The sequence below is a fragment of the Ranitomeya imitator genome, chromosome 1 (genome assembly GCF_032444005.1).
Source record: "Ranitomeya imitator isolate aRanImi1 chromosome 1, aRanImi1.pri, whole genome shotgun sequence".
Lineage (NCBI taxonomy): Eukaryota > Metazoa > Chordata > Amphibia > Anura > Dendrobatidae > Ranitomeya > Ranitomeya imitator.
Window position 1 is genome coordinate 323,295,530 of NC_091282.1, and position 144,179 is coordinate 323,439,708.

The 144,179-nt window shown below is 44.3% G+C and overlaps 1 protein-coding gene across 3 annotated transcripts; it reads right to left on the minus strand.

The window, feature by feature from the left end:
- Positions 1-5,723: 5,723 nt before the first annotated feature.
- LOC138670937 (dehydrogenase/reductase SDR family member 4-like) lies at positions 5,724-75,767 on the minus strand. 3 transcript variants are annotated; one of them, XM_069758732.1, is made up of 10 exons: positions 75,693-75,767; positions 75,321-75,416; positions 75,028-75,205; positions 70,343-70,444; positions 45,427-45,555; positions 39,459-39,529; positions 30,757-30,808; positions 20,513-20,647; positions 20,290-20,342; positions 5,724-5,934 (listed from the first exon to the last, which is right to left on the minus strand). In XM_069758732.1, exons 1-10 carry the CDS (start codon positions 75,722-75,724, stop codon positions 5,820-5,822), a joined length of 963 nt encoding a protein of 320 aa, XP_069614833.1. In that variant the 5' UTR covers positions 75,725-75,767; the 3' UTR covers positions 5,724-5,819. The 3 variants fall into 3 exon arrangements, with proteins under 3 accessions (XP_069614833.1, XP_069614840.1, XP_069614849.1); XM_069758739.1 differs by lacking the exon at positions 45,427-45,555; XM_069758748.1 differs by lacking the exons at positions 45,427-45,555; positions 70,343-70,444.
- Positions 75,768-144,179: the final 68,412 nt, after the last annotated feature.

Below are 144,179 nucleotides of genomic sequence, written 5' to 3' on the forward strand. Positions count from 1 at the left end.
GTATGTGTATCCTCCCACAAAAACATAACAGCCCGCCTCCGTTCGCACAGTCTCTGAAGCATGTGCAGTGTTGAGTTCCACCTTGTTGCAACGTCTATGATTAGGCGATGTTGGGGAAGGTTCAAAGAACGCTGATAGGTCTGCATACGGCTGGAGTGTACGGGCGAACGGCGGATATGTGAGCAAAGTCCACGCACTTTGAGGAGCAGGTCGGATAACCCCGGATAACTTTTCAGGAAGCACTGCACCACCAGGTTTAAGGTGTGAGCCAGGCAAGGAATGTGTTTCAGTTGGGAAAGGGAGATGGCAGCCATGAAATTCCTTCCGTTATCACTCACTACCTTGCCTGCCTCAAGATCTACAGTGCCCAGCCACGACTGCGTTTCTTTCTGCAAGAACTCGGACAGAACTTCCGCGGTGTGTCTGTTGTCGCCCAAACACTTCATAGCCAATACAGCCTGCTGACGTTTGCCAGTAGCTACCCCATAATGGGAGACCTGGTGTGCAACAGTGGCAGCTGCGGATGGAGTGGTTGTGCGACTGCGGTCTGTGGACGAGCTCTCGCTTCTGCAGGAGGACGAAGAGGAGGAGGAGGGGGTGCGAATGGCTACAGCCAACTGTTTCCTAGACCGTGGGCTAGGCAGAACTGTCCCAAACTTGCTGTCCCCTGTGGACCCTGCATCCACAACATTCACCCAGTGTGCCGTGATGGACACGTAACGTCCCTGGCCATGCCTACTGGTCCATGCATCTGTTGTCAGGTGCACCTTTGTGCTCACAGATTGCCTGAGTGCATGGACCATGCGCTCTTTAACATGCTGGTGGAGGGCTGGGATGGCTTTTCTGGAAAAAAAGTGTCGACTGGGTAGCTCGTAGAGTGGTACAGCGTAGTCCATCAGGGCTTTGAAAGCTTCGCTTTCAACTAACCGGTAGGGCATCATCTCTAACGAGATTAGTCTAGCTATGTGGGCGTTCAAACCCTGTGTACGCGGATGCGAGGCTAAGTACTTCCTTTTTCTAACCATAGTCTCATGTAGGGTGAGCTGGACTGGAGAGCTGGAGATCGTGGAACTAGCGGGGGTGCCGGTGGACATGGCAGACTGAGAGACGGTGGGAGATGGTATTGTTGCCGCCGGTGCCCTAGATGCAGTGTTTCCTACTACGAAACTGGTGATTCCCTGACCCTGACTGCTTTGGCCTGGCAAAGAAACCTGCACAGATACTGCAGGTGGTGCGGAAAATGGTGGCCCTACACTGCCGGAAGGGATGTTGCGTTGCTGACTAGCTTCATTGGCCGAGGGTGCTACAACCTTAAGGGACGTTTGGTAGTTAGTCCAGGCTTGCAAATGCATGGTGGTTAAATGTCTATGCATGCAACTTGTATTGAGACTTTTCAGATTCTGTCCTCTACTTAAGGTAGTTGAACATTTTTGACAGATGACTTTGCGCTGATCAATTGGATGTTGTTTAAAAAAATGCCAGACTGCACTCTTTCTAGCATGGGATACCTTTTCAGGCATTGCAGACTGAGCTTTAACCGGATGGCCACGCTGTCCTCCAACAGGTTTTGGCTTTGCCACGCGTTTTGGGCAAGATACGGGCCCGGCAGATGGAACCTGTTGCGATGTTGATGCCTGCTGCGGCCCCTCTTCCTCCGCTTCAGAACTGCTGCCGCCTGCACCCTGTTCCCCCAATGGCTGCCAATCGGGGTCAAGAACTGGGTCATCTATTACCTCTTCTTGTAGCTCGTGTGCAACTTCGTCTGTGTCACCGTGTCGGTCGGTGGTATAGCGTTCGTGATGGGGCAACATAGTCTCATCAGGGTCTGATTCTTGATCATTACCCTGCGAGGGCAATGTTGTGGTCTGAGTCAAAGGACCAGCATAGTAGTCTGGCTGTGGCTGTGCATCAGTGCACTCCATGTCAGATTCAACTTGTAATGGGCATGGACTGTTAACTGCTTCACTTTCTAAGCCAGGGACGGTATGTGTAAAGAGCTCCATGGAGTAACCCGTTGTGTCGCCTGCTGCATACTTCTCTGTTGTTGTTTTTGCTGAAGAGGACAAGGAAGCAACTTGTCCCTGACCGTGAACATCCACTAACGACGCGCTGCTTTGACATTTACCAGTTTCACGAGAGGAGGCAAAAGAGCTAGAGGCTGAGTCAGCAAGATAAGCCAAAACTTGCTCTTGCTGCTCCGGCTTTAAAAGCGGTTTTCCTACTCCCAGAAAAGGGAGCGTTCGAGGCCTTGTGTAGCCAGACGACGAACCTGGCTCCACAGCTCCAGACTTAGGTGCTATATTTTTTTTCCCACGACCATCTGATGCTCCACCACTACCACTACCCTCATTACCAGCTGACAATGAACGCCCCCAGCCACGACCTCTTCCACCAGACTTCCTCATTGTTTTAAAAACGTAAACAAACTAACGGTATTTGTTGCTGTCACACAACTTACACGGTGAGCTATAACTTCAGTATGATTTAGCTACCCCTTTACAGGTGAGTGAGACCACAACGAAAATCAGGCACAATGTTACACACTCTGTTGTTGGTGGCAACAAATGAGAGAGATGCCACACACGCTGGACTGTCACTGAAGCACAAATGTAAATATTAATCTCCCACTGATTTTTTTTTTTTTTTTTTTTCAGGGAGACTTTAGGAAAAAAAAATAATAAAATAAAATGATTTTTTCAGGAAGAATTTAGAAACCAAATAAAATAAAATGATTTTTTCAGGGAGAATTTAGAAAACAAATAAAACAAAAAAAGGCTTTCTATGGCCCACTGAGTGAGAGATGACGCACACAGGAGTCAGGAGTGGCACACAAGCCCAGAGGCCAATATTTATCTCCCACTGATTGATGTAGTGATTTTTTCAGGTAGATTTTGGAACCCAAATCAAGCTAAAAAAATATTAGGCTTTCTATGGCCCACAATTGGAGAGAGAGAGAGAGAGATGGCACACCCAGGAGTCAAGACTGGCACACAAGCAGAAAGGGCAATATTAATCTCCCACTGATTTTTTTTTTTTTTTTTCAGGGAGACTTTAGGAAAAAAAAAATAATAGAATACAATGATTTTTTTCAGGAAGAATTTAGAAACCAAATAAAATAAAATGATTTTTTCAGGGAGAATTTAGAAAACAAATAAAACAAAAAAAGGCTTTCTATGGCCCACTGAGTGAGAGATGACGCACACAGGAGTCAGGAGTGGCACACAAGCCCAGAGGCCAATATTTATCTCCCACTGATTGATGTAGTGATTTTTTCAGGTAGATTTTGGAACCCAAATCAAGCTAAAAAAATATTAGGCTTTCTATGGCCCACAATTGGAGAGAGAGAGAGAGATGGCACACCCAGGAGTCAAGACTGGCACACAAGCAGAAAGGGCAATATTAATCTCCCACTGATTTGTTTTTGTTTTTTTTTTCAGGGAGACTTTAGGAAAAAAAAATAATAGAATACAATTATTTTTTTCAGGAAGAATTTAGAAACCAAATAAAATAAAATTATTTTTTCAGGGAGAATTTAGAAAACAAATAAAACTAAAAAAGGCTTTCTATGGCCCACTGAGTGAGAGATGACGCACACAGGAGTCAGGAGTGGCACACAAGCCCAGAGGCCAATATTTATCTCCCACTGATTGATGTAGTGATTTTTTCAGGTAGATTTTGGAACCCAAATCAAGCTAAAAAAATATTAGGCTTTCTATGGCCCACAATTGGAGAGAGAGAGAGAGATGGCACACCCAGGAGTCAAGACTGGTACACAAGCAGAAAGGGCAATATTAATCTCCCACTGATTGATTTATTGATTTTTTCAGGTAGATTTTAGAACCCAAATCAAGCAAAAAAATAAATAGGCTTTCTATGGCCCACTGACTGAGAGATGGCACACACAGGAGTCAAGAGTGGCACACAAGCCCTGAGGCCAATATTTTTCTCCCACTGATTGATGTAGTGATTTTTTCAGGTAGATTTTATAACCCAAATCAAGCAAAAAAATAAATAGGCTTTCTATGGCCCACTGAGTGAGAGATGGCACACACAGGGATGGCACTTTAGCAGAAATGTCAATCTTAATCTCCCACAAAAAAAAAAAAAAAAACAGGGAGTGTCCAACAATTACTATCTCCCTGCAGTAATCTCAGCCAGGTATGGCAGGCAGCAATAAGGAGTGGACTGATGCACAAATTAAATAAAAAGTGTGGACAAACAAAAAAGATAGCTGTGCAGAAAGGAAGGAACAAGAGGATTTGTGCTTTGAAAAAAGCAGTTGGTTTGCACAGCGGCGTACACACAGCAATGCAGCTATCAGGGAGCCTTCTAGGGCATCCCAATGAGCTACAGCGCTGAGGGGAAAAAAAAAAAAAATGTAGCTTCCACTGTCCCTGCACACCGAAGGTGGTGTTGGGCAGTGGAAATCGCTACAGCACAAGCGGTTTGGTGGTTAATGGACCCTACCTAACGCTATCCCTGCTTCTGACGAAGCGGCAGCAACCTCTCCCTAAGCTCAGATCAGCAGCAGTAACATGGCGGTCGGCGGGAACGCCCCTTTATAGCCCCTGTGACGCCGCAGACAGCAAGCCAATCACTGCAATGTCCTTCTCTAAGATGGTGGGGACCAGGACTTATGTCATCACGCTGCCCACACTCTGCGTTTACCTTCATTGGCTGAGAAATGGCGCTTTTCGCGTCATTGAAACGCGACTTTGGCGCGAAAGTCGCGTACCGCATGGCCGACCCCGCACAGGGGTTGAATCGGGTTTCATGAAACCCGACTTTGCCAAAAGTCGGCGACTTTTGAAAATGAACGACCCGTTTCGCTCAACCCTACTGACTACTACCGGCTGTGGAGGCAGAACAGACTACAGCGTGAGCTGCACTCACACACAGACTGTGCAGACAGCCATGAATGGCGCTGCAAGGCCAAAAAAGCCTCCTCTATGTAATCCTATATAGTGTTTTTCCACAATCTAGAAGGATACGGATGGAAACCCACTATTAGGAGAAAATCAGGAAAAATGTGCAGCAGGCAGCACTAATGCAAAAAAGGACAATTGAACAGTATGTAGTAGTGAGGCAGTGACGCACGCTGAGCTGACTACAACCAGCGGTGGCTGTAGAACAGACAACAGCGTGAGCTGCACTGACACAACAGACGTTGCAGACAGCTGTGAACAGCGCTGCAAGGCAAAAACAAGGTTCTCTCACAGCAGTTGCTAAACTAGCCTGGGTAAAGCACAATGAAGCAAATCACTATCTCAAAACTGGCCCTCAGTCAGAACACAGAGACCTGTCCCTAACTGAATTCACAGCAGAGTGAACCCAAAATGGCGGCGGCGACTTTATAGTGCATCATGACATCATTTCAGCAGCCAATCACAGCCATGCCAGTAGTTACATGCTTACCATGCAGAACAGGATGTGCCCACACTTCTAATCATTCCTCATTGGCTGAATTAAATGAAACTGGCTCCTTGCATTACGGAACTTCCGATTCCGGTATCCGATATTGCTAAAGTATCGGAACTCGTATCGGAATTCCAATACTGCAAATATCGACCAATACCCGATATTTGCAGTATCGGAATGCTCAACACTAGTGGTAACAAGATTTTCATAACTGTCTAATAACTGTATGTACTAATGACAATTTAAAAAATGTCAATATATGAGAAAAATAATACATTTTAGAAAGCAAAAACTAAAGAGAAAAATTTATGTTTGAAAGAAAAAAATTTAAATGTTTTCTTTTATTGGTTTTTATTAATATACAATAATTAATTTCTGTTCAGTGTTTCTTATCTAGTGGATCAGAGCCTTCCTCGTAATCCACCTGTCACACCAATATTTTCTCCATTGATATACGAAGCATCTTCAGAACATAAAAATGATGCTATGCCAGCACATTCCTCTGGTTCACCAAACCTGGAAAACAGTAATTAAACTGTAATGAAAAGAATCATTAAAATCATTTGGTTATATTAGATCAAATATGAAAAGTAGAATATAAATGGAAAATAACTAGTGAAATCTGTAACATATAGTAATAGACATAGAATTTGAATACAATTTTTGGATTGGCCTAGAAAAAATATATCTTTGTACCATATTAGCCAGTAGATAGAAAAATATTAAAATTTGAGTCCTTAGTTGTTGAGACCTTTTAATAACTAACTGAAAAAATTATAACAAATGTCAAGCCTTCGAGACTACACAGGTCTCTTCATTAGGCTGGTTTCACACGTCAGTGGCTCCGGTACGTGAGGTGACAGTTTCCTCATGTACCGGAGACACTGACTCATGTAGACACATAAAAATCAATGTGTCTCTGCATATGTCAGCGTGTTTTCACGGACCGTGTGTCCGTTTGAAAAACACGGAGACATGTCAGTGTTCGTAGGAGCGCACGTATTACACGGACCCACTAAAGTCAATGGGTCCGTGTAAAACACGTACCGCACACGCATGCTGTCCGTGTGCAGTCTGTGTGCCGTGCAGGAGACAGCGCTACAGTAAGCGCTGTCCCCCCAGCGTGGTGCTTGAGCCGCCATACATTTCTTCTCTCCAGCAGCGTTCGCTGGAGAGAGGATATGAAAAATCTTTATTTTTTTTTTTTTTGGTGTTTAAAAAAAAATCCCTGTCCCCAACCCCCTCCCACCCCCTGTGCGCCTCCCCGCTGTTAATAACATACTTACCCGGCTCCCTCGCTGCTTCTTCTCCTCCCCCCCAGCGTGATGCTGAAGCCGCCATTCATTTCTTCTCTCCAGCAGCGTTCGCTGGAGAGGAGATATGAAAAATCTTTTTTTATTTTTTTTTTTTTTTGGTGTTTAAAAGACCCCTATGGGAGGTGGAGCCGCAAATTCATCACTGTAATGGGCGGCAACACGTGACTGCTCATACAGGAGAAGCTGCGGCGAGGAGAAGAAACAGCGAGGGAGACGGGTAAGTATTTTATTAACAGCGGGAGGGGGGGCGCACAGGGGGTGGGAGGGGGTTGGGGACAGGGATCTTTTTTTTAAAAACCAAAAAAAAATATATATTTCATATCTTCTCTCCAGCGAACGCTAAACCAAGCTTCTCTCCTAAACCAAGGCCACATCTCACCTCAGGTAATGGTATGTCTCTCTGTGGGTGACAAAATGCTACTGCACTGGCCTTAGACTCAGACGCATACACACAATGGCAAGCAGGAAGCAAACAACATGAAAAGTTATATAATATATGGCCCTTAAGAAAATGAACAACAAATAAAAAAAAAAATCCTTATCTTTATTCATATAATTCTAAAAGGTTCTATACATCGGGATGCAAGCCAACTAACACACTATATACACATAGGGTCGTATAGCGGAATAATAAATTTGAGGTCCAGTTAGCCCCAGGCTATTCCCAATCTATCCAAGGAGGTTGGCACCCTAGATTCACAATACGGTACCCAAACTCAACGAGGACTATTCCTCTTTAACTCTTTACTGTAAACCTATGAGTAATGTATAAAGTGACAACACAATACAAATGTCATGCCTACATAAAGAGCATGACAATGATGCTTCAACTTTTTCACCTTGGTCAAGACTAGTGTTGAGCGATACCGTCCGATACTTGAAAGTATCAGTATCGGATAGTATCGGCTGATACCCGAAAAATATCGGATATTGCCGATACCGATATCCGATACCAATACAAGTCAATGGGACATCAAGCATCGGAATGTATCCTGACGGTTCCCAGGGTCTGAAGGAGAGGAAACTCTCCTTCAGGCCCTAGGATCCATAGTGAGGTGTAAAATAAAGAATTAAAATAAAAAATATTGATATGCTCACCTCTCCGGCGGCCCCTGGACATCACGCTGGTAAGCGGCCGGCTTCTTTGTTTAAAATGAGCGCCTTTAGGACCTGCGAATGACGTCGCGGCTTCTGATTGGTCGCGTGCCGCTCATGTGACCGCCACGCGACCAATCAGAAGCCGCGACGTCATTCACAGGTTCTTAATTCCTAGAATTAGGATTTTAGTGAATGAGAATGACGTCGCGGCTTCTGATTGGTCGCGTGGCGGTCACATGGGCGGCACGCGACTAATCAGAAGCCGCGACGTCATTTTCAGGTCCTAAAGGCGCTCATTTTAAAGAAAGAAGCCGGCCGGTTACCAGCGTGATGTCCAGGGGCCGCCGGAGAGGTGAATATATAAATATTTTTTATTTTAATTCTTTATTTTACACATCCCTATGGAGCCGATACCGATACCCGATACCACAAAAGTATCGGATCTCGGTATCGGAATTCCGATACCGCAAGTATCGGCCGATACCCAATACTTGCGGTATCGGAATGCTCAACACTAGTCAAGACCAAAGAGCCATCTACGGACACCAGGGACATAATTATAGTTCTGAACAAGGCTGGAATGAGCTAGAGGACAATAGGAAGCAGCTTGGTGAGAAGGCAAGAAATGTTGGTAGTGGTACAATTATTAGAAAATAGAAGAAACACAAGATGACTGTCAATTGTCCTTGATCTGGGGGCTCCATGCAAGATTTTGCATCGTGGGGTAACAATGATTCTGAGAATGGTCACGAATCAACCCAGAACTACATGGGGAGACATGTTCAATGACCTGAAGAGAGTCTCAAATGTTACCATTAGTAATACACTATGCCATCAATGATTAAAATGCTACAGGGCACATGAGGTCCCCCTGCTCACTTCAGCTTATGTCTAGGACCATTTAAAGTTCACCAGTGACAATCTGGATGATCCAGAGATAGCAAGGGAGAAGGTCATGTGGACAGAGGAGACCAAAATAGAACTTTTTGGTATGAACTCCACTTGCCATGTTTGTTGGAAACAGAAGGAGGAGTAACCCCAAGAACACCGGTCCACCATGAATCATCGAGGGGAAACATCTTACTTTGGGGGTGCTTCTCTACATAGGTGACTGGTTGATGGCACCATATTGAAGGGAAGATGGAAGGGGTCATGTATCATGAGATTGTGGCCAACAGCCTTCTTCCCTCCCTAAGGCAGAATGGTGGCTCAGTGGGTAGCATTGCAGCGCTGGAGTCCTGGGTTCAAATCCCACCAAGAACATCACCTGCAAAGAGTTTATATGTTCTCCCCGTGTTTGCATGAGTTTCCTCAAGGTTCTCCAGTTTCCTCCCACATTCCAAAGACATACTGATAGGGAATTTAGATTGTGAGCCCCATTGGGGACAGCAATGATAATGTGTGCAAACTGTTAAGCACTGCGGAATATGTTAGCACTATATAAAAATAAAGATTATTATTATTATTCCCTCAGTAAGAGCATTGAAGATTGTCATGGTTGGGTTTTCCAGCATGGCAATGACCCAAAATGCACAGCGAGGGAAACTAAGGAGTGGCTCCTTAAGATGCATCACATGAGGTGGCCTAACCAGTCTCCAGACCTGAACCCAATAGAAAATCTTTGGAGAGAGCTGAAACTCAATGTTTCCCAGTGACAGCCCCAAAACCTGAAAGATCTGGAAATGATCTGTATGGAGGAGTGGGCCAAAATCCCTCCTGCAGTGTGTGCAAACTTGATCAAGAACTACAGGAAGCATCTGACCTCTGTAATTGCAAAGATTTCTGTAAAAATATATTAAGTTCTGTTTTTCTACTGTTTCAAATACTTATTTCATGCAATGAAATGCAAAATTATTTGTGTAAAAATCATACAATGTGATTTTCTGGATTTTTTTTAAGATTATGTCTCTCACAGTTGAAATGCACCTACGATAAAAATTGCAGAACTCTCTTTTCTTTTTAGGTGGGAAAACTTGACCATTTATCAAATACTTTTTTCCACAAGATAAATAGTGGAATAGTGGTAATTTCGTGTTGATTCGGGGAAAGTTATACATAGAATTTGATGAACCAGTTGAGTAATTAAAATTTTTATATTTTGCATCCTGATTAGAGATGAGTGGATATTTAAATGTTCAGTTCATATTACCAAATGTTCAGTTCAATTTGCCAAACATAGCCGAATGCCATTCATCTCAATGGAAGGCAAAAAAAAATGCATGCACAACACCTTGTAACTAGAGATTAGCGAATATTTCAATGTTCAAGTTGGATTGTGTTCACCACATTTGCAAAATTCGCCAATTAATTTGTCCAATATTTTCTGAACATTACCAAATACCATTCACGTCAATGGGATGCTCGGGTTACCGATCAAGAATCTGAATGTTTTATATTCAAGGTGAATTTATATTTGGCGATCATTTTCTGAACAAATTCTCTCATCTTCACTTATAACGGCCCCAAATATTACCAAAACACATTAAATGAGGGACAGACACCAGGAAAGTAGCCTCAATTCATCCACAGTACAAATTTTAGCATGGCACTGCAGCTATCAGCCTGGCACGAGGTATTGGGGTCTAGGAGAGCATTTGCATCTCTCAATTGAATGTCACAATAAGACGAGGTGGGTGATGGATTGGTGTAGGCCTCCTTTGTTGGGAGGTCTAATACCACATGCATCACCTCTACCTGCTTTCATGCTGAGTCACAATCAGGTGGCACAAATATCAGTTTTGTAGACTACCATTGTGAGAAAAAACAAGGATAGAAACATAGTTGAGTCCAAGTAAGTGGAGGCCTGACGGTCTCTGAAGCCTACTGCTACAGACAACACGCATGAAGGAAACCCAACCAAGAGAGTTCACATTTCCAAAAATTACTGGCAGACAATACCAAAGTGGCATAAATTTCACAAGAGTAGAAAAAGTATAATAGGGATCAGCATGTCTTCCACTACGCCCAATCCAGCAGAGAGACACCCAACCAGAAGTGTTCACATTTACAAAAATTATTGGCAGACACTACCAAAGTGGCATCAATATCACCACAGTAGAAACAGTATGATAAGGACCGACAGGTCTTCCACTACGCCCAATCCAGCAGATGGACACAGAACAAGGATTGTTCACATTTACACAATAGTGGCATAAATTTCACCACAGTAGAAATAGTATAATAGGGATTGACAGGTCTTCCACTACACCCAATCCAGCAGCTGGACACCCAACAGAGTGGGTTCACATTTAAAAAAAATGAGGGCCTTACACCACAGAAGTGGCATCAAATTTACCACAGTATAGAAAGTATAATAGGGACCAACAGTGCAGTTACATGACATTAATGCATCACACTAAAAAATGCAATATCACCTAGTCTGTACAGTCTACAATTGTGGTGAAAAATCCTTTGAGATCCATGACTTGATGAAAGTTAGATGGTCTACACTTTCAGGGGACAGCCAGCTGAGCTTATCCGTCAGGACACCAGCTGCAGCGCTGAAGACAAATTCTGTTTAAGAGCTCGTTGCTGTCTCAGTCGCTGCAACATGTTCAGAGTGGAATTCCACCGTGTTGGCACATCCTATATCAATCTATTAACTGGCATGGACAAAGACCTCTGTATCAATGCTGTCCACAAATCTTCAGCTATATGACTGCAATCTCCAAGGCATTTCAATTTTAATACTGCCACCAGAATCACCCAGTTCCCAGTCAGCGAGATGTAATGCCCTTGGCTATGCTTACTCGTCCAAGTGTCTGTGGTGAAATGCACCCTGGCAGACAGAGATCTGTCAAGGAATGGGTGATGTTGTCTGCAACATGCTGAGTAGCGCAGGCACAGCTTTCTTACAAAAGTTTTGGCGACTGGGCAATTGGTACTGGGGGACTGCGATGGCAATCAGCTTTCAGAAACTGTCTGTATCTACCAGGCGGAAAAGTAGCATTTCCAAGGCCATCAAATTGGAGATGGTGGAGTTCAATCTCTTAGTTTTGTCATGCACAGAAGGAAACAATCTTTTACATTACCACAACTGCGGAACCATGGGCTGGCTGCAGTACTGAGAGAAGGCGGAGTACAGTGAACCGGACAAACTGCTGGACCATGACAATGGATTGAGAAGGTTATGGTGTGCTTGTTCTCTGAGATTGGTCAAAAACAACAGGCATGTTTGCATTTGTCACAGCTGACAGCGGGCTTTCACTCAGCTTGACTGTAGTGATTAAAGAACCCGAAGTTCTGCAGTCGAAGACCTGCATTTCAATAGTTGGCATGGCAACAGAGGAGGAGGAAGAAGCAGCAGATGTGATTGATGGGGCGGCTGATGGTTGTTGAGGTCCGCTGGTCCGCATTTCAGCACAGTGGGATTCCCACAGTAACAAATGTTCATTGCGCATGTGAAGATTCATACAAGTAGTAGTCAAATTATTTCACTTTTTAACTCTGCTCAGTTTTTTTTACAAAGTTGGCAGATAACATGATTTGGTTCATCCTTTGCAGTGTCAAAATGGCCCAGGCTAGGCAACTCTTGCCACCACTGCAAGCTGCTGACCCAAGGACGTTGCTGATCACAGTTACAGTTGTGGCTGAGGATGCATTGCTCTTCATGGCAAGCACAGCGTAACATTTGTAAAATTAGGTAATCGGTGCAGATTTCCTCCTATTGACTCTGTGAAGCTTTTGAGCATACTTCTGATGACCATGGAATACAATGTGTGAACAGCTCTTTAGACTCACCCATCTGTGGTTCTGTACAGTAAGTTGTAGGCATGGAAAGTTTGGGCCTGGAGGGAGGAAAGGGGAATTTGAGTGCCACCTCTGTGGATTATATTCCGTGTGATGTTGAGGTGAAAGAAGAAGAGGAGAGGCCACTGGAAGCTGCCCTTCCCATCCACTCGAGCACATGCTTTTTCTGTGCCTCATCAACAAAGCATACCGCTGTGCATCTGCCAAAAAAAAGGCAATGGAGTAGCCCGCCCAGTAACAGCAGTTGTCAGTTGTCTTTGCATAGGACATGACATTGGTTCACTAGTGCTTTTACAAACATTATCAGCTACCCCACGTACACCTTGAACACCAAGCCTAATACCCCCACCACCACGGACTCCCTTTTTCCCAGTCATGTTGCTCAGATAGTGTCATTAGAGCACAGTATTAGCAACAAAAAAATTATTTTAAACTCTGCACCACCTCTGCGAACAGCTAAAATTCTTTCAGTAACAGTAAAGTCAAAGGTGAAATATGGCATGCTGTATCATGTTAGTCACAGAAGAAAGAATTGTTTGAGTGTGGATGAGGCCTGCATGACAAAGTAGATATGCTACAAACAATTTGAAAGTCATATGTCCCCTACTGGGTGACGTTAGGAACAGAAGAATTTTTTGTCACCTTTTGTTCAAGCCTCTAAAACACATTAGATGCTGCAAAGTATTTTCAATTCATGTCCCCTACTGTATGACACTAGGAACAGAAATGTTTTGTGGCCTTTGGATCAAGCCTCTATAACACAGTAGATGCTGCAAACTATTTGAAAGTCAGGTCCCCTACTGTATGACACTAGGAACAGAATAATTTGTTGTGGCCTATGGATCAAGCCTCTAACACTAGATAATAATAATTTTATTTATATAGCGCCAACATATTCCGCAGTGCTTTACATTATAGAGGGGACTTGTACAGACAATAGACATTACAGCATAACAATAAACACAGATCAAAACAGATACCAAGAGGAATGAGGGCCCTGCTCGCAAGCTTAAAACTATGAGGAAAAAGGGGAGACATGAGAGGTGGATGGTAACAATTACTTTCGTTGTTCGGTCCAGCCATAGTGTAAAAATCGGGTGTTCATGTAAAGCTGCATGAACCAGTTAACAGCCTAAATATGTAACAGTACAGACACAGAGGGCTAATAAAAGCATAGTGCATATGAGAACATGATGCGAGGAACCTGATTATGGTTTAAGTTTTTTGAATGGGCCACACAGGGATCGTTAGGTTAATGCGTTGAGGTGGTAGGCCAGTCTGAACAAATGCGTTTTTAAGGCACACTTAAAACTGTGGGGATTTGGGATTAATCATATTAACCTGGGTAGTGCATTCCATTGTGCATTGACACAGCTCGTGAAAAGTCTTGGAGATGGGAGTGGGAGGTTCTGATTATTGAGGATGTTAACCTCAGGTCATTAGCAGAATGGAGAGGACGGGTAGGGTGGTATACTGAGACCAGGGAGAAGTAGGGTGGTGCTGAGCCATGGAGTGCTTTGTGGGTGAGGGTAATAAGTTTGTATTGGATTCTGGAGTGGATGGGTAACCAGTGTAATGAGTGGCACAAGATAGAGGCATAGGTATAATGATTGGTGAGGAATATGATCCTGGCTAAAGCATTCAGGACAGATTGGAGAGGGGAGAGTTTGGTAAGAGAGAGGCTTATTAGTAGAGAGTTACAATAGTCCAGATGAGAATGAATAAGAGAAACAGTAATAAGAGTTTTTGCAGAGTCAAAAGTAAGAAAAGGGTGAATTCTAGAAAAGAGATTCAGATAATAAGAGAGAGCCAGTGATCGGATGTGGGGGATGAATGAAAGCTCGGAATCAAGTGTGACCCCCAAGGCAGAGGGCATGTTGCTTGGGAGTTATGGTGGAACCATACATGGAGATGGCAATGTCAGGAAAAGGTAGGTTAGTAGAGGGAGAAAACATGAGGAGTTCAGTTTTTGACAGGTTCAGTTTCAGATAGAGGGAGGACATGATGTTAGAGACAGTGGTAAGACAATCACTGGTGTTTTCTAAAAGGGCAGGTGTGATATCAGGAGAAGAATTGTATAATTGGGTGTCATCAGCATAGAGATGGTACTGGAAACCAAATCTACTGATTGTTTGTGCAATAGGGGCGGTATACAAAGAGAATAGGAAGGGGCCTAGGACTTATCCTTGAGGAACCCCAACAGTAAAGGGAAGGTAAGAGGAGGAGGAACCCGCAAAAGATACAGTTAAAGAGCAGTCAGAGAGATAGGGGGAGAACCAGGAGAGAACAGTGTCCTTACGGCCGATGGAGTGGAGCATAGTGAGGCGGAGCTGATGATCCACACTGTTGAATGCTGCAGAGAGATCCAAGAGAATTAGCATGGAGTAGAGACCATTAGATTTAACTGTAAGTAGATCATTAGAGACTTTAGTGAATGCAGTTTCAATAGAGTGTATAGAGCAGAAACCAGATTGAAGAGGGTCGAGAAGAGAGTTATCTGAGAGATACCAGATAAGATGGGAGAGGACCAGGCATGAATGGAAGATTAGAGACAGGTCTATAGTTAGCGGCACAGTTTTGGTCGAGAGATTTTTTTTAAAGTAATGGATGTATGATGGCATGCTTAAATGAGGAGGGAAAGACACTGAAAGAGAGAGAGCAGTTGAATATTTTTGTTAGGTGAGAGGTGAAGGCAGGGGAAAGGGACTGGAGGAGAAATGACGGAATGGGGTCACTGGTGCAGGTGGTCAGGCGAGAAGATGCAAGGAGCCTGATTACTTCTTCTGTAACTGGTTCAAAGTCAGAGAGTGAGCTAGATGCAGTGGGGGAGGGAGGACAGTGCATGTTATAAGGGAATTGGGAGATAATTTCCTGTTGGATGTGGTCAATTTTTTCTTTGAAGAAGTTGGCCAGATCGTCAGCTCAGAGATCCGTGGCTGGGGTCAGCACTCTTGGGTTGAGTAGGGAATGAAAAGTGTCAAAGAGAAGTTTAGGTTCATTGGACAGTGAGGTGATGAGGGTGTTGAAATAAGTTTGTTTGGAGAGGTGAAGGGCAGAGTTGTATGTTTTAAGCAAAACTTTTAATGGATGAAATCTTAGGGTAGAATAGATTTTCTCCACAGACGTTCTGCGCACCTGGAGCACCGCTGCAGGAAATGTGTTTGCAGTGTGTACCACGGTTGTCGTCGTCTGTGCCGAGTTGTTCTATGTATAGGAGGTGCAATTTCATCCAGGGCACTTTGCAGGGTTTTATTGTAATGCTTCAGTGCAGAATCAGGACATGAGATGGAGGAGATAAGGGGCCAATGATGACTGCAAGTTCTTCATAAGTTTCTGGGTTTTAATAACCTGGATGTTTCTGTAAGTCTGGAAAGTGGGGGTGACCTGAGTGGGATGGCAGTTCTTAACAGAGAATGTAAGATGGTTGTGGTCAGACAGTGGAAGAGGGGAGTTTGTGAAATCATCCACTGAGCAAAGTCGGGAGAAGACCAAGTCAAGGGAGTTTCCGTCTTCATGCATTGGAGAGTTAGTATGCTGTGATAGGCCGAAAGAGGAGGTTAGATGTAAAAGGTGAGAAGCAGATGGGTAGAGGGAAAAGCAATGGGAATGTTGAAATCACCTATGATGAGGGTGGGGATGTCACTGGAGAGAAAATGTGGAAGTCAGGAGGCAAAGTGATCCAGGAACTGATGAGAGGGGCCAGGAGGACAATACACAACTGCCACTAGCATGGAGAAGGGGATGTAGAGTTAAACAGCATGGACCTCAAAAGAAGGGAAGACAAGTGAGGCTACTTGGGGGATAACTTGGAAGGTACATTTGGTTGATAGGAGCAGACCAATGCCTCCACCTGCTCTGTTGTCCGATCTTGGGGTATGAGAAAAGTGTAATCCACCATAAGAAAGAGCAGCAGCAGTAGTGGTGTCTGACTGCTGGATCTAGGTTTCAATAAGAGCCAGGAGGTTAAGAGAATTAGAAAGGAAGAATCATGGATGAAGGGGAGTTTATTACACACTGAGCGAGAATTCCAAAGGGCAAAATTGTAAGAGACAGAATGCATGCAGGGAATATTAGTAAGGTTAGAGGGGTTTCTGAGTGTAGCAGTTGGGAGGTTTGACTGGCTGTAAAATGGGGGGCCGGGGATGGGAGAGATGTCTCCTGCGACTAGGAGAAGGAGGATAGAAAGAGTGAGCAGATGGTTAAGTGATTTGTGAGAGTGTCTCGTGTGTTGGATGGTAGGACTGAATGGATTTGTGCTGTTTAGCAATGTGAACAGAGCATGAGTGCTATACATAGGAAAGGAAAGGACAGAGGGGCTGATATGGATGGAGTGTAAAGAGTTAATGCAAGGGAGTGTGACTGAATGCAGCAGCCAGGATATAGATTATACAAATGCATATGGTGAATATTTGTTCTGTTCTAAATGAACAGGGAATTGATTTATTTATTTGTCTTAACTGTCTCCTACCCTGTCTAACTGCCATGTTATAACTGCCAGTACTTTGATGAAAAGGAACTTCAATTAAATGTGCGCAAATGCCATCCCCTACACAAATGCCTCCCCAGGCTATGTCTGAATATATAGAAGGCTAGTTCTTAGATCTTACTTTTTTTTTCTCTTGTTAGCAATCAAACTAAGTTGAGAGACCAGGACAGCAGGATGCTGCAAACTATTTGAAAGTCAGTTCCCCTACTGTATGACACGAGGAACAGAAGAATTTTTTGTGGCCTCTGGATCAAGCCTCTATAACCTACTAGATGCTGCAATCTATTTGAAAGTCAGGTCCCCTACTGTATGACATTAGGAACACAAGATTTTTTCTGTGGCCTCTGGATCAGGCCTCTACAGCTTTATTTCAATCCAACAAAATGACAACATGTGATACGGCGGGCTGTCTTTTTGGAATAGCAAAATTATAATTTTTTTTTAATGTGCCTTAAGTCTGCAAACAGTTTCATATCCCCACAACGCTAAATGATAAGGTGGGATACAGCAGACTGTTTTACATTTAGCTAGTGAAAAATAATAATATTTAGAATGCTATACTCGTCCATGGAGCACAATAGAAGCAGTACACACTTGTATGAAATGTGCCGTGCTGGCTTTGTCTGTGGACCTCAGTAATTGCAAAAAGAAAATGCTGGAAGTTACAGTATCTGACTGATATACAACCGCCTAGCTAGCTAGCTAAAATCTTGCTGCTAACAGTGCCAGCAGCAGCCTCTCTGCACTCTTAAGGCCCCTTCACATTAAGCGACGCTGCAGCGATACCGACAACGATCCGGATCGCTGCAGCATCGCTGTTTGGTCGCTGGAGAGCTGTCACACAGACCGCTCTCCAGCGACCAACGATGCCGATAACCAGGGTAAACATCGGGTAACTAAGCGCAGGGCCGCGCTTAGTAACCCGATGTTTACCCTGGATACCATGCTAAAAGTAAAAAAAAACAAACACTAGATACTTACCTACCGCCGTCTGTCCTCCAGCGCTGCGCTCTGCTTCTCTGCTCTCCTTCTGTACTGTCTGTGAGCCGGAAAGCAGAGCGGTGACGTCACCGCTCTGCTTTCCGGCTCACAGACAGTACAGGAGGAGTGCAGAGCGCAGCGCTGGAGGACAGACAGCGGTAGGTAAGTATCTAGTGTTTGTTTTTTTTTACTTTTAGCATGGTAACCAGGGTAAACATCGGGTTACTAAGCGCGGCCCTGCGCTTAGTTACCCGATGTTTACCCTGGTTACCAGTGAAGACATCGCTGGATCGGTGTCACACACGCCGATCCAGCGATGTCTCCAGGGAGTCCAGCGACAAAATAAAGTTCTGGACTTTGTTCAGCGACCAACGATCTCCCAGCAGGGGCCTGATCGTTGGTCGCTGTCACACAGAACGATTTCATTAACGATATCGTTGCTACGTCACAAATAGCAACAATATCGTTAACAATATCGTTATGTGTGAAGGTACCTTTACAGTGTCAAAATGGCACTAAAACAAGATGTCCGCTATTTATATGGAGAGGGACATGTGATTTGAGCAGCCAATGACACAAGCTGTTGTGTCAAGACATTGTGGGTGTTTCTTGCACCCTGATTGGCTAGCCGCAATGTGCACACATAAAGTGCAAAAAAAAAAACAAACAAAAAAACTGCTTACAAGAATGCCGCACCTCTGAGCTCTGCAAACCCACTGCCTCATCAATCATGTGCCAAACACTCATTATATAACACCATTATTGTTGCTAAAGTGCTCAAAATGCTTTTGTGGCAACGCAAATATTTCCCCGCACTTTTACCGAATGTTACGGATTTTTCCCGATTATATAAAATTTTGCTTGTGTTTCCAATCACGAATCCGAATGTGAAATATTCGTGCCGAATTTATGTTTGGCGATTGTTTTCCGAACAAAATCGCTCATCAATAACCCTGTGAAGGGTCAAATTGTATTCACACTTTGTTGTACAATATTGTTTGTATTTAAGTTAACAGGATTCAGTGTATTTAGACTATGATTAAGGGCACCTTGACTGACAGAAACACATCGGTTTATTACTTACTTGTGGTGAATATCTCTAACGTCTTTATAATGAAATTTTAAAAAAGATTTTGACTTTTTAAGTATTGTGGATGTGCCATCCTCCCTTAATAAATCGCTATTGTGTGTTAGTCTGTGACAAGACTAGGACTAACAGAGATGTTGCTAGCCATAATATAGACTTTGTTATTCCATAGATAAAAATGTTATGGGTCTCAGAAAATCGCGACACAAAGCAGAACGTTTTTGTTTACAATATTCAGACTTATTTTCACCATTTAAATAGAAACTAAGCAATGCATGTTTGCTAATCAGACATTACCAAACAATGCATCATAATAAGAATAACCCGGACAATTATATTTCCAGTCACTTTTACTGCACAATGAACGTCATGAAAAGAAACCCAAAAACCAAAGGCAGAATTTCAATTTTTGTTCACCCTTTTATCCGGCTTGAATTGTTTTTTTGTCCTGTAAAAACAACAAGCCCTGAAATGTCAGCAAAAATAAATAAAAAAAAGCTATGGCTCTTGAAAAAAGGCAATGAAAATATTAAAAAACAAAAAGGAAAAATTACAGTTTATTCTTTCCTGGATGCCATTATGTACTTCAGAAATTATTTACAAACATGTTATATGAATCACACTGCAAATATATGGCGAATACATATCTGCACTATTTGAAGTGTAAAGGAATAGCACATAGTAATTGATTCAATGGATTATTAGTTTGTCAGAATTTTTTCAATGTGCCATTTGAAATAACATCTCCAGTTGCTACTGTTTTACCCCTTAGATGCTGCTATTAATAAAATGGAAAAGGCAATCAAAAGACAAATGTAAAATACAATATTATATAAATTTGCCGTCACCATAAATCATACTTACCTGCAGAATAAATTTGCTAATTTCACTGCTCAGTGCACATCATAAAAACAAAACTTTAGCAGCCATAATAGAAATAATATTTTTTTTCATAGTTATCACAATATATACTCTCCCCCCCCCATATATGGTAGATTATATGCTAAAGTGAATGGTGTTATTCAAAATAACAAAGCATCCCACAAAAACAAACACTCACTTGTGTTTCAATTTTTTAAAAAAAGGTAGATAAGATGTATCTAATTTTCCTAGAGTTTATTATATCTGTTACTAAAGGAAACAAAGTATTTCACCTGTAAACACCCATGGGAATCACCAAAGATGCCAGCTCTGGATTTTTCAGGACCTAGGAAAAGTAAATCATAGTATTTTAGAATATTGTGTGTATAAATGGAACACGCATAACGTAATTCAATAATATTACTAAAATGTCATTATTAAAAACATATTGGATCCACTGCTCAACAACATTAATGTTGGCCATTAAAAGAATAATCCAAGAAAATATTCACTAACCGCTTCGCTGAAGCTCGTGTTGATTAATCCTAGAGCAAGTCCATTCACTCTGACGTTCATAAACCGCATTGCTTGAGCTAGAACATTTGTGAGTCCAAAAATTGTTGTCTTAGATATGGCGTATGCCCCAATCGTCTATAAAAAAACACATCAAAATTAGATGCTGCAAATGTGAAAAAATGAGTGTCACGCCGCGTATGGCGATAAAGGGGCAGGACGGCGTATTTGGAACCCGCACCTGTCCCTGCCACTATAGGGGCCCTGGCTAACCCTTATCTCGGGGGTATCCTTGAAGGTAGGGAGGCCCGAGCCGCCAGCGTATCCCTGTCTCCTATGCAGACCCTATAGTGACCCCCACTCCCCCCCCAGAGTGGACTGCACCAGTGTAAAACTATAACAACAAACAGGCAAACAAACAAAGAAAAGGAAAATCAAACTTAGCTTATTTCTGCAAGAAACAGCACAACAGGGAGAAACACCAGATAGAACGGACTCAGCAGAAGAACAGCAGTTCCCAGCTAGATCCTACTCCTGGCTTGGTCGCTGAAGAATGAGCTAACACCGACAGTCAGCTGATGAACCAGGTGACCTCTTAAAGGATGGAGGGAGTGGTCATCACAAGCATCAGCTGAGCCAGGAACAATGCAGTAACATCAGCGGCCACCAGGGGGAAGAAACTGCATTAACCTCCGATGACCAGAACTGAAGCAAACCAGATCTGCCACAAATCCACAATTGGATCGTGACAATGAGATATTCCCTTATCAGAACACCAACAAATAGGATTAATTTTCATTTAATTAAAGAGCTGTTATTTGTCAGATTTAGTTTTTAAGGAGAAATTTATGAAATTTTCCAAAAAGCAGGATGTGTTTTGCAGAACTCTGGACAGGCGGCCATTTGGCTAGTGTATGGCAGCTGGAGCACAGCACTGCAAATCATCTGCTATCAGTGATATCTCTGTTGCCTCTTTTGCTTAGTAGGCCACGGTGACATCATTGTATTGGCAAGCAATACACAATTGATGTGTGGTCTACTTCTGGTATCCCAGTACCAGACTGCTGGTGCTGAATGAAACAGTTGTCATGAAGCAGTAGATTTGTTTCAATGTGTTAGAATTACTTTGGGCCCTGAGAGTTTGAGGATGCAAAATACATAAATGTATTAAAGTAAAGTGCTAAATTTCCCTGTAACAAACTACTATAAAAATGGCTGGGAAGAGTCTGCTAGCTCAGTTCTAACTCACTTCGTGTGAGCTGGAACAAACTAGTTCAGTCATGGTTAGTCCAGTCAAGGAACAGCAAGGACGCTTCACTGTTTCCTTAATCTATTTCAGTCCATGCTGATGGGACATCATCCTCCACATAGTCACCTTTACAAAGGAGTAAAGCCCCATACAGTCAGGAGAGATAAAGATGAACAACTGGTCTTCTGCTATGTGCTTCCAGCCTCACCAGTTTCACAAGTCTTCCACACCAAGTCTCTCCGACCTACCAATTGCAATAGGAAATTGTAGGGCCTAAACTGTGAGTGCTTCCACACTACTAGTATGTCACCAAGGGGAGCCAACCAGTAAAGGACCCTTCATCAGTGGAGCATTACCTGAACTGTCTGAACTGTTCATAATATTTCCTCCTATAGCAAGTGAAAAGAAGTGTGCTTCAGCTGCCCTGAGAGGCCCTAAACTTGCTTGTTTCAAAAGGAGAAGACACCTTCCTTTTATAAGCATCATATGCAGTATAACCAATACTCTGAATTTACACCACTTTTCTCTTAAAAAGAGACTGTTCCCTCTATTTCCTTCAGTAAAGAGTTACATTTAAAAGCTCACATGTGTGTCTGGCTGCTTGAAATTTTACCAACATCACATGCTCAAACATCTGTACCAAGACCAGAGTCTTATACCATTTGCACAAGTGCCACTCCCTCTAGTCACAATTGTTGTGGGCACGAGAAAAGTGTTTAGGGGTCCAGCATTAATGCAGCTGGGACAGCTAAATTCCCTGCCAGTGCAACATGTCCCAGCTGGCCCTTCTGCACCATCTACTGCCTCCCCTTTGGCTTGCTGCATACTAATCATATGATGCACAGATGTGCCTTTTCTGGGGTGGCTGGGGGCAGATGTTTTTAGCCAGGGGGGCCAAAAACCGTGGACCCTCTCTAGGCTATTAATATCTGCCCTCAGTCACTGGCTTTACTACTCTGGCGGAGAAAATTGCGTGGGAGCCCACGCCAATTTTTTCAGCGATTTAACCCTTAAATTGCCTTTAACCCTTAAATTTAACAGCTTTCGGCAATTTAAGGGTTAAATCGCTGAAAAAATTGGCGTGGGCTCCCTCTCAATTTTCTCCGCCAGAGTAGTAAAGCCAGTGACTGAGGGCAGATATTAATAGTCTAGAGAGGGTCCACGGTTTTTGCCCCCCCCCGCTAAAAACATCTGCCCCCAGCCACCCCAGAAAAGGCACATCTGGAAGATGCGCCTATTCTGTCACTTGGCCACTCTCTTCCCACTCCCGTGTTGCGGTGGGATATGGGGTAATGAAGGGTTAATGTCACCTTGCTATTGTAAGGTGACATTAAACCAGATTAATAATATAGAGGTGTCAATTCTCACACCTATCCATTATTAATCCAATTGCATTAAATGGTTAAAAAAAACACACACACATTATTAAAAAGTATTTTAATGAAATAAAGACACAGACGGTGATGCGCCCCCTGCTGGATGTCCTCATATGACCTCGAGCCTGGGAACTTTTCCCACGCTCCAGGGACATCCAGCAGGGGGCGCATCACCGCGAATGAAGGTAACTACAGGTCATTGAACTACATTACCTTCATTCCCCGGGGTTTTACAGCCACGAGCAGCGCTGCATTAGCAGAGCTCCTGGCTGTAAAATATTTTAACCCCTTCAGATGGATTTACAACGTGGGATGTTACAGATCTACAGAAGGTATGTATATTGTTGGTTTATTATTTTTTATTTGTTACAGAACGAGGGTCTTCAGCCAGTGGATTGAGCGTACAATAAAATATTAAAACAAACGGTGTGTTTATTTCATTAAAATAATTTTTAATAATGTGTGTGTGTTTTTTTTAACTCTTTCATACAATTGGATTAATAATGGATAGGTGTCATAATTGACGCCTCTCCATTATTAATCTGGCTTAATGTCACCTTACAATAGCAAGGTGGCATTGACCCTTCATTACCCCATATCCCACCGCTACACGGGAGTGGGAAGAGAGTGGCCAAGTGCCAGAATAGGCGCATCTTCCAGATGTGCCTTTTCTGGGGTGGCTGGGGTGGGGGCAGGTGTTTTTAGCCAGGGTGGGCCAATAACCGTGGACCCTCTCCAGACTATTAATATCTGCCCTCAGTCACTGGCTTTACCACTCTGGCGGAGAAAATTGCGCGGGAGCCCACGCCAATTTTTTCCGCGATTTAACCCTTAAATTTAAGAGCTAGAGCGCTGAAATTTTGCACATACACACTACTAACATTAGTAGTGTGGAATATGCAAAAAAAGGGGGATATGAGATGGTTTACTGTATGTAAACCATGTCTCATATCATGTCGGGTTTTGGCAGGAGAAATGAAAAGCCGGTAATTGAATTACCGGCTTTCCTGCTATATCGCGCTGAAGTTAATATAAATATATATATATATATATATGTGTCTGAATGACATATATATATATATATATATAAAACGAAACCTGACTTTTCAGTAGAGATCGCCGACCGCCGACCCGATCCCAGAGTGCTAAAAGTCGGCGACTTTTGAAAAGTGCCGATCTTTTTCACTCAACCCTAACCACCAGTCTTGGGGGTTTTGCCAGGCCTGCAGTGATGACATGTAAATACAGGTGCTTCTCATACAATTTGAATATCATCAAAAAGTTAATTTATTTCAGTTCTTCAATACAAAAAGTGAATATCATATATTATATAGAGTCATTACAGTGTGATCTATTTCATGTGTTTATTTCTGTTGATTGTGCTGATCTATTTATGCTGATGATTATGGCATGCAGCCAATGAAAACCCAAAAGTCATTATCTCAGTAAATTAGAATAGTTAACAAAAACACCTGCAAAGGCTTCTCAAGCATTTAAAAAAGTCCCTTAGACTGTTTCAGTAGGTTCTACAATCATGGGGAAGACTGCTGACTTCACAGATGTTCAGAAAGCAGTCATTGACACACTCCACAAGGAGGGTAAGACACAAAATATAATTGCTAAAGAAGCTAGCTGTTCACAGAGTGCAGTATCCAAGCCTAATAATGGGAAGTTGAATGGAAGGAAAAGTGTGGAAGAAAAAGTGCATATGCAACTAGGATAATCGCAGCTCTGAAAGGATTGTGAAAAGACCACTCAAAAATTTGGGGGAGATTCACAAGGAGTAAACTGCTGCTGGAGCCATTGCTTCAAGAGCTACCACAGACAGACATATGCAGGACATGGGCTACAAGTCTCACATTCCTTGAGTCAAGCCACTCATGACCAATAGACAACACTAGAAACGTCTTACCTGGGTCAAGGAGAAAAAGAACTGGACTGTTGCTCAGTGGCCAAGGTCATGTTTTCAGATGAAAGTAAATTTTGAAATTAATTAGGAAATCAAGGTCCCAGAGTCTGGAGGAAGAATGGAGAGTCCATAATCCAAGCTGCTTGAGGTCTAGTGTGAAGTTTCCACAATCAGTGATGGTGTGGGGAGCCATGTCATCTGCTGGTGTAGGTCCACTGTGTTTTATCAAGACAAAAGTCAGCACAGCCATCTACCAGGAAATTTTAGAGCACTTTATGCTTCTCTCTGCCAACAAGCTTTTTGGATATGGAAATTTAATTCTCCATCAGGACTTGACGCATGTCCACACTGTCAAACGTACCAATACCTGGTTTAAAAACAACATTATCACTGTTCTTGATTGGCCAGCAAACTCGCCTTACCTTAACCCCACAGAGAATCTATGGGATATTGTGAAGAGGAAGATGAGAGACACCAGAGCCAAGAATGCAGATGAGCTAAAGGCTGATATCAAAGCAACCTGGGCTTCCATAACAACTTAGCAGTACCACAGACTGATTGCTTTCATGACAAGGCACATTGATGCAGTAAATGATGCAAAAGGAGCTCTGACCAAGTATTGAGTGCATTTACTGAACATACATTTCAGTAGGTCAACATTTCAGATTTTAAAATCATTTTTCAAGCTGGTGATATAAAGTATTCTAATCTACTGAGATAATAACTGTTGGGTTTTCATTATTTTCATTAGCTATAAACCATAATCATCAACATTAACAGAAATAAACACTTGAAATAGATCACTCTATTTGTAATGACTCTATATAATATATGAGTTTCACTTTTTGTAATGAAGAACTGAAATTAATTAAATTTTTGATGATATTCTAATTTTGTGACAATCACCTGTATGTCAAATGGCTACCAGAGATGGGCGAACCCAAAAAGAAAATTCAGGGTCCAAACCGAAAATCTACTGCTCGGGCATGGACAAAGAACACAGACTTCACCATGAAGTTTGTGCTATGGTTCAGCCCCCTGAAAACCAGGGGTTTCTCACTCTTTCATCTGCATGACAGCACGAGAAACACCAGCGGCTCTGATTGGCAGTAAGATTAATACCACAGGTCAGAGATCTGCGGTTTCCAAGCTGTCAGATGACAGTGTGAGCCTGCAGCTGTGATCGGAGGTATAAAGTTTACCTATGGTCACTGGTATTGGCTGATGGGACTACTGCTCACATCAGCCTATGCTTGCTGCCGTTAATAACAGCAAGATCAGGTGGTGGCTGATAGGAATATTCATCAGCCGGCGAGTGCGCTACATATAAATAATAAAAAGATTGCATGGATTCCCCTGCACTTTAGATAACCAGCCAGGCAATACTGACAGTTGCGGACTGCAACACTCAGCATAAGCAAGGCTGGTTATCAAGAATAAAGGGGTCTCTATCCCATTTTTTAAATTATTTAAATAAATAATTTTTAAAAATGGTGTGGGGGTCCCTCCATTTACTGGAAACCAACCAAGCTAAAGCAGCCAGCTGGGGTTGGTATTCCCAGGCTGGTATATTGACCCCCAGCCTAAATAAAAATAGCAGCTTGCAGCGGCCACAGAAAAGGCGCATCTATCAGATGTATCAATTCTGGTGCTTTGCCCGGCTCTTCCCACATGTCATGTTGCGGTGGTAAGTGGGTTTCATAATTGTGTGTTGATGTCACCTTTGCATTGCCCGGTGACATCATGCCCACGAATTAGTAATGGAGTGGTGTCTATTAGATGCCTACGAATTAGTAATCCTATTGTTATATTGTAAATAAACACAGAGCCAGAATAAAGTCCTTTATCTGAAATAAAAAACACACTTTTAATTTTTTATTTAAAAATAATAAATACAATTATAATGCCTATTCAATGGAAATTATTGTCTTCTGTAAAAAAAAAAAAAAAAAATATCCCTCACATGTTCGACGTTCTGTCCCACACTGTAATTCATGTCTGCAATAAATAGTTTACAATCTGGACAGTGCCATGATGTGACCGTCAAGGTTGAAAACCACCATCGGATGTGAGCACAGCCTCTGTGATTAGAGGTGACGTCAACAAGGTTACAGCAGGTCACGGAGGATGTGTTTCCAGCTGAACAGTGGTGACCTCAATGAGATCACCATTAGCACCGTGAGAAAAAGTCTCACGATGCAGCACTGAGCTCAGAAAGTTCACCTCCGTTCACCATAAAAAAGTCCCTTGTTGCATCCCATTGGGGTTCTGTGAAGCACAAAATTCAAAACCCACAGAAAAGTTTGAAGTTCCTGCAGAGTAGTCTTTTCTTTTGCTAACATGAATATTAGGCGCCAATAAAATTGGTTCAATTTTGCTACAGGAAGTCTACATTCCATCCTAACAGAATCTATAGTAATACCTAAGAAATCGAGACAACAGCATGATTGCACAGTTTTTTCATCTGCTAACGGAACATCAAACTATGCAGCCAACTTACACAAATCTGAATCAGCACTACCTCTACATAAGAACAGGAAATCATCCAGATAGTGGAGTACCCCTCCGTTTCTAAACTCAAGCTGTAAAATCTATTGTAGGAGTGATGAGAAAGCGCATAAAAGCAAGATGCAGAAAATCCCATGTGTAGGCTTTGGTCAAAATAATAAGTCATCTCAAACTGAATCCTAGCGAATTGAACCCTTTAATTAACTAGAAGATGGCTGAAGGCAGATTTTTTGTTTTAGATAAAAGTGTATTCTTTCAATAAAATTTTAACAGGTCCACCAATTGATTGAAGGAGGCATATTTGGGGTAAGAAAGAAGGTGCATAAGCCTAAATGACACCTAAAGGCTTTAAATGTACAAACATTGGGATCTGAAAGGACCAGATATTCTACCCAATTTGATTTCTTTGTCTATTTTTTCCTTGCCACGCTTTTGATTATTTTTACAGATGCCACATTTTCTAGTAAACTGCAGCCATGGCCTACCAACTGTGGAACATAAGAACTATATTCAAAACCTTGGAAAATTAGTTTCACTGGAGGCAAAGCTTTTGAGCCCGACTGTAGTTGGTTAGACTTAGCATTCTTCTTGAAACATTTGGACATGTCGTACAAGGCCCCCCCAAAAAAAAATTGTGACAACATCTGCAATTAGTTAGCTAGTTATGCAATAGCAAATGCTAGAGGCAAATTTGCACTCATCAGCCCGGAAGCTGCACATGGGACATACTTGGACATTCCAACATGACAACGATCCAAAACAAAAGACCAAGTCGACCTGTCATTGGCTACAGCAGAAGAAACTGAAGGTTCTGGAGTGGTCATTTCAGTCTCCTGACCTCAATATCATTGAGCCACTCTGAGATCTCAAGCACGCAGTTCATGCTAGACAGACCATGAATTTGCATGAACTGGAGGCTTTTGCCAAGAAGAGTAGACAGCTGTACCATCTGAGAAAATAAAGAACCTCATCCACAACTACCACAAAAGACTTCAAGCTGTCATTGATGTTAGAGGGGACAATTCATGGTATTGAGAAATGGGGTAGGTAAACTTTTCATTTTATGTTTTGGGTTGTCATGATTTAAAAAGAGAAAACACAGTAGTTTGACATTAAATGGCCTCACCCAACCATTAACCATGAGTGGAAAAAAAGTGTTGGTGTTATCATTCATAATCTCTGAAAAAAGACCAAGAAAGTAAAAATTCTGCCGGAGTATGTAAACTTTTGAGCACAATTGTACAATGGAAGGTGTGAGACAGTGACCGTCGTTATTGTGAATGGCCGCTATGTGTTGCAGAGGCGGAGGTCCTCTGCGCTGTAAGCCTGGAATGTTTCTCTGGGACCTGTAGTTCCATGAGCCTTTTTTATTTTATGAGGACAGGGATTGCAGGTTAGCCAGAGAGTGGGCAGGCCCTGCTCTCTGGCTAACCTGACAGTAGGTTTGGGAGTTGATTTTGAGTCCATGTTCAACCCAAAAAGGTCCTACTAACTCATCTCTTAGAATGCCAGCTCATAGCAGTACCCCACCTTCATAAGCTCATGTCTGAGTCAAAGTGAAGGTCGGTGCCTGTTACTGATCCAGCAACAGGCCTATCCATCTGGTCACTCAAGAATCACCCACATCTCATCAATCCATAAAATCTTTGAAAAATATGTTTTCAGATTTTTATGGGCATAGTCTTGAGGTTTCATTTCAGGTGTCTTGTTCATGTCTCTGAGTACTGTACACTCTAGAGAGGTTGCAGTTCTGGATTATGACAATCAACTTGGAGGATAATGGGTTCCTGCTCCCTTCCTGTTTGATTCTTTTCAAATCTTTAGCAGCTAGAGTGAACCTTTTTCCACACTTTTTCATAGTCTAGTTAGGGAACAGTAGGGGCTTTTTAATGTAAGCATATTGAAAATGAGTTTAGATTATGGCATTAAATAGATAGGGATTTGGATTATAATTTATTTGACCTTTGACCTGTAAATTTGCCTTTTATTGGCCCCTCTCTTCTTTCTTCACTTTAACAGTGTGTTTGACCCCATATTACCTTATGTGTCCTGGTCAAAAAGATGGCAATGAAAGAGGTCCAAAAAGAGAAGTTAGCAAATACAAGAGAAAAAAGCTAATCAGAGAACTGGACGTGGCATGAGAAGTATGAGCTGAGGCAAGTACAATTGAGTATTAATGCATGTGCACATGATGCATTTTGTATCCTGGTGAACATGACAAATTTTAAATGCAAAATACAATTTAGGAAAACACCAGTGTTTAACACATCTCAAAGGATGGAATATAAGCACAACAAGTCTTTTGTAACCTACAGTTAAACTTTTGAAATACATTTACTGCTGCAAATGTCATAGCTAGTGTTGAGCATTCCGATACCGCAAGTATCGGGTATCGGCCGATACTTGCGGTATCGGAATTCCGATACCGAGATCCGATACTTTTGTGGTATCGGGTATCGGTATCGGATCCATAGGGATGTGTAAAATAAAGAATTAAAATAAAAAATATTGATATGCTCACCTCTCTGGCGGCCCCTGGACATCACGCTGGTAACCGGCCGGCTTCTTTGTTTAAAATGAGCGCCTTTAGGACCTGCGAATGACGTCGCGGGTTCTGATTGGTCGCGTGCCGCTCATGTGACCGCCACGCGACCAATCAGAAGCCGCGACGTCATTCTCATTCACTAAACTCCTAATTCTAGGAATTAAGGACCTGCGAATGACGTCGCGGCTTCTGATTGGTCGCATGGCGGTCACATGGGCGGCACGCGACCAATCAGAACCCGCGACGTCATTCGCAGGTCCTAAAGGCGCTCATTTTAAACAAAGAAGCCTGCCGGTTACCAGCGTGAAGTCCAGGGGCCGCCGGAGAGGTGAATATATCAATATTTTTTATTTTAATTCTTTATTTTACACCTTAATATGGATCCCAGGGCCTGAAGGAGAGTTTCCTCTCCTTCAGACCCTGGGAACCATCAGAATACCTTCCGATACTTGGTGTCCCATTGACTTGTATTGGTATCGGATATCGGTATCGGCGATATCCGATATTTTTCGGGTATCGGCCGATACTATCCGATACCGATACTTTCAAGTATCGGACGGTATCGCTCAACACTAGTCATAGCCCAATCAATTTTGCAAAGAACAAATGAAAGAAAAACATGTTCTTTTCAAGTTAAAGTGAATTTTAGGAATAACTTACCGGGTGAGGTATGTATCCAATAAAGGATGAACATAAAATGATTGATCCTCCACTAATATACAAAAAGTTAGATAAAACATAGGTTAAAAACTAGCAAAAAAAAATGTATGTTAATGCATTTCTTAATAAAAAGGTAACAGAATAATAGAAATAGGGACACATTTGAACATAATATTTTAATTGATAAACCTCATGCTATACAAAAATAGGTAAAAATATCACATGAGCATATACATCAGATGAGTGATATCTGTTGTTTTATTGGATAGCACTTGCACCAATGTTAAACTATGGGGCAGAGCTTATCCGTGTTTTTTTTTTCTCATGCCAATTCAGAAAATCTCAGTTTCTGCACAAATCGGAGAATGCTCACAGATTCAAGTCTATGTATGAATGGAAAACATTGAACTGCACTTGGATGACATCTTAACCCCTTAACTCCCGGAGATTTTTACGGTTTTGCGATTTTGTTTTTCGCTCCCCTCCTTCCCAAAGCCATAGCTTTTTATTTTTCTGTCAATATGGCCATGTGAGGGCTTGTTTTGTGCAGGACGAGTTGAACTTCTGAACAACACCATTGGTTTTACCATGGCGTGTACTAGAAAACAGGAAAAAAATTCCAAGTGCGGTGAAATTGCAAAAAAAAGTGCAATCCCAGCCTAATTTTTTGTTTGGCTTTTTTGCTAGGTTCACTAAATGCTAAAACTGACCTGCCGTTATGATTCTACAGGTCATTATGAGTTCATAAACACCAAACATGTCTAGGTTCTATTTTATGTAAGTGGTGAAAAAAAAATTCCAAGCTTTAGTAAAGAAAAAAAAAATTGGGCAGTTTTCCGATATCTACAGCAGTGTCTCCATTTTTCGTGATCTGGGGTTGGTTCAGGGCTTATTTTTAGCGTGCCATTCTGACCTTTTTAATGGTACCATTTTGGTGCACATACGTTCTTTTGATCACCCGATATTACATTTTAATGCAATGTCGCGGCGACCAAAAAAAGTAATTGTGGTGATACCAAATATGTGTAAGTTTTTTTTTTGCTTTTTTTTTAATGAGGCGAAAGGGGGGGTGATTTGAACTTTTTAAAATATTTTTGAAAACTTTTTTTTTTACTTTTGGCATGCTTCAATAGAAGCTAGAAGCTGCTACAACTTGATTGGCTCTGCTACATAGAGGCGATGCTCAGGTAGCCTTTATATAGCAGAATTAACGCAGTGCTATGAGCGTCGACCACAGGGTGGCACTCATAGCAATCCTGCATCAAGTACCATAGAGGTCTCAAGAAGACCTCTGGTTGTCATGTCGTCACACCGATGAACCCCGATCACGCAGCTGGAAGCTCGCGTTAAATGCCGCTGTCAGAGTTTTACAGCCGCATTTAACTAGTTAATAGGCATGGTTGGATCACGATTCCACCTGCACCTATTGCGGGCACATGTCAGCTGTTAAAAACAGCTGACATGTCCCAGTTTTGATGCGGGCTCACCGCCGGAGCCCACATCAAAGTGGGGGTACTGCCATCGGACGTAATATTTCTCCAATGGCGGTAAAGGGTTAATGGTCTGCCAATTTCAGGCAGCACACATGAAGGAGACCCATTTTGTAGTCCAAACATTTCCAAAAATTAGGGGCAAACCCAAGGAAAAGTGGTATCAATTGACCCGCAGTAGAAATTTGATAATGGCACATCTGCAGTCAGCCATGGGCCATGCATGAGGTATAATTGCGCAGCATGGATGCATGGGACAGGGCTTGGACCAGCATTTCTAGCTTAAACATTGATCAGTAACAGGTGGATGAGTGAGGTGTAGATCTGGTGCTCTGAAAGGCCTGCCAAATTCAGGCAACATACATGAAGGATATCCACCTTGAAATCCAAACATTTCCCAAAATTAGGAGCAGATAACAGTAACACTGGCAACAAATTGACCCCCTGTAGAAATTTTAAAATGTCACAGTCAATCATGGGCCGTGCATGAGGCATCAGGGTCTGGGCCAGCATTTACAGATTTGAATTTAAGTTTCAATTAAGATGAGGGGAGTGATAGACCAGTGAAAACCTGATTTACTGGAAGCTCTGATACCTCATGTAACAGCTCAAACTGCTTTTTTGTTCAGCCACACTCAGGTGACATAAATAGTAACAAAGGTAGTTGACAGATGATCAATACACCCACAATACAAGTTTAACAATGGCACAGCAGCAATCAGCCATAGGCCATGAATGAGGGATCAGGGTCTGGGCCAGCATTTACAGCTTTGAATTTAAGATTAAATGAATATGAGGAGGGTGAGGGACCAGTTTAAGGCCATGTTCACACAGTGCGTTTTTTACCGCGGAACCGCGGCGGTTTTGCCGCTGCGGTTCCGCAGCTGTTTTCCATGCAGGGTACAGTACACTGTACCCTATGGAAAACAGGACACACTGTGCACATGGTCCGGAAATTGTAAAAAAAAAGCCGCGCTGAATAGCTCCCGGAAAAAAGAAGGAGCATGTCAATTCTTCTTCCTGAACCGCAGCGGTTCTGCACCCATAGACCTCCATTGTGAGGTCAAAATCGCAGTAAAACCCGCAGATCAAAAATATATCTGCGGGTTTTACTGCGATTTGATGTGCAGAACCGCTGCAGCAGGAAGTGCGGGGGAGCGGGCGGAAGTGCGTGGGCGGAGTGTGGCTGCCCCCCCGTGCTCCGATCCCGCCCCCCCGTGCTCCGATGCCCCCCCCGTGCTCCGATGCCCCCCCCCCCAGTGCTCCGATGCCCCCCCCGTGCCCTAATCTCCCCCCCTTATACTTACCCGGCGTCCCGGTGTCCGTCCGGCCGTCTTCTCCCTGGGCGCCGCCATCTTGCAAAATGGCGGGCGCATGCGCAGTGCGCCCGCCGAATCTGCCGGCCGGCAGATTCGCTCCAAAGTGCATTTTGATCACTGAGATATAACCTATCTCAGTGATCAAAATAAAAAAATAGTAAATGACACCCCCCCCACTTTGTCACCCCCATTGGTAGGGACAATAAAAAAATTAAGAATTTTTTTTTTTTTTTTCACTAAGGTTAGAATAGGGTTAGGGTTAGGGGTAGGGTTAGGGGTAGGGTTAGGGGTAGGGTTAGGGGTAGGGTTAGGGTTAGGGGTAGGGTTAGGGGTAGGGTTAGGGGTAGGGGTAGGGTTAGGGTTAGGGGTAGGGTTAGGGGTAGGGTTAGGGGTAGGGTTAGGGGTAGGGGTAGGGTTAGGGGTAGGGTTAGGGTTAGGGTTAGGGTTAGGGGTAGGGGTAGGGGTAGGGTTAGGTTTAGGGGTAGGGTTAGGGTATTTTCAGCCATTTTAGCCCTAAAAAGCTTCCTAGGAAACACACAGTAAAAAAAGGATAAAAAAACGCATCAAAAAACGCATCAAAAAACGCATCAAAAACGCATCAAAAAAGGACAAAAAAAGGACCTGCGTTTTCTGCCAAGAGCTGCAGTTTTTTAAAAAAACTGTCCTGAAAAAAAAAGGATGGAAATCCTGAACGTGTGAACATACCCTAAGCCTGCTGTGTTGGTAACCCTGATACCTCTTGCAACAACTCAAACTGCTTTTCTGCTCAGCCACACTCAGGCGCCTCAAATGTCAGCTTCATAGACTAATATTGTTAAAAACATTTAAGGTTAGTAAAGCAGGTAGTTGACTGACAGTAAGTGCAGGCCTGGCAGTCTGGGAGCATTACTGGTCCAGGTAACACACATAAAAGAGACCCAACTTGGAGTCTCCACATTTCAAAAAATTATTGGCACACACCAGTAAAGTGGCATCAATTTTTCCAGTGTATAAATTGTATAATGGGCCTCTCAGACCCCTTCCACTACAGGCAGAAAACCAAATGGAGACGCAACTTGGAGTCTCCTCATTTCACTGATAAGATCCAGATACTCCTGCTCCATCCACTCCAGTTATTTACAATGTGTTAGACTTGTACTCTGTACTGTTTGTGCACAGGCTGGTCTATAAAATGTGTTTAATGACTCAGAGAAAATTGCTTATACCAATTTTCCTGCTGTGGCATATGGTTTGATGTTGATAAATCAACATTCCCGGGGTTATGAGCCTCACTGCTGTCTTGTGGAAAACAACACTGAAGATTGTCTACAAGCATGTTACGGTACTCAAGCATACCTGCGGCCCTTTTCAGGAGGGATGCAAAATTTACTCTTGTACCATGAATCTAACAGAGTGGCAACCCAGTAGTCAGCACTATTTCTAATCCTAACAGTACGGGCATCTCGTTGCAGAAAGTGGAGCAAGAAGGTGCTCATGTGTTGGGTTCTTCCATGAGGTACAAGTCCATGGTGTGCTGGTGGAAGGGTAACACTAAAGCTTGCTTGCTTTATACCCACCCGCCAACCCCAGACAACAGAGAGGGGATAATTATCCTCTTCATCTCATTACTGTTGAGTGCACATAACCTCTTCTCCTCATCCTCCTCCATTTGTTGCTTGGCTCCTGCACCATCACTATCTGTCTGTTCAAATGATCCCCCCTCGATCGCTGTAATCCAACATCCCATGGCAGCCGCTTGTGCGACGAGAGTCAGGCAGATTAGGGAGAAGCAGTGGAGGAAGTGTTAGATACAAAGGTTTGTACCACAAGCCTTGGGGATTCCAAAACTTAGTGTGTATTCACGCTTTGATTGGTTTATTTCATCATCCCTTGGTGTGTAATGCTTTAGTTCTTCATCCCCCTGCACCTTGCAAGCCTTGGGATTAGAAGACTTGTGGAGCATCACCTTCCCCACATGCCTCCACAATTAATAGTCACCCAGTGCTCAGTCATTGAGATGTAACACCCCTGGACATGCTTGCTCATCCAGGTGTCAGTGGTGGAATGCATCCTGACAGACATAGATTTTTTCAAGGAATGGGTGATGTCCGTGACATGCTTTTCTAGAGCTTTCACAGCTTTCTTAGACAAGTAATGGCGACTGGGAAGCTGGTACTGGGGGACTGAAATGAAATGGGCATCAGCTTTCAGAAAGCGTCTGTATACACCAGGCGGAAATCCAGCATTTCTGTGGCCAACAGATTGTAGATGGTGAAGTTCAATCTCTTCACTTTGCCATCTATAGGAGGAAATGATCTTTTATGTGACGACTACTGCGGGACCTAGGGCTGGTTGCTTTGTTGAGAGAGGGGGACATGGGTGGCCATGACAAACTGCTGGACTGTGAATGAGGTGCAGGTGTAGATCTTATTGTGTATTGAGAAAGATGTGATGTGGTTGGTGCCTGAGATCTGTCAAAACAGCAGGCTGTCACTCATCCTGACTGTAGTGGGGAAACAAGTGGACATTCTGTGGCTGGAAACCTGTGTGAGAACACTTGCAACTGTGATGGAGGAGGAAGAATTAGCAGATGCAGTTTATGGGGGTGCCAGTGGTTGTCGATGTCTGCAAGGCTGCATTTTAGCTGAGTGAGATTCGTAGACTAACGCATGTTGATGGTTCATGCATGTAGTAGTTAATTCATTGGAATTTTTGCCTCTTCTTTATTTTAAAAAGTTGGCAGATAATGTGAGTTAGGTCATCCTTTTCTGTCTCAAAAAAGGCCCAGGCTAGGCAACCCTTGCTGCCCATGCAAACTGCTCACCCGCGACCGCAGCTGGCCACATTCAGAGTTGCTTGTTGTGGTTGCAATACAGAGTTCCTTGTAGTGTGTGTGGCAAGGCATAGCGTAAAAGCTAAGCAACTCAGCTGCGTACCTCTGAGTTCACAACAAGTGGGATCCACAATTTAATCTTCATCCTCTATGTTCTCACACTCTTAGACCTGACAGTCACCCTCCTCATCCTCTTGCCCTGACAGCACAATCCAGTTCGCATGCAGCTCAGGTATCTAATTCTCATCTGTATCACCTCCACCCCGGGATGGCAGTCTGGATACTGCTAGGACCCTACTTTGTCTGGCCCAGGATCCAACTAAAAAAATTTGGGGCATTGGTGCAGATGCTTTCCTCCTTTTGAGTCTGTGCATCTTTGGAGCAGACCTCTGAAGCCCATGGAATAGAATGTGTGAACAGCTCTGCAGAGTCATACATCTATGGTTCTCCACACTCAGTTGGGCGGTTGAAGAGTTTTGAAATGGTGGCAAACAAGGGTAATTGGGGGAGCCACCTCTGAGTACTGTACTGTGTGCGATGTTAAGGTGGAGAAAGAGGAGGAGATGTCACTTAACGCCGTGCTTGACATTCACTGGAGCAAATGCTTTCTGGCCCTGATGATGAGGGTGTCCCTGAACCCTAGACTTTCATCTCTCTATCATAACACATATCCATGCTATTGCCACATCCTGCTGAATACAAATCAAAAATATTTCCTGGATCCTTACATTCCTTAATCAGGAATCTGTAAAACCCCTAGTCCATGTACTCATCATCTCTTGCATCAACTAATGCAAGCTCCTGCATTGTTTTGCCCTCCCTTCCAACAGTCTCACAGCCCTTCAATCTATCCTAAACTCTGTGGCCTGACTAATCCACCCATCCCCCACTATTCCCTGGCCTCTCCTCTGTCAATCTCTTAACTGGCTCCCCATTACCCAGAGACTCATGTTCAAATCCCAAACTGGCATACAAAGCCATCCACAACCTGTCTCCTCCATACATCTATGACCTAATCTCCCAGTACCTACCTGCACACAACCTCTAGTCCTCACAAGATCTCCTTCTCTACTTGCCTGTTATCCATGACCCTTTTGGTGCTTCTGTGACTAATCCAGAGCGCCAATGAATTGCTTAGACAGCCCAAGACCATTGCGCTTTTAATGACGGTACTCCTTTGAACTCCAGCTTCTAACTGGTATTCATAAGAGATGTGATTTTTGCTATATACAACAGTTCCATGATATTGCTGTATATAACATAAGTAATTGGAATATCAAAGGTTCAAATTCTCTAAGGGGACTAACAAGTCCAGTGAAAAGTGAAACAAAATGTTTTAATAATGTCTTAAAAACAATACATGTTTGGTATTTACAAAGTTCTACTGACCTGGAGAATTATCTTGCCAGTTCAATTTTACCATACAGTGGACATCTAATATATAATTGCCTAGAATACTACTTCCTGCAATTTGTGCCAACTTCCGTGGCTTTGTCCGGAGCTAATGTCCGGAGCTAATGTCCGGACCTAATGTCCGGAGCTAATGTCCGGAGATTAATTGCCTAGAATACTACTTCCTGCAATTTGTGCCAACTTCCGTGGCTTTGTCCGGAGCTAATGTCCGGAGCTAATGTCCGGAGATAATGTGCGGAGATAATGTCCGGAGCTAATGTCCGGAGCTAATGTCCGGAGCTAATGTCCGGAGCTAATGTCCGGAGATAAGTGACGTCAACAGTGTCCAGTGTCTGATTGGTTGCTGCCTGCTGCGAGCGACCAATCAGAAACGTGCCGTACTGTGACACACTCCGCCCGCCATTTTGGTGTGATTTTTGAATTTTTACCTCACAGCAAGTTTCTACTGCGTGGAGGCGGGCCCAGTGACGTTGCTCTTCAAGCTCCTGCCGAATTTCGTCAAAAAAATGATAATACCATTTACCAAAACTATATATATTTAGTTGTGAAGTGGTTCAACACGCAAAGTTGTCGTCTGATGTCTTTCATCCCTCCCCTCATAAGCATGTTCATGGATCCTGTGTAACTGTACCTTAAATAACAAGAATTGTCAAGAGCTGGTGAGTGCAGCCATTTTTTGTTCTTTCTTACTATTATTTATTAATTGTATTATTCTTACATTTGAATAAATAAAGTATATATGGATTCTAGACTCCCGATTCTTTAGAATCGGGCTGCCATCTAGTGGTAAATAAAAACTTTAAAAACAATTGCAAAATTGCACATTTTTTTTGCAATTTTGCCACAGTTTGAATTTTTTTTCCAGCTTTCCTTTACACCTTATAATAAAATGAATGGTTTCATCCAAAAATAAATCTCATCCTGCAGAAGAACTAAGTACTCATATGGCTATTTCAACAAAAAAAATAAAGAGTTATGATTCAGGGAAGAAGGAGAGGAAAAATCATAAACCCAAAAATGGAAAATAGCTTCTTTTTTATTTTCCATCACAAGATGATTTCAGTTGGTTTCTCAATGGATTTGTACAGACTTTTGGTAACATATAATGTGGAAAAAGTCCTGACAAGATTCTTCTTGGTATTAATTTTTTTTACATGACAATAATCTGGTATTTCAACAGGCATGTGTGTCTTATTTATATCCATTGAACATATCTGTCATGGACTGTTTAGGCTTAGAAGTAGAGCTGGTGCAAATTGATTCACAGGACCCAGTCAGTAATCTCAGTATGCAGAGTAGATTTGTGAAGCACTTTCTACCTGACGGTATTTGCAGCTCTTTCGATTAGCCAGACTGGCCTGACATCACACGCCGTCACATGCCAACAATTACACAACACTGTCTAAATAAATGAGCTGTGGAGGCAGTTAGGTAAAAGGCGGTACTCAGTGCTTGTGTCCATCACCCAGAGATTAACAACCTGGCCACTGGACTGGGTCCTGGCCACATCATGACTGGGTCCTACTCAGCAGAACTTTTTGGGAGCAAGTATAGTACAATCTGCAGATATTAAACTGATGAAAACCGCAAACCTATGAGTGAGGTTCATTAGGATGCTATTGTGAACAAAGCTATAGCAGTTTCATTATTGTATAATTATTTTCTTACCCTTGTTTTTCTATGTGAGGAGCTACAAGTTTGATCATAAAGAATGTCGATATTACATTTATATGAAACACCTAAGGAGAAAAAAAACAGAAAATAAATAAACATACTAGTAATATGAAAAAATTACATTTTGAAAAACAAAAGTGGTGGACCTCTGAAAATCTGAAGACATTAGATCACTTGCTATAGGAAAGAGGCTCCCTGTTTTCTTCTTTTTTCCTTCCAGCCATTTTCAGTTATACAGTGTAGGCAAGACACTGTATTACCCTAGTACCAGGCTAATATGTCAGGCTCAGCTACCAGGAAAATGAACAAAAAAAAAAATGTAATGCTGAAATGTTCAGCAAAGGTCTTTCATGACCATTTGGGTTTGCAATGGGGTGGAAAAATGCTAAAAATATGTAAAGAACACACACCTACAACCAGTTGCGTAACTACAAAGTTATGGGCCCCGATGCAAACTTTCAAATGGGGCCCCCCTCACCTGCTGGCTGCTGCTGGTCACATACCCTGACACTGCCTGCCACCATGCTGCTCCTGGCCCCCCTCACCTGCTGGCTACTGCTGGTCACACACCCTGGCACTGCCTGCCACCATGCTGCTCCAGGACCCCCCTCACCTCCGGCTACTGCTGTTCACACACCCTGGCACTGCCTGCCACCATGCTGCTCCAGGCCCCCCCCTCACCTCCGGCTACTGCTGGTCACATACCCTGACACTGCCTGCCACCATGCTGCTCCTGTCCCCCCTTCACTTGCTGGCTACTGCTGGTCACACACCCTGGCACTGCCTGCCACCATGCTGCTCCAGGCCCCCCCTCACCTCTGGCTACTGCTGGTCACACACCCTGGCACTGCCTGCCCCCATGCTGCTCCTGTCCCCCCTTTCCTGCTGGGTACTGCTGGTCACACACCCTGGCACTGCCTGCCGCTATGCTGCTCCAGCCCCCCCTCACCTCCGGCTACTGCTGGTCACGCACCCTGGCACTGCCTGCCACCATGCTGCTCCAGGCCCCCCCTCACCTGCTGGCTACTGCTGGTCACACACCATGGCACTGCCTGCTACCATGCTGCTACAGGCCCCCCTCACCTGCTGGCTACTGCTGGTCACAAACCCTGGCACTGCCTGCCACCATGCTGGTCCACGCCCCCCCTCACCTGCTGGCTACTGCTGGTCACACACCATGGCACTGCCTGCCACAATGCTGCTACAGGCCCCCCTCACCTGCTGGCTACTGCTGGTCACACACCCTGGCACTGCCTGCCACCATGCTGTTCCAGGCCCCCCTCACCTGCTGGCTACTGCTGGTCACACACCCTGGCACTGCCTGCCACCATGCTGGTCCACGCCCCCCCTCACCTGCTGGCTACTGCTGGTCACACACCCTGGCACTGCCTGCCACCATGCTACTGCTGGTCACAAACAGCGCCCCTGCCTGCCACCATGCTGCTCCAGGCTTCCCCCTCACCTGCTGGCAGGGGTGGATTATCAGAGGGTCAATCTGGGCGGTAGCCCAGGGCCCAGTGGTGTGGGGGGGCCCTGGGCGACTACCGCACAGATTGCCCACCGGCCACCGCCATCATTCAGAATCATTCATGCGGCCATGCCCCCTGACTGACTGTGTACTGGCCGCGTATGTGATATCATTTTGTGCCCCACTGCCCAGGCCCCAGTCCCCAGACCCGGCCGGTGGGCAGAGAGAGGGGGCCCGCACCGGGCCCCGTCTCATCTGCTCACCGGGCCCCTACCGGCCGGCGCTGCGGCGGTTTCCTATTGTCAATAGTTAACAACAACAACAGCCGCCAGCCAATTGGAGGCTGGCAGCTGAAGTCGGCCGCAGGCGCAGTGCACACGTCGCCAGCGTCTGTCAGACACCGGCGAGTGTACGCTGCTGAAGGGAGCTCGCCGGCGCTGCTGGAGCGCCTGGTCAGGTGAGGAGAACTCGTTTTTTTTTTTTCTTTTTTGGTTTTTGTTTTGCTAACCTAAGTAACGGCATTACGGGCCGGCAATACTGCTGGAGCTGGACAGTCAGTCAGTGACACACTGGGTCTGGGACTCTAGGGCAGTCGGCAGATGATTGCTATTTGCTGGGAGACTGGAGAGTGAGACACTGGGGGCAATGCTGGACACACTGGGGGCAAAGGCTGGACACACTGGGGGCAATGCTTGAGACACTGGGGGCAAATGCTGGACACACTGGGGGCAAATGCTGGAGCTACTGGGGCTGGGGCAATGCGGGACACACTGGGGGCAATGCTGGACACACTGGGGGCAATGCTGGATACGCTGGGGGAAAATTCTGGAGCAACTGGGGCTGGGGCAATGCTGGACACACTGGGGGCAATGCTGGACACACTGGGGGCAAATGCTGGAGCCACTGGGGCTGGGGCAATGCTGGACACACTGGGGGCAATGCTGGAGACACTGGGGGGGCAATGCTGGACACACTGGGGGGGCAATGCTGGAGCTACTGGGGCTGGGGCAATGCTGGAGCTACTGGGGGCGATGCTGGAGACACTGGGGCAATGCTGGAGACACTGGGGAAATGCTGGAGACACTGGGGCAGATTGATGAACACACTGGTGGTAACATGCTGGACACACTGGGGTCTGGGGGTAATATGCTTGACACACTGGGGCAGATTGCTGGACACAATGTCTGGGGGCAATGCTGGACACACTGGGGCAATATGCTGGACACACTGGGGGCGGGACTGGAGGCATGGGCAGAATGTAGATACGGGGCACGATTGGAGACACGGGGCAGAATGAAAGACATGGGGCAGGATTGGATCATGGGGCAGGATGGGGAAATCATATGAGGTAGAAAGAATGGATACTCATGACTGAGGGCAGGATGCAAGATCATATTGTAGGAGCCAGGAATGAGACACACGGGGCCAGGATGGGGAATAGTATTACCATAGGGGCTAATTAAGGGATATTATTACTGCAGTGATGTATTTATTTTATTTTTTGTAATATACTGTTTTAAATGGGGGGCGGTCCTGTTACTGTGCAGAGTGACACTATATCGCCTTTTTTTCTTCATGTGGTGTAATGTAGAAGTTGTGAAAAATTAAGTAATGTGTTCTGTAAGCGGAGCTTGAGATAACTGTGTTATTTCCTGCAGAAACGACTCCTGGCTAGAATAAATGATGGCGGTCTGTGCTGGATGAAAGATGAAGGACTTCACCTAGAGACATCACTGGTGAGTCAGTGTTACCTATACACTGACACTATACACTGTAAACTATATACAGAGGTCCTGTGTACAATGTCACCAGTGATCACTGTATTACCTATACATTATATACAGAGCTCCTGTGTATAATACCACCAGTGATCTCTGTATTACCTCTACACAGACACTGCATACTAAGTACAGATTTCCTGTGAATACTGGCACTTATGGTGATAGTATTTTGTTTTTGTTTTTTTTTTATTACTGATCGGTATTGTAGTATTCAGTCACTATGTGGTGGTAATATGTGGTCTGGAAATGGTGTTGTGGTATTTGTCCCTTGTATGTGCTATTTGGTCACCAAGTGGTGGTAATATGTGGTCTTGACATGGTGCGGTGGTATTTGTTCCTTGTATGTGATATTATTGGTCAAAATATACCTAAATTGTATTGCTGATTTTAACAAATATTTAATAGGTTACAGTAGAGTAGGGCCCGGCCATTTTTCTGGAATAATCTGGTTCGGGTATATCATGACCCCCGTCACATGACCCCCGTCACATGACCCCTGTCACATAACCCCCGTCACATGACCCCCGTCACATGACCGGGGGGGGCCCACAGTGTCTGAACAGCCCGGGGCCCTGGCTACCCTTAATCCACCCCTGCCTGCTGGCTACTGATGGTCAAAAATATCTGTAGAAGACTTCACTTCTCTCTCCTCACTTGCAAGGCCTGGGATCGCAGGATCAGTCAGTGCAGATTCATAACACACACTGGTAGGAGGAGGCGGAGTCCAGAAACATTGTTGCTTGTAGAGAAACTGAAAGCAGCTCCCTCTTGTCTAACTTTCACAGACAGGAGTCAGCTGCTTCTTTGCTGGACTGGGAGGGTCCGTAAGCACTCCAGGCCCCTTCGCAGCTGCGACCCCTGTGACCTCGGAAGTTATTTACATTTTTGAAAACACTAAATACTGAGTAGACCAAGGCTAGCAGACAGAACAATGCAATGTATGCCTGCAAAGCAAGGATTTGGACACCACAGATACAGCAGGCATCAGCCAGAGATAACAGACTGATCAAAATGTGGCCTTTATTTTTTTGGGCACACCAAAATTGTGTCAATAAGTTGACTATCACACTAAAAGAAAAAATTGGAGTACTAAAATTTTAAGATATTTATCATAATGATATGCAATGCGTGTGGCATACAACTCACAGTGATAAATATAAGAACTGTAGCTAAATATTTTTGGGCCAGCTACAGATTTTAGGGGCAGAAAAATGGTGTCCAAAAATGTTGTAAGACACTACAAAATATTAGATAGAAGAAAGGAAAAGGGAATATCCAGCACGTCCATCCAGTGTAAGTAAAATATCCAAAATTTATTGAAGCATTTTAAAAAACAATATTAAAAAAGAGAGAGGGAGACTCTCTCTGCCTGACGCGTTTCTGGCGCACCACGGGGCCCTTAATCATAGGAACTAATACCATATAGATGAACAGGTTTATATATAGCAAGGAACCAATCACAGACATAGCAATCAATTGCATTGAAAAAAGCTGCAGCTAAACACACATAACAAGACTTTTTTCTGCTATTTCAAATACACTGAAATTGCATAAATATATACTTTAAATTGCCGCAAGATCTATCTGTTAGTTCAATATATGTAAAAAAGGTCATTCCTGTAATTCATACCGTGTGGATGTTTAGTGTCTAAAGTCAGAATCCAAAAGGCTTCCCGCAGTGCTAATTGCTAATCGTGGTGCGCCAGAAACGCGTCAGGCAGAGAGAGTCTCCCTCTCTCTTTTTTAATATTGTTTTTAAAATGCTTCAATAAATTTTGGATATTTTACTTACACTGGATGGACGTGCTGGATATTCCCTTTTCCTTTCTTCTACTTCAGCTGAAATCACCAGCAGGTACTGCACCCACCAGTTACATTCATTTGCAACGGCTTACAGATGCATATCTCGGTGTGTCAAGCTCCTAACTTTTCCTCTCCCCCTCTCCTCTTTTCTTGAATGTTTATGCAGTGATTTGGAGCTCCGCTGAAGTCTTTTGTTTAATGTTCATATTTGTTTATATATTTGCTTTATCATATGGATGGTGCCACAGTATAGACTATCATTCATTCCGTTGCAAAACTTTTATGTCTGGGAAACGCAGCAGCTAGCACACAAGTGTGGTTTACTCATATATATTGTGCATTTTTTTTTTTTTTTTTTAACTCAATCATGGTTTCCCGCATGGCTAAATTAGCCTCAGTGTTTGACAACACAGATGGTATCTCTGCACCACCTAGTTGAAAGATCTCCTTTCAAAATTAGAGAAATTTTCTCAGCAAGAAATACGCACCTGGTGGGACCATAATACTTTAAAGAAATATGTTGAAAAAGAAATGATTCCCAGGGGTTTGCGTATGAAAAAATCTCCTACTTATATTTTTTCAGATAAATTTCTCTCTGAATGGAATATGATTCTTTCACAATGCTCACTAAAACTTATGAGTTTGATCATATCATATGAAGAAATCAAACTTCACCAACTTAAGGTGGACATTGATAATACCAATAATGAACTTTCTAAATATACTGACCAGCCTGATTTTGATATGCTCTCCAAAAAAATGACTGATCATTTAAAAACTATGGAGGATTCCATCATAAAAATGAAAAAATCTAAGTTCAATAGAGACTCTTTTGATTATAAAAATGACAAAGTGTATTCATGGAGGAAACGGATTGATAATACACCCAAGCCTATACTCAGAAACCAACCTCATTGGCGTCAATGTGAATATGCACATAGAAAATCTGTGTCTTTTTCTTCATCGGAGTATAATCCATCAGATTGTGAAACAGATGCGTCTTTCTCCAGTGCAGATGCCAGACACGTTCACAGCACTGCTATGTCAAAAAACGCAGGAGGAGGAGGGGGGGCAGGAGAGCCCGCAAGAGAGGAATGGAGAAGATATCCCAGGAGGGAAAGGAAACACAGACATCAGTATTGACTCAGCATCTGGACAGTGTTATAATTCTGACTCCCACCATTCTATCCTCTACACAGATTGAAACATTGGCTAAAGGTTTAAACTTTGTTCCCACTGGCAATTTCAATCTATTCGAGACTATCAAAGATGTCAATAAATTTACTCGTCTTCTTACTGTTAAAAGACATTTTTTTTCAGACAATCAAAATGACCTCAATTCTGGCAGAAAAAAATCATATTGTACCAGGGAAAATAATGCGTCTCTTTCCTTTATGGAACAATGTACTTTACTCACTTTAACTTCTCTTCAGGAAGAAAATTTTGCCGAGAATAAAATAAAGGACGAGGATATGCAGGTGCTTTCATCTAATCCGGCATATTATCCCCTCCAATCAAGGGTTCCTGCCTTAGACCTTTTTCAGACTCTGGTCGAACAAGATTTGAAAAAATTACATGCTGAAACCCGGAGTACAAACCATCGAAGTAACCTGAGTAGAGACCAATCTCAGGCTGTTAGAGATTTACAACGTAATTATAACTTGACAGTCCGCCAGTCAGACAAAGGGGGCTGTATAGTAGTCATAGACACTGCTTTGTATTGTAAGTTGATAATGTCTATTATACAGGATACTAGCACATATACTTCTTTAAGATCTGACCCCACTTTATCCTTTAAATATGACATGACTGAAATACTCAATAAAGCACAGAGATTGGGGGTTATCAGCAATAAGATTTACAAATGGCTATTGCCTGAACATTCAATTACTCCCATTTTCCATGGGCTCCCAAAAACGCATAAAAACGTTTTCCCCCCACCGTTACGACCTATAATTTCTGGGATGGGTTCCCTTAATGAAAACCTCAGTCATCTGATTGACGAGTATCTCCAACCTTTGATCCCAAGAATTCCAGGGTACCTTAAAGACACCTCAACAGTTTTAAAGGTTTTTGATACTTTTCAATGGTGTCATAAGTATTCTTTTGTAACTTGCGATGTCACAAATTTATATTCATGCATTCCCCATTCTTTGGCCATGACAGCAATTGAACATCATCTAAGTAAGTATAGTAGCTATTCAGATTCATTGAAATGGTTCATTCTTGCGTCTCTACATTATTTACTTAAGCATAATTTTTTTATGTTTCAAAATGAGTACTTCATCCAGACCATGGGTGCTCCTATGGGGTCTAAATTCTCCCCATCTTTAGCCGTTTTATTTATGGCATGGTGGGAAGAAACCTACATATTCACAGACGATAATCCATTTCTCCCATACCTTAATTGGTATGGGAGATTTGTGGATGATATTCTGCTAATTTGGCAAGGGGGTGTGACTAAGTTTTCTGATTTCATGCTCTATTTGAATAATAACAAGTGTAACCTGCGTTTCACCAGTGGCATTCCATCGGACGAGGTTTCATTTTTGGATGTGCTTCTTACAGGCAGCAATACAACACATAGGGTTAATACTTCTCTTTATAGAAAAGACAATTCTGGAAACACAATCCTGAAGTCTTCAAGCGCACACCCTCGACACACCATTCATGCCATTCCTAGGGGTGAGCTCACGAGAGCGAGAAGAATTTGCTCTAGTGAGGAAAGTTTCCACAAGGAAAGTCATCTTATTTCTGATAGATTATTTGATAGGGGATATAAACAATCTAACATAAGACATGCATTCAGACATGTTTCCAAAATTCCACGTGCTGATTTATTGTATTCTGACAGTGAAAATGCAAGTGCCGCTCCTGAAACGCAGATTACTTTTTCTACCGCTTATAGCAGTCAGTACAATAAAATTAAACAGATCATTCTTAAATATCTCCCTGTAGTCAATCAGGATAAATCTTTATGCACAATTCTTCAGAATGAATGCAGAGTAGTGGCCAGGAGAGGTTGCACACTGGGGAATATTTTGTCTCCCAGTATGGTGCGCCAGAAAAAAACTCCCACATCATGGCTATCAATAAAAGGTTTTTTTAAATGTTCTGGCAACAGATGTAATGTCTGCCAATTTGCAGACAACAAAAGAACTACTTTTTCCTCGAATCACAATGTTACTTATAATATAAAATCATTTATTAATTGTGATTCTGACCACGTCATATACTGCATAAAATGTAAGGCTTGCAACATTTGCTATATAGGTTACACCACAAGGAAAATAAAAAAAAAAAATTCAGAACACATAGCAAATATAAAAAACAATAATTCAGGCTATTCTGGGGCTACAAAACATTTTATTTCTGTACATAAAGGAGACCTATCAGATTTTTCATTTTTTGGCATAGAAAGGGTTAGTCAGTCACCTAGAGGTGGAGATTGGAAGAAACAATTAGCACTGCGGGAAGCCTTTTGGATTCTGACTTTAGACACTAAACATCCACACGGTATGAATTACAGGAATGACCTTTTTTACATATATTGAACTAACAGATAGATCTTGCGGCAATTTAAAGTATATATTTATGCAATTTCAATGTATTTGATATAGGAGAAAAAAGTCTTCTTATGTGTGTTTAGCTGCAGCTTTTTTCAATGCAATTGATTGCTATGTCTGTGATTGGTTCCTTGCTATATATAAACCCGTTCATCTATATGGTATTAGTTCCTATGACTAAGGGCGCCGTGGTGCGCCAGAAACGCGTCAGGCAGAGAGAGTTTCCCTCTCTCTTTTTTAATATTGTTTTTTAAAATGCTTCAATAAATTTTGGATATTTTACTTACACTGGATGGACGTGCTGGATATTCCCTTTTCCTTTCTTCTACTTCAGCAGGTACTGCACCCACCAGTTACATTCATTTGCAACGGCTTACAGATGCATATCTCGGCGTGTCAAGCTCCTAACTTTTCCTCTCCCCCCCTCCTCTTTTCTAAAATATTAGATAGTACCAAAAAAAAGGACAGATTTTTGGGTGCCCTCACATCTGATGCCTGGGACCAAAAAAAAGTTTTTTATTCTTAGATTTTCATGCTCTTGCATGGACCTGGCTGTAGTCTGCAGCGGGACCAAGCAAATAAAGGTAGAAAAAAGGGGGCTATGGATTGCTGTATAATAAAATGAGCAGGTATAAGCTGAAAAAAAAAAATTGCCACGGATAACTGCAGCTAGGTATATATTAAATAAGCAGCAGCAGTCAGCAATGGAGCTTTTTGACGTATGCATTGAGATCTATGTACTCACATACAGTGCCTGCAGGCCTTGCATTGATGTGGATATGGGCACATAGACTCCCCTGCATACCTAGCACTGCAATCTATATACCCCTGAAATAGCCCTAAAAAGGACCGTTGGCTTATCAGGATTTGTGGATTGAACACTAGTAGACCCAACTAACTATTAAAAGCACGATTCTGACCCTATCTCAGCAGCAGCTCTCCCTACTCTACCTACGTCTGGAGCAGAATGCGGCGAGCAGGGCCACGCCAGGTCTCTTATAGACCTGATGATGCTGTGTGGCCGGCCAATCACTGCACGACCACATCAAAGATGACTGCGGTGATACAATGCATGGCAGACAATCCCTGCATGTTGATTGGGTCTCTAAAGACCACCATAAATGCAGGGTGGAGACCCAAGTTCCTGCCGAGTAATCCTGGAAATGCTCGGTGCTCGCCGAGTACACCGAATACAGTGATACTCAGGCAAGGAACGAGTAGTGGCGAGCACGTTCGCTCATCATTCATCACTACTTATGACCATGTAATATTTCAATTTCCTTTTTTAATAAATTTGCAAAAATGACTACATTTCTGAATTTTCAGTCAAGATGGGGTGCTTAGTGTACATTAATGAGAAAAAAAATAAACTTTTTTGAATTTACCAAATGGCTGCAATGAAACAAAGAGTGAAAAATTTAAAGAGGTCTGAATACTTTCCATACTCACTGTCGATGTATGCATATATTGCAGCCATAAGGTCGTATTGAGTATTGCTTATAGTGACGAGATTTTATATTTTCATCACAATTTTTGATCGCTTTTAAAGAAGATAATTTTTGCTATTCATTTTGCTATATGATTCTTCCATCTAGTGGTCAAACACTAAAATTACACTTTGTGTCTTCCTTTTGACATCTGTTGATTTATTTTAATCATGATATTCATGAATTCATTAGTGCTTGACCCGTATTAGCAGATTAAAAATTTCTGTTTCATTGTACCTTTTTGTACAGGCACTAGCACCTTTAGAAACTTTTTTTGTGTGTATACTCTTTTTGTGATTTTGAGATTATTGGATGAATTAACTATTTACTTTATGAATTGTGATACATGGTTTGCAACAGAGTAAACTTTACTGTATATACCTTGCTGCTGTTTATGAATTTTTCTATACCATCTTAACCTCCATTTTCCCAGCATCTATTCCTTAAAGTTTAATTGTTTTTATTTTATTATTTAATAAATATTATGTTTTATAACTAAAATATCTTTTTGGTCACTTACATTTTTTTGTTCCTGATCATGACTTTAGGAGCAAAAACTGTTTTGTATAAATTATAATCCTTGTTGCTGCTCTTTTCCATACACTGATTGACAGATTCATGTATTTTTTACGGTGATCTGTACCCAGAAATTCATCAAAGCTTGCAGTTTGTTGCTGCCACGTACAGGATTAAATCTTTTCAGGGTCGGTTTAAATCCCTTCTATAGTCTGCTATAATACCGCTTTTATCTGCAATTCGTCTACGGTGAGCTGTCACATTAGGGACAGCATATTACAAGCATCTAGTTGAGGATTATTGCCTTATAAATTATAATCCTTGCTGCTGCTTTTTTTCCATACATGCATTGACAAATGTGTGCTTTTTACGGTGATCTGTACTTAGAAATTCATCAAAGCTGGTCCTTCATCAAAGCAGTCCTTCAGATTTTATTGCTGCCATATACAAGAAAAAAATCTTTTCAGGACCAGTTTAAATCCCTTATATATTCTGCGATAATACTGCTCCTATCTGCAGTTTGTCTATGGTGAGCTGTTGCAGTAGGGATAGCGTATTACAGGAATCTAGTCAGGGAATATTGCCTTATAAATTTCAATCCTTGCTGCTGCAACCTAAAAAAGAATATCAAGGTAACATCAATTCTAATCCTAATTAATACTACTATTAGCTGCTTCTAGTGTAAGGATAGGTGCTAGGTATCATCTGCTGGAAATCAGTGTTCATTTTGGTCATACACATTTCTTCCACAATCCATAACTTGATTGCTTTTTTCCATTCACTCATTGACAAATGTGTGTTTTTTTCGGTGATCTGTACTCAGAAATTCATCAAAGCTGGCAAAATTAACTGATCTAATAAGTCCATTCGCAGTTTCACTGTAGCAGCTGTGTGATGACACACCATTTATTCTGTATTATTGACACATATTATTTCAGTAGGAACAGGAACATAGGCTATTGTTCATGCGAGAATGAATGTTGACTGTTATTGCCAATTGAATTAAAGGGCCACTGTCAACCCCTCCAGCCGTTATAAACTAAAAGAGCCACCTTGTGCAGCAGTAATGCTGCATTCTAACAAGGTGGCTCTTTTAGTTTTTGGTGCAGTTATTGCCAAAATAAAGTGTTTTATAATTTTGCCAAAATACCTGTCTTTAGACAGGGAGGCAGGTATTAACCCCCCTGCTGGAAACGCCACACTGCCGTCACTCAAATCTTCTGGGGCGCCGCCCCCTCCGCGATGTTTTCCCATGAAATCCAGCACCTGCGCTGATTAGTACTGGCCGCACAGGCGCAGTCTACAAGACTGCATGTGAGGTCAGATGGCCAGAGCTCACTGCGCCTTCACCAGCCAGTACTAAACAGCGCAGGCGCCAGATTTCATGGGAAAACAGTGTGGAGGGGGCGGCCCCCGGCGCCCCAGAAGATTTGAGTGACGGCAGTGAGGCGTTTCCTTCCAGCAGGGGGGATAAGACCTGCCTCTCTGTCTAAAGAAAGGTATTTTGGCGAAATTATAAAACGCTTTATTTTGGCAATAACTGCACCAAAAACTAAAAGAGCCACCTTGTTAGAATGCAGCATTACTGCTGCACAAGGTGGCTCTTTTAGTTTATAACAGCTGGAGGGGGTGACAGAGTCCCTTTAATGTTCAATGGTTGCCATTTGTTGAATGGTTGCTGATTAGCTATTTTATCTGTCTTAGTACTGTAGTCCTAGTATTGACCTACTTGGAAAACGAAAGCAAAGGATAACTGAATAAAATTTGCTAATATGTTGATGACTCATTGGTAGAAATGGGCGGACCCTTGGATGTTTGAGTCTGGCAGGTTCAGCCAAACAGTTAAAAAGTTTGGGTTCGGGTAACAGAACAATACAAAGACCCGGACACAGACCTTATTCACTTAAACAGTACAAAGACCCGGACCCGGACCTTATTCACTTGAATGGGGGGCCCAAATATCATGTGTTTGCCATACTGTCATGTGAATGACAGTGCGGAAAACACTGCTTCTGATCGGTGGTTAAATCATTACCGCTGGTCAGACAGCTGCAGCTCCCACTCTGTGAAATGACAGCGTGAGCCTGCACCTGTGATTGAAGGTAAAAAGTTTACCTCCAATTACTGGTGTGAGCTGATGGGACTACTGTTCCATCAGCCACGTGCCTGCTGCCGTTAATAACAGTGAGAGCAGGGGACAGTTGATGGGAGTATTCATCAGCCACTGCTTCCGCTCTAAATAAATAATTTAAAATGACTTATGTTCCTCTGTATTTTGATAACCAGCCTGACTAAACTGACAGATGGGGTCTGCAATCCTCATATGTCAGCATTAGCAAGGCTAGTTATTCAAGGGTAAAGGGGTCCCCATGCTGTTTTTTTAAATTATCAATGGGGGATTTTTGACAACCAGCCTGGCTAAAGCAGATAGCTGGGGGCTGGTATTCTCCGGCTGGTTTGAGGCCATGGACATTGGCCCTCAGCCTAAAAATAGCAGTCCACAGCCACCTAGAAAAGGTATATCAATGAGATGCACCAATTCTGGTGCTTTGCTCATCTCTCCCCTCTTGCCCTGCAGCTGTGGCTATTGGGGTTTATATTTGTGGGGTTGATGTCACCTTCGCATTGTCTGGTGACATTAAACCCACGGATTAGTAATGGAGAGGTATCTATAAGACACCTCTCCATTACTAATCCTCTAGTTGTATTGTAAATAAAAACACAGCAAGAAAAAAATATTTTTTTATATAAAAACAAAACACACTTTTCCTTTTTTATTTAAAAATAACAAATACAGTTATACTCATCTAAAGCACATTTCATTGAATCCCTCTTCTCCAGTGATAAAATAAAAAATAAAAAACAACAATATCCCTCAATTGTCTGATGTTCTGTCCCACGCCGTAATCAACGTCTGTTGGAATACAAGTTTTCAACCACAACGGTGCCATGATGTGACAGTCCAGACTGAAAACCACTGATGAATGAGCTGCTGCGAGAGCAGCATCAGTGAGCAGAGGTGACCTCATGGAGGGAAAGTAGGAAAAGCCGGGCAAAAAGCCAGAATTGGTGCATCAAATAGATGTGACTTTTTTGGGTGGCTGTGGGCTGCTATTTTTGGCTGGGGGGGCTAATATCCATGGCCCCTTACCAGCCTGAGAATAGCAACCCCTAGCTGTCTGCTTTAGCAAGGCTGGTTGTCGAAAATGGGGGGAACCCCTTGCCTTTTTTTAAATTAATTATTACAAAATTAATAATTATAATTAGTACATAACCCGGCTTTGCACATCGACTTGCCTCTGCACCTAGCATTCACATGGTAAGCCTTTCAGCTAACCCCAGCTTTACCCCACCCGTTTTATTTATGATGTTGTTTACTCTGGCTTGATTGTATGCATCTGGTCTACTCTTAATTCTCTGACCATGATGAGCAGAGACCACTCCTCTCTGCTTCACACCTGAATGCACTTAGTTGTACTTATATTGCTTAGCTCAAGTCTGCATAGTCCTATAAGTCCTATAAGTGTGTCCTAGAAGTGTGAAGATTACAGTAGAGTTAAAACCTGAATTGAACCTGAAGGGAACTGAAGGTAACTGGCCAGTCACTGTAAACAATGTTTCTGTTTATTTTCACTCTCACCCCTATAATTCTTCACTTTATGCTACCTCCCCTAATCCCCACACCAAGTAAGGAACTGTTTAACTCTGCTTCAATCCTCCCCATCCATCTCACCTCCTCAGAAGTGTTCCTTAACCTACAATCCGCTGCCTCCAAACACAGAAAGCCCCCTCATGCCCTCTCCTGCTCCCACCTGCTAACACTATCTCTGCTCCTTCTCACTGCTGGTGATATCTCTCCAAATCCTGGTCCTCTCCACCACATTCCCACAGTCATTTCTACCTCCCATCCACGCTCTATCACAAACTTCCGTAACCTCTCTAAACTTATACCCATTCCCCCAGCCCCCGCTTCTCCAGTCCCACTAATAGGAGCTCTGTGGAACGCTCGTTCTGTCTGCAACAAGCTTTCCTATATTCATGATCTTTTTGTTACTACCAAACTTTCCTTCTTCGCCATCACTGAAATCTGGCTCACCCCTTCTGACACAGCCTCCCCTGCTGCACTCTCTTATGGTGGCTTCCACCTTTCTCACACACCCCGCCCCAGCAGCAAACATGGCGGAGGAGTTGGTTTTCTCCTGTCAGATAACTGCTCCTTCACCCCAATCCCACTGCCACCCTCTGTTACCCTCCCTTCCTTTGAGGTGCACTCTGTGTGCATCTACTCCCCCTCCAACCTCCAACTGGCTGTCATTTACCCCCCCACAGGGCCAGCCACCACCTTCTTTGACCACTTCACCACCTGGCTACTTCATTTCCTTTCAGCGGACATCCCCACTATCATCATGGGTGACTTCAATATCCCCATTGACACTTCCCTCTCAGCTGCCACTAAACTTCTATCTCTCACATCCTCCTTCAGGCTCACTCAATGGCCTTCTACAGCCACCCACAAAGATGGTCTCACACTGAACCTCATCTTCACCCACCTCTGTGTTGTGAATGCTGTTGTTGAACTCCCTCCTGTGGTCGTGAATGGTACTTCGGCGAGTTCTGTCCATGGACTCCCTCTGGTGGCTGTGAGTGAAGCTCCTGCTTCTGAGGTTCCTTACACAGGTGACGTGGGTTATCCTTTGGTTGGCTGCTCTATTTAACTCCACTCAGATCGTTACTCCAGGCCAGCTGTCAATGTTCCTGTGCTGGTTCAGTCGCTCTTGGATTTTTCTGGAGACCTGTCTCTTCCTGCAAGAAGCTAAGTCCCCGTTTGTTATTTTCTGTTCATGGTTTTCTAGTCCAGCTTGCTTTCATGATTTTGTCTTGCTAGCTGGAAGCTCTGGGATGCAGGGTGGCGCCTCCGCACCATGAGTCGGTGCGGGGGTCTTTTTGCACACTCTGCGTAGTCTTTTGTAGTTTTGTGCTGACCGCAAAGATACCTTTCCTATCCTCTGTCTATTTAGTTAGTCTGGCTTCCCCTTTGCTAAAACCTGTTTCATTTCTGTGTTTGTGACTTTCATCTTTACTCACAGTTAATATTTGTGAGGGGCTGCCTTTTCCTTTGGGGAAATTTCTCTGAGGCAAGGTAGGCTTTATTTTCTATCTCTAGGGCTAGCTAGTTCTTAGGCTGTGTCCGAGGCGTCTAGGCCTGTTAGGTACGCCCCACGGCTATTTCTAGTGTGTGTGATAGGATTAGGGATTGCGGTCAGCAAAGTTCCCACTTCCCAGAGCTTGTCCTGTGAGTTTAACCATCAAGTCATTCCGGGTGCTCCTAACCATCAGGTCATAACAGTACAGCTGGCCCAAAGTATTAATGCATCTCAATAGAGGGATAAGAGAAGCTCTGAGACCATTTTTTTTTTTCTTTGCACTGTGTTTTGTCTTTCTTATCCCCTAGACCTTTGGGTGGTTCAGGACACAGGTGTAGTGATGGACATTCAAGGTCTGTCCTCTTGTGTGGATCATTTCACTGCAAGGGTACAAAACATTCAAGATTTTGTGGTTCGGAATCCTATGTTAGAGCCTAGAATTCCTATTCCTGATTTATTTTCTGGAGATAGAGCTAAGTTTCTGAATTTCAAAAATAATTGTAAACTGTTTCTAGCTTTGAAACCCCGCTCCTCTGGTGACCCCGTTCAACAAGTAAAAATCATTATTTCCTTGTTGCGTGGTGACCCTCAAGACTGGGCATTTTCCCTTGCGCCAGGAGATCCTGCATTGCGTGATGTTGATGCGTTTTTTCTGGCGCTTGGATTGCTTTATGATGAACCAAATTCAGTAGATCAGGCAGAGAAAATCTTGCTGGCTTTGTGTCAGGATCAGGATGAAGCGGAGGTGTACTGTCAGAAGTTTAGAAAGTGGTCTGTGCTTACTCAGTGGAATGAGTGTGCCCTGGCGGCAATTTTCAGAAAGGGTCTTTCTGAAGCCCTTAAGGATGTCATGGTGGGATTTCCCACGCCTGCTGGTCTGAATGAGTCTATGTCCTTGGCCATTCAGATCGATCGGCGCTTGCGTGAGCGCAAAGCTGTGCACCATCTGGCGGAATTCTCTGAGCATAGGCCTGAGCCTATGCAGTGTGATAGGACTTTGACCAGAGCTGAGCGGCAAGAACACAGACGTCGGAATGGGCTGTGTTTTTACTGTGGTGAATCCACTCATGCTATCTCCGATTGTCCTAAGCGCACTAAGCGGTTCGCTAGGTCTGCCACCATTGGTACTGTACAGTGTAAATTTCTTTTGCCCGTTACTCTGATTTGCTCTCTGTCGTCCTATTCTGTTATGGCATTTGTGGATTCAGGCGCTGCCCTGAATTTGATGGACTTGGAGTTTGCCAGGCGCTGTGGTTTTTTCCTGGAGCCCTTGCAGTATCCTATTCCATTGAGAGGAATTGATGCTACGCCTTTGGCCAAGAATAAGCCTCAGTACTGGACTCAATTGACCATGTGCATGGCTCCTGCACATCAGGAGGATATTCGCTTTTTGGTGTTGCATAATCTGCATGATGTGGTCGTTTTGGGGTTGCCATGGCTACAGGTCCATAATCCAGTGTTAGATTGGAAATCTATGTCTGTGTCCGGCTGGGGTTGTCAGGGGGTACATGGTGATGTTCCATTGTTATCTATTTCGCCTTCCACTCCTTCTGAAGTCCCTGAGTTTTTATCAGATTACCGGGATGTATTTGAAGAGCCCAAATCCGGTGCCCTACCTCCTCATAGGGATTGCGATCGTGCTATTAATTTGATTCCTGGTAGTAAGTTTCCTAAGGGCCGTCTGTTTAATTTATCTGTGCCAGAGCACGCCGCTATGCGGAGTTATATAAAGGAATCCTTGGAGAAGGGTCATATTCGCCCATCGTCGTCACCATTGGGAGCAGGCTTCTTTTTTGTGGCCAAGAAGGATGGCTCTTTGAGACCTTGTATTGATTACCGCCTTCTTAATAAGATCACAGTCAAATTTCAGTATCCTTTGCCGCTGCTGTCTGATTTGTTTGCTCGGATTAAGGGGGCTAGTTGGTTCACCAAGATAGATCTTCGAGGGGCGTATAATCTTGTGCGAATTAAACAAGGCGTTGAATGGAAAACAGCATTTAATACGCCCGAGGGCCATTTTGAGTACCTGATTATGCCATTCGGGCTTTCTAATGCTCCATCTGTGTTTCAGTCCTTTATGCATGACATGTTTCGAGAGTACCTGGATAGATTCATGATTGTATATTTGGATGACATTTTGGTCTTTTAGGATGATTGGGAGTCTCATGTAAAGCAGGTCAGAATGGTGTTCCAGGTCCTTCGTGCGAATTCCTTGTTTGTGAAGGGGTCAAAGTGTCTCTTTGGAGTTCAGAAGGTTTCATTTTTGGGTTTAATTTTTTCCCCTTCTACTATCGAGATGGACCCTGTTCCCACTTCCCAGAGCTTGTCCTGTGAGTTTAACCATCAGGTCATTCCGGGTGCTCCTAACCACCAGGTCATAACACCTCTGCTCCCTATCAAACCTCTCTAACTCACCTCTTTCTCTCTCTGACCACAATCTTCTCACATTCTCTTCCCTCTCCACTCCATGTCTACAATCCCCACCACACAAACTTTCACACCCTCACAGAAATCTTAAACATCTTGACCTACATTCATTCTCTGAATCCCTCCTCCCTCTCTCAGATATTAGTTCCTTAAACAATGCGGATGACGCTGCTGCTGTATGTAACACCGCAATAGCTGTAGCTTTGGAATCTGCTGCCCCACTTACACATACCAAAGCTTGCAAAATCAACAGACAGCCCTGGCACACCAGCCTGACCAAAAAAATGAGGCGAGCTTCCAGGGCTGCTGAGCACAGATGGAAAAGATCCCACTCCAACGAGCACTTCATCACATTCAAACAGTCCCTCACTGCTTTCAAGACCACACTCACCACAGCTAAACAAACCTACTTCTTATCTCTCATATCCTCCCTGTCTCACCACCCTAAACAGTTATTCAACACCTTCAATTCTCTCCTCCGTCCCTCAGAACTTCCTCTCTCCCCACTTATCTCAACTGAAGACTTTGCCTCAATTTTCAAGCAGAAGATTGATAACATCAGAGACAGTTTTGGTCAACAACCCCCAGAGCCCTTCCTCCCGACTTCCCAGCCCTCCGCCTCCAAAACCAACTCCTCCACCATTACAGAAGATCAACTCTCCACTCTACTCTCAAGATCGCATCTCACCACCTGTGCACTTGACCCTCTCCCATCCCACTTCATCCCAAACCTCACCACAGTCTTCATCCCAACCCTAACCCATCTCTTCAACCTATCACTAACAACTGGTGTTTTCCCCTCAAGCTTTAAACATGCCTCCATCACACCTATCCTCAAAAAGCCTTCTCTTGAGTCTTAACCCATCCTCTGTATCTAGCTATAGCCCTATATCACTTGTCTCCTATGCCTCCAAACTACAGGAACAACACGTCTACCTTGAACTGTCCTCCTATCTCTCTTCTTGCTCCCTCTTTGACCGCTTGCAATCTGGCTTCTGGTCACACCATTCCACTGAAACTGCCCTAACTAAGGTCACCAATGACCTCTTAACCGCCAAGAGCAAGCGACACTACTCTGTCCTCCTCCTCCTCGACCTGTCGGCTGCCTTTGACACAGTGGACCATTCCCTATTATTACAGACCCTCTCATCCCTTGGCATCACAGACTTGGCCATATCCTGGATCTCATCATACCTAACAGACCGGACATTCAGTGTCTCCAACTCACGCACCACCTCCTCACCTCGCCCACTATCTGATGGAGTCCCACAAGGTTCAGTCCTAGGGCCCCTGCTCTTCTCCATTTACACCTTTGGCCTGGGTCAGCTCATAGAATCTCATGGCTTTCAGTATCACCTCTATGCTGATGACACACAGATCTACATCTCTGGACCAGATATCACCTCCCTACTAACCAGAATCCCTCAATGTCTGTCCACTAGTTCATCCTTCTTCTCCCCTAGATTTCTGAAAGTTAACATGGACAAAACAGATTTCATCATCTTTCCCCATCTCACGCGACCCACGCAACGAACCTATCCACTACAGTAAATGGCTCCCCACTCTCCCCAGTCCCACAAGCTCGCTGCCTCGGGGTAATCCTTGATGCTGATCTCTCCTTCAAACCACATATCTAAGCCCTTTCCACTTCCTGCCGATTTCAACTCAAAAATATTTCCCGAATCCGTACATTCCTCAACCAAAAATCTGCAAAAACCCTAATGCATGCCCTCATCATCTCTCGCCTTGACTACTGCAACCTCCTGCTCTGTGGCCTCCCCTCTAACACTCTCACACCCCTCCAATCTATTCTAAACTTTGCTGCCCGACTAATCCACCTGTCCCCCCGGCTATTCCCTCGCCTCTCCTCTCCTCTCTGTCAATCCCTTCACTGGCTCCCCATTACCCAGAGACTCCAGTACAAAACCCTAACCATGATGTACAAAGCCATCCACAACCTGTCTCATCCATACATCTGTGACCTCATCTCCCGGTACTTACCTACACGCAACCTCCGATCCTCACAAGATCTCCTTCTCTACTCCCCTCTTATCTCCTCTTCCCACAATCGTATACAAGATTTCTCTCGTGTATCACGCCTACTCTGGAACCCTCTACCACAACACATCAGACTCTCGCCTACCATCGAAACTTTCCAAAAGAGCCTGAAGACCCACCTCTTCCAACAAGCCTACAACCTGCAGTAACCACCGATCAACCAAACCGCTGCATGACCAGCTCTATCCTCGCTTACTGTATTCTCACCCATCCCTTGTAGATTGTGAGCCTTCGCGGGCAGGGTCCTCTCTCCTCCTGTACCAGTTATGACTTGTTTTGTTTAAAGGGAACCTGTCACCCCGAAAATCGCGGGTGAGGTAAGCCCACCGGCATCAGGGGCTTATCTACAGCATTCTGTAATGCTGTAGATAAGCCCCTGATGTTACCTGAAATAGGAGAAAAAGACGTTATATTATACTTACCCAGGGGCGGTCCCACTGCTGGTCAAGTCAGATGGGCGTCTAAGGTCCGCTGTGGCGCCTCCTATCTTCATTACAAGACGTCATCTTCTGATCTTCAGCCACGGCTCCGGCGCAGGCGTACTTTGCTCTGCCCTGTTGAGGGCAGAGGATAGTACTGCAGTGCGCAGGCGCCGGGCCTCTGACCTTTCCGGCGCCTGCGCACTGCAGTACTATCCTCTGCCCTCAACAGTGTGGTTCAATAAAGTATTGCCACATTGTTTTACCCTCACCCTGCATTGTCTGAATAGCATTATGCCCACAGGAAAGGAGAGTAGGCATTCAGTGGGATGATCACTGGTCCAGATGGTCTCAGGCTAGCGGGCTATAGCACCCATTAACCTCCCATGTCTCCACATTTTGGTGGCAGCAGTGAGATACTACTCAGTATGGCAGATCTGGATGAGCTGCAGGGGACTGGTGTTCGTAGACACCATCCAGGACTCCACAACCAGGGAGGCATATAGACAGACCCAGCAGACCATAGGTGATGCATACATAGAAGGTAGTGAATGCTACCATGTCCAATCCCACCAGATCGGCCTTGGAGGAGGACCAGAGTGGATATACAGCCACAACAAGGAATGGCGACTTTAGGAGTTGTGCCAGCTTCGACAAATCAAATACAGGGCCACTGACACGTGGTTGGTTTTGATACAGGAATTGGTACTTTGTGATGCCCAGAACATCATGAAGGATGATGAAAAGGACCCAGAGAAATTAAACTGTGGAAGATTACCTGAATGAGAATTGTGAACTATAAAATGAAGGCTCTTCCTGTGAAAAGAGACTCTACATTTCAGTAGCCATGGCATCATGGCTCCATCTGACGAAATACAGAGCTGCTCCGTTGAGCATTACTGAACCCTCAAAGATGTTTACAGAATCTAGGATGGGAAAATCAGGTCACCTGGCCTCGTACATAAATGGACTGTCAGCTTCCTAAGATTATCATGACCTCCTCTCAGTGGGCACCCCACTAAAGAGGGGTGCCACTGCTGGGGGTTGTCAGCCGTGGAACCCCTAAAGTTGCAGATGCTCTAATCCCGATGATCCAGCGGAAGGGTGACACTCTGTAATGTGCACCATCCTGGGTATTTGCTGGGACAGTCTTATATGTTACTGTCTGTTTGTGACCCCAAAGGTTAATGTGAAAGCCTTTCTGACTATGTTCGAGCGTGAGATGCTACCGCCCGAGCTGTGGGCAGAGGTGCTGGCCCCCTATTTGACTGGTGAACCCCAAAAGGTGTATTACTGCTTAGCCCTCTAATTCCAGACAGTATGTCAAATTAAAAACTGAAATTCTGGCACATCTGGGAGTGACAATGTCTGTTAGGGCTCAGCGAGTCCACCGCTGGGCATATGCTTGCAACAAACCCCCATGCTCCCAGATGTTTGATCTGTTGCACCTGGTGACCCTAATCAGTGCTGCACTACCCCACCAAGTTTGTGGGCGATCCTCCATGCATTAAGGATAGCGGTATTCACAATAAATCCCAAGAAATGTGCTACTGGGTAGAAAGAGGCCAAGTATTTAAGCTATTTCATCGGGAGAGGTGAGATCAAACCCCAGTTAAATAAGATAGAGGCAATTCAGGAGTGGACGCAACTGCTCTCCAAGATACAAGTGAGGATGTTTCTTGAGATTGTGGGGTATTACTGGCATTTTACCCTAAACTTCACCATAATTGCCGCACCCTAACAGATCCCCATGTGGGCACCAAGTCGACGGTGGTAAAATGGACTCCTGACACAGAGATGGAATTTCAAGAGCTGAAGCATGCTCTGTGCAAGCATCCGGTTCTGGTCGCACCCGAATTTAGTAAAGAATTTGTCGACCAGGCCGATGCTTTGGAAGTTGGTATGGGAGCCGTGCTGTCACAGGAATTCAATGGAGAAGAGTATCCCATCCTGTTTCTGAGCCATAAACTCTCATCTTGTGAAAAGAACTACGCAATGGTTGAGAAATAATGCTTTGCCATAAAGTGGGCTGTCGACACCCTGAAATGCAGCCTGCTAGGCCAGTGTCAGCTATTTCGGACCATGCCCCTCATTATCCTGGAAATAATGGTTCTTAACATTTTTTCAAGTAAAATCCATTTTATCTTCGGTTTTGAATTCTTTATTGTCAGTCTGTAGAAGTGGAGTGATACTCTTACAACATTGTTCCCAGCAGAGATGTGGGATTCAGAGATGCTTTCCGGATGTCTGGTGGGTGGGCCGCTGGAAAAATTAACTAGTTTCCTATTGACTTCCATTATACTCATTACTTGAGTCGAGCACCCGAGCATTATGATTTGCTCAAGTAACAGGCACCTGTTGTGAATTCTGTGGCTGAATTCACTCCTGTGGTCACAAGTGGTACTGCAGCCTCTGAGCTTCCTCCCTCAGGTGTTCTGGTGAGCTCGTTAACTGCTTCATTACTTAACTCCGCCTGATGCTGCTATCCTTGCTCCTTGTCTATGTTTCAGTGTTGGATCTGAGCTTCTCCTGATTGTTCCTGTGACCTGCTGCTCTGTATAAGCTAAGTGCTTTTTGCTTTTTTGTTGCTTTTTTTCTGTCCAGCTTGTCTTTTGTTTTGCTGGAAGCTCTGAGACGCAAAGGGTGTACCGCCGTGCCGTTAGTTCGGCACGGTGGGTTTTTTTTGCCCCCTTTGCGTGGTTTTGCTTTAGGGTTTTTTGTAGACTGCAAAGTTCGCTTTACTGTCCTCGCTCTGTCCTAGAATATCGGGCCCCACTTTGCTGAATCTATTTCATCCCTACGTTTTGTCTTTTCATCTTACTCACAGTCATTATATGTGGGGGGCTGCCTTTTCCTTTGGGGAATTTCTCTGGGGCAAGTCAGGCCTATTTTTCTATCTTCAGGCTAGCTAGTTTCTTAGGCTGTGCCGAGTTGCCTAGGTAGTTGTTAGGCGCAATCCACAGCCGCTTTTAGTTGTGTTTAGGATAGGATCAGGTGTGCAGTCTACAGAGTTTCCACGTCTCAGAGCTCGTTCTTGTATTTTTGGGTATTTGTCAGATCACTGTGTGCGCTCTGATCGCTAAGCACACTGTGTTTCTGGATTGCCTTCATAACACCTGTCATTAGCAAACATAACAGGCACCTGAGCATTTTAGTGCTTGCTCATGACTAGTTGTCAGCAAATTGCCTGAAGAAATGCTATGCCAGGGAGCTTCTTTGAGCTGGCTTAGGTGTACTCAGATTCTCTGCACTGTGGGCAGCAGCAGCTGAGCTACTGGGTAGGGGCCGGCCGCTGTACTTTTGCACCTTGCTCCCAGTTTTGCTTTGCAGCTAGGGCAGCGTGATCACCTCCTCTTCCTTCGAAATACACACATCACACGAATGGCCTTCACTCCATGTGTCGTCTAGAACCTCATCATCCCCCATATTATCTTCCACCCATGACTCACCTCTGCCCTTCTTAACAGCATTTGGAACCTGTGTTTTATCATCACTATCAGAGATGCGCTGTGGTCGTCTGCTAACCGTGTGCACTAGCCCTCTCACCTACATATCTTCAAACAGAACAAGTGGTGGGCAATCAGTGCACTCAATCTCTTCCATTTGCAGAGCATGGCCAGATAGCCCACAGAAACACAGCCAGCAGAGTCATCAAGAAGTAGAAGTGACTGCCGCATTGCTTGGCCCTCTGACTGCTTGGCTGATTTGCAAGAGGGTGAAGTGGAAGATAGATCCCTATAGTCCGCAGGTACTAACGCTGCACTTTCAGTAGTGGACTGAGTGGAAGAAAGTGCTAAAGAACTGGAGGCACTCTCAGCCATACAAGCCACCATTCATCCAGCAGTACTCAGGCCTGCAAAGTTGCACAGAACGTCATCTGAGTGCACCAAAGGAAGATCTTTTATTTGGGCGCTTATCAGGCACAGAATGACCATGTCATCGCCCTGCCGCAGCTATAACACCACCACCAACATTACCACGTCAACATCCTCTATTTAATGCTCTACACATTTTTTACACCCCAAAAAATGCACAGTAGAGAAGAGAAAGGGCCAAGCAGAATATTACCCTCTTAGGGTACTCGGGACCACGCTGTTAGGGTACTCTACAACAGGCTGTGAGTGCATTGTGTGCAGGCAGTTAGGGCAATGTGCACCAGGCTGTTAGAGTGCTAATGCTCCATGCACCATGCTGTTGGGGTCCTCTACACCAGACTGAGAGGGCACTCTGCACCGGCCTGTTAGGGAACTCTGCAACAGAATGTCAAGGGAATATGTACCATACCAGCTATCTAAAGATATACCCGTTCTTCTTGACAAAGGGTATGTAAACTTATATATACAGCACCTTGCCATTTGGCCCCTTACTTATAGGACACATTTCCTATATCCACAGAAATATCTCACCGCTTGCCCAGTCTGGCACATTTCCTTTATTACTATCTGCAAAACAGTCTGTGACCCCTCTAACACTTCCTCATTCTGTTTTCTACCAATATTGTGCCAGAATCGTTTTTCTTCTGATTTCCGTATTTAATATGTTTTTCAAAAAATTGTGCCACATTGTCTCTCTTTTTGCCAATAATGGAGTCATGTATATACCGTATATACTCGAGTATAAGCCGACCCCCTACTTTTGCCACAAAAAAACTGGGAAAACTTATTGACTCAAGTATAAGCCTAGGGTAGGAAATGCAGCAGCTACCGGTGAATTTCAAAAATAAAAATAGATGCTCCATACCATTCATTATTGCCCCATAGATGCTCCATATAAAGCTGTGCCATATATAATGCTCTGCACCGTTCATTATTGCCCCATAGATGCTCCATATAAAGCTGTGCCACATATAATGCTGCATACCGGTCATTATTGCCCCATAGATGCTCTGTATAAAGCTGTGCCACATATAATGCTCCATGTTGTTCATTATGGCCCCATAAAAGCTCCATATAAAGCTGTGCCCCATATATACTCTGCATCGTTCATTATTGCCCCATAGAAGCTCCATATAAAGCTGTGCCACATATATGCTCTGCACCATTTATTATTGCCCCATAGATGCTCCATATAAAGCTGTGCCATATAGTGCTCTGCACCGTTCATCATTGCCCCATACATGTGCCATGTAAAGCTGTGCCATATAGTGCTCTGCACCGTTCATCATTGCCCCATAGATGTGCCATATGAAACTGTGCCATATAGTGCTCTGCATCGTTCATTATTGCCCCATAGATGCTACTTATAAAGCTCTGCCATATAGTGCTCTGCACCGTTCATTTGTGCCCCATAGATGCTCCTTATAAAGCTCTGCCATATAGTGCTCTGCACCGTTCATTTGTGCCCCATAGATGCTCCTTATAAAGCTCTGCCATATAGTGCTCTGCACCATTCATTTGTGCCCCATAGATGCTCCTTATAAAGCTCTGCCATATAGTGCTCTACACCGTTCATTTGTGCCCCATAGATGCTCCTTATAAAGCTCTGCCATATAGTGCTCTGCACCGTTCATATGTGCCCAATAGATGCTCCTTATAAAGCTGTGCTACTGGTATATATAATGCTGCAATAAAAAAAAAAAAATGCCATGCTCACCTCTCTTGCTTGCAGCTCCCGGCGTCTCGTCCCGACGTCTCTCCGCTCTGACTGTTCAGGCAGAGGGCGCTGCGCACACACATATGCATCATCGCGCCCTCTGACCTGAACAGTCAGTGCGGAGAGACGCCGGGAAGATGGAGCGGTGCCCGGCGTGTGGAACGGGGATAGGTGAATATGCGATACTTACCTGCTCCCGGCGTCCCGCTCCTTCTCCCGGACAGCTGGTCTCCGGATGCCGCAGCCTCTTCCTCTATCAGCGATCACCGTTATCGCTCATTAGAGAAATAAATATGCGGCTCCACCCCTATGGGAGTGGAGTCCATATTCATTTCTGTAATGAGCGGTCGCCCGTGACCGCTGAACAGGGGAAGAGCTGCGGCACCCAAAGACCGTGGGACTGCAGGGACAGCGCCAGGATCGCCGGGACTAGGTGAGTATGCCTCAGTCCTCTCTCCCCCTCACCCGCCGACCCCACCGCCGACCGTGACTCGAGTATAAGCCGAGAGGGGCACTTTCAGCCCAAAAATTTGGGCTGAAAATCTCGGCTTATACTCGAGTATATACGGTACTTTTTTTTTCTTTTCTTTTTAAGTTTGGTTATGTTATATTTACAGGAACTGATGAAGGTCGTATTGTGTGACCGAAACGTTTTGTTACTTGAGAAATAAACCACTTGCATATAAGTTGAATGCCAGGTCTTTTTTGCGTGTCATTAAGGTTTTGGAACCTACCTTGGCACCTTCAAAACAGGCTGTGCACACGTCTATTTGCTAAAAAGGTAATATGCACCAGGCTGTTCTGGCACTCTGCACCAGGCTGTTAGGTCAAAGTGCACCAGTCTGTGAGGACACTCTGCACTAAGCTTAGAATAGAATGGTGATTCTTCATTTATACAGGCCAGGTCACATAGTGCATCGGCAAATCACAGCAATGTCAATACTTGGCATGTCTGTGATGGCTTCGTAAGTGCAGTGCAGTCAATCAATGAACTTTATTCTGTATCTGAATCTAAACAGTACACTGGACTTTCAGGAGACGTCCATGTATGAAGCACAGCACGTAAGTGTTTAGTACGAACCCCGAACTTTAGAGTTCAGGTTCGCTCATTTCTAACTGTAATCGTAAAAAATTAAGAATAGCAAAATTCACTTTTTTTGGTTGCTGCAAATCCACAAAAAGCCATAATAATAAAAAAAATGTATTACTGTAGCACCAACATATTCCGCAGTGCTTTACATTTTAGAGGGGACAATAGACATTACAGCATAACAATAAACACATAGATCAAAACAGTAACCAAGAGGAATGCGGGCCCTGCTTGCAAGCTACAATCTATGAGGAAAAAGGGAAGACACGAGAGGTGGATGGTAACAATTGCTTTCATTGTTCAGACCAGCCAGAGTGTAAGAAATAAGGTGTTCGTGTAATGCCTCATGAACCGATTATCAGCCTATGTAATAGTACAGACACAGAGGGCTATTAAATGCATAAAGCATGTGAGAACATGATGCGAGGAACCTGGTTATGGTGAAAATACCATCACACAGCTCCATCAACTGAAAAATAAAAACATTACAGGTCCCGGGAAAGTGGCACTAAAATGAATGCATTACATACACATACCACGTACAGCCATCCATATAACATCATGAATTGCATCTAAAATGTAAAGTAACTAGTTTTAACTGGGGGAGAGGATGTGGAGGTATTTCTTGCCACTTAAGTGCACACTAGTATTATAAATGGCATATCACATGGTAAGTTGAGGGTCTCGTTATAGATATTGTATTAGCTTCATATTGTGACTAGGAAATTGACTTATGTGGCCTAAAATAAAAAAATAAGTATGCAAAAATATGTATACATTCATTTGTGATGTTTCTTTACTTTTCTTATTTAAGAATACCAGTGAATATAAAACTACAATTAAAGTGTAAAACATATTTTACTTTACATATACAGTACAGTGGGGGAAATAAGTATTTGATACACTCCAGATTTTGCAACTTTTACCACCAACAAAGAATGGAGAGGTCTGTATTTTTTATCGTAGGTACACTTCAACTGTGAGAGACTGAATTTAAAAGTAAAAACCAGAACATCACATTGTATGATTTTTAAATAAATAATATGCATTTCATTGCATGAAATAAGTATTTGATCACCAACCAACAAGCAAGAATTCTGGTTCTCACAGACCTGTTACTTTTTACTTTAGAAGCCCTCCTACTCTGAACTCATTGCCTGTATTAATTGCTTCTATTTGAACTCATTACCTATGAAAAAGACACCTGTATACATACTCAATCACACTCCAACCTATCCACCATGGCTAAGACCAAAGATCTGTCAAAAACATCAGGGACAAAATTGTAGCCCTGCACAAGGTTGGGATGGAGTACAGGACAATAGGCAAGCAGCTTGATGAGAAGGCAGTAACTTTTAACACACTTATTTGAAAATGGAAGAAACAAGATGACTGTTAATCTTCCTCGGTCTGGGGTTCCATGCAAGATCTCACCACGTGGGGTAAGGATGATTCTGAGAAAGGTCTGGAATAATCCCAGAACATCAGAGAAGGACCTGGTCAATGAACTGAATAGAGCTGGGACCACAGTCTCAAACGTCTCAAACATTACTGTTAGTAACACACTATGCCACTTTATTTTAAAATCCTACAAGGCAAGCAAGGTCCCCATGCTCATGCCAGATCATGTCCAGGCACATTTGAAGCTCATCAGTGACCATCTGGATGATACAGAGGAGGCATGGGAAAAGGTCATGTGGTCAGATGAGACCAAAATAGAACTTTTTGAAATCAACTGCCATCACTATGTTTGGAGGGACAATAATGTGTAAAACACCAAGAACACTGTCCCAACTGTGAATTATGGTGGTGGAAACATTTTAGTATGGGGATGCTTTTCTGCCAAGGGGATAGAACAATTTTGGACAACAGCCTCCTTCCCACAGTTAAGGTACCTTCACACATAACGATATTGTTAACGATATCGTTGCTTTTTGTGACATAGCAACGATATCGTTAATAAAATCGTCCAGTGTGACAGCGACCAACGATCAGGCCCCTGCTGGGAGATCGTTGGTCGCTGAATAAAGTCCAGAAATTTATTTCGTCGCTGGACTCCTGCTGACATCGCTGGATCGGCGTGTGTGACACCGATCCAGCGATGTCTTCACTGGTAACCAGGGTAAACATCGGGTAACTAAGCGCAGGGCCGCGCTTAGTAACCCGATGTTTACCCTGGTTACCATCCTAAAAGTAAAAAAAAACAAACACTACATACTTACCTACAGCCGTCTGTCCTCCAGCGCTGTGCTCTGCTCTCCTCCTGTACTGGCTGTGAGCGTCGGTCAGCCGGAAAGCAGAGCGGTGACGTCACCGCTCTGCTTTCCGGCCGCTGTGCTCACAGACAGTACAGGAGGAGTGCAGAGCACAGCGCTGGAGGACAGACGGCTGTAGGTAAGTATGTAGTGTTTGTTTTTTTTTACTTTTAGGATGGTAACCAGGGTAAACATCGGGTTACTAAGCGCGGCCCTGCGCTTAGTTACCCGATGTTTACCCTGGTTACCAGCATCGTTGGTCGCTGGAGAGCTGTCTGTGTGACAGCTCTCCAGCGACCAAACAGCGACGCTGCAGCGATCCGGATCGTTGTCAGTATCGCTGCAGCGTCGCTTAATGTGAAGGGGCCTTAAGAGCTAGGTCTTCCAGCATAACAATGACCTGAAACACACAGCCAGGGCAACTAAGGAGTGGCTCTACAAGAAGAATGGAATGAGTAAAACACCAAGAACACTGTCCCAACTGTGAAGTATGGTGGTGGAAACATCTTAGTATGAGGATGCTTTCCTGCAAAGGGGACAGGATAATTTTGGACAACAGCCTCCTTCCCTCAGTAAGAGCATTAAAGATGGGTCGTGGATAGTGGCTAAGTCTTTCAGCATAACAATGGCCTGAAACACACAGCCAGGACAACTAAGGAGTGTGTTTGCAAGAAGAATGTCAAGATCCTAGAGTAGCCTAGCCAGTCTCCAGACCTGAACCCAATAGAAAATCTTTGGAGGGAGCTGAGGCTCAATGTTGTCCAGCATGAGCCCCAAAACCTGAAAGATCTGGAGAAAATCTGTATGGAGGAGTAGGCTAAAATCCCTCCTCTGTTTTCCTATTGCATCAAATACTTATTTCATGCAATTAAATAAAAATTAATTGTGTAAAAATCATACAATGTGATTGTCTGGATTTTTTTTCTTAGATTCTGTCTCTCACAGTTGAAGTGTACCTACGATGAAAATTCCAGACCCCTCCATTGTTTGTAGGTTGGAAAACTTGTAAAATCGGCAGTGTATGAAATACTTATTTTCCCCACTGTATTAAGCAAAATTTGCTTATTTTTTATTCTGTAAAAAGCATGATATACTATACTAGGTGTCTAGACTTAAGTAAGTAGAACAAAGTCACACAAAATTAGACTTAATCCATAGAAATCAGTACATGGTGTAGGGAGTTTCCAAATGTAATTTCCATAACTTGAATGTACAAATGATAATTACGTTATAAGTTTCCTCTTGTGAGACATATATTATTTTTATATTTACCTTTGTCCACATTTCTTCCGTGGTGTCAAATATTGGTCCAACAAATGGATTTACAGCAGCGTTACAGACAAGAATGTCAATTTTACCATATACTTCAAGAGCCTAACAAAGGTAGCAACAAATTGAAACATTTTGGAGCTTAAACATCTTCATTACAAAACAATAAATAATAGTAATATTTTATATGCTAACGCATTGTCAGGGATTACCACAATTTAGCAACAATGCTCGTTATTTATCAATTCAGCTATCCAAACTGAAAACATAAATGTGTCAAAGCTAAATTTAAATATAATTTTAATATATATATATATATATATGTATATATATATATATATATATATATACTGTTTATATATACAGACATATGCACATATACAAGTGCTTCTCCAAAATTAGAAGATCATCAAAAAGTTAATTTCAGTTCTTCAATACAAAAAGTAAAAAAGGAGCCCCAACCTATTATTTAGTGCATATACATTTCAGTAGGCCATCATTTTGGATTTTAAAATAATTGTTCAAGCTGGTGTTATAAAGTATTTTAATTTACTGAGATAATGACTTTTGGGTTTTCATTGGCTGTAAGCCATAATCATCAACATGAACAGAAATAAACAGTTGAAATAGATCACTCTGCTTGTAACGACTCTATATAATATATGAGTTTCACTTTTTGCACCGAAGAACTGAAATAAATGAACTTTTTGATGATATTCTAATTTTGCCCTGAAGCACCTGTATATACAGTACATTATACGTTGTACATTAATTATATTTAGTGTATATATATATATATATATATATATACATACACACAGAAAATAATATATGTATAATGTACGAGAGAGAGAGAGAATATATATGTAAAGGGTATTTATATTTATGTTAAATATTCATAGTATGTTTATGGGCCATCTCATATTACAAAAAACAAGTCACATGCATTACAATCTAGGCAGCCTCAAGGCAGCAGATGGGGTGGGATTTATATCAGGGATTCTACTTTGAAGAAAGATGTCCCAGAGAAGATTTCCCAGAATGTGGTGAATATGTCATGAATATCATAGATGAGAATAACACTTAACTATATAGAAAAGTACATTAAGCCATGCTTTTCAACATACCGTATATACTCGAGTATAAGCCGAGATTTTCAGCCCAAATTTTTGGGCTGAAAGTGCCCCTCTCGGCTTATACTCGAGTCACGGTCAGCGGCAGGGTCAGCGGGTGAGGGGGAGAGAGGTCTGTCGCATACTTACCTGCATCCGGGTCTCCTGACGCGATGACGTACTAGTGTGCGCGCCGCCCTCTGCCTGAACAGTCAATGCGGAGAGACGCCGAGACTGGACGCTGAGGAGCAGCGGGCAGCAAGAGAGGTGAGTATGTCATTTTTTTTTTATTGCAGCAGTAACAGCATTATATATGGGGCACATCTTTATATGGCACATCTATGGGGCAATAATGAACGGTGCAGAGCATTATATATGGGGCACAGCTTTATATGGCACATCTATGGGGCAATAATGAACGGTGCAGAGCATTATATATGGGGCACAGCTTTATATGACACATCTATGGGGCAATAATGAACGGTGCAGAGCATTATATGTGGGGCACAGCTTTATATGGCACATCTATGGGGCAATAATGAACAGTGCAGAGCATTATATATGGGGCACAGATTTGTATGGCACATCTATGGGGCAATAATGAACAGTGCAGAGCATTATATATGGGGCACAGCTTTATATGGCACATCTATGGGGCAATAATGATCGGTGCAGACAGAGCATTATATATGGGGCACAGCTTTATATAGAGCATCTTATGGGGCAATAATGAACAGTACAGAGCATTATATGGGGCACAGCTTTATATGGAGCATCTTATGGGGCAATAATGAACGGTACAGAGCATTCTATATGGGGCACAGCTTTAAATGGAGCACCTATGGGGCAATAATGAACAGTATGGAGCATTATATATGGCACAATTGATGTCTCAATAAATTTTACTTTTATTGGTATCTATTTTTATTTTTGAAATTCACCGGTAGCTGCTGCATTTCCTACCCTAGGCTTATACTCGAGTCAATAAGTTTTCCCAGTTTTTTTGTGGCAAAACTAGGGGGGTCGGCTTATACTCAGGTATATACAGTATATATATATATATTAATATATACTATATATATATATATATATATACACACAGTACAGACGAAAAGTTTGGACACACCTTCTCATTTAAAGATTATTCTGTATTTTCATGACTATGAAAATTGTATATTTACACTGAAGGCACCAAAATATGAATTAACACATGTGGAATTATATTCTAGGTTCTTCAAAGTAGGCACCTTTTGTTTTGATGACTGCTTTGCACACTCTTGGCATTCTCTTGATGAGCTTCAAGAGGTAGTCACCGGGAATGGTTTTCACTTCACAGGTGTGCCCTGTGAGGTTTCTTGCCTTATAAATGGGGTTGGGACCATCGGTTGTGTTGTGCAGAAGTCTGGTGGATGCACAGCTGATAGTCCTACTGATTAGACAGTTAAAATTTGTATTATGGCAAGAAAAAAAGCAGCTAAGTAAAGAAAAATGAGTGGCCATCATTACTTTAAGAAATGAAGTTCAGTCAGGCGGAAAAATTGGGAAACCCAAGTGCACTGGCAAAAACCATCAAGCGCTACAAAGAAACTGGCTCACATGAGGACCGCCACAGGAAAGGAGGACCAAGAGTTGCCTCTGCTTCTGAGGAGAAGTTTATCTTAGTCACCAGCCTCAGAAATCGCAGGTTAACAGCAGCTCAGATTAGAGACCAGGTCAATGCCACACAGAGTTCTAGCAGCAGACACATCTCTACAACAACTGTTTAGAGGAGATATTGTGCAGCAGGCCTTCATGGTAAAATAGCTGATAGGAAACCACTGCTAAGGACAGGCAACAAGCAGAAGAGACTTGTTTGGGCTAAAGAACACAAGGAATGGACTTTAGACCAGTGGAAATCTGTGCTTTGGTCTGATGAGTCCAAATTTTAGATCTTTGGTTCCAACCACCGTGTCTTTGTGCAACGCAAAAAAGGTGAATGGATAGATTCTACATGCCTGGTTACCACTGTGAAGCATGAAGGAGGAGGTCTCATGGTGTAGGGGTGCTTTGCTGGTGACAATGTTGGAGATTTATACAAAATTGAAGGCATACTGAACCAGCATGGCTACCACAGCATCTTGCAGCGGCATGCTATTGCATCTGGTTTGCGTTTAGTTGGACCATCATTTATTTTTCAACAGGACAAAGACCCAAACACACCTCCAGGCTGTGTAAGGGCTATTTGACCAAGAAGGAGAGTGATGGGGTGCTACGCCAGATGACCTGGCCTCCACAGTCACCAGACCTGAACCCAAACGAGATGGTTTGGGGAGAGCTGGACCGCAGAGTGAAGGCAAAAGTGCCAATAAGTGTTAAGCATCTCTGGGAACTCCTTCAAAATTGTTGGAAGACCATTCCCGGTGACTACTTCTTGAAGCTCATCAAGAGAATACCAAGAGTGTGCAATACATAAGACATAATTTCAGTTGTTTCACACTTTTTTGTTAAGTATATAATTTCACATGTGTTAATTGATAGTTTTGATGCCTTCAGTGTGAATGTAAAATTTTCATAGTCATGAAAATACAGAAAAATCTTTAAAGGAGAAGGTGTTTCCAAACTTTTGGCTGTACTGTATATATATATACACAGTATATGTATACATATGCAAAAAGAGAAAGTTTGCTGTACTGTATATGTGCTTTATTTTGTTTAACTATAGAAGATAGTAAAACAGAATAATGAAACTATAAGGATATATAAATGCATAGTAAAAACTGTATTTTACAGTAAAAAAAAATTCTTGACTAAGCTTCGGAGATAAAGACCCATCAAAACAGACATGGGCAAACTGCGGCTCTCTGGCTGCCTCAGTCTGGCCCGTGGACTTACACAGCCGTGGGGCTGGAAACCAGAGGCCCATGGTCCGTACCGTGCCCGCCCGCTCGATGTCCCTGTTGTCTGCATAGGCACTGACTGCATTGATGATCCTCCACCAATCAGCATGTGAAACAGCTGACACGATGATGTAATTTTATCGCATCAGCTGTGTACTGTGGAGAGTCAGTGCATCGGATGTAGGGAGAGAAGCAGAGTGCCAGGGAATGGGACCTAGATGAGTATGTGGTGTTCTTTTTTTTCATGGGTATGGGATGTTTGGGTGGGCATGGTGTTGCAGATGGGGTGACATGCTGCACATGGTGCTGCAGATGGGGTGACATGCTGCACATGGTGCTGCAGATGGGGGTGACATGCTGCACATGGTGCTGGCTAAGGGGGTAACATGCTGCACATGGGTATAAACGATATATAGAAGGGGCTGTACTCTGGGTTCAAACGATATATAGGGGTGTCAGCATACTTAATTCTGCTCATTATTACATGATACAATTAATATTAATATATTTATCAATTATAGAATTATAATATATAGATATTAATATTGAGTAGAATTAATTTCAGCCTATTGGTTTGGCCTCCAGAACAGTCACGGTCACTCATGTGGCATCTCAGGAAATTTAATTCCCCACCCCTTATTAATTGCTCCTTATCAGATGCATAATATTGTCAATATATTCCACATCCCAGTTCTCTTACTTTTGCCACTAATCTTTCTCTGTCTTCTTTATTGCCAACATGACACTGCATAGCATAGATGCTTAGTCCCTCATCCTTTAGTTGTTCAGCAGCTTTTTCAACGTTTTCTTTCTTACGACTGCATATTAAGACATGAGCACCATCCTGAGCTAGGCGTCGGGCTATCGCAAAGCCAATTCTAAAACAAAAAAAAGTTTACACAAAATCACTAGTTAAAAAAAAATGGAACAAATATTTTTGTGCTTCATTCTTTTTATAATAATATCAGAACTTTTATCTGATCACAGACATACCCATATGTGGATCCTGTCACGATGGCAACCTTTTCGTGTAATTTTTTTTTGCTTTCATTGCATGGTTTTATTTCCATTTCAGAATGCATCGCTAAGCTATAACAATTGAGAAGAAGGAACAGAAGAGAAATCTAAGAAAAGTCCCAATATATTGATTATATTAAATTACTGCAATATGCTTTCTCAGTTCAAAAAGAGAATTTGAAAATTTGAAGCAAGAAAATCAATTTTAGTACAAGTTAAAACATTTAAATCAACAGGATCTAATATCACTCAATTATAACTCAGAATGACCTGTAGAACAGTTTAAATTGCAGGATACTACTGTCAGGATAATTTCTGCAGTACCTAAGGCAAAGATACAAAATGTACCTGATTCTGATCGGAGATGTAATTCCAGCCATCTGTGGTTTGAAAGCTGCTCTCTAACTATTTAACATATCTGACAAGATAAAATTGAGAAGGAGAAAATAAATCCACACCTACTACAACGAATCAGCCCACATGTACAGCAAAATGACACATAGGTCATCAAGTTTAACCCTGAACACACTAGCTGTCATAGATCACATACAGTATATTGAAATATGATTTTAATACAATACGGATGTAGCCTTTCTTAAACTAACACAGAAAATGTCACAATGCAGAAAACCGAAAGGTAACCCCAGGGGCGGATTATAATAGGGTCAATCTAGGCGGTAGCCCAGGGCCCAGTGGTGTGGGGGGAATTACTGCCCTGACTGGCGTATGGGCCCAGTGGGCAGAGCGGGCCCGCATCGGGCCCCATCTCATCTGCTCACTGAGCCCCTACCGGCGCTGCGGCAGTTAAACGCTATTGACAGGGGCGGATTATCAGAGGGTCAATATGGGCGGTAGCCCAGGGCCCAGTGGTCTGGGGGGGCCCTGGGCTACCGCACAGATTAACCCTCTGAAAATCATCTGTGAATGCCCGCCGGGCGGCGTTTATGTGCCCCCGGACCCGCATCGGGCCCCTTCTCATCTGCTCATCGGGCCCCTTCCGGCGCTGCGGCGGTTTCCTATAGATGTGCGTGCGCGCGCCCGCACATCAATAGTTAACAACAACAGCCGCCAGCCAATTGGAGGCTGGCGGCTGAAGTCGGCCGCGCGCACACGTCGCTGGCGTCTGACGTCATTGTCAGTCGCCGGCGAGTGTGCGCTGCAGAAGGGAGCTCGCCGCCGGGAGCGTGGACAGGTGAGGAGACTGTTTTTTTTTTTTTTGATCAGTTAAACGGTGGACTGTGGACACACTGGGGGGCAATGCTGGAGGGAGGACACACTGGGGGGCAATGCTGGAGACACTGGGGCAGGTTGGAGGACACACTGGGGGGCAATGCAGGAGGACACACTGGGGGGCAATGCTGGAGGACACACTGGGGGGCAATGCTGGAGGACACACTGGGGCAGGTTGGAGGACACACTCAGGGCAATGCTGGAGGACACACTGGGGGCAGATTGCTGGAGACAGTGGGGCAGATTGCTGGAGACAGTGGGGCAATGCTGGAGACAGTGGGGCAATGCTGGAGACAGTGGGGCAGATTGATGGAGGACACACTGGGGGGCAATGCTGGAGACAGTGGGGCAGATTGCTGGAGGACACACTGGCGGGCAATGCTGGATGACACACTGGCGGGCAATGCTGGAGGGCACACTGGGGGGCAATGCTGGAGACAGTGGGGCAGATTGCTGGAGACAGTGGGGCAGATTGCTGGACACACTGGGGCAGATTGCTGGACACACTGGCGGCAGGACTGGAGGCATGGGCAGAATGTAGACACGGGGCATGATTGGAGACACTGGGTAGAATGAAAGACATGGGGCAGGATTGGATCATGGGGCAGGATGGATACGATGGAGACAGATGGGGCAGGATGGGGAGATCATATGGGGCAGGATGGATACTCATGAGTGCAGGATGGGAGAACATATGGCTGGAGCGAGGAATGAGATACATGGGGTGGGGAATAGTATTACCATAGGGGCTAATTAAGGGATATTATTACTGCAGTGATGTATTTATTTTATTTTTTGAGTATACTGTTTTAAATGGGGGGGCGGTCCTGTTACTGTGCAGAGTGACACTATATCGCCTTTTTCTCTTCATGTGGTGTAATGTAGAAGTTGTGAAAAATTAAGTAATGTGTTCTACAAGCGGAGCTCGAGATAACTGTGTTATTTCCTGCAGAAACGAGTCCTGGCTGGAAGAAATGATGGTGGTCTGTGCTGGATGAAAGATGAACGACTTCACCTAGAGACGTCACTGGTGAGTCAGTGTTACCTATACACTGACACTATACACTGTATACTATATACAGAGGTCCTGTGTACAATGTCACCAGTGATCTCTGTATTACCTCTACACAGACACTGCATACTAAGTACAGATCTCCTGTGAATACTGGCACTTATGGTGATAGTATTGTGCTTTTTTTTTTGTTTTGTTTTTTACTGATCAGTATTGTAGTAATCAGTCACTATGTGGTGGTAATATGTTGTTAGGGCTAGCGGAACGCACCAAATGATAAGACAGATATAGTATGGTGCGTTCGCAGCCCGGGGTCCACCGTGCAGAGATGGAACCTGCTGCCAAGTAATGACGGACTATATGGCGGTACTCATAAGTATACACACGTGGGTTAAACTTCACCCAGCGTGAAGGAAGCGATCCTGTTGCATCACAGGACCGCGGTACCGCACATAGAGCGCGAGCAAGTAGTCAGCGAACTCAACCCCAACTAGGATTGAAGTCCGATTAGACCCTTGCTGGCACAACACCGCAACTGGGTGTGTAAGGAAACTAAATAACAATATTAAGGCACAAGAGTGCATGCGGTGCTGCACTGACGAACGCCACTAACCACCCAGGCTTGGGTAAGGAAAGCACAGAGGAAGTGCACGGCGCCGTACTGGCGGTCACAGCAACTGGACGCTGTAATGTGTGATTCGTGCTGTAGGATAAGTCGGGCGCTAGATAGCAACCATACACCTTCCGCGAACAGACATTCAATAGGGTAGGGGTATCCAAGGACGACTTGCACTCACAACATACACACATTAACAATTGTACACTAGCGCATGGCCGTGCGGTCATGCGCAGTTTATATAGTTGCAGCACAGGAAGTGGCCACAGAAACTTTGCCCTTCCAAGACCGGCCAAGAGGACCAATGGAATATGCTGCAGAGCCTGAGCACATGACCCTTGATCTCCAACGGGAGATCTTGCCCTGGGCATGCTCAGTGTGTGCAGACAAGGACTTAGTCCCAGAGAAGTCCGCTCGCTGCTGACCAGCACTGGCTTTAATGGCAGAAGCTGAAGAAGCAGCAGTAACTCTCTGTACAGAGTGAGACTGAGCAAGACGCTGGGACTGACGTCCCTGCTGAGCAGACTCCACTGCGGCTGGATATGAATGGGAGGCCGCAGTGGAGATGGCTCGAGATTCCCCCTGTGCAGAAGCGGGAACTCGGGACCTAACATATGTGGTCTGGAAATGGTATTGTGGTATTTGTCCCTTGTATGTGCTATTTGGTCACCAAGTGGTAATATGTGGTCTTGACATGGTGCGGTGGTATTTGCTCCTTGTATGTGATATTATTCGATCACTGTGGTTGTAATTTGTGGTCTGGTCATGGTACGGTGGTATTTGTTCCTTGTATGTGATATTATTGGTCAAGATATACCTAAATTGTATTGCAGATTTTAACAAATATTGAATAGGTTACAGTAGAGTAGGGCCCGGCCATTTTTCTGGAATAATCTGGTTCGGGTATAACATGACCCCCGTCACATGACCCCGGGAGCCCACAGTGTGTGAATAGCCCGGGGCCCTGGCTACCCTTAATCCACCGCTGGCTATTGATGTGCTGGCGCGCGCCCGCACGTCAATAGTTAACAGACACACTGGGGGCAATATGCTGGACACACTGGGGGCAGATTGCTGGACACACTGGGGGCAGGATGCTGGACACACTGGGGGCAGGATACTGGACACACTGAGGGCAATATGCTGGAGACACTGGGGGCAATATGATGGATTCACTGGGAGCAATATGCTGGACACACTGGGGGCAGGATGCTGGTTACACTGGGGCAGAAAGCTGGACACACTGGGGGCTGAATGCTGGAAACACTGGGGGCTGAATGCTGGACACACTGGGGGCTGAATGCTGGACACACTGGGGGCTGAATGCTGGACACACTGGGGGAAGAATGCTGGACATCCTGGGGGCAGGATGCTAGACACACTGGGGGCAGGATGCTGGATACAGTGGGGGCTGAATGCTGGACACACTGGGGGCTGAATGCTGGACACATTGGGGACAGAATGCTGGACACACTGGGGGCAGGATGCTGGACACACTGGGGGCAGGATGCTGGACACACTGGGGGCAGGATGCTGGACACACTAAGGGCAATATGCTGGAGACACTGGGGGCAATATGATGGATTCACTGGGAGCAATTTGCTGGACACACTGGGGGCTGAATGCTGGAAACACTGGGGGCTGAATGCTGGACACACTGGGGGCTGAATGCTGGACACACTGGGGGAAGAATGCTGGACAACCTGGGGGCAGGATGCTGGACACACTGGGGGCTGAATGCTGGACACACTGGGGGCTGAATGCTGGACACACTGGGGGCTGAATGCTGGACACATTGGGGACAGAATGCTGGACACACTGGGGGCAGGATGCTGGACACACTGGGGCAGGATGCTGGACACACTGGGGGCAGGATGCTGGACACACTAAGGGCAATATGCTGGAGACACTGGGGGCAATATGATGGATTCACTAGGAGCAATATGCTGGACACACTGGGGGCAATATGCTGGACACACTGGGGGCAGGATGCTGGATACACTGGGGCAGAAAGCTGGACAAACTGGGGGCAATATGCTGGACACACTGGGGGCAATATGATGGATTCACTGGGAGCAATATGCTGGACACACTGGGGGCAGGATGCTGGATACACTGGGACAGAAAGCTGGACACACTGGGGGCTGAATGCTGGACACACTGGGGGCTGAATGCTGGACACACTGGGGGCTGAATGCTGGACACACTGGGGGAAGAATGCTGGACACACTGGGGGAAGAATGCTGGACACACTGGGGGAAGAATGCTGGACACACTGGGGGCTGAATGCTGGACACACTGGGGGCTGAATGCTGGACACACTGGGGGCAGGATGCTGGACACACTGGGGGCAGGATGCTGGACACACTGGGGGCAGAATGCTGGACACACTGGGGGCAGGATGCTGGACACACTGAGGGTAATATGCTGGAGACACTGGGGGCAATATGCTGGATTCACTGGGAGCAATATGTTGGACACACTGGGGGCAATATGCTGGACAAACTGGGGGCAATATGCTGGACACACTTGGGGCAGGATGCTGGACACACTGGGGGCTGAATGCTGGACACACTGGGGGCTGAATGCTGGACACACTGGGGGAAGAATGCTGGACACACTGGGGGCAGGATGCTGAACACACTTGGGGCAGGATGCTGAACACAATGCAGGCAGAGATGCTGGACACTGGGGGCAGAGATGCTAGACACTGGGAGCAGAGATGCTGGACACTGGGGGCAGAGATGCTGGACACTGGGGGCAGAGATGCTGGACGCACTGGGGGCAGGATGCTGGACACAATGGGGGCAGAGATGCTAGACACTGGGGGCAGAGATGCTGGGAACTGGGGCAGAGATGCTGGACACTGGGGTAGAGATGCTGGACACTGGGGGCAGAGATGCTGGACACTGGGGGCAGAGATGCTGGACACTGGGGGCAGAGATGCTGGACACTGGGGCAGAGATGCTGGACATTGGGGGCAAAGATGCTGGACACACTGGGGGCAGGACTGGAGACAGATGGGGCAGGATTGGAGACATGGGGCAGAATGAAAGACATGGGGCAGGATTGGAGACAGATCATGCAGGGTCATGGGACAGGATGGATAAGAATTAGACTGATGGGGCAGGATGGGGAGATCATATGGGGCAGGATTGGGAGATCATATGGGGCTGAATGGATACTCATGAGGGCAGGATGGGAGAACATATGGCTGAAGCCAGGAATGAGATACACAGTGCCAGGATGGGGGATATTATTATTACCATAGGGGCAAATTAAAGGATATTATTACTGCAGTGATGTAATTATTTTATTTTTTCTAGGACACTGTTTTAAATGGGGGGCAGTCCTGTTACTGTGTTGAGCGATACTATTAAATGATAAATGAAATGAATGAACAAATGAATGATAAATGAAATGCTAGGTGAAATCCCAAGAAACAATGAAAACCCTATATTAAGGGTCATCAATCTAACCCAAGAAGAGGTGCGAAACCGGCTAAATAAGATTAAAATAGATAAATCTCCGGGTCCGGATGGCATACACCCACGAGTACTAAGAGAACTAAGTAATGTAATAGATAAACCATTATTTCTTATTTTTAGTGACTCTATAGCGACAGGGTCTGTTCCGCAGGACTGGCGCATAGCAAATGTGGTGCCAATATTCAAAAAGGGCTCTAAAAGTGAACCTGGAAATTATAGGCCAGTAAGTCTAACCTCTATTGTTGGTAAAATATTTGAAGGGTTTCTGAGGGATGTTATTCTGGATTATCTCAATGAGAATAACTGTTTAACTCCATATCAGCATGGGTTTATGAGAAATCGCTCCTGTCAAACCAATCTAATCAGTTTTTATGAAGAGGTAAGCTATAGACTGGACCACGGTGAGTCATTGGACGTGGTATATCTCGATTTTTCCAAAGCGTTTGATACCGTGCCGCACAAGAGGTTGGTACACAAAATGAGAATGCTTGGTCTGGGGGAAAATGTGTGTAAATGGGTTAGTAACTGGCTTAGTGATAGAAAGCAGAGGGTGGTTATAAATGGTATAGTCTCTAACTGGGTCGCTGTGACCAGTGGGGTACCGCAGGGGTCAGTATTGGGACCTGTTCTCTTCAACATATTCATTAATGATCTGGTAGAAGGTTTACACAGTAAAATATCGATATTTGCAGATGATACAAAACTATGTAAAGCAGTTAATACAAGAGAAGATAGTATTCTGCTACAGATGGATCTGGATAAGTTGGAAACTTGGGCTGAAAGGTGGCAGATGAGGTTTAACAATGATAAATGTAAGGTTATACACATGGGAAGAGGGAATCAATATCACCATTACACACTGAACGGGAAACCACTGGGTAAATCTGACAGGGAGAAGGACTTGGGGATCCTAGTTAATGATAAACTTACCTGGAGCAGCCAGTGCCAGGCAGCAGCTGCCAAGGCAAACAGGATCATGGGGTGCATTAAAAGAGGTCTGGATACACATGATGAGAGCATTATACTGCCTCTGTACAAATCCCTAGTTAGACCGCACATGGAGTACTGTGTCCAGTTTTGGGCACCGGTGCTCAGGAAGGATATAATGGAACTAGAGAGAGTACAAAGGAGGGCAACAAAATTAATAAAGGGGATGGGAGAACTACAATACCCAGATAGATTAGCGAAATTAGGATTATTTAGTCTAGAAAAAAGACGACTGAGGGGCGATCTAATAACCATGTATAAGTATATAAGGGGACAATACAAATATCTTGCTGAGGATCTGTTTATACCAAGGAAGGTGACGGGCACAAGGGGGCATTCTTTGCGTCTGGAGGAGAGAAGGTTTTTCCACCAACATAGAAGAGGATTCTTTACTGTTAGGGCAGTGAGAATCTGGAATTGCTTGCCTGAGGAGGTGGTGATGGCGAACTCAGTCGAGGGGTTCAAGAGAGGCCTGGATGTCTTCCTGGAGCAGAACAATATTGTATCATACAATTATTAGGTTCTGTAGAAGGACGTAGATCTGGGTATTTATTATGATGGAATATAGGCTGAACTGGATGGACAAATGTCTTTTTTCGGCCTTACTAACTATGTTACTATGTTGCTATGTTACTATGTTACTATGTTGCTATTTCACCTCTTTTTCTTCATGTGGGTAATGTAGAAGTTGGGAAAAATTAAGCAATGTTTTTTGCAAGCGGAGCTCGAGATAACTGTGTTATTTCCTGCAGATGAAAGATGAAGGACTTCACCTAGAGATGTCACTGGTTAGTCAGTGTTAGTCAGTGTCACCTTTACACTGACACTATACACTGTATACTATATACAGAGGTCCTGTGTATAATGTCACCGGTGATCACTGTATTACCTCTACACAGACACTGCATACTAAGTACAGATCTCCTGTGAATACTGGCACTTATGGTGATAGTATTGTGCTTTTTTTTTCTTCCTAACTGGAGGGTAAATTGACTAGATCAATGGATGTTTGACAGGTTAGAGTTTCACACAGCAACTATTTTTCTGGAATAATCTGGTTCAAGTATATGAAGACCCCGTCGCATGACACCGTCACATGACCGGGGGGCCCACAGTGTCTGAACAGCCCAGGGCCCTGGCTACCCTTAATCCACCCCTGGGTAACCCTATGTTCCCATGATGCATATTTGGTAAGATTTTGCTGTTGCAGATATTCTGTAGTATTTCTGCCCGTTTGCTAAATTTAGTTACCTGCATTATTTTTTTTCCTTGCATTTGTGTGTGTGCATAATATAGATATTGTGGCATAGTATGGAGAGGAGGCATAGTATAGAGAGGGTGCAGTATAGAGAGAATGTATATAGAGAGGCAGCAAGGGGGCAAAGTATTGAATTAGTGAAGTATAGAGAAGGTGCAGTAGAGAGAGGAGACAAGATGCGGAAGGAGGCAGTATAGAGAGGGGACATAGATAAGGAGCACAATATGGGCAAAAGGTAGTATGAAGAAGATTATATAGCACAAACAGTGAGAATAGGATAAATGGGGCATAATATAGACAGGGGGTATAGTATAGACAGAGGGCATAGAAAAGAGAGGGGGTGTATAGAGAGGGAACACAGTATAGACAGGGGGCATGATATAGACAGACGGTATAGTAAAGAGAGCGGATGTATAGAGAGGGATTACAGTATCGACAGGGAGCATAGTTTTGACAAAGGGCAGTATAGAGAGGAGGTAGTATAGAGCAGGGAAAAAGAAGATAAATGGTAATGAGTCCACAATGATGTAGAATAACAAATAGATGAATGTTGAAAAGCAAGCTTTATTCTGCTTGCATGGTACCACCTCCAGACAGTGAGCCAAAATGCATGTTGGGGCTGGTGGTGTTGCAGCAGGACAGTACCATTATGTGTTTGTTATGGCATGTTTGCCTTTATAATTACGTTTACAAACATCCTGTTCATATCATGATTATGTATGACTTGGAGTATAATGATATAGTACATTGCGTACTCCATTGGTTGTCCTCTCCTGCCCTTTATGATGTCTGCATTTTACTGTGGGACTTGTGCCTGGAAATTATTTGATAAAGGTTGTCTTTCTACATTTAGTTATTTTGATTTGGTACAGAGTAGAGGCGTAGTATACACAGTACGGCACAGAATAAACAGGGAGCACAGTATAGGGAAGGGGGTATATTATAGACAGGAATAGTATGGAAAGGGAGCACATTATAGAGGGTTGTATTTATTATAGAGAGGGAACAGTATAGAGAGGAGGCACAATATACAGAGGGAGAATTAAAGAGAGGAGACATACATTCAAAACTGCTGTCAGAAAGTTTGTTAACCCTTCAGATGCTTCACAGGAATTAATATATATTTTCCACTAAAATATTGCTTCACCACAAAAAATATTTCATTTTCAGGGGTAATAAAAAAAAAGTGAACCCAACAATTTATTATGTAATTTTTTCCAAATGTAGAAATATTTGGGTACACAACACTTTAACTTATTCTCAGTATTTGAGTATTTTACATGTTGATTACTGGTCTCTTGCACTGCAGTGCAGTAGAGCTGTCGCTTTTAGACAAGTGTATGAAAATTCGTCCTCATTTCACTGAGGAAACTCACACAATTTTCTCCTAATCTAGCTAACTTTATCCAATTTTCATCGATATGCCATACGGGTATGACAATCACATTTTAGACAAATTGGGGCCCTGGGCAAAAAAAGAAAAAGTGGGAAACCGGGCAAAAATAAAACTGGGGCCTCAATTTTTGCACTCAAATAAAGATATTACCATTATGTACCCAAACCCTTAGCCTGTTTAAAAAGAGACAGTAATCATCAACAGATGACTCTTTTGGCACGTCTCAAAAAGTTGGAACAAATAATGTCTGTGCAACCCTCTAAACGTACACTTAAAAAAATTGTTGAGGTAAGGGGTGGGCTGAGGGATCTCTCTATCCAGAAAGTTGAAAAAATGATGGTGTATACTAAGCAAAAATACTATGAGAGCGGTAATAAGGCCCACTCTCTCTTGGCAGCTCAGATGAGGGAGAGATTGGTGCAGGCTTCCCCCTTTGCCATAAAAAATAAACAGGGACACCTCATATATGATCCACAGAAACAAGCAAATATATTTCAGGATTACTAGTCCCGTCTATATTCATTACCCTCCACTCTGCCCATAGACCAGATCGATAGATCTGAAAGACTCAAAACTTACTTGGACTCCTGTCAATTACCAACCTTGAGTGCGAAAGCCCTTTTAACACTAAACAACATAATAACCAAAGAAGAACTGGAGAATACAATTAAAGAATTGCCCCAGGGTAAAGCCCCAGGACCTGATGGGTTCACATATTTATACTACTACCGCTCTTTAATTTCTTCATGTCGGGTTCTCCCATTCCTCCCTCTATGATGAGTTCACATGTCACAGTAATACATAAACAGGGAAAGGATCCTGCTGATTGCGCCAGCTATCGTCCTATATCACTACTAAATGCCGATCTTAAAATATTTACTAAAATCCTGGCTAATAGATTGAGTTTGCTTCTTCCGGATTTAATCCATAAAGATCAGGTCGATTTTGTGGCAAAGAGGCAAGCAGGTGATAGCACTAGACGTACTATAGATCTTGTTGATGTCCTTAAAAGAAATGGGCAATCTGGTCTTCTGCTCAGAGTAGATGCTGAGAAGGCATTTGACCGACTGAGTTGGCCTTTTTTATTTGCGTCTTTCCGCAGGTATGGCCTATCGGGTCCATTTCTTCAGGCTATACAAGCTTTATATGCCTTGCCCAATGCTGTGGTTAAACTCCTCCATGCGTCTTCCTCTCGTATCAATATCTCAAATGGATCTAGACAAGGGTGGCCTCTCTCTCCCCTGCTGTTAGAGCCCTTGGCTTCCAAAATAAGGAATAATCCAGATATCCAGGGCATTAAGTTATGGGAGAGAGAGTTCAAGTTGTCTCTATTTGAGGATGAAATTCTCCTAACCCTCACTAAAACACACATTTCCCTCCCTAATCTCCAATCTACCTTGACAGAATATGGACTACTCTCAGGGTACAAGGTAAATACAACAAAGACTGAAGCTCTCCCAATTAACTTACCGTGCGCAATGGTGGAAGCTCTGAAATCAAAGTTCAAATTTGCTTGGAAGGACACCAAAATTAAATATTTGGGTATTTTCCTGACTGGCTCTTATGACTCCCTTTATAGACATAATTTCCCGGCCTTCTTTCAAGAGATTAATGGGTTACTATCTAGATGGTCTAAACTTCCTCTCTCACTTTTTGGCAGAGCAAATGCGATAAAGATGTCTATTATACCTAAGTTCTTGTACATGGTGGAGGTTTAGCCGGTGCCGATCGCACGAGCGGTGTTGAGGAGGTTTCAGACTTAATTTTTTGGGGGTCAGAGACGACATCGAATATCTAAATCAGTCCTCACATCTCCAAAAATGCAGGGGGGTATTGCCTTTCCAGACATCTAGAGATAATACTTGGCCATGCACCTTAGAAGGATACCAGCTTGGGCCTCCTTGCGGGCTTATAGCAAATGGGTAGAAATCGAGAAACTTTTTATGGCTCCAGCGCATCCCAATTCATTGCTATGGGGAGATGGGAGTACATGCCCCTCAATGCCTCTGCTGGGCTCTATGGCATTTACAATGAAAATTTGGAGGATAAGCAGCAAGGCCTTTCCATTGATCTCCCCCAAGTCCCCTATGATCTCCTTCCTTTTTACACCCTCCATACCTGATAGTCTTACTGCAGCTATGACAGAACCATGGCTTCAAGCACAATTATTTTATTATGCAGATATAGTAGACCCCTTTAATAGAAATATTCTTCCTTTTCAGACTCTTAGAGAGCGGTTTAAATTCCCACTTAGGACCTACTTTTCATACTTACAAATCTGCCACCTGGCCTTAACTTTATATAAAAACACAATGTTCTCCACCCCAACTCTCTTTGAGCGACTCTGTAAAGGGAATCCCTCTACAAAGGGTTTGATCACAGACATTTATAGTATACTGTTAACTCCGTCATAAGACCCCCCTCCTAAACATGCTTACATGATAAAGTGGGAGAGATACCTAGGGAGGGAACTTCCGCTTCCTATCTGGCAGGTCCTATTGTCTAAGGCAGCTAAATCGTCACCATGCATAAAACAAAAGGAAAATCAGTACAAGATACTGAGGCATTGGTATCATATGCCGGAGGTTTTACATAATATTTACCCTGCCATGTCGGATAAATGCTGGAGATGCCTGGGGGCTGTGGGCTCATTGCTACATATATTCTGGGATTGCCAGACTATATCCCCATTCTGGAAGAGAGTACAAAGGTTGATTTCTCAGGTGTTAGGTGTAGAGATTCCTCTGGATCCTGTGACTTTTGTGCTTAATGTTCTTCCCGTGCCCATGATAAAGGGCCATGCCAGGCTGCTCCTCCATATCCTAACATCGGCGAAGCATCTATTAGCCTCATACTGGAAGAAAAGATCAGCTCCCTCCATGAAAAAACTCCAGATGAAGATTAAAGAAATGAGGCATATGGAGAATCTTACGGCCTGTATTAATAATCAACTTGATTTGTTCAATCGCATCTGGGCTCCATGGGATGACTATGTAAGTAAGCTATCCAACTGATGTTACGTGCCTTTTTTCTTTCTGTGTCTTTTCCCCTCCCTGACTTTTCCCTATCCTTTCCCTGTACCCCACCTACTCTTAGATGATGCATTAGATTTTTGCCCTAAGTTTAGTAGGAGGAGCAGTGCTGCACACTGTGCCACTGGAAGAAACATCTAAAATATTTTGCATTGTTTTGCTTAATTTTGCTACAACTATACTTATGGTTATGATGTTATTTGAATGAGAAAAAGGAAAATGTTTCAAAAATAAACCGGTAAAAAAAAAAAACATAGAGTACATACTCACCATTACATTTTGATCCCCGAAGCCAGTGTCACCTGTAAAAAATATTAAAACAACAAACAACCAATATACTCCCTGTCCGCAGAAATCCACGAGTGTCCCACGACGATCTCCCATGGAGAACGGCAGCATCAGCTGATGCGACCGCTCTCCAGGGGCTCCACGAATACATTGACGGGAGGAGGGTATCCTTCCACACTGTATTCCTCCGCCACTGTAAAAAAAAGTCCCTAGTCTCACTTTTGGCATTGCTGTGTGAGAAATTTTCCCACGCAGCAATTGCCATAAAGTGAGACTTTGAACTATAGTAACCTTAGTGTGCACTGCAGGAGCCATTGTCTCCTGTCAGTGTGTCACTGAGGGTCCGATAGAGCAGTGACTAGAGTTGAGCGACTTTTACTCTTATTGGATCGAGTCGGGTTTCGCGAAACCTGACTTTGTCAAAAGTCGGGTCAGGTGAAATCAGTCGATTATTGCAAAAAGTCAGGGGCCGATTGAAACACGAAACCGAATGCAAGTCAATGGGGAATCAAAGTCGGCAGTGAGTGGAGGCCAGGAAAACGCCTACAGTGCCCATTTTAATGCCAAAAACATAAATTCTTATTTCTTAAGCTTGTCAATCTTAATTTACTTTATAATAATAGTTAGGCATTGAAAACTGGGGGTCATTTGGCTAAAGGTGTGGGGAGGAAGGGCTGCCTCAAGATTTTTGTGGGCCCAGGAAACGCGGAATATGTCACGGTGGTGGAGCAGGGAGAGGTAAGTATTTCAACTTTGCAAGTGCTGTGATCCTGAGCAAGCAGGGGGGCCCACTCATTGGCACTGGCACAGGGCGCCTCATAGTACGGCGGTGTGTTTGACGGCGGGTGGCGCCTCCCACTGGCAGAGACACTTTTGCGTACTATGAGGGGCCATGTGCCAGTAACGTCACCAATGAGTATTCCCCCCCATCTGATGAAGGAACCTGCACTTTCATCTGCACCTTCCTCTTTATCCCCGTGTAAGGTGGTATAGTATGCAGGAAGGGGAACCAGACTTTCAGCAGGGTCAGATTCTGGCTGTGTAGAGTGCAAGGGGAATGTAGTGGTCTGGGTCAATGTACCAGAAGACTCATCTAGCAGTGGCTGGGCATTGGGCAGGATGAGGAGGAAACACAGATGTAGGTTCAAAAAATAAAGTAGGCTAAATGCAGTTCAAAATTGGTAACAGGACTAAGCAGGCAGCATTGATTTGTTCAGTGGAGGACAACTGTAATGAGGAAAGACACAGTTAGTAGGCCCAATTACTAAAGTAGGCTAAATGCAGTTCAAAATTGGTAACAGGACTAAATAGGTGGCATTGCTTTATTCAGTGGAGGACAACTGTAATGAGTGGCATACACAGTTAGTAGGCCCACTTATTAAAGTAGGCTAAATGCATTTCAAAATTGGTAACAGGACTAAACAGGCAGCATTGCTTTGTTCAGTGGAGGACAACTGTAATGAGTGGCAGACACAGTTAGTAGGCCCAAATACTAAAGTAGGCTAAATGCAGTTCAAAATTGTTAAAAGGACTAAACGGGCGGCATTACTTTGTTCAGTGGAGGACAACTGTAAGGAGTGGCAGACACAGTTAGTAGGCCCAAATATTAAAGTAGGCTAAATGCAGTTCAAAATTGGTAACAGGACTAAACAGTCGGCATTGCTTTGTTCAGTGGAGGACAACTGTAATGAGTGGCAGACACAGTTAGTAGGCCCAAATATTAAAGTAGGCTAAATGCAGTTCAAAATTGGTAACAGGACTAAACAGGCAGCTTTGCTTTGTTCAGTGGAGGACAACTGTAATGAGTGGAAGATACAGTTAGTAAGCCCAAATACTAAAGTAGGCTAAATGCAGTTCAAAATTGTTAACAGGACTACACGGGCGGCATTGCTTTGTTCAGTGGAGGACAACTGTAATGAGTGGCAGACACAGTTAATAGGCGCAAATATTAAAGTAGGCTAAATGCAGTTCAAAATTGTTAACAGGACTAAACAGGCGGTATTGCTTTGTTCAGTGGAGGACAACCAACTGTAATGAGTGGCAGACACAGTTAGTAGGTCCAAATATTAAAGTAGGCTAAATGCAGTTCAAAATTGGTAACAGGACTAAATGGGCGGCATAGCTAGGTACAGGGGTGGGCTCCTTTGCTGAGTAGCAGACAGTGGTAGTAGGTGCAAAGTATTAACTGGTCTAAATGGAGGCCAGGGCCCCTGTATATTTTAACTATCATCTATCATTTCAACAAATTTGTATTGGCAGTGCCATTGAAGGATTTAAGAGCACAGACTACACAGTGGTGGAGCAGGGAGAGGTAAGTATTACAAGTGGTAGAGCACTGTTCGAGCTGGGGGGGAACACTCTCTTGTGGGCGGTGGTAATGGCACAGGGCCCCACATATTACGGCGGTGTGTCTGACGTTGGTTGTGCACCACCACCGTAAGAGACACTTCATTGTGCTATGAGGGACCCTGTGCCAGTGCCGTCGCCCAAGAGTGGGCACACCCACCTGTCCAGGAAAACAGCACTCACAAGGGTGCTTGCGCCAGGTGGTGACCACGACCCTGTCGGGGGAGTCAGCCCATTTAGGGAGGTATAAAAATGGCCTATGGTGGACATTCAGCAGCTGCAAATGGAGGAATTGGAGAAGTCAGTAAGATGAGGCCAAAAGCAAGACATTTTTGCGGCAAGCTACATGTCAGCACGGGGAAGGTGGGGCAAAATAATTTGAAATCCATGATTGGTTCATTTTAATGAAGGTTAGATCATCAACATTCTGGGTAGCCAGACGTGTCCTTTTTTTGGTCAGTATTGAACCAGCAGCACTAAAGACTCTTTCTGATAGCACACTAGCAGCAGGGCAAGCGAGTTCCTGTAATGCATATTCTGCCAATTCTGGCCAGGTGTCTATTTTTGATGCCCAGTAATCAAAGGGGAATGTCCTGTGAGGGAGAACATCGATAAGGAAGGAAAAGTAATTTGTAACCATACTGGACAAATTCTGTCTCCTGTCACTTTGAATCGATGCAGCAGTACCTGTCGTGTTAGCGTTCATTGCGAAATCACTCCACAATCTGGTCATAAAACCCCTCTGTCCAACGCCACTTCGGATTTGTGCACCTCTAACACCTCTGCCATGTTGCCCCCTCGGCTCGTGTGAGAACCATCACCACCGCTGTGTGCTGGGAATGCCTGAACCAAACAACAAGAGTTGCTTGCTTCGTAGCCAATATTTGCTCAAGAGTTGCTTGTATCGTAGCCAATATTTGCTCAAGGTTCTCATGTGGCATGAAATTTTGTAATTTTCCTTTATATCATGGATCCAGGAGGCAGGGCAATTAGTAATCGTCATCGGTCATCATTTTGATAATGCAGGGGTCCTTTTTAAAGGGACTCTGTCACCTGAATTTGGAGGGAGCAATTTTCAGCCATAGAGGCGAGGTTTTTGGGTGTTTGATTCACCCTTTCCTTACCCGCTGGCTGCATGCTGGCTGCAATATTGGATTGAAGTTCATTCTCTGTCCTCCGTAGTACATGCCTGCACAAGGCAATCTTGCCTTGCGCAGGCGTGTACTATGGAGGACAGAGAATGAACTTCAATCCAATATTGCAGCCAGCATGCAGCCAGCGGGTAAGGAAAGGGTGAATCAAACACTCGAAAACCCCGCCTCTATGGCTTAAAATTGTTCCCTCCAAATTCAGATGACAGAGTCCCTTTAAGGATGCACAAGGGATACTCAGCCATGTGGGCCAATGTTCCAGGTGTCAATTCACTGCTTGTGCTGGGTTGAGGAGCACTTTCTTGCAAATTAACATAAGTTGTGTCCCGCAAAAACCCTGTACCTGACCTTGCAACACCACCAGTTTGTATTGCCCCCTGAGAAGCATCCTCCTCCAATAAATATTCATCCCCATCATCCTCCTCCTCTTCATCCGCCACCTCATCCAGGAGAGTTCCCTGAGCAGACAATGGCTGACTGTCATCAAGGCTTCCCTCCTCCTCGGCTGCAGACACCAGCTCCTTAATGTGTGTCAAACTTTGCATCAGCAGACGCATTAGTGGGATGCTCATGCTTATGATGGCGTTGTCTGCACTTACCAGCCGTGTGCATTCCTCAAAACACTGAAGGACTTGACAGAGGTCTTGTAGCTTCGACCACTGCACACCAGACAAATCCATGTCTGTCTGCCCGTGTATATGTATCCTCCCAACAATTAATTACAGCACGCCTCGGTTCACATAGCCTCTGAACCATGTGCAGTGTGGAGTTCCACCTTGTTGCAACGTCGATTATTAGGCGGTGCTGGGGAAGATTCAGCGATCGCTGATGGTTTAGCATATGGCTGGAGTGTACGGGCGACCGGCGGATGTGCGAGCAAAGTCTTCACACCTTCAGGAGCAGGGCTGGTAACTCCGGATAATTTTTGAGGAAGCACTGCACCACCATGTTCAAGGTGTTAGCCAGGCAAGGTATGTGTTTAAGTTCTGAAAGGGCTATGGCAGCCATAAAATTCCTTCCGTTATCACTGACTACCTTGCCTGCCTCAAGATGTACACTGCCCAGCCATGACTGAGTTTGTTGCTGCAAGTACTCGGCCAGTACTTCCGCGGTGTGTCTGTTGTTGCCCAAACACTTCATTTGTAACACAGCCTGCTGATGCTTACCACTAGCTGTTCGAAAATGGGACACCTCGAGTGCAACACTGGCAGCTGCGGATGGAGTGGTTGTGCAACTGCGCTCTGTGGATGAGCCTTTGCTTCTGTAGGAGGAGGAGGAGGAGGAGTGGTGGCAAACGCCTACAGCCAACTGTTTCCTAGACGGTGGGCTAGGCAGAACTGTCCCACTATGGCTGTCCCCTGTGGACCCTGCATCCACCACATTAACCCAGTGCGCCGTGAAGGACACGTAACGTCCCTGGCCATGCCTAAGTGGCAGAAAGTGGCTGGCTGATATACTACAAACTAACAGGACTGAAATATATCCACTTTGTGATAATTTGAATCTCACTTATTTTTTTGGGAGACTGAACCAAACCTCTGGCCCTGTGCATAAAACAACACAATGTAAGTGGCAGAAAGTGGCTGGCTGATATACTACAAATAATATCTAGCGATTGGATAAAACGTAACCTTTATTAGATCTGAATCTAAAATTTAGTAAACACACAATAAGTATACAGGGGAAGGAAAACCCTAGTGCCAATGTGACCCTTACCAACACAGAATGGGGAAAGAAAACAAAAAAAAATAAAAAACAAATGCTGACAGTACTATAGACACCTTTACCAATAGGTTGAACAGCTAATATGTCATCACGTTGTTCAACTGACCATTTGTTCCTGCCGTAGGTGTTGTATTATATACAAAGAACATACTTAGGTGTATATAATAGGTTGTCTTTGTGTACCATAGATCTATTCCACATGTATACCAAAGACCATAATGCTGGTCATATGCCAAGGTTACTAAAATTGATTGATCACAATATGACACACTTTGTGGATCATTTTCCATAAACATATAACAGTGTTCAATGAACAAAAACCATTAGAACTCCAATATAACCAGGGTATGTGGATATCACTTATGAACGGTATCATACGCACTAGGTGCCATATATGACTGTCAGTACATATAGCAGCATGTAAGAGGCATAAAGTCAAAATCTGACCAAAACTAGTATTAATATACCAAAACAAGACCAGGACCTTGCTGCCCTATGAACATATCCATGAGCATCCCCTTGTATGTATTAATACGATCCAAGTACTTATGGAGCAATCTTTGTTATCACCAGGCACTAGTATGTGCCACTTTTCATGTAAGCCACAATTAAATGGATAGATCTCACCCACTGTTGGAGAGAGTCATCCTGTCTCTCAAAGTGTGAGAATGCCTCTATTAGAAATGGCGTCTCCCGACGCATTTAATCTGTTAGGACTCATCAGGGGAGTGTAAAGACCTATGACTGCCGCTGCCGCTGCTCCCATTTTTCTTTTTGTTTTTTGTTTTCTTTCCCCATTCTGTGTTGGTAAGGGTCATATTGACACTAGGGTTTTCCTTCCTCTGTATACTTGTTGTGTGTTTACTACATTTTAGATTCAGACCTAATAAAGGTTACGTTTCATCCAATTGCTAGATATTATTATTTCTCTTGGATTTGTACCCAGCTCTCATATATCTGATATACTACAAACTAACTGGACTGAAGTATATCCACTCTGTGAGAATTTGAATCTCACTTATTTTTTTGGGAGACTGAACCAAACCTCAGGCCCTGTGCATAAAACAACACAATGTAAGTGGCAGAAAGTGGCTGGCTGATATACTACAAACTAATAGGACTGCAGTATATCCACTTTGTGAGAATTTGAACCTCACTTATTTTTTTGGGAGACTGAACCAAACCTCAGGCCCTGTGCATAAAACAACACAATGTAAGTGGCAGAAAGTGGCTGGCTGATATACTACAAACTAACAGGACTGAAGTATATCCACTCTGTGAGAATTTGAACCTCACTTATTTTTTTGGGAGACTGAACCAAACCTCAGGCCCTGTGCATAAAACAACACAATGTAAGTGGCAGAAAGTGGCTGGCTGATATACGACAAACTAACAGGACTGAAATATATCCACTTTGTGATAATTTAAATCTCATTTATTTTTTGTGGAGACTGAACCAAACCTCAGGTTCTGTGCATAAAAAACACAATGTATGTGGCAGAAAGTGGCTGGCTGATATACGACAAACTAACAGGACTGAAATATATCCACTTTGTGATAATTTGAATCTCACTTATTTTTTTGGGAGACTGAACCAAACCTCAGACCCTGTGCATAAAACAACACAATGTAAGTGGCAGAACGCGGCTGGCTGATATACTACAAACTAACAGGCCTGAAGTATTTCCACTTTGTGATCATTTGAATCCCCCTTTTTTTGGGGAGAGACTGAACCAAACCTCCGGCCCTGTGCCTAAAACAACACAATAAAACTTTGCACAAGAAAGAAGAAAAATGCGGCACTCACCCAGGTTGTGAAGTGAATATCTTTAATCTGTTTTTAATCCATGTACAGACTTTGCATAAAAGACAAGCAAAGATGACGACGGTGCGGGGAGAGTGAGCTGGACGACGGCCGTTTCACACAATTAGTGCTTCCACGGGTCCATGTGAACTAAAACCTAAGTCACTTCCTTATAAAGGGAACAGACTTAACCTCAATTACTAACATGATTTTTACATTTGGCAAAAAAAAAAAGAAAATACACAAATTACAATACAAGTTAGCAAAAACACTTAAGATAACTGCATATTTCGAGAACACTATAAAAATATTGCCATATCTAATTTATCATTTAGACCAATCGGTCCTTGGGCACCGGCTTTTATTATCCAATTTGCTTCCTCTCTCAGGAGCAGCTTATCGCGATTACCTCCCTGGGTAGAATATTTAACAGTTTCAAGGCCAGCAAAACGCATCAGTTCAGGGTTTCCCTTATGCTTTTCATGCATATGCTTTATCAAAAGTACGGACCCTTTACCTGACGCTATCGAATTATAGTGTTCATGAAATCTTGTTACCAGGGGTCGGATCGTTTTACCGATATAGAAATAATTGCAAGGGCACAAAGTAACAGATTACAAATCTGGTTTTGTATGAAATAAAATCACTAATTCTACGATTAATGCCTCCTATTCTCATAGGATTATCCGTATAATGAAGATGGCAAAATCTACAGTGGCCACATTTGAAATTTCCTTCTGGCAAATCTTTTTTCAGCCAATTATTACGGATAGGGAGAAGTCGGTTATGGACTAATAGATCTCCTAATTTTTTTGTACGCTTATAAGCAAACTAGGGACATACTATGGTGATTTTTGCTAAATCTCTGTCGCTTTGTAGAATGTGCCAATTTTTTTTTAATTGTCCCATATATCTGCTTATCCATTGCACTATGAATAAAGCTAAATGTGAATTTTTTAAAAAATTTTGTTTTGGATACTTGGTGTTTTCGTTTATTTTTTATAAGAAGTTCCTTCTGCGACAATCTATCTGCGCGATTTTCTGCTTCTTCTAATATTGCTGCAGGATATCCCCTGTTGATAAAGCAAGTTTTTAGATCTGCAAATTGTTCCCTATAAATATCGTCATTATTGTTAATTTTCCTAAGCCTGACCATTTGGCTATAGGGAATACTATTTTTTGTGCGGGATGGATGCGCAGTGTCATAATGCAATAAGTTGTTTGTAGCCGAGGGTTTCCTAAACACCTTTGTGTTCATTTGGCCATTATGAATTTCAATTTTCACATCTAAAAATTCTAGAGAATTTTTTTCCGAAACAAGAAGTTAACTGCATGTTCTCAGCATTGGACTCGTTCAGACTGGATACAAAAAGGTCAAATAATGAAAATATCATCTGCAAACCGTAAATTAGTCCGGATGAATTTTAAATATGGATTATGCATAGAAGTGATATATTTTTCTTCAAAGGCGGCTAAAAAAAGATTCGCAAAAACGCACGCGACTGGCGTGCCCATCGCGGTAGCTGTTTTTTGCAGGTACCACTTATCGATAAATTTGAAGGCAATATGGTATAGCACAAAGTCAAGACTTTCAAGAACAAAAGAAATAAACCCTGGATCTTTACCTGTATTTTCTAGAATTTTTTTAATCGCTTCTATCCCCTGTTACTGTGGGATCCTTGTATATTAATTGACAACGTCTATAGAAGCCAAAGAGAAATTCTCCTGCCAATCAATACCTTTAAGCGCTAATAAAAAATCCCCGCTATCTTTCACAAATGATGGAATTTTCTTCAGCAATGGCTTTAATAGCCAATCAAGAAATTGGGACAAGGGCTCTGTTAGAGAATTTTTTCCCGAAATGATCGGGCGGCCGGGGGGTCGTTCCACACACTTGTGGATTTTAGGGATACTATACCAATGAGGGAAGTTAGGAAAATCTGGCAAAAGTTTTTCTGCTCTACCCTTTCTCAGGATTCCGTTTTCCACAAATTGTTTTAATTAAGCTCTAAGTTTTTCCTTATATCTCCCTGTTGGATTATATTCAAGGGGTAAATAGGTTTCCTGATCATGTAATTGTGACAATGCCTCACTGATATAGTATTCCATATCCAGAATGACAAGATTGCCCCCCTTGTCCGCTTTTCTTATAATAACATCATGCCATGTCTGCATTTCGTGCAGTGCCCTTAATTCCCCTGGTGACAATGTCTCAATGTCTTTCAACACTGCATTTTGGAAAGCGTCAATCACATTTCCTGGGGACAGGGGAGGCATAAAGTTTGATTGGACACCCCATTGGAAAGGTTCAATTTCCAAAGATGCACTGTTCTCTTGAATTCCCATTAGTGTTGAGCGACTTTTACTTTTATAGGATCGGGTCGGGTTTCGCGAAACCCGACTTTTTCAAAAGTCGGGTCGAGTGAAATCGGCCGATCCTATAAAAAAGTCGGGGTCGGGGTCGGCCAAAACTCGAAACCCAATGCAGTGCATTGGGTTTCCAATGGTTCCCAGGGTCTGAAGGAGAGGAAACTCTCCTTCAGGCCCTGCGATCCATATTTAAGTGTAAAATAAAGAATAAAAATAAAAAATATTGCTATACTCACCCTCTGACGCGCCCTGGTACTAACCGGGAACCTTCCTTCCTTCGAATCAGCGCTACCAGTACCTTGCGGTGACGTTATTATACTCACCCTCGGACGCGCCCTGCTTCTTTCCGGCAGCCTTCCTTCCTAAGAAACAGCGCTTGCAGGACCTTGCGGTGACGTCACGGCTTCTGATTGGTCGCGCGAGCGGTCACATGGGCGGTCGCGCGACCAATCACAAGCCGCAACGTCACCACGACGTCACCGCAAGGTCCTGGAAGCGCTGATTCGAAGGAAGGAAGGTTCCCGGTTAGTACCAGGGTGCGTCCGAGGGTGAGTATAGCGATATTTTTTATTTTTATTCTTTATTTTACACTTAAATCTGAATTCCGATACCAATTCCCGATATCTTAAACATATCGGGAATCGGTATCGGAATTCCGATTCCAGATTCAGAAGATCGCCGACTTCATGGCCGACCCCACACAGGGGTCGGGTCGGGTTTCATGAAACCCGACTTTGCCAAAAGTCAGCGACTTCTGAAAATTGCTGACCCGTTTCACTCAACCCTAATTCCCATGTCTATGTTTTCATTCAGACTCAACAATAGAAATACATCTTCAATATCTTTTACATCTGATGGTGGATAAGCTATAAAACCCAAACTCCCGATTGATGCTGATATATCCGTTGTTACCGCAGGATTTTTCATATTTTTATTATCCGCATTTACAAAAAATTTGTGTAGATGTAATTTTCTCACACATTTGAAAAAATCTAATTTGAATTCTGTTAAATTGAACTCTTCTGGTATACAAAAATTAAGGCATTTTGATAAAACTTCTCTTTGATCCGTTGTTAGTTCTTTTTTTGACAAATTTATGATCTGAAGCTGATTGTCAGGAATCTTTATCTCCTCCAGGATACTTGCTTTCTCTTTTTCTTTACGCTTACGGCCCCCTCTTCGGATCTTATACCTAAAGGGGCATCTGATTGTTTGGAAGTGGTAGCTATTTCTTTGTCCTCATTATGTTCCTCTATAACCAGGGGTCCCCAACTCTAGTCCTCAAGGCCCACCAACAGGTCATGTTTTCAGGATTTCCTTAGTATTGCCCAGGTGATAATTGCATTACCTGTGCAAAACAAAGGAAAACCTGAAATCATGACCTGTTGGTGGGCCTTGAGGACTGGAGTTGGGGAACACTGCTCTATACCACTGGAGTCAGAATCAGTGATCCATCTTTAGAAGCTTTCTTTTTATTACCATGGTTGAAATTTATTTTTCTGTTATAAAATTGCCTTTGTTTATTTTTATTCCAGGTGAATATTTGTCCTGTTTCAAAATCATTCTTATCTCTCAGAAATTTTGTTTTATTCTTTTCTTTTGTTTCATTCTTTTCTTTTGTTTCAATTTGGATAAGAATGAGGTTTTTTTTCCAGTTTTTTTTATAAACGCCTTATATTGAGTATCTGTACTTCTTGTCGACAGTTCATGCTTTGATTTTTCCAATTGATCACACAAATTCGTGTATTCCTTTTCATTTTGTGTAATGATGACTTGTAAGAGGCTTTGTGAGCACTGAAAAATGAATCTGTTCCTAAGCCTGCTGGAAATTGGGATCATCTTTAAACTGGGAAATCTCTTTATACACTTGCAGTCCTCTAGGAACTCAGTTACAGTCCACATAAGATTTTAAAGATTTAATTGTCCAAAATAACTTACGGTAATTTCTTCTTCTGCCAGAAAACCGATTTTAGTTTCCAAAGTCTTTGTGCTTATTAGCTCCAATTCATCCCTTAAATTGCAGTTAGCAAAAAACTCCACCATCTCTCCCTGCTAAGAGACCGGGCTCCGCAGCTGTGCTGGGGTCGAGGTCAGTGATATCTTCACTGAGTGCCTCCATGGCAATGAACAGTAGCTCCTACTATGCTCTAAGATCCTGTGCTCTATTCCTGAATGCAAATAGTCATTAAATCTTGAAAAGTTGGGAGCGCTGAATCAAATACACCTCTTTAGACCCACAGCATGTGGTATCCATGCAGTACTGGAGCGTGGTGCTCAGCAATAATAGCCATAACAGCACAGTAAAACTTTGCACAAGAAAGTAGAAAAATGCGGCACTCACCCCGGTTGCGAAGTGAATATCGTTAATCTGTCTTTAATCCATGTACAGACTTTGCATAAAAGACAAGCGGAGACGACGAGGGTGCGGGGAGAGTGAGCTGGACGACGGCCGCTTTGCACAATTAGTGCTTCCACGGGTCCATGTGAGCTAAAACCTAAGTCACTTCTTTATAAAGGGAACAGACTTAACCTCAATTACTAACACGATTGTTACATTTGGCAAAAAAAATAAAAAAAAACGTAGTGTGTCACGTGACCGAATCCCCCGGTGAATGAGTGAGTACAGGGTGCAGCTAGGACCAAACTACCGACGTGTTTCGGAGACGCCTGTCTCCTTCCTCAGTTCCTTCCACGCGTCTCCGAAATGCGTCGGTAGTCACGTGACACACTACGTCACCCAGGTCCTGTGCACCGCTTATTCTTACCGCCGCTATCACACGCGGCGCCGGCTCTGCAGGATCCCGTCTCCACCCAGAGACAAGTTGGAGGTGGCTTGCCGCCGGCCGGGGCAGCCACCCGCTTACAGCATCTTCATCAGACGGACATCTCTCTCGCAGGAGGAACGTTCACACTTAGCAGCCAGCAACGGAGGTAGGAACAATCTCTAAGCGTTGCCATACAACTTTTTTTCTCTGTGAAACATACACACCGCCATTATATCGGCATTGATTTGGACACCAGACTATTATTTTTATTTTTCCAAACTGGGGTATTTTGGCTCTATCAGATTTTATTTCTCCCTACTGTTGCCGCTATTTCTCCAGCGCATACCGATACATGCACTCTGTGCATATATTTATATATTCTATTTTGTGCACACCCCTGATAAACCTTTGGTGGAAGTTTGTTGGTATTGCAGCAGGGGCTGTTTATAGCGTGGGAGTGGGACACTTTGCGCCACCATTTTAACATATTTTAAATTACAATACAAGTTAGCAAAAACACTTAAGATAACTGCATATTTCGAGAACACTATAAAAATATTGCCATATCTAATTTATCATTTAGACCAATCGGTCCTTGGGCACCGGCTTTTAATATCAATTTTGCTTCCTCTCTCAGGAGCAGCTTATCGTAATTACCTCCCTGGGGAGGAAACTTTAACGGTTTCAAGGCTGGAAAAACACATCAGTTCAGGGTTTCCCTTATGCTTTTCATGCATATGCTTTATCAAAAGTACGGACCCTTTACCTGACGCTATCGAATTATAGTGTTCACGAAATCTTGTTACAAGGGGTCGGATCGTTTTACCGATATAGAAATAATTGCAAGGGCACAAAATAACATAGATTACAAATCTGGTTTTGCATGAAATAAAATCCCGAATTCTATGATTAATGCCTCCTATTCTCATAGGAATATCCGTATAATGAAGATGGCAAAATCTACAGTGGCCACATTTGAAATTTCCTTCTGGCAAATCTTTTTTTAGCCAATTATTATGGATAGGGAGAAGTTGGTTATGGACTAATAAATCTCCAAAATTTTTTGTACGCTTATAAGCAAACTGGGGACTTAATGTAGTGATTTTTGTTAAATCTCTGTCGCTTTGTAGAATGTGCCAATTTTTCCTAATTGTCCCATATATTTGCTTATCCATTGTACTATGAATAAAGCTAAATGTGAATTTTTTAAATTCTGCTATGTTCATTCAGGGGATTGAGCTATTAAAGAAGTCTGTCCGTGGAGGAGATATTACGAGATGCCTCCTCACAAGGGAGGCGTACTGGATATATAATTTACAAACTAGATTGCCTTTGGGACTTAACAAAAGGAACGAAATTATGTACCATTATTGTTAAAATGTTAATTTTAATCTACTTTTGCTCTTTTTTTATTGTTATTATACGGTTTTTGCATGTTTGTATTGCTTGCAGGACCTGCGATCAGATCATGTGATCTGAAGTTTTCACTTTGATTTGCTAAAGCATTGTATATATACTTCCTCTGTATTTGTGTGTAGATAGCCATGATGATGATCTCTTAGATCGAAACGCGTTGCTATTAGCAGGTTTTTGTTGCTGTTCACATTCCCTTTTGTGCAGGGATGATTTTTAAGGATATGGATCAATAAAGAACTTTCAATCGGAAAGGAGCTGGAACAATCTTCACATTTCTTACATCTTCAGCTGTTGCTACGTCTGGGTCAGGACGGGTTCACGTGCTCCTGTGGTCTGTTGGTGAGCTGACTGGGCTTTTCGCCCTTGTATTTTTCTATTGATATATGGAATATTGTTATTTGTTTTTTTAACTTTGTTTCAGGTGACAAAGGTCTTCAGGTGGATTAAGACTATAATAAAATATTAAAACACCATGTGTCTTTATTTCATTAAAATACTTTTTAATAATGTGTGTGTTTTATTAACCATTTCGTACTATTGGATTAATAATGGATAAGTGTCATAATTGACGCCTCTCCATTATTAACCTGGCTTAATGTCACCTTAAAATAGCAAGGTGACATTAACCCTTCATTACCCCATATCCCACCACTACAGGAGAGTGGGAAAAGTGAGGCTAAGTGCCAGAATAGGCGTATCTTACAGATGTGCCTTTTCTGGGGTGGCTGGGGGCAGATGTTTTTAGCCAGGGGGGGGGCAATAACCATGGTCCCTCTCTAGGCTATTAATATCTGCCCTCAGTCACTGGCTTTCCTACTCTGGCGGAGAAAATTGCGCGGGAGCCCACACCAATTTTTTCCCGGGATTTAACCCTTTCATTTAATACCTAGAGACCCCAAATTTGACACAAAGACACTTCTTACATTACTAAAGAGGAATATGTAATAAAAGAACGGATATGAGATGGTTTACTGTATGTAAACCATGTCTCATATCCTGTCGGGTTTGTGAAGGAGATAGGAAAAGCCGGCAATTGAATTACCGGCTTTTCTGCTATCTAGCGCTGTATGAAATATAAATATATGTATATATATATTTGTGTCTAACTGACATTTATATATATTTTTTTAGACTGTATATATGTTTTTTATAATTTTTGCGGCCATGGATCCATTCTATGTCCGTTTTGCAAGCCGGCGAGAAAATCTCGCCGTACGGATGCCATACGGATGCCATACTGATGTCACACGGATAATTTGATGTGAGGAAATCGCATCCTCGCACCGCACATGGATCACTGTTTTGTAAACATTTGTGCGATTCTCGTCCGTGTAAAATGGACCGTATTTTTATACGTTGTGTGTGTCCCCGGTCTTAGACCCAAAATATGATTAGTGAGAAGTATGTATAAGTATATAAGGGGACAATACAAATATCTCGCTGAGGATCTGTTTATACCAAGGAAGGTGACGGGCACAAGGGGGCATTCTTTGCGTCTGGAGGAGAGAAGGTTTTTCCACCAACATAGAAGAGGATTCTTTACTGTTAGGGCAGTGAGAATCTGGAATTGCTTGCCTGAGGAGGTGGTGATGGCGAACTCAGTCGAGGGGTTCAAGAGAGGCCTGGATGTCTTCCTGGAGCAGAACAATATTGTATCATACAATTATTAGGTTCTGTAGAAGGACGTAGATCTGGGTATTTATTATGATGGAATATAGGCTGAACTGGATGGACAAATGTCTTTTTTCGGCCTTACTAACTATGTTACTATGTTACTATGTTAAACCTGCCAAAGTTCAGTTCGGGCAGTTCCGTCCCAAACACACAAGAAAATCCGGGTTCGGATTGAGCACCCCTAAACTATCATCTCCATTGAACGGGTATGGAGACTCAGAGGAGTGGAGGATCTGTCCACCACATCCTCATCACTGACCAGATAGTAAAAAGAAAATATATATTGCTACTTACCCCTTTGCTGAGGTACTGGCAGATGCAGAGGGTCCTCTTCAGTCCTCTTCCATGCACTTCTACATTGTGTGAATATGTCATCCTACCCGAGGGAATCCCTTTCAGGATTCCTAGCTAGGGATTCCCTTGGTCAAGAAGACTCTCCACACAGGTCAGGACCTCAGCAAAGGGGAGAGAAGTGATTTTTATTTTCTGATGAGCAAACTCCGAACATTGCCTGTTTGGGGTTGGTGTGGTTGAACCCGAGCTGGCAAAGTTCGATATGAACCGTGAACTTTCCAGATCGGGTTTGGTCATCACTAGATACAGTATGATATGTAATGGATGACAAAAAGAAGCCATTAAGTGTAACACCACTAGTACATGACAGTAAAATGATGGCCACTTGTCTTAGATCAGGGGTGTCAAACTCATATTCACCAAGGGCCACACCAATTTAATGGTTGTCCCCAAAGGGCCATTTGTTACTGAAAGACCGGATGCACACAACCGAGACCCGTCCAGAACATGCATTTCTCTGCACAGAGCAGTGCATGCCCCTGTATAAGGCATGTCACGGTGGATCAGCGATTTACCAGGCGCTGTCACATCTTCCCTGGATCTCACTGAAATCATGGACAGCTATGGCTGCAGCTTCCAGTCACTTGTCATTGTCATTGGTGCTGAAAATTGCTGATAAACAGCTGGTTCAATGCAGAATACAACTGGACCCTATTCTTGGCCTAATCTGAGGAATGGGCATCAACAGAAAATGGGATCCTGAAGTGAGAATACCATTTTTTATCTGCTGCTCCATTCTTTGGTATACTGGCAGAGTGTTCTGTGAGGGCTAATCCCAAAACACCCCTTCTGAAGACCTGATAAAGAGGTTCTGTAGAAGCTGGTTAGCCACCACTTTAGTTCAGCAAAGCCAATATCTCAGTTCTGCAGAGATGGTTGGTGGGATTAACCCTGTAGTCAGTTAACAATCCCCCTGCTTCCATACATAGCCTGCATTAAAGGGGTGTTCTCATGCCGAACAGCAAAATAAGGCGCACGCTTTCAGCAATTATGTCGCGGTAAGCATGCTGCCAATCTTCCCCGCCTGGTACTTACCTAGAGGTCTTCTGCTCATCTTTGTCTGATCATCTCCTGGCTGTGTGGGCTGGCTATCACCATGCTGGATCCGGAGGCCACCATGAGTCCTCTCCTTCTTCCCAGCTTCTTCTTCTGCCTGATCTCATCGTGGCACTGAGCATGCGCAGCAGTGTCTTGGTGACAGGAGAGGCATCCTGCCCCCTGGATTGACTGATGAATGGGGCAGGAGTGATGTCATGTCAATGAGCGGTCTGGAGACATTTGGCCTCACTGCTGTGGCATTCATCATGCTTCATGGATCACTGATCCAGGCAAGAGGAAAAGACAGCCAGAAGCAGGAGGAGACATCATGGGGAACCGATAGACTGCACTCCATGACCCAAGGAGCTGCAACTGTGACAGGTAAGTATATCAGTTTTTTTTGTTCTAGGGTGATAATACTCCTTTAAGGCCAGCCAGAAGAGACACTGGGTGCCACAGGAATCCCCAGCAATTGGGGTCCTGTATATTTTACCCCCAGGTATGTTCAGTCCTAGATGTTTTGATCCCTGCATGTTGACCCCAAAAGTTGAGGGTGAAACATCTGGGGTCAAAATGCTAGGTGCGAAACATCAGATAGTAACACATCCAGGGAGAAAATTCTGTAGGAGAAACATTCGGGGGCAAACTGCTTGGGGTGAAACATTGATGATGGACAGGAATTAATGAACCACAAGGGTACAAACATCTGGGGGCGAACTGCTGGGGGCAAACTGCTGGGTGCGAAACATCCGGGGGCCAAATCCTGGGGACGAAATGTACGGAGGCGAAATGTACCCAGGGGCGAACTGCTGGGGGCGAACTACTGGGGGTGAAATTTGCGGTGGTGAAATGTACGGGGGCGAAACATCCTGGGGGCCAAATGCTGGGGACAAAATGTGCGGGGGCGAAATGTACCCAGTGACGAACTGCTGTGGGCGAACTGCAGTGGGTGAACTGCTGTGGATGAACTGCTGGGGACCAAACATCCTAGAACCGTCCCATTTAAGGTATGTTGGACAGTGAATTGGCTTCTGATTCAGGGATGTCTCTATTTCATTGTTCTTTAGCTTAATGATGGTGTCCAAAAAGTTAATTTCAGTGCTGGAGTAGTTGAGTGTTAAGTTGATGGTGGGATGAATTGATTAAACTGTTCGTGGAACATCTTTAGCTGTTGGTCATACTATGTCCAGATGATTAAAATATCATAAATGTAGCGGTAGTAGGCCAGAGGCCTGATGGGACATGAAGACAAAAATTCGCTTTCAAGCTTGGCCATGAAAAGATTTGCATACTGTGGAGCCATTTTACTTCCCATAGCTTTTCCAGTCTCCTGTAGATAAATCAGATTCGAAGTAATTGTGGGTGAGGATCAATTTTGTAAGTTTCACCATAGAATCAGCATCATTTCCTGTGTTTTTCAGGAAGAATTTGCTGGCATTTAATCCATCCTGGTGTGGGATATTAGAATGCAAAGATTCCACATCCATGGTAGCCAGGATGGTTCCTTCTGGTAGAGGACCTATTGCTGCTAGTTTATTCAATCGGTCAGTTGTTTACTGAATGTAGCTGGGTGTATCCTTTACCAGGGGTTTAAGAACACCCTCTACCCATCCAGAAACCAGATCAGTAAGGGTGCCCACACATGAAGTAATAGGTCTTCCAGGATTTCCAGATTTGTGGATTTTGGGAAGCATGTAGAATGTCCCTATTCTTGGACTCCATTTAAACTAGTATACACATCATACAATTACACAGACATGTTCATCGCTATTGGTACATGTTCCTATCTAGCATTTTCTGTTACAAAAAAACCCAAAACAAACTCTACTCCACATTTACCTTTTTGCATACCTGTATTAATTGTTGAGTTTGACAACTGCACATGACAATACCACAGCCTGCTTGCACATTTTGCTTTCATTATGTGTACCTACTAGTGTTGAGCATTCCGATACTGCAAGTATCGGGTATCGGCCGATATTTGCGATATCGGAATTCCGATCCCGAGTTCCGATATTTTTGCGCTATCGGGAATCGGGGTCGGGATGAATATTTATGTGTAAAATAAAGAATAAAAATAAAAAATATGAATATACTCACCCTCGGACGCGCCCTGGTTGTAACCGCTGCAACCGGCAGTCTCCTTTCCTAAGAATGAGCGAGTGAAGGACCTGCGATGACGTCGCGGCTTGTGATTGGTCGCGTGAGCGGTCACATGAGCGGTCACGCGACCAATCACAAGCTGCGACGTCATCGAAGGTCCTTCACCCGCTCATTCTTGGGAACGGAGGCTGCCGCTTACACCGCTAAGGTCCAGGGTCCGCCGGAGGGGTGAGTATATCCATATTTTTTATATTTATTCTTTATTTTTTACATGAATATGGATCCCAGGGCCTGAAGGAGAGTTTCCTCTCCTTCAGACCCTGGGAACCATTCCAGGATACATTCCGATATTTGTGTCCCATTGACTTGTATTGGTATCGGATATCGGTATCGGCGATATCTGACATTTTTCGGATATCGGCCGATACAATCCGATACTGATACTTTCAAATATTGGAAGGTATACCTACCTATCAATGTAGAATTTTTGTTTCAACCTGTTTTCAGGAATGAGGGAACAATTGTGTTTTCTGGCCAAATAAAAGCTTAGTAGTCCTTGTAAATCATGGCAACTTGATTTGCTGCAAGTGTAATTTTTGTGCAAAATTCCTTGAAACAGCTATTACTTAATAATACACTTTAGGCATGGTCAGGAAACTGAATATACTGTATTATTTAAATAATTATATCCCAAGCAGGGATATACAGCTCTGGCAAAAATTAAGAGACCACTGCAAAATGTTCAGTTTGTCTGATTTCTCTCTTTATAGGTATATTTTTGAGTAAAATGAAAATTTTTCATTTATTCTATAAACTTCTGACAATATGTCTCTGAATTTCCAAGCAATAAATTTTTTTCTGTCAAAGAAAAATGGTCAAAAAAAAAAAAAAACCTCAGTGCTTTCAGACCTCAAATAATGCAAAGGAAGCAAGTTCATAATCATTTAGAAACAACAACACTAATGTATTAACTAGGAAGAGTTCAGAAATCAATATTTTGTGGAATAACCATGATTTTTAATCACAGCTTTCATGCGTCTTGGCATGCTTTCCACCAGTCTTTGACACTGCTTCTGGAGCAAAAATTTAAGCAGCTTTTCTTTGTTTGATGGCTTTTGACTATCCATCATCCTCTTGATTACATTCCAGAGGTTTTCAATGGGGTTCAGCAGGGCTGCCACTAGGAATTTTGGGGCCGCATACTGGCAAAATTTTCGGGGCCCCCTTGAGACTCCACCAAAGCTCCACCCCAGCCCCGCCTCCACCCCTCGAACTGTCCACAGTCCCACCGCGCTCTCTTGGAAAAACTCCACCAATCACACATTAACAGTTCCCAACACCAGATCACACACATAGCCAGCAGCTTTTGTTTTGGTCAAAAGATTTTTTTAATCTGCCGACAAGGTAGACTCTTTTGGCTGGGCCCTACTCTACTCTAACCTATTAAACATTTGATAAAATATGCAATACAATTTAGGTATATTTTTATTTATTTTTCAATTTTTAAACAATTTTTAATAATACCACATACAAGGGACAAATGCCACCACACCACCACACCATGACCAGACACCATATTACCACCACATAGTGACCTATAATGCCACATACAAGGAATAAACACTGCCACACCATGTCCAGACCACATATTACAACGACATGGTGACCAATAATACTACACACAAGGAACAAATACCAACACAACATGACCAGACCACATATTTCCACCACTGTTATGATCTGGTGGCCTAGGAGCAGCATGAGATGTACCCTGGAGAAGGTGGTACCTGTACTGACCGCAGACCCTGAACTTAATACCCCAACTAGAAGTAGCCGTAGAATGTACCTAACACTTCCTAGACATCTCTACACAGCCGGATGACTAATTAACCCTAGAGATAGAAAAGGGAAAACTATCTTGCCTCAGAGAAAATCCCCAAAGAATAGACAGCCCACCACAAATATTGACTGTGAGAGGAGAGGGAAATAACATACGCAGACTGAAATCAGGATTAGCAAAGGAGGCCACTCTAGCTAAATAGAAAGGATAGAACAGAGTGCTAAGCGGTCAGTATTAAAACACTAGAAAATATCCACCACAGAAAATACAAAATCTCCACAACTAACTAAAGGCATGGAGGGTAAATCTGCATCTCCAGAGATACCAGCTTGGCTAAGCAAATCCTTATACAGACCAAGCTGGACAAGACAAAACATGGAAAAAAACTGAACAATAAGGCCCACAGCACGTGGACTGCAAAAATCAAAGCCAGAACTTATCTTTGATGAAAAGAACAGCAAAGCAGGAGAGACCAGGAAGGAATGTGAATCCTTCAGGAACAATGGACAACTGGCACTGACTAAAGGGTGAAGCAAGACTAAAAGCCCAGTCCAAATTGCAAAAAGTGGACACACCTGATGAATGCTGCGATCAAAGACAGCAGCGCTACCACTTCAAAACACCGGAGGAGTCCAAGAGCAGAATTCACAACACGCTACCACTTATAACCACCGGAGGGAGCCCAAGAGCAGAATTCACAACACACCACACAGTGGCCGAATAATAGCACATACAAGGAACAAATACCACCACAAAATGACCAGACCACATATTACCACCACATAGTGACCAAATAATAGCACATACAAAGAACAAATACCGCCACACCATGGCTGGACAACATATTACCACCACATTGTGATTGAATACTACAATCAGGGGTGGATTAAGGGTTGCCAGGGCCCCGGGCTGTTCAGAAACTGTGGGCCCCCCGGTCATGTGACGGGGTCATGCGACGGGGTCCTGCGACGGGGTCATCATATACCTGAACCAGATTATTCCAGAAAAATAGTTGCTGTGTGAAACTATAACCTGGCAAATATCCATTGATCTAGTTAATGTACCCTTCAGTTCAGTATATAGTATACAGTGTATAGTGTTGTGAATTCTGCTTTTGGGTTCCCTCCAGTGGTTGTAGGTGGTAATGCAGTTGTCCCTGAATTGCAGTCCTGGTCAGGTGTATCTGCTGATTGCAGTTCTGACTGGGGTATTTAGGTGTGCAGGATTCATTAGTCCTTGCCAGTTGTCCATGGTTCTGGGAGGTTTTGGATCTTTGTCTGGTTCCTCCTGCCTTGCTGCCAATTCAGCAAAGATAAGTGTGTTTTTTGTTTCTGTGGCACACATGCTGTGTGCTTAATAATTCTGTGCTATTCATTTGTTTTCTCTGGTCCAGCTTAGATTGTGTCAGTGTTTTCTCAGTCTTGTTGGATTCTCTGGAGTTGCAGATATACGCTCCACATCTTTAGTTAGATGGTGGGATTTTTTGTATTTTCTGCTGTGGATATTTTTGGAAGGGTTTTAATACTGACTGCTTAGTATTCTGTCCTATCCTTTCCTATTTTAGCTAGAGTGGCCTCTTTTGCTAAATCCTGTTTCCTGCCTGTGTGTGTCTTTTCCTCTACTACTCACAGTCAATATTTGTGGGGGGCTGCCTATCCTTTGGGGTTCTGCTCTGAGGCAAGGTAGAATTCCTATTTCCATCTATAGGGGTATTTAGTTCTCCGGCTGTGTCGAGGTGTCTAGGATTTGTTAGGCACACCCCACGGCTACTTCTAGTTGCGGTGTTAAGTTCAGGATTTGCGGTCAGTACAGTTTCCACCAACTCCAAAGAAAGTTCCATGCGGCTCCAAGGTCACCAGATCATAACAGTACAACTGGCCAATAATGAGTTAAATGCATCTCAGAAGAAGGGAAGAAAGGTGTTGAGCCATTTTTTTTCTGCACTCTGCTTTCTCTTCTCTTCCCTCTTTTTCTCTGGGTGGCTGAGGAGTCTTGTGCTAGCATGGATATTCAGGAATTAGCTTCTCGTGTGGACCAGCTTGCTGCTAGGGTACAGGGTATTGCTGATTATATTGTTCAGACTCCTGTTTTAGAGCCGAAGATTCCTACTCCTGATTTGTTTTTTGGTGACAGGTCCAAATTTTTGAGTTTTAAACACAACTGTAAACTGTTTTTTGCTCTGAGACCTCGATCCTCTGGTGATTCCATTCAGCACGTTAAAATCGTCATCTCCCTGCTGCGTGGCGATCCACAGGATTGGGCATTTTCCCTGGAATCTGGGAATCCAGCTTTGCTTAATGTAGACTCCTTTTTTCAGGCTTTTGGATTATTATATGATGAACCTAATGTTAGGGGTCGAGTTCCCGCTTCTGCACAGGGGGAATCTCGAGCCACCTCCGCTGCGGTCTCCCATTCTTGTCCAGCCGCAGTGGAGTCTGCTCAGCAAAGACGTCGGTCCCAGCGTCTTGCTCATTCTCACTCTGTTCTGAGAGTTACTGCTGCTTCTCCAGTCTCTGCTATTAAAGTCTGTGCTGGTCAGCAGCGAGCGGACTTCTCTGGGACTAAGTCCTTGTCTGCACGTACTGAGCATGCCCAGCGTAAGGTCTCCCGTTGGAGATCGAGGGTCATGTGCTCAGGCTCTGCAGCACATTCCATTGGTCCTCTTGGCAGGTCCTAGAAGGGCAAAAGTGCTGTGGCCACTTCCTGTGCTGCTGCTATATAAACTGCACATGACCGCACGGCCATGCGCTAGTATTGTCAAACAATTGCTAATGTGTGTATGTGTGTGCAAGTCGTCCTTGGATACCCCTACCCTATAGTATGACTGTTCGCGGAAGGTGTATGGCTGCTACCTAGCGCCCGACTTATCCTACAGCACTAGTCACACATTATAGCGTCCAGTTGCTGTGACCGCCAGTACGGCGCCGTGCACTTCCTCTGTGCTTTCCTTACAAAAGCCTGGGTGGTTAGTGGCGTTCGTCAGTGCGGCACTGCATGCTCTTCTGTTTCATTTCACACCCAGTTGCGGTGTTGCGCCAGCAAGGGTCTAATCGGACTTCAATCCCAGTTGGGGTTGAGTTCGCTGACTACTTGCTCGCGCTTTAGGTGCGGTACCGCGGTCCTGTGCCTTAACAGGATTGCTTCTTTCACGCTGGGTGAGGTTAACCCACGCGTGTATACTCTAGTGTACCGCCATATAGTCTGCTAATTGCTAGCAGCAGGTTTTCACCTGCACGGTGGACCCCGGACTGCGAACGCATCTATACCATCTGTCTTGGTGCGTTCCGCCAGTCCTAACAGAATACTAGCGCCAGGGTCTGGCTAGTAAAATGGCGGACGACCAGCGTTTACAGTGGTACATCCAGCAGCTGGAGGGAAGGTTGGCGGCTCTTGAGCGTTCAACCTCAGCTGTGGATGTTACTGCTGTCGCTGTTCAGGCTGCAAGTGTGGCTCTAGCTACCTTGTCCACTGCCGCTCCTGTACCGACGCTATCTCGCCTCCCGCTACCAGAGAAATTTTCTGGTGACAGTAAGTCCTGTAGGGGTTTCGTGAGTCAGTGCTCAATACATCTCGAGCTTCTGGCCTCTCGTTTCCCTACAGAGTGGGCTAAGGTGGGCTTTATAATTTCCTTATTGTCGGACAGGGCGTTGCAGTGGGCTACGCCGCTGTGGGAGCGTGGCGATCATGTGGTGCAGAGTGCTCCGTTATTCCTGAGCACTCTGAAACAGGTCTTTCTAGGACCTCGTGTCACCCATGATACGGCGCTCCAACTGTTGGCACTGACTCAGGGCTCGTCCTTGGTCAGCCTTTTTGCCGTCCATTTCCGCACTCTGGCATCTGAGCTGGAGTGGTCGGATAAAGCCCTTATCCCTATATTTTGGAGGGGGCTGGCTGACCACGTTAAGGATGCTCTGGCCACTAGGGAGATTCCCGCCACACTGGAGGAGTTAATAGCAGTATCTACTCGCATTGACCTCTGTTTTCACGAGCGGAGGTTAGAGCGAGCCCAGTGTAGGCAGAGGTTTCGGCTGGCTCCCACCTTCGCCAAACATTTGGAATCTCCAGTCCAGGCTCCTGAGTTCCAGGAACCTAAGGTGGTGTCACGAGCGGGATCTAAGTCCCAGACCGCTCGTGCACTCCAGGGTTGCCATGTTTGCCAACAGTCAGGACATCTTGCCACCAGATGTCATCAGCGGTCGAGGAAACGTCAGCGTCTAGTGGTAGTAGGTGGAGGTGCACTAGACACTGCGACGTTTGCCTCCAAATTGTCCTTTAAGGGGACAATTACCTTTGGCTCATCCTCCCACTCGGTAGACCTCTGCGTGGATTCTGGGGCGGAGGGCAATTTTATGTGTTCTGCCTTCGCCCAACGTCACGCAATACCCCTGGTTATGCTATCTCAACCAGTAACGGTACGAGTGGTGAATGGGTCGACACTCCCCGCACAGATAACACATCAGACCATCCCTGTTACTCTGTCCCTGTCGCCATCCCATCAGGAGATTATTTCTCTGCTCGTCATTCCTGAGGGTATTGATGAGGTCCTGTTGGGGATACCTTGGCTACAGTACAACTCTCCTCACATCGAGTGGTCCTCAGGCAGAATTCTGGGATGGGGTGAATCATGTGGGGGTAGGTGTCACCGAGAGTGCGTTCAGGTTGCTACTACTGAGGTACCCGCAGATCTATCCTCTCTCCCCAAGCAATATTGGTCTTACGCAGACGTGTTCTCCAAGAAGGCGGCGGAGACCCTTCCGCCCCATCGCCCCTATGACTGTCCTATCGATCTCTTGCCTGGTACGGAGCCTCCCCGGGGTCGAGTTTATCCATTATCTCTCCCGGAGACGGAGGCCATGTCTCAGTACATTCAAGAGAATCTGGCAAGAGGGTTTATCAGGAAGTCAGTGTCACCTGCTGGGGCAGGGTTCTTCTTCGTGCAGAAGAAGAATGGGGAGCTACGTCCATGCATAGACTACAGGGGTCTTAACGCTATCACCGTTAAGAACAAGTATCCTTTGCCCTTGATATCTGAGCTCTTCGATAGGCTTCGGGGAGCAAGGGTATTTACTAAATTAGATCTGCGGGGTGCTTACAACCTGATTCGCATCCGTGAGGGGGACGAATGGAAAACGGCGTTTAACACCAGAGATGGGCACTATGAGTATCTGGTGATGCCCTTCGGGCTCTGTAATGCCCCAGCCGTTTTTCAAGACTTTGTCAACGACATCTTCCGGGATATGCTTTCCACCTCAGTTGTAGTCTATCTGGATGATATTCTCATCTTTTCTCCAGATATTGACTCCCACCGGAGAGATGTTGGCAGAGTCTTCGACCTTCTACGGGCAAACTCTCTTTACGCTAAGTTGGAGAAGTCTATGTTTGAGCAGGAGTCTTTGCCGTTCCTGGGCTATATCATCTCCGCCCAGGGATTGGCTATGGATCCTGCCAAACTACAGGCTGTGATGGACTGGCAAGAGCCCCATTCTCTTAAAGCGGTGCAGCGCTTTATGGGGTTCATTAACTATTACCGCCAGTTCATTCCCCACTTCTCAACTCTGGTAGCTCCCTTGGTAGCCCTCACCAAGAAGGGAGCGAATCCTAAATTGTGGTCGGAAGAGGTCTCCAAGGCCTTCACTTCTATTAAGTCCCACTTTGCTAGCGCTCCCATCTTACATCGTCCCGATGTGGATAAGCCATTCCTAATGGAGGTGGATGCCTCGTCCGTTTGTGCTGGAGCAGTCCTCTACCAGAAGGATGCTCAAGGTCGGAAGCATCCATGCTTCTTCTTCTCTAAGACTTTCTCGCCAGCGGAGAGAAACTACTCCATCGGGGATAGGGAGCTGCTAGCAATGAAGTTGGCCTTTTCAGAGTGGAGACATCTTCTGGAAGGTGCGCGGTTTCCCTTCCAGGTTTACACTGACCACAAAAATTTGGTCTACTTACAGACAGCCCAGCGGCTAAATTCTCGCCAAGCCAGATGGTCCTTGTTCTTTTCCCGGTTCCACTTTTCTCTTCATTTTCTCGCCAGGGAGAAGAATATTCGTGCTGATGCTCTCTCTCGCTCCCTTATGTCAACTGAAGAGGAGGAAGAGGAGCCTCGGCTTATTGTTCCCTCTGAGAGCCTGAGAACCGTAGCACCAGTTTCGCTTGAGTCTGTGCCTCCGGGCAAGACTTTTGTGCCCATTAATTTGCGACCGGAGGTTCTCTCTTGGGCTCATTCGTCCAGAGTGGGTGGACACTTTGGGACAAAGAGGACATCTGAGCTACTGGCGAGGACGTACTGGTGGCCGCATATGGTCTGGGATGTCAGGGATTATATTCGGGCGTGTGTCTCCTGCGCCAAAAATAAATCTCCGCGTCAAAGGCCAGCTAGGTTGCTCTATCCCTTGCCGGTGGCAGATAGGCCCTGGGAGATGGTCGGGATGGACTTTGTCGTGGGTTTGCCCAAGTCTCGCGGCTGTACCATCATTTGGATCATCACCGATCATTTCTCGAAAATGGTGCATTTGGTGCCGCTACCACGGTTACCTTCTGCACGGGCCTTGACTGCGTTGTTCATTAAGCACATCTTCCGCCTACATGGTATGCCTGACAAAATTGTCAGTGACCGGGGTCCCCAGTTTGCGTCTCGGTTCTGGAGAGAGCTGTGTCGTCTTCTCAGTATTGAGTTGAATCTCTCTTCCGCTTATCATCCCGAGACGAATGGGTTGGTAGAGAGGGCCAACCAGACCTTGGTCACATACCTGCGACATTTTGTTTCAGCCAGGCAGGATGACTGGGCATCCTTGCTATCATGGGCAGAGTTTGCGCTGAACAACGCCGTAGCTGACTCCACTGGACAAACCCCATTCCTCTTCAACTATGGTCAGCATCCACGGGTACCTGTGCCTATGCCCGTGTCTTCCGCAGACTCCAGGGTGGCAGACTGGGCTGTGGAGGCACGGGATATTTGGGACCGCACTCAGGATGCCATTCGGGCCTCTAAGGAGAGAATGAGGTCCTCCGCCGATGCTCATCGGCGCCCTGCCCCGTCCTTTGCTCCTGGCGACTTGGTGTGGCTCTCCGCCCGTAACATCAGGCTGCGAGTTGAGTCCACTAAATTTGCTCCTCGCTACTTGGGTCCCTTCAAGGTCCTCGAACAGGTTAATCCTGTGGTCTACCGTCTGGCCCTTCCTCCACGCCTTGGTATCACCGACACCTTTCATGTGTCCCTCCTTAAGCCCGTATACATGTCTCGGTTTTCTGAGTCATCTGCCGGGACATCGGGTTCGTCTACGGACGATTTCGAGGTGAACGCTATCTTGGGGTGCAAGGTGGTACGTGGCAAAAAAATTTTTTGGTGGACTGGAAGGGTTACGGCCCTGAGGATAGGTCCTGGGAGCCTGCTGAGCACATTCGGGTTCCGCAGCTCATTGCTGCCTTCGAACGTAGCGAGGCCCAAGGAGGGGGGGGTAATGTTAGGGGTCGAGTTCCCGCTTCTGCACAGGGGGAATCTCGAGCCACCTCCGCTATGGTCTCCCATTCTTGTCCAGCCGCAGTGGAATCTGCTCAGCAAAGACGTCGGTCCCAGCGTCTTGCTCATTCTCACTCTGTTCTGAGAGTTACTGCTGCTTCTCCAGTCTCTGCTATTAAAGTCTGTGCTGGTCAGCAGCGAGCGGACTTCTCTGGGACTAAGTCCTTGTCTGCACGTACTGAGCATGCCCAGCGTAAGGTCTCCCGTTGGAGATCGAGGGTCATGTGCTCAGGCTCTGCAGCACATTCCATTGGTCCTCTTGGCAGGTCCTAGAAGGGCAAAAGTGCTGTGGCCACTTCCTGTGCTGCTGCTATATAAACTGCACATGACCGCACGGCCATGCGCTAGTATTGTCAAACAATTGCTAATGTGTGTATGTTGTGAGTGCAAGTCGTCCTTGGATACCCCTACCCTATAGTATGACTGTTCGCGGAAGGTGTATGGCTGCTACCTAGCGCCCGACTTATCCTACAGCACTAGTCACACATTATAGCGTCCAGTTGCTGTGACCGCCAGTACGGCGCCGTGCACTTCCTCTGTGCTTTCCTTACCCAAGCCTGGGTGGTTAGTGGCGTTCGTCAGTGCGGCACTGCATGCTCTTCTGTTTCATTTCACACCCAGTTGCGGTGTTGCGCCAGCAAGGGTCTAATCGGACTTCAATCCCAGTTGGGGTTGAGTTCGCTGACTACTTGCTCGCGCTTTAGGTGCGGTACCGCGGTCCTGTGCCTTAACAGGATTGCTTCTTTCACGCTGGGTGAGGTTAACCCACGCGTGTATACTCTAGTGTACCGCCATATAGTCTGCTAATTGCTAGCAGCAGGTTTTCACCTGCACGGTGGACCCCGGACTGCGAACGCATCTATACCATCTGTCTTGGTGCGTTCCGCCAGTCCTAACACCTAATTCTGTGGATCAAGCAGAAAAGACCTTGTTGGCCCTGTCTCAGGGTCAAGAGGCAGCAGAATTGTATTGTCAGAAATTTAGAAAATGGTCTGTATTGACTAAATGGAATGATGATGCTTTGGCGGCAATTTTCAGAAAGGGTCTTTCTGAATCCGTTAAAGATGTTATGGTGGGGTTTCCCATGCCTTTCGGTCTGAGTGATTCTATGTCTCTGGCCATTCAGATTGACCGGCGCGCTGTGGCGTTGTCCTCAGAGCAAATTCCTGAGCCAATGCAGTGTGATAGGATTCTGTCTAGAACTGAACGACAAGGTTTCAGACGTCAGAATAGGTTGTGTTATTATTGTGGCGACGCTTCTCATGTCATTTCTGTCTGCCCTAAGCGGACAAAGAGGATCGACAGTTCATTTACCATCAGTACTGTACAACTTAAATTTCTGTTATCTGTGTCCTTGATCTGCTCATTGTCATCATTTTCTGTCATGGCATTTGTGGATTCAGGCGCCGCCTTGAACTTAATGGACTTTGAATTTGCCAGGCGTTGTGGTTTTTCCTTGCAACCTTTGCAGAACCCTATTCCTTTAAGGGGCATTGATGCTACACCTTTGGCTAAAAATAAGCCCCAGTTTTGGATACAGGTGACCATGCGCATGGCGCCAGCCCATCAGGAAGATTGTCAATTTCTGGTGTTGCATAATTTGCATGATGCTATCGTGCTGGGTTTTCCGTGGTTGCAGGTACATAATCCTGTGTTGGACTGGAAGTCTATGTCTGTGACTAGTTGGGGTTGTCAGGGACTGTGATTGTGCTATTGACTTGATTCCAGGCTGTAAGTTTCCTAAAGGCTGACTTTTCAACCTGTCTGTGCCTGAACATACCGCCATGCGGAATTATATTAAGGAGTCTTTGGCAAAAGGGCATATTCGGCCATCTTCTTCACCATTGGGAGCGGGCTTTTTTTATGTTGCTAAGAAGGATGGCTCCTTGAGACCCTGTATTGATTATCGCCTCTTGAATAAGATCACGGACAAGTTTCAAAACCCTTTACCTTTGCTTTCTGATTTGTTTGCTAGGATTAAGGGGGCTAGTTGGTTTACTAAGATTGACCTTCGAGGGGCATATAATCTTGTTCGTATTAAGCAGGGTGATGAATGGAAAACTGCGTTTAATACGCCCGAAGGTCATTTTGAATATCTTGTGATGCCATTCGGGCTCACTAATGCTCCATCTGTTTTTCAGTCCTTCATGCATGATATCTTCCAGACTTATCTTGATAAATTCTTGATTGTATATTTGGACGATATTTTGATTTTTTCCGATGATTGGGAGTCTCATGTGCAACAGGTCAGGATGGTATTTCAGATCCTTTGTGACAATGCTTTGTTTGTGAAGGGTTCCAAGTGTCTCTTTGGGGTGCAGAAGGTTTCTTTTTTGGGCTTCATTTTTTCTCCCTCATCTATGGAGATGGATCCAGCTAAGGTTCAGGCCATTCATGATTGGATTCAACCCACATCCGTGAAGAGCCTTCAGAAATTTTTGGGTTTTGCAAATTTTTATCGCCGTTTCATTGCTAACTTCTCTAGCGTGGTTAAACCCTTGACCGATTTGACAAAGAAAGGCGCTGATGTGGTGAATTGGTCCTCTGCGGCTGTCTCTGCCTTTCAGGAGCTTAAACGCCGATTTACTTCTGCTCCGGTGTTGCGCCAACCGGATGTTTCTCTTCCGTTTCAGGTTGAGATTGATGCTTCTGAGATTAGGGCAGGGGCCGTTTTGTCTCAGAGGGATTCTGTTGGTTCCTTGATGAAACCGTGTGCCTTCTTTTCCCATAAGTTTTCGCCTGCTGAACGCAATTATGCTGTCAGCAATCGGGAGTTGTTGGCTATGAAGTGGGCGTTTGAGGTGTGGCGACATTGGCTTGAGGGAGCTAAGCACCATATTGTGGTCTTGACCGATCATAAGAATCTGATTTACCTCGAGTCTGCCAAATGGCTGAATCCTAGACAGGCTCGATGGTCCTTGTTTTTTTCCCGTTTTGACTTCGTAGTTTTGTATCTTCTGGGTTCTAAGAATATTAAGCCTGATGCCCTCTCTAGGAGTTTTTTGCCTGATTCTCCTGAGGTCCTTGAACCGGTCGGCATTCTGAAAGAAGGGGTGGTCCTTTCTGCCTTTCCCCTGATTTACGACGGGTTCTTCAGGAATTTCAGGCTGACAGACCTGACCACTGTCCAGTGGGGAAACTGTTTGTTCCTGACAGATGGACTAGTAGAGTGATTTCTGAGGTTCACTGTTCTGTGTTGGCTGGTCATCCTGGTATTTTTGGTACCAGAGATTTGGTTGGTAGGTCCTTTTGGTGGCCTTCTTTGTCACGTGATGTGCGTTCTTTTGTGCAGTCCTGTGGGACTTGTGCGCGGGCCAAGCCTTGTTGTTCCCATGCTAGTGGGTTGCTTTTGCCATTGTCAGTCCCTGAGAGGCCCTGGACGCATATTTCTATGGATTTTATTTCTGATCTTCCGGTTTCCCAGAAGATGTCTGTTATCTGGGTTGTTTGTGACCGGTTCTCTAAGATGGTTCATTTGGTGCCTTTGCCTAAATTGCCTTCCTCTTCAGATTTGGTTCCGTTGTTTTTTCTGCATGTGGTTCGTCTTCATGGTATTCCGGAGAATATTGTGTCCGACAGAGGTTCCCAGTTTGTTTCTAGGTTTTGGCGGGCCTTTTGTGCTAAGCTGGGCATTGATTTATCTTTTTCTTCTGCATTTCATCCTCAGACAAATGGCCAGACCGAGCGAACTAATCAGACTTTGGAGACTTATTTGAGATGCTTTGTGTCTGCTGATCAGGATGATTGGGTGACCTTCTTGCCATTGGCCGAGTTTGCCCTTAATAATCGGGCTAGTTCGGCTACTTTGGTTTCGCCTTTCTTTTGTAATTTTGGTTTTCATCCTCGTTTTTCTTCTGGGCAGGTTGAGCCTTCTGACTGTCCTGGTGTGGATTCTGTGGTTGACAGGTTGCAGCAGATTTGGGCTCATGTGGTGGACAATTTGGTGTTGTCTCAGGAGGAGGCTCAACGTTTTGCTAACCGTCGTCGGTGTGTTGGTTCCCAGCTTCGGGTTGGGGATCTGGTCTGGTTGTCTTCCCGTCATGTTCCTATGAAGGTTTCTTCCCCTAAGTTTAAGCCTCGGTTTATTGGTCCTTATAGGATTTCTGAGATTATTAATCCGGTGTCTTTTTGATTGGCGCTTCCGGCCTCTTTTGCTATCCATAATGTCTTCCATAGATCTTTATTGCGGAAATATGTGGTGCCCGTTGTTCCCTCTGTTGATCCTCCGGCCCCTGTGTTGGTTGATGGAGAGTTGGAGTATGTGGTTGAGAAGATTTTGGATTCTCGTTTTTCGAGGCGGAGGCTTCAGTACCTTGTCAAATGGAGGGGTTACGGCCATTAGGATAATTCTTGGGTTTTTGCCTCTGATGTCCATGCTGCTGATTTGGTCCGTGCCTTTCATCTGGCTCGTCCTGATCGTCCTGGGGGCCCTGGTGAGGGTTTGGTGACCCCTCCTCAAGGGGGGGTACTGTTGTGAATTCTGCTTTTGGGTTCCCTCCAGTGGTTGTAGGTGGTAATGCAGTTGTCCCTGAATTGCAGTCCTGGTCAGGTGTATCTGCTGATTGCAGTTCTGACTGGGGTATTTAGGTGTGCAGGATTCATTAGTCCTTGCCAGTTGTCCATGGTTCTGGGAGGTTTTGGATCTTTGTCTGGTTCCTCCTGCCTTGCTGCCAATTCAGCAAAGATACGTGTCTGGTTTTTGTTTCTGTGGCACACATGCTGTGTGCTTAATAATTCTGTGCTATTCATTTGTTTTCTCTGGTCCAGCTTAGATTGTGTCAGTGTTTTCTCAGTCTTGTTGGATTCTCTGGAGTTGCAGATATACGCTCCACATCTTTAGTTACATGGTGGAATTTTTTGTATTTTCTGCTGTGGATATTTTTGGAAGGGTTTTAATACTGACTGCTTAGTATTCTGTCCTATCCTTTCCTATTTTAGCTAGAGTGGCCTCTTTTGCTAAATCCTGTTTCCTGCCTGCGTGTGTCTTTTCCTCTACTACTCACAGTCAATATTTGTGGGGGGCTGCCTATCCTTTGGGGTTCTGCTCTGAGGCAAGGTAGAATATCTATTTCCATCTATAGGGTTATTTAGTCCTCCGGCTGTGTCGAGGTGTCTAGGATTTGTTAGGCACACCCCACGGCTACTTCTAGTTGCAGTGTTAAGTTAAGGATTTGTGGTCAGTACAGTTTCCACCAACTCCAGAGAAAGTTCCATGCGGCTCCAAGGTCACCGTATCATAACAGTATAGTGTCAGTGTATAGGTCACACTGACTCACCAGTGACATCTCTAGTTGAAGTCCTTCATCTTTCATCCAACACAGACCACCATCACTTCATCCAGCCAGGACTCGTCTCTGCAGGAAATAACACAGTTATCTCGAGCTCCACTTGCAGAACACATTACTTAATTTTTCCCAACGTCTACATTACACCACATGAAGAAAAAGAGGCAACATATTGTCACTCTACACAGTAACAGGATCGCCCCCCCCCCATTTAAAACAGTATACTCAAAAAATAAAATAAATGCATCACTTTAGTAATAATATCCCTTAATTAGCCCCTATGGTAATAATAATATCTCCCATCCTGGCCCCGTGTATCTCATTCCTGGCTTCAGCCACATGTTCTCCTATCCTGCCCTCATGAGTATCCATCCTGCCCCATATGATCTCCCCATCCTGCCCCATCAGTCTCCATCGTATCCATACTGCCCCATGATCCTGCACGATCTGTCTCCAATCATGCCACATATCTACATTTTGCCCATGTCTCCAGTCCTGCCCTCAGTGTGTCCAGCATCTCTGCCCCCAGTGTCCAGCATCTCTGCCCCCAGTGTCCAGCATCTCTGCCCCAATGTGTCCAGCATCTCTGCCCCCAATGTGTCCAGCATCCTGCCCCCAATGTGTCCAGCATCCTGCCCCCAGTGTGTCCAGCATTCTGCCCCAGTGTGTCCAGCATATTGCCCTCAGTGTGTCCAGCATGTTGCCCCCAGTGTGTCCAACATTCTGCCCCAGTGTCTCCAATATTGCCCCCAGTGTGTCCAGCAATCTGCCCCAGTGTGTCCAGCATATTACCCCCAGTGTGTCAGCATTCGGCCCCAGTATGTCCAGCATATTGCCCCAGTGTGTCCAGCAATCTGCCCCAGTGTCTGACTCCAGCATTGCCCCCAGGGTGTCCAGCAATTTGCCCCAGTGTCTCCAGCATTGCCCCCAGTGTGTCCAGCAATCTGCCCCAGTGTCTCCAGCATTGCCCCCAGTGTGTCCAGCAATCTGCCCCAGTATGTCCAGCATATTGCCCCAGTGTGTCCAGCAATCTGCCCCAGTGTCTGACTCAAGCATATTGCCCCCAGTGTGTCCAGCAACCTGCCCCAGTGTGTCCAGCATATTGCCCACAGACAGTGTCCAGCATTCCGGCCCGCCCGGGCCCCCCGAATTGCCGTTCGCAAAAAAAACAACAACAAAAAACGAGTTCTCCTTACCTGACCTGCATTCCAGCGGTGAGCTACCTCCCACAGCGCGCACTCGCCAGCGACTGACAATGTCAGACGCCGGCGACGTGTGCGCTGCGCCTGCGGCCGACTTCAGCTGCCAACCTCCAATTGGCTAGCGGCTGTTGTTAACTATTGATGTGCGGGCGTGCGCCCGCACGTCAATAGGTGAAACTGCCGCAGCGCTGGTAGGGGCCCGGTGAGCAGATGAGTTGGGGCCCGATGCAGGCTCCCTCTGCCCACCTGGCCCATACGCCAGTCAGGGCAGTAATGCCCTGATGGCAGCAGGCAATCTGAGCGGTAGCCCATGGCTCCCCCAAACCACCGGGCCCTGGGCTACCACCCAGATTGATCCTATTATAATCCGCCCCTGACTACAATACTCATCATTAATAAATAAATACTATCATCATAAGTGCCATTATACACAGGAGATCTGTACTTAGTATGCAATGTCTGTGTACAGTTAATACAGTGATCGCAGATGCCATTATACACAGGAGCTCTGTATATACGTAAAGTTAGTGTACAGGTAATACAGTGATCACTAGTGACATTATACAAAGGAGCTCTGCATTTAGTGTATAGTGTACAGGTAATACAGTGATCATCAGTGACATTATACACAGTCGCTCTGTATACAGTATACAGTGTATAGTGTCAGTGTACAGGTAACACACTCACTCACCAGTAACATCTCTAGCTGAAGTCCTTCATCTTTGCGTTTCTTTTTAATCCAGTTCAGACCGCCATCACTTCTTTCAACCAAGACTCGTCTCTGCATAAAATAACAGTTATCTAGAACACCACTTCCAGAGCACATTGCCCACTTTTTCCCTTTCTTCTACACTACACATCTGAATACAGATGTGCACCCACCATTAATATATAATTGGTTATTATGCAACCCACCATTCCAAATATAAATTATAATTTACCACTGTGCCCCACTATCTATAGACACTTTCCCCATTTAATGTATAAATTAAATAGCACCTGTACTCTTTCCCCCAATTCATTACCAATCACTTTATCCTCAATGCCCTCACTATGTAATTCCCACTCTAACCCTTACCCCAATTCATTTTAGTTACATGTCCCTTCTGCCTAACTTAATTGTCATGTCTTCTCTCTCCCACACTCTTCATTATCAAATGCTCTTCCCCACATTCAATATACCATTTACTCCCACACTCTCAAAATTCATCATTTGCTTTCCCCTCTCTCACCTTCAATTCACCATTTGCTCTCCCCACCCACATCTTCAATTCAGTTGCTGTCCCCCATCCCTCACCCCACTTCATCATGTGCAGTCCCCATCACCCCACTTCATCATTTGCATTCCCCATCACCCCCACTTTACCATTTGCAGTCCCCATCACTCCCACATCATCATTTGCAGTCTCCATCACTCCACATCATCATTTGAAGTCCCAATCATCTCCACATCATCATTTGCAGTCACCATCACCCCCACATCATCATTTGCAGTCCCCATCACCCTCACATCATCATTTGCAGTCCCCATCACCCCAACCTCATCATTTGCAGTCCCTATCACCCCCACATCATTTGCAGTCCGCATCACCCCAACTTCATCATTTGCAGTCCCAATCACCCCACATCTTTATTTGCAGGCTACATCATCCATACATCATCATTTGCAGTCACAATCACCCCCACATCATCATTTGCAGTCTGCATTACCCCCACTTCATCATTTGCAGTCCCCATCACCGCCACTTCATAATTTGCATTCCTCATTACTTCATCATTTAGTGTCCTCTATCCCCCCTTCACTTCATATGCAGTCCCCCTTACTTCATCATTTACAGCCCCCTATCCCCCACTTCATTTGCATTCCCCATCATCTCCACATCACCATTTGCAGTCCCCATGACCGCATTTCATCATTTGCCATCCCCATCACCCCCATGTCATCATTTGCATTCCCCACCACCCCCACTTCACCATTTGCAGTCCCCATCACCCCCACTTCATCATTTCTAATCCCCATCACCCCCACATCATCATTTGCAGTCCCCATCACTCCACATCATCATTTGCAGTCCCAATCACCACCACATCATCATTTGCAGTTGCCATCACGCCCACATCATTTGCAGTCCCCATCACCCTCACATCATAATTTGCAGTCTCCATCACCCCAACATCATCATTTGCTGTCCCCATCACTCCCACATCATCATTTGAAGGCCGCATCACCCCCTCTTCATCATTTGCAGTCTCAATCACCCCACATCATTATTTGCAGTCCCCATCATCACAACATCATCATTTACAGTTCCCATCACTCTCACATCATCATTTGCAATCTCTATCACCACCACATCATCATTTGCAGTCTGAATCACCCCCACATCATTATTTGCAGTCCGCATCACTCCCACTTCATAATTTGCAGTCCCAATCATCCCCACATCCTTCACTTCATCTGCAGTTCCCCTTACTTCATCATTTGCAGCCCCCTATCCCACTATTATTTCACCATGTGGAGTACCCTGTCACGGGGCTACTGCGACAGAGAGGTTCCAGAGAACCGCAGCGCTCTGGGACTCGTTCACACACAGTGAACAGAAGCTCTTCTCCTGTATTTTGACCTGGCTGCTTTGTGCCAGCAGTGCAGGAGTTAACCTTATTTGCTAAGTTGCTGTGAGCTGGGTCTCTCAGCTGAAGGTGATTTTGTAATCTCGTCCTCTATATAGACCCAGTCCTGACTACAGCTAGTGTCAGTGATCAGATCTGCTGCCTGGCTTGGAGGTTGACGGAGAGTTATATTTGGAGCTTGGAGATTTATTACAGAGATTGGTGTCTGCGGTTTTGGTTGCATGTTAAACCTGTTTTCCTTCCTAGTTTTCTCCTTCTCTTCCCTACTATGTGTACCCTCTGTGGTTGTGTGAGTATTTGGAGAGTTTGAGACTTTTTGTTACCTTGTCTGTATACCGTTTATTGTTGTGTTTATACACTGGTGCAGTCCTCCTCCCTGGGGGGGAGAGGGGGCCACTTATAGGGCCTGCACAGGAAACAGGGATGCGCTGGCGGCTCGGGCCTCCAAACCATCATAGGTACCCCCGAGATAAGGGAAAGCCAGGGCCCCATTAAAGTGGTAGGGACAGGTGCGGGTCCCAGTACACCGTCCTGCCCCTTTAACGCCGCTTACGGCGTGACAGTATCACTGACCCTAAAAATTTTCTTGATCCAATATGGACCCCATTGCTGCTTTAGCTGGACAATTACAGCAGCTCAGTCTCGAGGTGGCTGACCTCCGCTCGGCGGTTGTACAGCGCACTCCTGTGGCCACTGCAGGGGTTGCTACACCTCCACAAGCTACGTTGGAGCCTAAAATTGCTTTACCTGACAGGTTCTCTGGGGGGCGCGACAAGTTTGTTACTTTCAGGGAGGCCTGTAAATTGTATTTTAGGTTGCGTCCTCACACTTCAGGTTCAGAGGAGCAGAGGGTTGGAAGTGTAGTATCGCTCCAACGAGGTGACCCTCAGGCCTGAGCGTTTTCACTTCCCGCTGACGCTTTGCCGTTATGGACTGTGGAGGAGTTTTTTCAAGCCTTAGGTCAAGTGTATGATGATCCCGACCGTGTCTCCCTCGCTGAGTCCACAATAAGCCATCTTACTCAAGGAGACCGGCCAGTAGAGGAGTTCTGCTCTGAGTTTCGGAGATGGGCTACTGACACATTGTGGAATGACCCTGCAATCCGCAGTCAATTTTATCAGGGCTTATCTGATAAAATAAAAGATGCCTTCGCCCTACAGGAGACACCAACCACACTGGAGGCAGCTATGTCTCTTGCGATCCGTGTGGACCGCCGCCTGCGCCAGAGACTTAATGAATCGCCGCTTTTCAAGGGTAATTCAGATTTGGACTCACCAGATTCTGAGTCTCTAGGAGAACCTATGCAGTTGGGTGGTGCATCTCGTTCTAAGGGGGCTGCGGTGGTACGGCGTAAGGGAGGTGCATGTTTTTTTGTGGCAGAAGGGGTCATTATGTGAATGTGTGTCCCTCTAAAAAACAACCGCCGGAAAACTATTGAGCCCGGGTTGCAGGGAGGTTGGCAACTCGGGTGTACTAGTTTCCTCCTTAGGTAAACCACAATTTTTCCTACCAGCCGAGATTCGTCTTGGTGAAAGTAGGCTCAATATCTCTGCCTTTCTGAACTCTGGGGCAGGGTTTAATTTAATTGATGCTGGGTTTGTTCAGGCACATGGGCTTAAGACTCAAGAGTTGTCTAGACCCATACCTATAATTGCTATTGACTCTGCACCTTTGAGCCAGGGGACTTTCACTCAGATCGTCCGCGGGGTGAGCCTACAATTAGGGGTGTTGCACTCTGAGTCAATAGATTGTTATGTGTTGGGGGGTTTGCCATTGCCTATAGTTCTCGGTTTACCATGGCTCACGTTACACAACCCGGTTTTAGACTGGCAGACTCGGGAGATTACTAGATGGAGTGAGTTTTGTCAGGAACATTGCCTGGGCACTCGGCTGGCCAGGTTGAGTTCTCAGGTTGTGCCAGAGTTCATCTCAGATTTTGAAGATGTATTCTCTGAGGAAGGGAGTCAAGAGCTGCCTCCACACCGTCCTTATGATGGCGCCATACGTCTCATTCCTGGTGCAAAACTGCCTAAGATTAGGCTATACAATATCTCTGCCCCAGAGAGACAGGCCATGAAGGACTATATCATGGAGAGTCTGGCCAAGGGTCATATCAGACCATCGTCATCATCCATTGCTGCTGGGTTCTTCTTTGTAAAGAAGAAGGATGGGGGTTTACGCCCATGCTTAGACTTCCGTGAATTGAATCAAATTACAGTCCGGGATTCTTTCCCGCTCCCTCTTATTCCGGACCTCTTTAATCAAATCGTGGGGGTTAAGTGGTTCTCCAAATTAGACCTCAGGGGGGCATATAATCTCATTCGGATGAAGGAGGGGCATGAATGGAAAACAGCGTTTAATACTCCAGAGGGACATTACGAGAACTTGGTCATGCCTTTTGGATTGTGTGGTGCTCCTGCGGTGTTCAAACGCTTTGTCAATGATATACTTAGTCATCTGATAGGTAGGTTTGTGGTGGTATATCTCGATGACATCTTAATTTATTCCCCTGACCTCGAGTCCCATCAGGATCATGTACGGCAGGTCCTTGAGGTACTCAGGGACAATAAACTTTTTGCCAAACTTGAGAAATGTATGTTAGCGGTCAAAGAGCTTCCGTTCTTGGGTTATTTCTTATCCTCCACAGGATTTCGTATGGATCCGGCTAAGGTCAAGGCGGTCCTGGAGTGGGAGCGTCCTGAGGACCTTAAGGCCTTACAGAGGTTTTTAGGTTTTGCAAACTACTATCGCAAATTAATTAAACACTTTTAAGTAGTAGCCAAACCTTTAACAGATATGACCAAGAGAGGCACAGACTTCTCTGCCTGGTCCAGTGCGGCCGGTCAGGCTTTTGAGACTTTGAAAAAGTGTTTTTCTACTGCACCCATACTAATACAGCCTGACATCACGCAGCCATTTGTGGTAGAGGTGGATGCCTCTGAGGTGGGGGTGGGAGCTGTATTGTCACAGGGGATTTCTCTGAGTAAGTGGCCTCCATGGGCATTTTTCTCAAAAAAATTATCTCCTACTGAGAGGAATTATGATATTGGTAACAGGGAACTGTTGGCATTTAAATGGCCCTTTGAAGAATGGCGCCATTTTTTGGAGGGAGCACTTCACCCAGTCATGGTGATCACAGATCACAAAAATCTGTTGTATTTAGAATCTGCGAAGCATCTCACACCTAAGCAAGCTGTTCTTCGCCAGGCTCAATTTCTACATTACGTATAGGCCGGGAAGCAAGAATGTCAAGGCCGATGCGTTATCCCATTGTTTTCCAGGGGGTGGGGATAATTGTCAGCCAGGTCCTATACTGCAGAAGGGTGTAATTGTCACCGCAATTAATTCGGATCTTGAGAGAGAGGTGGTAGAGGCGCAGGGGGACGCCCCAGTAGCCTGTCCTTTAGGTAAACTGTACGTTCCTCCTAATCTTCGTCTTAGGGTCATCAATGAACATCATGATTCGGTTCTGGCCGGACATCCTGGAAGTAAGGTTACCTCGGACCATTTACCTTCGGCGTTTTTGGTGGTCTGGGGTAAATCATGATGTACAGGAATATGTTGCTGCCTGCAGTGTGTGTGCGCGTTCCAAGAAGCTTCGTACTCGCCCGTCTGGGTCTCTCCAATCTCTGGAGATTCCCAATAGACCTTGGACCCATTTGTCAATAGACTTCATCATTGACTTACCGGTTTCTGAGGGTAATACAGTCATTTTAGTCATAGTTGACAGATTTAGCAAAATGTCACATTTTATTGCTCTTCCCGCGTTACCTAATGCCAAGACTCTGGCACAGATCTTTATCAAGGAGGTTGTGAGATTGCATGGTGTTCCTTCAGATATTGTATCAGACCATGGGGTGCAGTTTATTTCTAAGTTTTGGAGGGCTTTTTGCAGCTGGTTGGGGATTCATTTGTCATTTTCTTCAGCTTTTCATCCTCAATCTAATGGTCAAACAGAACGTGTAAATCAAAATCTTGAAACTTATCTCAGGTGTTTCATTTCAGAAAATCAGGAGGACTGGGTTAAATACTTACCATTGGCAGAGTTTGCTATAAACAACAGTACTCATGAGTCCACTGGTATTTCCCCGTTTTTCGGGGCATATGGTTTTCATCCTCAATTCAGTTCTTTTAATAGGAAGGATTCCTCAGGGGTGCCTGAAGAGGAGAGGTTTTCTTCATCCATCATGTCCGTTTGGCAAGGGTTTCTTGATAATTAAAGAGGATGGGTTCCAGTTATAAGAATGCAGCTGATCGGAGACGTGTGGAAGGTCCGGACTTGTGTGTGGGTGATTGGGTTTGGTTGTCCTCGAAAAATATTAAGCTGAGAGTTCCTTTGTGGAAATTGGGCCCTAGGTTCATTGGCCCTTATAGGATTGTGGCCGTCGTGAATTCTGTTGCTTTTAGACTGGCTTTGCCTCAGTCATTTAAGATCCATAATGTTTTTCATCGCTCCTTACTCAAGAAGGTTGTGGCATCATCAAAACCGTCCTCCAGGGTTATGGATTCTCGTTTAGTTCGTCGGTCCCTACAATATCTGGTACACTGGAGAGGGTAAGGTCCTGAGGAGAGGACGTGGGTACCCGCTGCCGATGTCCATGCAGTTAGGTTGGTTCGGGCAATTCATACAGCACATCCTGAGAAACCTGGTCCTGAGGTTCCGGAGGTCCCTCATAGAAGGGGGGTACTGTCAGGGGGCTACCGCGACAGAGAGGTTCCAGAGAACCGCAGCGCTCTGGGACTTGTTCACACACAGTGAACAGAAGCTCTTCTCCTGTATTTTGACCTGGCTGCTTTGTGCCAGCAGTGCAGGAGTTAACCTTATTTGCTAAGTTGCTGTGAGCTGGGTCTCTTAGCTGAAGGTGATTTTGTAATCTCCTCCTCTATATAGACCCAGTCCTGACTACAGCTAGTGTCAGTGATCAGATCTGCTGCCTGGCTTGGAGGTTGAAGGAGAGTTATATTTGGAGCTTGGAGGTTTATTACAGAGATAGGTGTCTGCGGTTTTGGTTGCATGTTAAACCTGTTTTCCTTCCTAGTTTTCTCCTACTCTTCCCTTCTATGTGTACCCTCTGTGGTTGTGTGAGTATTTGGTGAGTTTGAGACTTTTAGTTACCTTGTCTGTATACCCTGTTTATTGTTGTGTTTATACACTGGTGCAGTCCTCCTCCCTGGGGGGGAGAGGGGGCCACTTATAGGGCCTGCACAGGAGACAGGGATACGCTGGCGGCTCGGGCCTCCAAACCATCATAGGTACCTCCGAGATAAGGGAAAGCCAGGGCCCCATTAAAGTGGTAGGACAGGTGCGGGTCCCAGTATGCTGTCCTGCCCCTTTTACGCCGATTAGGCATGACATACCCCTTCAAACACACTTCATCATGTGCAGTCTCATTCCCCCCACCTTACCCATTTAAAAAGACAAAAACTTTATAATTACCTCAGTCATTCCCGGGCATCTAGTGCTTTTAGCAGTGAAGCAGCTAGAATGTATGGGCTACAGTAAGGACCTGAAAGGAGCCCATACATTCTAGCACATTCACTACTGAGACAGCTAGAATGTATTGTATGGGCTGTAGTCAGGACCTGAAAGGATCCCATACATTCTAGCAACAGCAGAGCTGCAAAGCTGACTTGGTTAGATGGCCGTGCACAGCTCCAAAAAGGTTCCCGAGACCAAGATGTTTGCATCACAATGTACATTGTTTTAGTTTCCGATGGGGCCCGATCAGCAGAAACACAAGAGCAGGGCCCAGAACCTGCGGGCCCCTCTGTGTACTGCTGCTCACCAGGCTCCATACAGCAGATAAGGCAGCAATGCACTGATGGTGGCCCTTTGATTCAGGTCTGGAGATTGGGTTGCCCATGACAGGGTTTTGTTGTGGTGGTCTCTTAATTTTTGCCAGAGCTGTAGATATACTGTACATGAAACCATAATTCCCAAATGTAAGAGGCGCTCATCTCAGCTGAATAGTTTGCCTCACCACCTGTGAACTTAACACAATAACATCCCACCTCATTTAAAACTTTACCACAGTCTTCATCGCAAGCCTAACCCACCTCTTCAATCTGTCACTAACAACTGGTGTAATTCATCCTGATTAAAACATACCTCGATCACACCCATCCTCAAAATGCCAAACCTTGACCCATCCTCTGTTTTTACCTTTCGCCCCATATCATTTCTTCCCTATGCTTCCAAACTACTGGAACACGTCCATTTTGACCTGTCCTCCCACCTCTCCTTTGGCTCCATCTTTGACAGCTTACAATTTGGCTTTAGACTGCACCATTCCACTGAAACTGCCCTGACTAAAGTCACCAACGACCTACTAACCACCAAATGAAAGCGACTCGCGTCTGTCCTCCTCCTTCTCCTGGACCAGGCATCTGTCTTTGACACAGTGGACCATGTTCTCGTACTATACACTTTCTGATCTGTTGAATTGTATTGTTGCATTCTGTGCAAGCCGGGGTGTGGCCTCCCTATTTCTGAGCTAGAGATTGTATATAAGTCTTCCCCAGTCTGGTATTCCCTGGTTGGGCCCAGTCCTTTTATCTGCCCTTATTCACACTTCGGTCAACATCGACACATGGTAAGGTTTTAATATTAGACAGTGTAGGACTGTCCAGATCAGAGTTACCTTGATGCAGTAGGATAGCTTTTGTGCTATTTTTTTATCAAAAGCAGTATTACTAAAAACTCTGGGTTATTTAAATGCACTTTTGCTTTTTTACTTACTTACATCAGGGTTTTTGATTACTTTTTCTCTTGTAGGTTTTAATGCTTTGTGGCCAATGTGAACATGCGTTTAACTTCTGCATGTGTACCAATTCAAGTTAAGCTCAATTTTTTTGTTTTTTCTTTGTATTGTTGCATTCTGTGCAAGCCGGGGTGTGGCCTCCCTGTTTCTGAGCTAGAGATTGTATATAAGTCTTCTCCAGTCTGGTATTCCCTGGTTGAGCCCAGTCCTTTTGTCTGCCCTTATTCATACTGAGGTCAACATTGACACATTGCAAGGTTTTAATATTAGACAGTGTAGGACTGTCCCGATCAGATGTACCTTGACATGGTGGGATGGCTTCTGTGCTATTTTTTGATCAAAAGCAGTATTACTAAAAACGCTGTTATTTATATGCACTTTTGCTTTTTACTTACCGTATTTTTCGGACTATAAGGCACACCGGACTATAAGACGCACCCAGGTTTTAGAGGTGGAAATAGAGAAAAAAATATTTGAAGCAAAAAAGGTGGTAAAATATTTAATAACATAAACATACTATTATATGTGTTGTTATTATATATAATAGTATGTTATTATGTTGGAAGCTGTGGGTAGAAGATGGCGCTGCGGGACCAGTGTGGTGTCTGTAAAGTACTGTATGAAGATGCTGGAGGGTGAGTATAAGAATGGGGGCACAGGGCTTATATTTAAAGCACCACTCCAGCACTTAAAAATAACACTGGAGTGCTGCTTTGAGATCCCATTGGGAGAACTATAACTACCAACATGTCCTGCAGAACCTATGGCATGCTGGGAGCTATAGTTCACCACAGAAGTGGCAGAGTGCTTTATTGTGTGTTGTAGAGACTAACCTTTTAATTGTGGCAGCCAGCCACACTGTGGTGAGGTAAAATGCTGGAGCATCCCATCCCAAGACACCACAGAGCGCTTCCTCTTGTTGCCGCTCCCTCTTGTTGCCTCTCCACAGCACAGGAGTAAGCTTGCAGATTGTAGTGTGGTGTCTGCAGGACCTGTGATGACATCAGAAGAGGGAGGGCTCTGTGCTGCCATGTGATGCTCCAACCTGCCCTCTTCATAGTAACATAGTAACATAGTAACATAGTTAGTAAGGCCGAAAAAAGACATTTGTCCATCCAGTTCAGCCTATATTCCATCATAATAAATACCCAGATCTACGTCCTTCTACAGAACCTAATAATTGTATGATACAATATTGTTCTGCTCCAGGAAGACATCCAGGCCTCTCTTGAACCCCTCGACTGAGTTCGCCATCACCACCTCCTCAGGCAAGCAATTCCAGATTCTCACTGCCCTAACAGTAAAGAATCCTCTTCTATGTTGGTGGAAAAACCTTCTCTCCTCCAGACGCAAAGAATGCCCCCTTGTGCCCGTCACCTTCCTTGGTATAAACAGATCCTCAGCGAGATATTTGTATTGTCCCCTTATATACTTATACATGGTTATTAGATCGCCCCTCAGTCGTCTTTTTTCTAGACTAAATAATCCTAATTTCGCTAATCTATCTGGGTATTGTAGTTCTCCCATCCCCTTTATTAATTTTGTTGCCCTCCTTTGTACTCTCTCTAGTTCCATTATATCCTTCCTGAGCACCGGTGCCCAAAACTGGACACAGTACTCCATGTGCGGTCTAACTAGGGATTTGTACAGAGGCAGTATAATGCTCTCATCATGTGTATCCAGACCTCTTTTAATGCACCCCATGATCCTGTTTGCCTTGGCAGCTGCTGCCTGGCACTGGCTGCTCCAGGTAAGTTTATCATTAACTAGGATCCCCAAGTCCTTCTCCCTGTCAGATTTACCCAGTGGTTTCCCGTTCAGTGTGTAATGGTGATATTGATTCCCTCTTCCCATGTGTATAACCTTACATTTATCATTGTTAAACCTCATCTGCCACCTTTCAGCCCAAGTTTCCAACTTATCCAGATCCATCTGTAGCAGAATACTATCTTCTCTTGTATTAACTGCTTTACATAGTTTTGTATCATCTGCAAATATCGATATTTTACTGTGTAAACCTTCTACCAGATCATTAATGAATATGTTGAAGAGAACAGGTCCCAATACTGACCCCTGCGGTACCCCACTGGTCACAGCGACCCAGTTAGAGACTATACCATTTATAACCACCCTCTGCTTTCTATCACTAAGCCAGTTACTAACCCATTTACACACATTTTCCCCCAGACCAAGCATTCTCATTTTGTGTACCAACCTCTTGTGCGGCACGGTATCAAACGCTTTGGAAAAATCGAGATATACCACGTCCAATGACTCACCGTGGTCCAGTCTATAGCTTACCTCTTCATAAAAACTGATTAGATTGGTTTGACAGGAGCGATTTCTCATAAACCCATGCTGATATGGAGTTAAACAGTTATTCTCATTGAGATAATCCAGAATAACATCCCTCAGAAACCCTTCAAATATTTTACCAACAATAGAGGTTAGACTTACTGGCCTATAATTTCCAGGTTCACTTTTAGAGCCCTTTTTGAATATTGGCACCACATTTGCTATGCGCCAGTCCTGCGGAACAGACCCTGTCGCTATAGAGTCCCTAAAAATAAGAAATAATGGTTTATCTATTACATTACTTAGTTCTCTTAGTACTCGTGGGTGTATGCCATCCGGACCCGGAGATTTATCTATTTTAATCTTATTTAGCCGGTTTCGCACCTCTTCTTGGGTTAGATTGGTGACCCTTAATATAGGGTTTTCATTGTTTCTTGGGATTTCACCTAGCATTTCATTTTCCACCGTGAATACCGTGGAGAAGAAGGTGTTTAATATGTTAGCTTTTTCCTCGTCATCTACAACCATTCTTTCCTCACTATTTTTTAAGGGGCCTACATTTTCAGTTTTTATTCTTTTACTATTGATATAGTTGAAGAACAGTTTGGGATTAGTTTTACTCTCCTTAGCAATGTGCTTCTCTGTTTCCTTTTTGGCAGCTTTAATTAGTTTTTTAGATAAAGTATTTTTCTCCCTATAGTTTTTTAGAGCTTCAATGGTGCCATCCTGCTTTAGTAGTGCAAATGCTTTCTTTTTACTGTTAATTGCCTGTCTTACTTCTTTGTTTAGCCACATTGGGTTTTTCCTATTTCTAGTCCTTTTATTCCCACAAGGTATAAACCGCTTACACTGCCTATTTAGGATGTTCTTAAACATTTCCCATTTATTATCTGTATTCTCATTTCTGAGGATATTGTCCCAGTCTACCAGATTAAGGGCATCTCTAAGCTGTTCAAACTTTGCCTTCCTAAAGTTCAATGTTTTTGTGACTCCCTGACAAGTCCCCCTAGTGAAAGACAGGTGAAACTGCACAATATTGTGGTCGCTATTTCCTAAATGCCCAACCACCTGCAGATTTGTTATTCTGTCAGGTCTATTAGATAGTATTAGGTCTAAAAGTGCTGCTCCTCTGGTTGGATTCTGCACCAATTGTGAAAGATAATTTTTCTTGGTTATTAGCAGAAACCTGTTGCCTTTATGGGTTTCACAGGTTTCTGTTTCCCAGTTAATATCCGGGTAGTTAAAGTCCCCCATAACCAGGACCTCATTATGGGTTGCAGCTTCATCTATCTGCTTTAGAAGTAGACTTTCCATGCTTTCTGTTATATTTGGGGGTTTGTAACAGACCCCAATGAGAATTTTGTTACCATTTTTCCCTCCATGAATTTCAACCCATATGGACTCGACATCCTCATTCCCTTCGCTAATATCCTCCCTTAAAGTGGACTTTAGACAAGACTTTACATAGAGACAAACCCCTCCTCCTCTCCGATTTTTACGATCCTTTCTAAACAGACTGTAACCCTGTAAGTTAACTGCCCAGTCATAGCTTTCATCTAACCATGTCTCGGTTATTCCCACTATGTCAAAGTTACCTGTAGATATTTCTGCTTCTAGTTCTTCCATCTTGTTTGTCAGGCTTCTGGCGTTTGCGAGCATGCAGTTTAGAGGATTTTGTTTTGTTCCAATCTCCTCACTGTGGATTGTTTTAGAAATGTTCTTACCTCCCTTCTGAGTATGTTTTCCTGGGTCGTCTTTGTTCGAGTCTAATGTTTTTCTTCCCGTCCCCTCTTCTTCTAGTTTAACGCCCTCCTGATGAGTGTAGCGAGTCTTCTGGCGAATGTGTGTTTCCCAGGTTTGTTGAGGTGTAGTCCGTCTCTGGCAAGGAGTCCATCATACCAGTAATTCACACCGTGGTCCAGGAATCCAAATCCTTGTTGTCTGCACCATCGTCTTAGCCAGTTGTTTGCATCAAGGATCCTGTTCCATCTCCTGGTGCCATGCCCGTCTACTGGAAGGATAGAAGAAAAAACTACCTGTGCATCCAGTTCCTTTACTTTCTTCCCCAACTCTTCAAAGTCCTTGCAGATTGTCGGTAGGTCCTTCCTTGCCGTGTCATTGGTGCCAACATGTATCAGAAGAAATGGGTGGACGTCCTTGGAGCTGAAGAGCTTTGGTATCCTATCGGTCACATCCTTGATCATCGCACCTGGAAGGCAGCATACTTCTCTTGCAGTTATGTCCGGTCTGCAGATGGCTGCTTCGGTGCCTCTCAGTAGTGAGTCTCCCACCACCACCACTCTTCGTTGCTTCTTGGCTGTACTTTTTGCTGTCACTTGTTGCTGTGTGCCCTTTTCTTTTTTGCTTGCTGGTATTGCTTCATTCTTAGGTGTGCCATCTTCATCCTCTACAAAGATTTGATATCGGTTCTTCAGTTGTGTGGTTGGTGATTTCTCCATGGTCTTCTTGCTTCTTTTGGTCACATGCTTCCACTCATCTGCTTTTGGAGGTTCTCTGACACTTTTTGCACCTTCTGTGACCAGTAGAGATGCTTCTGTTCTGTCTAGAAAGTCTTCATTCTCTTTGATGAGTTTCAAAGTTGCTATTCTTTCTTCCAGACCCCGCACCTTTCTTCCAGACATCACACAGGTCGTTATGCTGAAGCACTCAGCATCCAGCACAGCACCTGCAGGCAGGTATGCAGCGATCTTGTCCCCTCTGGCCCCTGCTACCCCTCCTCCACCAGACACAGATCTCCCCAGCTGCTGCAGGAATCCAGTGCTGGAGAAACCATGTGTGCTCCTGTGAAGGAGTATTCATTTGCTGCTCCTGACTCACCATCAGCTGACAGGTGGGCGGGGAAGCAGCTAATGAATATTCACTGCACTTTAATGTTCGGGACCATGTAGCTTCCCCAGGCTGATTCCTGAAGCCCAGCACGGACATTTTTCTGCCTCCTGCCTCCCAGTGCAATCCCATTCGTTGCTGCCCCCTCCCCACGTGACATCCCTACCATAAGACGCACCCACACTTTTCTCTCAAATTTGGTGGAAAAAAGTGCGTCTTATGGTCAGAAAAATATGGTAGTTACATCAGGGTTTTTGCTTACTTTTTCTATAGTTTTGTGGCCAATGTGAACATGCGTTTAACTTCTGCATGTGTACCAACTCAAGTTAAGCTCAATTTTTCTGTTTTTTTAAATATTTCTTTGTATTGTTACATTCTGTGCAAGCCGGGGTGTGGCCTCCCTGTTTCTGAGCAAGAGATTGTATATATGTCTTCCCCAGTCTGGTGTTCCCTGGTTGGGCCCAGTTCTTTTGTCTACCCATATTCACGCTGAGGTCAACATTGACACATGGTAAGGTTTTAATATTAAACAGTGTAGGACTCTCCCAATCAGAGTTACCTTGACGCGGTGGGATGACTTTTGTGCTATTTTTTTAATCAAAAAACAATATTACTCAAAACTCTGTGTGATTTAACCCCTTCCCGACCTTTGACGCATATGCTGCGTCATGAAAGTCGGTGCCAATCCGACCTGTGACACAGCGTATGCGTCATGGCGGAATCGCGTTCCTGCAGGCCGGGGGGAAAGGGTTAACTCCAATTTCACCCGGCCTGCAGGAACAGGAGGAGTTGTACTTTAGCCCGGGGCTACGATCACTTTGATTGGCTGTTGAAAGTGAAACTGCCAATCAGAGCGATTTGTAATATTTCACCTAAAAAACTGGTGAAATATTACAATCCAGCCATGGCCGATGCTGCAATATCATCGGCCATGGCTGGAAACACTGATGTGCCCCCCCACCCCACCGATCGCCCCCCCAGCCCTCCGATCTGTGGTCCACTCCTCTCCGTCCTGTGCTCCGCTCCCCCGTCCTCCTGTCCGCTCCCCCCGTGCTCCAATCCCACCCCCGTGCTCCAATCCCACCCCCCTGCACTCCGATCCACCCCCCCACACTGCGATCCACCCCCCCCCGCACTCCGATCCACCCCCCGCACTCTGATCCACCCCCCGTTCTCCGATCCACCCCCCCGTGTTACGATCCACCCCCCATGCTCCGATCCACACCCCCGTGCTCCGACGCCCCCCCGTGCCCTGATCTCCCCCCCCTTATACTTACCTAGCCTCCCGGGGTCTCTCCGTCTTCTTTCCTGGGCACCGCCATCTTCCAAAATGGCGGGCGCATGCGCAGTGCGCCCGCCGAATCTGCCGGCCGGCAGATTCGTTCCAGAGTGAATTTTGATCACTGTGATAAAACCTATCACAGTGATCAAAATAAAAAAAACAGTAAATGACCCCCCCCCTTTGTCACCCCCATAGGTAGGGACAATGATAAAATAAGGAATTTTTTTTTTCCCACTAGGGTTAGGGTTAGGGGTAGGGTTAGGGGTAGGGTTAGGGGTAGGGCTAGGGGTAGGGTTAGGGGTAGGAATGTGCACACATATTCTGGTCCTCTGCGGATTTTTCCACAGCGGATTTCATAAATCCGCAGTGCTAAACCGCTGTGGATTTATCGCGGATTTACCGCGATTTTTCTACGCATTTCACTGCAGTTTTACAACTGCGATTTTCTATTGGAGCAGTTGTAAAACCGCTGCGGAATTCTCAGAAAGAAGTGACATGCTGCGGAATGTACACCGCTGCGTTTCCGTGCAGTTTTTCCGCAGCATGTGTACAGCGATTTTTGTTTCCCATAGGTTTACATTGAACTGTAAACTCATGGGAAACTGCTGCGGATCCGCAGCATTTTCCGCAGCGTGTGCACATACCTTTAGAACTAGGCTATGTGCACACGGTGCGGATTTGGCTGCGGATCCGCAGCAGTGTTCCATCAGGTTTACAGTACCATGTAAACATATGGAAAACCAAATCCGCTGTGCCCATGGTGCGGAAAACACCACGCGGAAATGCTGCGTTGTATTTTCCGCAGCATGTCAATTCTTTGTGCGGATTCCGCAGCATTTTACACCTGTTCCTCAATAGGAATCCGCAGGTGAAATCCGCACAAAAAACACTGGCAATCCGCGGTAAATCCGCAGGTAAAACGCAGTGCCTTTTACCCGCGGATTTTTCAAAAATGGTGCTGAAAAATCTCACACAAATCCGAAACGTGGTCACATAGCCTTAGGGTTAGGGTTGGGTTGGAATTAGGGTTGTGGTTAAGGTTAGGGGTGTTGGGGTTAGGGTTGTGGTTAGGGGTGTGTTGGGGTTAGGGTTGTGATTAGGGTTACGGCTACAGTTGGGATAAGGCCGCCGTAACACTTGCGAGTTTTACGGACGTAAGAGCGCAGAAACTACGTCCGTAAAACTCGCAAAACATACGGCACAATTATTCTCTATGCCCCTGCTCCTATCTGCCGTATTAAACTGATCAGTATTATACGGCTTTCTACGGCCGTACAAAATCGCAGCATGCTGCGCTTGTCACCGTACTGCACAAGAAATACGCCAATGAAAGTCTATGGAAGCGTGAAAAATACTGATTACACACGGACAAGCAGTGTGACTTGCGAGAAATACGCAGCGGTGTTAGAGAGAAAAGCCGGCAATTCAGTGCGGTGTACAGTAAAATCACACTGACAGCTTACAATAGAATAGGTAGAATAAATGTGTACACATAGAATAGGTATATATATATATATATATATATATATATATATATATGTCAGTGAGACACATACAGTGGGGCAAAAAAGTATTTAGTCAGTCAGCAATAGTGCAAGTTCCACCACTTAAAAAGATGAGAGGCGTCTGTAATTTACATCATAGGTAGACCTCAACTATGGGAGACAAACTGAGAAAAAAAAATCCAGAAAATCACATTGTCTGTTTTTTTATCATTTTTTTTGCATATTATGGTGGAAAATAAGTATCTGGTCAGAAACAAACAATCAAGATTTCTGGCTCTCATAGACCTGTAACTTCTTCTTTAAGAGTCTCCTCTTTCCTCCACTTATTACCTGTAGTAATGGCACCTGTTTAAACTTGTTATCAGTATAAAAAGACACCTGTGCACACCCTCAAACAGTCTGACTCCAAACTCCACTATGGTGAAGACCAAAGAGCTGTCAAAGGACACCAGAAACAAAATTGTAGCCCTGCACCAGGCTGGGAAGACTGAATCTGCAATAGCCAACCAGATGGAGTGAAGAAATCAACAGTGGGAGCAATAATTAGAAAATGGAAGGCATACAAGACCACTGATAATCTCCCTCGATCTGGGGCTCCACGCAAAATCCCACCCCGTGGGGTCAGAATGATCACAAGAACGGTGAGCAAAAATCCCAGAACCACGCGGGGGGACCTAGTGAATGAACTGCAGAGAGCTGGGACCAATGTAACAAGGCCTACCATAAGTAACACACTACGCCACCATGGACTCAGATCCTGCAGTGCCAGACGTGTCCCACTGCTTAAGCCAGAACATGTCCGGGCCCGTCTGAAGTTTGCTAGAGAGCATTTGGATGATCCAGAGGAGTTTTGGGAGAATGTCCTATGGTCTGATGAAACCAAACTGGAACTGTTTGGTAGAAACACAACTTGTCGTGTTTGGAGGAAAAAGAATACTGAGTTGCATCCATCAAACACCATACCTACTGTAAAGCATGGTGGTGGAAACATCATGCTTTGGGGCTGTTTCTCTGCAAAGGGGCCAGGATGACTGATCTGGGTACATGAAAGAATGAATGGGGCCATGTATTGTGAGATTTTGAGTGCAAACCTCCTTCCATCAGCAAGGGCATTGAAGATGAAACGTGGCTGGGTCTTTCAACATGACAATGATCCAAAGCACACCGCCAGGGCAACGAAGGAGTGGCTTCGTAAGAAGCATTTCAAGGTCCTGGAGTGGCCTAGCCAGTCTCCAGATCTCAACCCTATAGAAAACCTTTGGAGGTAGTTGAAAGTCCGTGTTGCCAAGCAAAAAGCCAAAAACATCACTGCTCTAGAGGAGATCTGCATGGAGGAATGGGCCAACATACCAACAACAGTGTGTGGCAACCTTGTGAAGACTTACAGAAAACGTTTGACCTCTGTCATTGCCAACAAAGGATATATTACAAAGTATTGAGATGAAATTTTGTTTCTGACCAAATACTTATTTTCCACCATAATATGCAAATAAAATGTTAAAAAAACAGACAATGTGATTTTCTGGATTTTTTTTTCTCAGTTTGTCTCCCATAGTTGAGGTCTACCTATGATGTAAATTACAGACGCCTCTCATCTTTTTAAGTGGTGGAACTTGCACTATTGCTGACTGACTAAATACTTTTTTGCCCCACTGTATATGTATATATATTAATATTTATTCCAGCGCTATACAGCTTGAAAGCCGGTAATTCAATTACCGGCTTTTTCTTTCTCTTTCCTAAACCCGACATGATTTGAGACATGGTTTACATACAGTAAACCATGTCTTCTCTCCATTTTTTTTTGCAGATTCCACACTACTAATGTCAGTAGTGTGTATCTGCAAAATTTGGCCGTTCTATCTACTAAATTAAAGGGTTAAATGGCGGAAAAAATTGGCGTGGGCTCCCGCGCAATTTTCTCCCCCAGAGTAGTAAAGCCAGTGACTGAGGGCAGATATTAATAGCCTGGAGAGGGTCCACGGTTATTGCCCCCCCCTGGCTAAAAACACCTGCCCCCAGCCACCCCAGAACGGCACATCTGGAAGATGCACCTATTCTGGCACTTGGCCACTCTCTTCCCATTCCCGTGTAGCGGTGGGATATGGGGTAATGAAGGGTTAATGTCACCTTGCTATTGTAAGGTGACATTAAGCCAAATTAATAATGGAGAGGCGTCAATTATGACACCTATCCATTATTAATCCAATTGTAGTAAAGGGTAAAATAAAACACAAACACATTATTTAAAATTATTTTAATGAAATAAAAACAATGGTTGTTGGAGTATTTTATTCTACGCCCAATCCAGTCACTGAAGACCCTCGTTCTGTAACAAAAAAACATAATAAACCAACAATATCCTTACCCTCCGCAGATCTGTAACGTCCAACGATGTAAATCCATCTGAAGGGGTTAAAATAATTTGCATCCACGAGCTTTGCTAATGCAATGATGCTCATGGCTGCAAAAACCCCAGAAAATGAAGGTAAAGTAGGTCAATGACCTATATTTACCTTCATTTGCGGTGAGGCGCCCTCTGCTGGATGTTTCTAGATCGTGGGAACTTTCCTAGAAAGCTCCCAGGCTCGAGTTCATAAGAGACGCCCTCTGCTGGTTGTCCTCATATGAACTCGAGCCTGGGAGCTTTCTAGGAAAGTTCTCACGATCTAGGGACAACCAGCAGAGGGCGCCTCACCGCAAATGAAGGTAAATATAGGTCATTGACCTACTTTACCTTCATTTTCCGGGGTTTTTGCAGCCATGAGCATCATTGCATTAGCAAAGCTCGTGGATGCAAATTATTTTAACCCCTTCAGATGGATTTACATCGTTGGACGTTACAGATCTGCGGAGGGTAAGGATATTGTTGGTTTATTATGTTTTTTTGTTACAGAACGAGGGTCTTCAGTGACTGGATTGGGCGTAGAATAAAATACTCCAACAACCATTGTTTTTATTTCATTAAAATAATTTTAAATAATGTGTTTGTGTTTTATTTAACCCTTTACTACAATTGGATTAATAATGGATAGGTGTCATAATTGACGCCTCTCCATTATTAATTTGGCTTAATGTCACCTTACAATAACAAGGTGACATTAACCCTTCATTACCCCATATCCCACCGCTACATGGGAATGGGAAGAGAGTGGCCAAGTGCCAGAATAGGCGCATCTTCCAGATGTGCCTGTTCTGGGGTGGCTGGGGGCAGGTGTTTTTAGCCGGGGGGGCCAATAACCGTGGACCCTCTCCAGGCTATTAATATCTGCCCTCAGTCACTGGCTTTACTACTCTGGCGGAGAAAATTGCGCGGGAGCCCACGCCAATTTTTTCCGCCATTTAACCTTTAATTTAGTAGATAGAACGGCCAAATTTTGCAGATACACACTACTGACATTAGTAGTGTGGAATCTGCAAAAAAAATGGAGAGAAGACATGGTTTACTGTATGTAAACCATGTCTCAAATCATGTCGGGTTTAGGAAGGAGAGAGCAAAAGCCGGTAATTGAATTACCGACTTTCAAGCTGTATAGCGCTGGAATAAATATTAATATATATACATATATGTGTCTACTTACATATATATATATATATATATATATATATATATATAGACAG

Excerpts from the sequence above, each read along its gene's own strand:
- LOC138670937 (XM_069758732.1), bottom strand. The coding sequence starts at position 75,724 with ATGGCTGGAATTACATCTCCGATCAGAATCAG. Across the intron at positions 75,417-75,692 it reads ACATCTCCGATCAGAATCAG|CTTAGCGATGCATTCTGAAA; the intron begins GTACATTTTGTA and ends CAATTGTTATAG. Across the intron at positions 5,935-20,289 it reads ATTCCCATGGGTGTTTACAG|GTTTGGTGAACCAGAGGAAT; the intron begins GTGAAATACTTT and ends ACTGTTTTCCAG.